This window comes from Capricornis sumatraensis, chromosome 3 (genome assembly GCF_032405125.1).
Source record: "Capricornis sumatraensis isolate serow.1 chromosome 3, serow.2, whole genome shotgun sequence".
In the NCBI taxonomy this organism is placed as follows: domain Eukaryota; kingdom Metazoa; phylum Chordata; class Mammalia; order Artiodactyla; family Bovidae; genus Capricornis; species Capricornis sumatraensis.
Window position 1 is genome coordinate 129,888,429 of NC_091071.1, and position 144,179 is coordinate 130,032,607.

The window sequence follows — 144,179 nt, forward strand, 5'->3', positions numbered from 1 at the left end:
TGCCTTCTAAGGGAGGAAGTTGACAGCCAGCAAGAAAACAGGAACCTCCACCTGTTAACAATCTGAATGAGTCTCAGATGGGACCACTGACCTCACTGATACCTTGATTTTAGAAATGTGATTCTGAGCAGAGAACCCAGCTGGTCTGTGCCCAGACTTCTGACCTACAGAATTGTGAGTAAATAAATAGGTGTTGTTTTAAGCTGTAAATTTTGTAATTTGCTACACAGCAATAAAAACTATAAAATATATCTCTTTATGGAAAGAAAGTGAAGATGAAGTGGAATTAAAAAAAAAAAAACTGATGGGAAAGGCCTTTGAGGCTTTCATGCTGTACACTCCAGTGGCTTCCACATGGGGTATTTCAAGATAATTCTCAAAGTATCCAAGGAAAATATTAAAGCTTCTAGATGTCTATTTCTCATCTTTAAAAATTATCCTTTGGGGGTATATTTAATAATATATACAATGTTAACACAAGCAGATAATTTATAAATGTTCATATATTTAGAGATGCTGGTTAAAATAATTTAGAAAACATCATTCTAATCATTATATAAGAAGACATGTATCTTTCAAAAATGTCCTATACCATCTGACTTCTGCCATCCATTCTATAATCAAGTTTCTTATTTAGTTGCTAAGTCATGTCCAACTCTCTGTGACCCTATTGACGCTAGCCTGCCAGGCTCCTCTGTCCATGGGATTTCCTAGTCAAGGATCCTGGAGTGGGTTGCCATTTCCTCCTCCAGGGGATCTTCCCAACCCAGGGAGCAAATCCATATCTCCTGCACTGGCAGGTAGATTCTTTACCACTAAGCCAGCAAGGAAGCCTATGTGGGAAGCTACAAAATACCAAACTGGGAAATACTAGAAATTTTCATATTTCCTATATTTACTGTGATGTACCATGTTTATAATGTTCCATGCTTAGGCATTTAAACTTCTGAAATGCTAGACATGCCATAAAGAAATCATTTTTAAGAGTTTTTCCTGAGATGGTATTGTGGAGTATGTGAACTGGTAAGCAATTCTGCACCATGTGTTTTTGTTCACCAAATTTATTGTTGAACATTCAGAACATCAAATTATGACAGATTAAAAAGAAAGCACCAAATAATGCTACACATTAATACCTGAGCAGAGACTGAAGGCAAATATTCATCTATTAAACCCTAAACCATAACGTTGAAACACAGAGCAAAACATTCACAACACTCTATGGAGTACAATAAATAGCACTTTTTGTGAATTACAACTAGTTAAATGTAATAATGTTAATTATACCACACAAAAAGTACACACAAAATTACACATAAATGTATTTAGTACACCATACATTGTACAAAGTACTGGAGAAGGTCATGCACGTTTCAAAGGAAAAATCTGCAAGATGGCAATCATTTTTCAGTATATATTATAGGATGAATTGTTTTGTACTGCTAAGTATTATTATGTGCTGCATTTTCTGAAGGAGAATAAAATTACTGACTTGCAAATTAATGATGACTGAGTCTTTCTCAGTATAACACATAGTGCTCTATAACACAAAGTCCTCTATAAACTTTTGACTATAATATAGAAACTGATGTAGGTTGACGTGACAGCCATGTATCTTACTGTATTACATACCCTTGCCCAAACTCTTTCCATCTCAATTTGACCATGCTTTACGGAAAGACATTTCCTCTCTACACACTTTCAGAGAAATCTATATTTTTGTCTTTGATGGGAGGTAGTAGAGGTTTAATGAGAAGAAAGAAAAATGCTGAGTTTATATTCAAAATTATAAATAAAAAATATACAAAAAATTCTGAGTACACAGAGATATGGGCATCTTTCAGCAGAGACCATGAACATCCTATGAATGGAATGATTTGTTTTGACTGAAATTATATCCATTATTATAAATTAGCATAATAATAATGTAAGTCTTTACACTGAAAGAAAATCCATAAAAAAACTGGGGCCAGTTTTCTCTTGATATCTTAAAAATAACTAGGAAGAAAAAAGAGGGAAAATAATGTTTAATTATATACATGAATCTGAGTTTATATTTAATGAAAAATCATTATTGGCTAAACTAACTTTGATATACAAGGCTCAATAATCTGAGGAAAAAAATAAGTACATGTCTTAGAGAAGAATTCATGTCTTTGATAGATTATACATTAAAAAGACAAAAAAATACATTTGCAGGTTACACTTTCATGTGTATTAAATCTCAGAAATGCCACCATCCTTTCCTAAAATAAATTTATTTTCAAAAACTGTAGCCAAACTTCGTTTTCTACATCTATGAAGTTTAAGTTAATTTTAATTTGAAATGGGAACTATAGAAATTAAGAAAGGCCTGTGGAGCAATAGTTCAGCTTATACTAAGGGAAATACTGATTAACTGTTATTTAAAAATTTTTACTTCACCAGCCTCAAAGAAAAGGATTTGGGGCCAATTTGAGAAGGCCACCAATAATAAAATATATAATTATAAAACTTCAGGGCATTCTTTCAGCATTTTAAGGCACGGTCTATTTTATCTCAAACAACTATAAGTTCAAGGTCACAGTGTTAATATGCATTCAATTTTGGTCTGGTTTTTCATGGGTATGTTGCTACATTTATAGTTAGCGATAAGCTTAAGAAATGGTAATACAATCACTTCAAAACAATATATCTAAATCATTTTTATATTTTTAAAAATGTAAATATACAACTTCTTAATTTATATACACTAAAAACTGGATTTTTCTCCTTCTACAGTAGAGGCAGAGAAGATTATTTGTACCAATATTCCAACAAATACATACCTGATTATAAAGAAAACATGGTTATGTTAAATACAGGCATCTCCTATTTAGGATAAAACTATTCAACACGAAGGACAAACTCATTCCAAAAATAATGTTCACTGAATTTTTAGATCTTATACATCATTTTTTTATTATCATCTACCCCCACCTGATAATTGGATAATCAAGACCAAACATTTTAATATTTGGCTTTATCTGTTGCTTCTTTACTTCCAAGGCTACTTATGCAAACTGCATCAACATGACTGGGCAGAGAAACAGTTAACTGACATTAAATTATGGGAAAAACCGTAATATGAGGGACTGAAATTCCCTGTGAAAATTTCTATAGGAGAGAGATTAAAGAATTTCAACAATATAAACACAACAGTTTTTAATCTATCATATTCCGACTTTGCTCTCATGAGTACACTACCACATCAATGTTAACACTTCAGCATTAACACCTTGATTGTCTTTACATTTTCCTTTAAGATGTATTTTACAATGCTTACTTCATTGTACTATGTTGCATTCCAGTGGATAAATTTCCCCTGTGTGACTGTATAAAGGGAATGAATGGAAAAACATAGAAAATAAAAGAAATTCCACAAAAAACTTTCTATTACATAAATGAGAGACACCTGTACTAAAAATGATCAGGGCAATAGAATTTAAAGTTTTACAGAATGAATATGAAACAAGATTACCTAAATGATTTCTTCAACTGATACTGAAAGATCATTATCAGGTAAACCAACTTTCATCCAATAAAACCAGAGAACACTACTTCAGAGAGCAGACAAAACAGAATACATTATGCTATAAGCTTTATATATTTTCAAAGAAAAATCAGGATACAGAATATAAATTTTGATGATTTGTGTATTTAATATAAGTCCTAGAAGAAAAATACTGAAAAGATTATTTTTGCTTTAATCCCAATATGGTAAAAAAAGTTCATTGGCACAGATATCTGGAGGTATTTTTAAAATTTCATTTAGCTTTGGTGGCAAAGTGTGTTTTGCTAACCATATGAATACAGTTCTATTTTCAATGCAGAGCTTTATGCTAAAAAAAAATTCAAATGTGTTTTTTTTCCCTAAGAAAAGGGATGTAAAAAGTCCAATATGAAACAAAACAACATGAAATACAAAACATGCCTATCATTTAGGTTTTTGAACAATAGTTCTATGCTTTGTCTATAAATCTTTTAGTAGTAACATTTCTACTATATAAATACTAAAAACCAAAATAACACCAAAAAAAAATAGCCTATGAACTTTACAAAAATGGCTACTTCTAGAGTTCTTAAACTATGATTAGGGTTCACATATGCAAACAAATCTGCACTAACTAATCAAACTACATCAACAGATACAGTTTTTCAGAAGTGTTCCAAGTTACAATGTACAGAATGAGCGCAGAATAAGTCTTACTCATATATATCAAGTCCCATACAAAGTCATTAGAAATTAACTGGTATTTCAAAACAGTCATTTTTGGCGGCATAACATGCAAAACACTTTTAGAAAGTACTGCACTTGATTTAAAAAATTACAGCTAGAGACAATGTAATCAAGATGTATCAATAGCTTAGAATATCATCTAACTTTTTAAAGTGATGTTACCAATTCAGGTATATTGCTACATTTCTACTATAAATGAAATAACAGTTTATTATATTTCCAAATTTTGTTCCATTCTTCAGATTAAGTTACTAATATATAAAATTCAGTCATCTGTAATCATAATATAATTTATAAAAAATGTGAATTCTTGAGCATTTAGAGTACACATACTCAGATTTGGATTACTGATTTGACTTTTCTTTCCTATTATTCTTATTAAAAGTAAAGAACATAAGTAGCTTTACAAGCTTTCTATTTCCTCAGGGTGTTAAAATATACTGTGAAAGAATGCATGAGTAATAATGTATAAGCAAAATTCATTACAGAACTTGAAATGTCCTTTGTTCCAAAAGACTGGGATAAAATTTCAGCTCCTAATCATCTTAGCATTTTGTAAAAGTATCTTCTACATTTACCTTACACGGCAAGAAGTTTTCTGTCTGGGTCTAATTTCAAAACACAAAGACTTTTATTGCTTCTTTTATTCCTGGGGGAGTGCTATACTCTTCAAATTGACACCCCCCCAAAAAAAAACTTCACAAGGTTTTCTTGTTTCCTGTAATTTCATAAATCTAAAACACAGAGAAAACACAAAGTGATGATGAAAAATAATCAACAAATACCTTAGTCACAGAAGTCCCTATACATTAAAAAAATTCTTCCCAACTAGTTTTAATAACAAGTTACTAAAAAATTGCAAATGTGGCACTGTAAGGCTTTACTCTAAACCTCACAATAAAGCAAGATATTACATTAATTTACACCTAATTCTTAAGATGAAAATACAGGCCAACTGAATGGTCTGGGATTCAGGAATCAACAGTTCTAGCTTTCCTCATCATCTCCATTTTCCTATTTCTCCAGAGCTTTCAAGAATAAACTGAAAACTGAGTTTCACCTTTAATTGTTTTATTTCCCTTGACCACCTTCTGTAAGAGATGCTAATCAACAGTGAGGTGAAAAGAATACACTATGCTGTAAGTGAAAAACCTGAAGAGTTAAGAATGGGAACTAGATAGATAATGAACAAATCAGATAATCTGTCTCATGAAAGTATGTGTGTGTGGTGGAAACGTGCAGCGTCTGCATGAGTGGCAGGGTAATCAACAAAAACCATTTACTAGGCCTATTATAGTCATTCATTTCTTTTCCTTACTGTATAATCATGCAGATATTATAGTGTAGTTCACACGAGAAGTATTCCATTATATACATAGGAACTTATCTGACTGAAATATTAAAAAAATTAAAGATTAATCAATACATGATCAATATATACTGAAGAGACACAAAGTCAGTGTTAATCAGGCACAAATGGGTTTTTTTATTTTTTAGGACTAGTGTTTTAAATACTTTCATTCTGGTAAGAATCAAGAAAAGAGCTAGCAGAAATTATATACTTTCTAACATGAAAAAGATAAAAAAAAAAGTGTTAATAATTTCTATCATATTATCTGCTCCAAATTGTAACAGTAGTAACTCCAGAGGATCAGAAACACTGAAAGTACTCAGTGTTTATCCTGTTCAGGCTATATTTGATCTAGGTATCAACAATAGGGTCTAGGAGTAATTTTTATAAGTTAAAAGCTCAAAAAAATCTAAATAAAGATGTTATAACAACAAAGCTCAGAAGTTTTCTAAATGAGACAATCCCTAACTGCCAACAGTTTCACTTTTAGTAACATTTCTGATAAACCTGTGCTGTTTGGCCAGCTAATAATATAGGTATGCTTGAAAGAATGTGTAATTTAAAGACAAAGGACTTTCCTTTTCTCAAGCAATAGAAACATTAGTTTTACTAATCTTCAGAAAGAGACTACCTTCTCATCTCTGATAGTTATTTGGGTTTAAATTACATTAGGACTTGATGAAGACCCTCTGAAAATGAGTGTGTATGTGTGTGTCTGTGTGTGTGTGAATTATGTATAAGAACCCAAACTACTGTTGTTTATACATGCTTAATTAGAATCCTTTAGTGGTCCTAAAATGAAATATTTTGTTGGAATAAGACTTTAGGACTACATGGTAACTACAATCATGTGAAAATATTTTCATGAAAATTAGTGTGTCTAATCTGCTGCTTTAAAAAGCTAACACACTACCCACAAATGAGAAATTTAAGCTTGTCACATTTTACCAATGAGCAGAAATGACTAAACAAGGAGTCTTTAGATCACATAAACACAATGATTATAGCTGTCAATTGTGATGAAAGTACAGGCCAAATTAGATGATTCTAATTAATGAATTTGTTTAGGTTCTGTATATGGAATTAAGTTCAAATTTACAAATATATATTTAACCTGTAACTTGAAATACAACTACACCTGAGTGAAAAAACAAAAGACATCCTATGCGTAAAAGTTGCTATGAGCATCTGTATAGCTAAACCTAGGCATACGTATCCTTGTTTAAATATATATGTGACATGTCATGGGAAAGTGCACTCTTTCCTTTCAGGTTTATATTTTAATCCCTTTTGCTACTTTTAGCAAACAAACAAGAGCCTGGTATGCCTGCCATGTCTATTATAAGGTTATCACTTCCCTTTAATGATCCCAGTAAGTGAAAATATGAATACTGAACATAAAGCTGAGAAAGAGAATAGAATAAAAAAACTTATAACTCTTAGAGATGACAGCAAGATCCTCTTCAACTGATAACAGTAACGACATGAGGAACAACTGAGAAAAGAAGTGAGGTAACCCTCCATAGGCAGTAAAATGGGGGTGACTCTCTAAAAGGCAGTAACAGCTGAGAGGTTGTAATGGAATTCAGTTGCAATGGCAGGTAAAATGAACCTGGTACTCTTGGACATTCCTTGGCACTAACAAGGACACAAGTTCACAAGTGCAACTGTGAAGTTACTGGAACATAAGAACTACACTTGAAAAGTTTTGGGTATTTACAGCATACACATTGGAAGGAAGGACTCTATCACCCAGGTATACCCCAGCCTGAGTTATATCTACTTTCTAAAAACAAGCTGAAATCTGGAATGAAATGTAATATTACTCTTATCTGTCAAATAGTAATTACCTTGGCAAATTAAGATTCTACTATTGAACCTAATGACTAAATACGCCAACTTATTCAGGTATATTGTTGATACTTATGCTATTAATGGAATAACAGTTTTCCACTGTTATTCCATTAATAGTTTAATTCTATACATTAAATAGTTTAATTCTATACTGCACTTGATCATGCTGATTTTTTTCCCTATAGGAGACAAAAACCTGTGAAAATGCAGTTTTTTTTTCTGACTACTGGAGTTTAGTTATTTTAATGATCCATCATGACCCGAGACACTGGGCAACCATGGGGTCAGTGAATTAAATAAAATGGTACAGACTGAATGACTGAACTGCTCCAATGCCTATAGGTAAATATCTATGAGAATTTGCTTCAAATTTAGCAATACATCTCTTCAATAGTCTCCTGATAATCACTAAGAACACAAAATAAGATTCTTATTTGAAAAGCAAGAAGAAATTTTCATTAAGTTTTAAATTTGAATTATGTTTCCATTCACCAATCTTGCTTGGTTATCAAGAAAACATGTCTCCTTTGAACTTAAAGCATATTTTCATAGATGTAAGAAACAAAAGATCTATTTTGTTCACTCTGGCTGCCAAAAACTAAAGATTGTGGCTATTTTATTTCTGATAAAGCAGTTTAAATTTCATTAATCTTTTAAGACTTATTTTTCAATATATATAGTATAGCAAATACAAACTAACCCACTTTTCAGAAGAAAGCTTGATGAAATGAGCAGAATGTTTGAGGTGATGAGATAAAAAACAATGCTACATTTACTGAGTGTTTAGGAGAAGATCCTGGCATGGCCAATCAAGCAGACTAGCTTTGCAGAGAAGTCCTCAAAGACAGTGGCCACCATATCCTTTTACTAATTTTTCAAAAATGACTAGTACACAGATGTCATACCACAAAACAAAACCATGCTTCAACTACTTTCCTCAAGCATTACAAAACTAATTTCCTGTCTTCAACTTTGTAAAAATAGACTTGTCTTCTCCAAAGGATCTTGCTGTTGACACTGATGGATCTGTGTTGTTCCCACTTAATACTGGCCCTAAAGGCATAAATCATCTTTATCATTCCTTAAATCCAATCTTACATAAAGTTGCATAATGCATGGAGTAAAAGAGGAATGAAGACAAAGCATGGAACCCTGTATAAGTGTGATGACCCAAAAGCAATCACACCAACAGCCAGAGGAAGTGGAAACTGTGAAGTAGTCTTCAATAATTTACTGTAAAGAGACAGAAATATACATTATAATGTTAACTTACTCAGTGAACAAAAACTGAATATGTCAATCTTTTATACAGTTTTGTAAAGTATTCTATGTGATGTTTAGATAAAGTAATTTTTCACATAAAGAATTTAACAGTCCATATTTAAAAAAAATATCAGTATGAATAAATTTTGGCTGGAAAAGAGAAACATATTCTATTAAGTAAATAACCAGTTTTGCTTATTCTTTTAAATTTTAAGCACAAAAAAATACTAGTTGGACTTATATTCAGCAATTTGACTTTTTAGAGATTTATCTTAATAAGGAAAAAAATCAATAATGTTTACTACGATATAGCTACAGAAATATTTATTTTCAACCTATTTAATATCAGCAAAAAGCTTCAACCAAAAAAAAAAAATCCTTAATTCCTAACAGGAGCATATAAGACAAGACACTAAATATTAAAAAATACTCTGAAAACAGAAACTGAGGGATTAAGAAATATACCGAAGAACACAAAGCCTTAGATTTAAACCCCAGATCTGCCTGATTTTAGAATATCTGCAACTATCTGCCAGAATCAACTGAAAACACTCTCAGAGCAAATAAGCAGTCAATGAAAGGTAAAATTTTATTATGGAAAATCTTAAACATATATATAAGTAGATTAACAGTACAATGAACCTCATGGACCCATCCCCCAGCTTCAGAAATTATCGAGTCATGGCCAATCCTACTTCATCTATATTACTACCTACTTTCAACTTCTGTATTTTATTGGAAGCAAACTTAAATATCAACTATTTTAAGGATTAACTTTTTAAAGAAAAAAATTATTATATGCTAACAAATAAAACCCAAAATTAAGAAAACATAATACATTTGCACCTAAGCTGTATATTTACATATAAACCTAATTACTATTAAGGGATCACCTTTAGTATTGTCCATGTAATTAGGAACGAAAGGTATGATCCAGACATAAAATACCAGGAATAGATGAGAGAAAAAGAAAGATTAAAAGACTATACCTTGATTTTATTGAAGTAGTGTAAGTATTTCCAAGAATTGCCATAGTTGGAATAAGGATAAATGCCAAAGGTTTACATGGATCAGGATTAAGTTTAAAGTAATACCTAGATCAGAAAGAAAAAAAAAACATAAATCAACAAAGCATAGCCCATCATTTTAAATTATCAAAATCAATCAATAAATTTCAAAACCTTACAATTACAATGTAGATATAATAAAGCTCTAAAGTGTTCATAAAATCATTAATAAATTTTGCTCTACATCATCTTTATACTCAAGGTTTTAGATGGAGAATTATATTCAGAAGCTACTAAAGGAAATGAAAATATCCAATATGGAAGCACTTCCTTTCTGTTAGTATATGCCTGAAAGGTCATATACAGATATTTCATAAAACAAATTATTTAAAATATATTTAAATTGTTTTATTTAAATAAGATAAAAAAATAAAACTTTACACAAAGTAACTGTCCCTTATTTTTTCTTTAAATTTATTGTCCCTTATTTTTTAAAATCCAAATTCTCATCTCTTGCATTGAGTGAGATACCTACAGCCTTTCAGAATCATAAATTTGGGCTCCTGAAGTGGTTTTCTCCCCAAATCTGTGATCAAAAATCTGGACCTTGATTAAAGTAAGGGACTTACTAAGTCACTTCAGTCATGTCTGACTCTGCATCTCTATGGACCATAACTTGCCAGGCTCCTCTGTCCAAGGGATTTTCTAGGCAAGAATACTGGATTGGGTTGCCATACCCTCCTCCAGGGGATCTTCCCAACCCAGAGATCGAACTTGCATCTTTTAAGTCTCCTGCATTAGCAGACAGGTATTTTACTAACACTACCTGGGAAGCCCAAAATAAGGGACAGAGGAAGGAGATTAACATATGGTAACCAGTGATTTAATTTATTGAACTTGTTTTGATTCATCTGACTTTTCAAAAAAACCACCTCCAATATGTAGATAATCTGAAAATTTTATATCATTTCTAAAATCTATATTAATCAGGAGTTCACTATTAACTGAATAAGGGAGCTTTTTTAAAAGACAATTTAATAAAAAGTAAATATTCTAGAAATAACCTTAGGCATTTTTAGGCTTTATTTAACCTAGCACACAAATGAGTTTTCAGTAGTGAAATACCTGATCACTTACTTTAGTTCAATGTGTAGGACACATCAGAAAAGTACACACTTCCTTCATTATTTCTATTATTTTAAATGTAGCATTTATCTTCCCCTCAATTTAATATAAAATTGATAAGTTGAAAAATTAAAGCACTAACATTATGAATACATTAACTCAGCAAAATAAAGCACATTTTCACATATTTCTAGACTCAAAAAAGGTTAAAGGAAAAGTAAATAAAATAGAATTCCCCCCTATTGGGCAGATTTTAGGGAAGTTTATATTCTCATGGAAAAAAAGAAAATGTGAATATGCTAAAAATAAATTTCAGATAAAAGCTTCTTGTTCTTGTGAAAGTTTTATGAATCATTAGGGATCTTGCAAGCTCTACTTACAGATATTTATCATTTAAACCACATAAATTATAACTATATAAATAAAACTTACCTAAGATTCTTTAGCCAATAAATTAAAGATGGCATGCTGAGTAATACAATCCATGTTAATAAGTTAATCAAAGTACTGTGCATTCGAAGACTATCTTCAGCATCACTGGCAGATAAACGGAGATGGTGTACTACAGAGTCTTTATGGTGATTGGATTTTTTTTCACTTCTTCTAGAGTGTTTGGGATTCTATAAAGCAGTAAAGCAAAAATATTGAGATATTACGTAAAATTATGTGTTACTTTATTTAGAATCATACTCAGTTATCGAACAGCTGAATATAGTTTTTCATTACCAAACTGATATAAAATACTGAAATTATCTTATTTGAAAGTATTTTAAGCAGTTGTCAGTTATAAAACTTATTCCATTGACTTGATATTTCCACTGCTAAGAATATATCCTCTAAGTAATTACTTAAAATAAAATTTAAGAGATAATTGTAATAACAAAGGCAACTTAACTACTAACATCGAATTAAATGATAATCTCTATGTCTTATTTTAATAATCATTAGGTACCATTTTCCTAAAGCTATTTAAATTCAAATATTGTAAACTTCTAAATATTATAAAATTCTAACTGTTTTTTAATAAACTTTTATGTTTTTCCATGTTCTATAAGGTTATGAAAATAAAACTTACCACAGTCTGGCTATTTTTAAAAGTTGTTAGGCTGGCTTGCAGATGAACAATCTATGAAGAAGAAAAGACATTAATTTTACTTTTATTTTGAAACAAAAGACAACCATTTTTATAGAAATTGAGAAGTATTATAATTTGAAATTTTTAAAATCTAAATAAATAAAAATCCATTTCAACATTTAAAAACATTCTTTTAGAAAAGATAAATAATAGCTACATGTGCTTGCTATCATGGATTAAAAATCAGAAACAAAATAAAACATCACAGAGTATGTTGGGGCTAGAATATAATGTTAATCTTTCCACACTGTGTGACACTATGCTTGAATGGTGCCTTGCTAATGCAACTTAAAATGTTATGTCAGTCAAAAATTTGACTGTGCTGAAGCACAGTATATACATCTTAACAAGTGTTATATAATCTAAATCTTTGAAAATCGAAACTCAATTATATAGGATGGTAAAATGTTTACAAGAACCTGGGAAAGTCTACAAATTTATTAGGTATGCTTAAGTATTTGAGAAAGTTTTTCTTACTGTGTCAGTTGTTTGAAATATTCACCTAAAAAACTAAAAACTAAAAATATTGTATTTATAAATCAAGTTAATTTATATTTATATTTATAAATAAAACTCTGAATACAGTTTTTTCTGACGGTCTTACTTTTCCTCTGAAAACTGAAAGTAATCTATAATGGCATATATTTAGTGTAAAGTGTTAGTCGCTCAGTTGTGTCTGTGTCTTTGTGACCCCATGGACTACATACAGCCCATCAGGCTCCTCTGTTCATGGGATCTTCCTAACCCAGGGATGGAACCTGGGTCGCCTGCATTGCGGGCAAATTCTTTATAGTCTGAGCCACCAGGGAAGCCCATTTGTATTAAATGCATATACAAATAAGTCTTTGCTAGGAAAAAAAAAAAGGAAAGAAATTATTATCCTTTCTGATATCAACTAACTCTATATAAGGTTAATGTGGAGCTCATGCAATTATATTATCCTGAATTTTCCTGCAAAGCTGTCAGTCTTTTTAGAAGTGTTTTTCATTTCTTCAGTAAAATTACCAGCTTAATTATTTTTATCATTGTCTTATGATTCTTCAGCAACATTTGTAACATTCTGCATGTTTCAGCATGACCAACAACTTGATCCAATTGACATAACCAATTATTATGTCTATTATCCATGTTCAAAGAAAAGTTATGAACAAACTGTTTTGGGAGAATGTTTTTCAAAAAGTTAACATTATTTGCCAAAGCATCAAGTAATGTGAAACAGATTACATCTCTTAACAAAGAAACTCAATTCAGATAAGTAACTTCAGTTCTATAGTTAACTTCATATATCTGAAATAGTTCAGTTCAGTTCAGTTCAGTCGCTCAGTCGTGTCCGACTCTTTGCGACCCCATGAATCGCAGCACACCAGGCCTCCCTGTCCATCACCATCTCCCGGAGTTCACTCACTCACGTCCATCGAGTCCGTGATGCCATCCAGCCATCTCATCCACTGTCGTCCCCTTCTCCTCCTGCCCCCAATCCCTCCCAGCATCACAGTCTTTTCCAATGAGTCAACTCTTCGCATGAGGTGGCCAAAGTACTGGAGTTTCAGCTTTAGCATCATTCCTTCCATAATCCCAGGGTTGATCTCCTTCAGAAGACTGGCTGGATCTCCTTGCAGTCCAAGGGATTCTCAAGAGTTTTCCCCAACACCATAGTTCAAAACCATCAATTCTTCAGCGCTCAGCCTTCTTTACAGTCCAACTCTCACATCCATACATGACCACTGGAAAAACCATAACCTTGACTAGACGGACCTTAGTCGGCAAAGTAATGTCTCTGCTTTTGAATATACTATCTAGGTTGGTCATAACTTTCCTTCCAAGGAGTAAGCATCTTTTAATTTCATGGCTGCAGTCACCATCTGCAGTGATTTTGGAGCCCCCCAAAATAAAGTCTGACACTGTTTCCACTGTTTCCCCATCTATTTCCCATGAAGTGATGGGACAAGATGCCATGATCTTCGTTTTCTGAATGTTGAGCTTTAAGCCAACTTTTTCGCTCTCCTCTTTCACTTTCATCAAGAGGCTTTTTAGTTCCTCTTCACTTTCTGCCATAAGGGTGGTGTCATCTGCATATCTGAGATGATTGATATTTCTCCCGGCAATCTTGATTCCAGCTTGTGTTTCTTCCAGTCCAGTGTTTCTCATGATGTACTCTGCATAGAAGTTAAACAAGCAGGGTGACAATATGCAGCCTTGACGTACTCCTTTTCCTGTTTGGAACCAGTCTGTTGCTCCATGTTCAGTTCTAACTGTTGCTTCCTGACCTGCATACAGATTTCTCACGAGGCAGGTCAGGTGGTCTGGTATTCCCATCTCTTTCAGAATTTTCCACAGTTTATTGTGATCCACACAGTCAAAGGCTTTGGCATAGTCAATAAAGCAGAAATAGATGTTTTTCTGGAACTCTCTTGCTTTTTCCATGATCCAGCGGATGTTGGCAATTTGGTCTCTGGTTCCTCTGCCTTTTCTAAAACCAGCTTGAACATCAGGAAGTTCACAGTTCACGTATTGCTGAAGTCTGGCTTGGAGAATTTTGAGCATTACTTTACTAGCGTGTGAGATGAGTGCAATTGTGTGGTAGTTTGAGCATTCTTTGGCATTTCCTTTCTTTGGAATTGGAATGAAAACTGACCTTTACCAGTCCTGTGGCCACTGCTGAGTTTTCCAAATTTGCTGGCATATTGAGTGCAGCACTTTCACAGCATCATCTTTCAGGATTTGAAATAGCTCAACTGGAATTCCATCACCTCCACTAGCTTTGTTAATAGTGATGCTTTCTAAGGCCCACTTGACTTCACATTCCAGGATGTCTGGCTCTAGATGAGTGATCACATCATCATGATTATCTGGGTCATGAAGATCTTTTTTGTACAGTTCTTCCGTGTATTCTTGCCACCTCTTCTTAATATCTTCTGCTTCTGTTAGGTCCAGACCATTTCTGTCCTTTATCGAGCCCATCTTTGCATGAAATGTTCCCTTGGTATCTCTAATTTTCTTGAAGAGATCTCTAGTCTTTCCCATTCTGTTCTTTTCCTCTGTTTCTTTGCACTGATCGCTGAAGAAGGCTTTCTTATCTCCTCTTGCTATTCTCTGGAACTCTGCATTCAGATGCTTATATCTTTCCTTTTCTCCTTGGCTTTTCACCTCTCTTCTTTTCACGGCTATTTGTAAGGCCTCCCCAGACAGCCATTTTGCTTTTTCAAATTTCTTTTCCATGGGGATGGTCTTGATCCCTGTCTCCTGTACAATGTCACAAACCTCATTCCATAGTTCATCAGGCACTCTATCTATCAGATCTAGGCCCTTAAATCTATTTCTCACTTCCACTGTATAATCATAAGGGATTTGATTTAGGTCATACATGAATGGTCTAGTGGTTTTCCCTACTTTCTTCAATTTAAGTCTGAATTTGATAATAAGGAAATAGTTAAGAAGTTAAAAAAAAATCTTTACACATAAGCCTGTTATATAACAGAATGTTACTGCAACAGTGATTGAAAAAAAGTTTTTCACAACTATGGGTAATTCAATGCCTGCCTGATACACAACTCAGGCCTTCTTGCTTTATTTATTTGACATACCTTAAACACATAGTAAAGATAAGTAAGAAGTATGGCAAAAGCTCCACAAGTTGTCCAGCTAATGAGGATCAAAACAATTGTCAAAATGGGCAAGTCTGGTGATATTATCTTGATATCTTTAGGAAGTTCGGAGGGCCTGGAATAACAAGAATAATATTTTAAAAGCATATTAACAGTCACAATTAAGGAGAAAACAGTATAGTGCTCTGTCAGCTTCTCCTTATTAATCTGCAAGCATTACTATAAGGTAAATAGTAAAGCTTTTAAAAATAAAGATGATGGTGTCACATATTTTAAAATTCTGTTATATACTGTGATAGTTTCTCTTGCATTTAGATATACTATGGATAGTATCAGAACTAAAAGAGAAAAAATATTGTTAAAGATAATTATTACTTATAGGCTCTGTACCACACAATTCCAATCTTGACATGAAAAGAAATCATTTTCTGTTTTTAAAGTCTCAAGGTCACTCATACATCTCATGATGTTAATGTCAGAAGCAGTTTAGAAGAAACGGAGGAAGAATGTATCATGAGGAGAGTTAATTAACAGAAACTACATCACTGGTTTACCTGAAAAACCTCCCAGCAACTTCAAACCATGTCTTTGGATCATAATAGAACCCTAGGCAATGCTTTTGGAACTCTTACACATCTCATCTAATCTGATCCTACATATTAAGACTGGAGTCTCTTGCTCTCAGGTGTGACTGAAAACCACCACGTAAAATCATTGCCAGAAAACAAACAATTCCCCCTTGAAAAGATTTAAACAGTGAAATTTAAAAATACTTGTGCACTCTGTTAAACTTTTTTGATTTCTTTACCATCTTAAACACTATGGTCAAAATCAAATGTAGCATTTAACTTGAAATAAATCATTATCTATGACAGAAATGTAAGTTTGAACACTAACCCCATGTTTTGCTACTTATACATTTTTCCTTAGATATTATATTTTAGTGAAAGCAAAGTAATCTTAAGGTTCTCTATCAGAATATGATTTTTTTCTTACTTAAGAGCAATAAGAAAGCTTTTAGTCACTCATTCTTTACCTTTTCAAAGCTAGCCACAATGAAGAAAGAAGTCTCACAGATGTAGAAGAGAGTAGGCCACCCCAGTAGGCAGTACATGTTCCAAACAGAAAAAGAATCAAAGATACAAGGGGGAAACACATACTCTGACTAGTTAAAACGATGGCATCTAATTCTGGTAACAGTAACATATCCCATAATTCTTTAAACCATTTATATCTGTGGATAAAAGAAAACAAACAAACAAAAAAAAGCAAATGATACAATAAAAGCAAAAATATCAACAACTCTCATTCAAGGATTTAACAATTGAAGCGTTTGACCATTCACTAGAGTCCTCAAAGTTCCATGGTATTAAATTTGCAATTATCCTGAAAAAACAAACTTCAATTCCTTGTAAGGAACTAGTGAGTCTACTGATCTTCAAAGATATGAGTCTTAAGTTTCAAAGCAGTTTAACTCTTTTCTTGTAATCCTTGTATTGAAGTCATAATTTTTTTTAAGTTAGAAAGACAATAGCTAATTATAATGACAAAAGAAAAGATATCTAAGCAATGCTTCTTAATCCCCCTCCCCAAAAATCAGAATAAATTAAGAATGCAATGTTAAGTAGGGTAAAGAGATCTAAAATATACGTTGGATGGGAAGTAACAAAAAGTGTTCTGAGGCACTGTTTCATCAGTATCTTACAGCACTTACAGTTCATAAATCTGGTATACCCAAAGATCATGGACTATATACATTCTTTTGGAAATGTTAAAGTCCTGGTATATTTACAAGCTAAGTTTACACTGTAATAATTACTTTTCAATAAATACCTTTGAAATGGTTAAACTACTGAAGTAAACGTTGATGTGCTTATTAGGCCTTTGCCTAAGAGAAAAATTCCATTTAATAAAACAAGTCAATTGTCTTATTTGTATGAAAATTTATGCTCCATATTTGAGCCAAGCATAATATTCTATACATAAAATTAAAATCATTACCACAGATAATAAAACTTACCCCAATAGAAACTTAACCATAATTACAAAAGGATCAACTTTGTATGGTTTGGCTTCTTTATCCAACAGAGTAGCATATTCTAAGCAATGACCTAGTGATTAAAAAAATATATATGTAGTAGAGAATTCACAGTAATTAAATATGAGACATATTACATCCTGCATTGTTTACAAGAATACCATATTACATGTGAGAAAGCAAGAGTCTTTATTATTCTAATTTGAAATGCAATCAAAACTACAATGAAGTCTGGTCAAAATGGCTATGACTAAAAACTCCACAAATAATTATTGTTAGAGAGGATGAAATGGAGAAGGAAATGGCAACTCACTCCAGGATCCCTGCCTGGGAAATCCCATGGGCAGAGGAGCCCTGCAGGCTACAGTCCACGGGGTCACAAAAAGAGTTGGACATGACTGAGGGAACTTGCACTTCAGAGAGGCTGTGGAGAAAACAATGTACCTTCTACACTGTTGGTGGAAATGGAAGTTGGTGCAGCAACTATGGGAAACAGTATGAGGTTCTTTAAAAACTAAAAACAGAACTACTCTATGATCCAGAACCGTAAGCAGAACGTATGCAGGTCAAGAAGCAACAGTTCTAACAGGACATGGAACAACGGACTGGTTCCAAACTGAGAAAGGAGTATGTCAAGGCTATACATTGTCAGCTTGCTTATTTAACTTCTATGCAGAGTACATCATGTAAAATGCTGGGTTGGATGAAGCACAAGCTGGAATCAAGACTGCTGGGAGAAATATCAATCACCTCAAATATGCAGATGACACCACCCTTATGGGAGAAAGTGAAGAGGAACTAAAAAGCCTCTTGATGAAAGTGAAAGAGGAGAGCGAAAAAGCTGGCTTAAAATTTAACATTCAAAAAAGGAAGATCACGGCATCTGGTCCCATCACTTCATGGCAAATAGATGGGAAACAATGGAAACAGAGACACACTTTGTTTTCTTGGGCTCCAAAATCACTGCAGGTGGTGACTGTAGCCATGAAATTAAAAGATGCTTGCTCCTTGGAAGAAAAGCTATGACCAACCTAGACAGCATATTAAAAAGCAGAGATATTATTTTGCCAACAAAGGTCTGTCTAATCAAAGCTATGGTTTTTCTAGTAGTCATATATGGATGTGAGAGCTGGACCATAAAGAAAGCTGAGCACTGAAGAATTGATGTTTTTGAACTGTGGTGTTGGAGAAGACTCGTGAGAGTCTGTTGGACAGTAAGGAGATCAAACAAGTCAATTCTAAAGGAAATCAGTCCTGAACATTCACTGCAAGGACTGCTTTTGAAGCTGAAGCTCCAATACTCTTGGCACCTGATGCAAAGAACTGACTCATTGGAAAAGACCCCGATGCTGGGAAAGACTGAAAGTGGGAGGAGAAGGGGATGACAGAGGATGAGACGGTTGGATGGCATCACTGCCTCAATGGACATGAGTTTGAGCAAGCTCTGTGAGCTGGTGATGACTAGAGAAGACTGGTGTGCTGCAGTCCATGTCATCACAAAGAGTCAGACATGACTGAGCAACTGAACTGACGATCCAGAAATCCTACTCCTGGGTATATAGCCAGACAAAACTCTAATTCAAAAAGATACATGCAACCCTATGTTCATAGCAGCACTATTCACAACAGCCAAGACGTAGAAATAACTTAAATGTCCGTTGACAGATGAATAGATATGATACATATATACAATGGAATATTACTCAGCCATTAAAAAGAACAAAAATGCCATTTGCAGCAACATGGATGCAGCTAGAGATTATCATACTAAGTGAAGTAAGACAGAAAAAGAAAAACAAATATCACATGATAGCACTCATTAGTGGAACCTAAAATATGACACAACTGAACCTATCTACGAAAGAGACTCGTGGACACAGAGAACAGACTTGTTGCCAGGGAGGAAGGGGTTGGGGGAAGGATGGAGTGGCAGTTTGGGTTTAGCAGATGTAAGTTTTTATATAGAGAATGGATAAATGACAAGGTCCTACTGTATAGCAGAGAGAACTATATTCACTATCCTAAACAAAATGGAAAAGAATATAAAAAACAATGCACATATGTATAATAACTGAATTACTTTGCTGTATAGCAGAAATTAGCATATTATAAATCAACTATACTTCAATTAAAAAATTTAAAAACATAAATATACCATACAAATATTAATTTAGTGGTTCTCAGACAAGAGTACATATTCAATCATCGTTTGTGAAACAAACTCAGGAAGCTGAGGCTATGGTTTCATCATTTGTATTTTTATAAAGCCCCACAGGTGAGCTGTTTTTTAAAAACAATTTTACTGAGATATAATTCTCCCAACTCAAAATTCACCCATTTGAAATATATGCAATTCAGTGGTTTTTAGTACATTCAAAGAGTATGCATTCACCACTCCAGTCAGTCTTAAAACATTTTCATTTCTCCCAAAGAAACAGTTCCTCTTAACTGAAACCTCCAATACATCCCCATTTTAGGCAACCAAACTAAAAGACGCTTACTCCTTGGAAGAAAAGATATGACCAACCTAGATAGCATATTGAAAAGCAGAGACATTACTTTGCCAACTAACATCCGTCTAGTCAAGGCTATGGTTTTTCCTGTGGTCATGTATGGATGTGAGAGTTGGACTGTGAAGAAGGCTAAGCACCGAAGAATTGATGCTTGTGAACTGTGGTGTTGGAGAAGACTGTTGCGAGTCCCTTGGACTGCAAGGAGATCCAACCAGTCCATTCTGAAGGGGATCAGCCCTGGGATTTCTTTGGAAGGAATGATGCTAAAGCTGAAACTCCAGTACTCTGGCCACCTCATGCAAAGAGTTGACTCATTGGAAAAGACTCTGATGCTGGGAGGGATTGGGGGCAGGAGGAGAAGGGGTCAACAGAGGATGAGATGGCTGGATGGCATCACTGACTCGATGGACGTGAGTCTGAGTGAACTCCGGGAGTTGGTGTTGGACAGGGAGGCCTGGCATGCTGCGATTCATGGGGTCGCAAAGAGTCAGACACGACTGAGCAACTGAACTGAACTGAACCTACTTTCTATCTCTATAGACTGGCTTACTCTGAGGATGTCATAAAAATGGAATCATACATTATGTGGTCATTTGTGACTGGCTCCTTCAACTTAGCATATTTCCAAGATCCATCAATATTGTAGCAAGCATCAGCACATTTATCCATTCATCAGCTGATGGACATTTTGGTTGTTTTCATTCTTTGACTATTATAAATAGTGCTCCTCTGAATATCCATGTACAAGTTTAGTATGGATGCATGTTTTCATTTCTCTTAGGTCTATACACAGGAGTAGAGTTGCTGAGTCATATGGCAACTCTCTTTAACCTTTTGAGGAACTGCCGGATCACTTTCCAAAATAGCTGTATCATTTTACATTTCCACCAACAGTGCAAAAAGATTCTAATTTCTCCAAATCCTCATTAAAATTTGTTATCATCTGTCTTTTTTATTATAGCCATTCTAGTGAGCATGATCTACAGGTGATTTCTGATAAGCATTTGTGGTTCAGAGCTACTTCTTTAACTGGTTTGAGACACAATCCCATACTCAAATCCTCTAATCAGTATCATATATCCTTGGGGTCTCTGTGGACTACCTAGATACGAATCCTAAATGGTTGAGAATAAATTTTCAAGTCACTTGAAACTAAGAAGAATGAGGTGTCTCTTGAAAAAAAATTATACTCAACTATAGAAGATGTAACATTGCCAGAATAATCTTTTAATTAAAAGGTTGGGTCTGACTAGATCACACTAAATGTTGCTTCCTTTGTCCTGGAAGATAAGTTAAATCAGGTTAAAATGAACACTAAAGGCAGATTTAAAATGGCAAAAAGTCACTGAAGGGAAATGAGTAGCTGTGAAAGGATTTGGCAATACGGAAACAGTGGAGGGAACTTGGGGACTGCTTTTGTATGTTTCGGCCCCACTCTGTTTTCTTCTCTTTTGCTTTCTTGGATTATTACTGCCCAAGCCCAGCGAATGCACAAGGCTCCTGGGAAACTGTTCTAATTGCTGTACTCTGTATGTGAAAGTTGCTCAGTCATGTCTGACTCATGTGACCGCTTTGTGACCTCTGTAGCCCGCCAGGCTCCTCCCTCCATGGGATTTTCCAGGTAAGAATACTGGAGTGGGTTGCCATTTCCTTCTCCAGAGGATCTTCCCAACCCAGCGATTGAACCTGGATCTCCCAGATTGCAGGTAGACTCTTTACCGTCTGAACCACCATGGAAGCCCTTTTTACTGTACTCTAGAGAGGATTTTGTCCAATATACTGTACAGTCTATGTTTTCTTCTCCAGATCCATTTTCTACCCTTTACTTTGCTCTGAATTCTGAGAGGCTGACTTTTATGAACTGGCTTCTAGTTGGGTTCAGTGAATGACAAGCACTAGCAGTTAGGTGGAGAGAAGGAAATAAAATTAGTGCATTTATTTCCCTGCCTTCTCCCTGCTGAGACACACACTGACAGCAGCTGCAGCATTTCGGTACCTAAGGCTCAGGTGCAGTACTGTTACTTTTTCCTACAGCTCTTGAGGTTTGCTCCCTCATTCGTCCTGGTACCTAGGAGTATCAGATGGCTTTGTTGCTAATTTGGTACTTTATCATTTGTTGTTGGTTTCCCTTTTCCTTACACATACCTTTGAAACAATCCCTTCAACTAAAATCTCAGTTATTCCATTCAATGTACCAGGACCTAACTGATATAGCTGATACAGTCCAAATATTATGCTGACTGCCAACTATGTGCCTGGCCCCAGTCAGGCACTGGGAATAGAATGGAGAACAAAAGCCCCATCAATGAGTTTCTATCTCTTAGGAGATCGTTAGAACAGAGAGAATAAACTTTAGACAAAAGGGTATAAAATGCAGAAAACAAGTTAAGTAATTTTCTTGGGCACCTCTTAAAACTTAAAGAGGATCTTAAACGCCTGTAAACTTGAGAGAGAAGGGTTGTGAAATCTTCAAGAAACTGATGTTGACATTACACACTGCTTTATTTAAAATAGATAACCAACAAGGACCTACTGTATAGCACAGGGAACTCTGCTCAATATCATGTGACAACTTAATGGGAAAAGAATTTGCAAAACAATAGCTACATGTATATGTATAACTGAACCACTCTGATGTATACCTGAAACTAACACAACATTGTTAATCAACTTTACCCCAATAAAAACAAGGAAATTGATGTGTCCTCATTAGCTACATGTAGGATAAAAAAATTAGTAATAAACCACTAGGGAAGGAAGAGAGGGAGAGAGGAATAGAAATATTCTTACCTGTTGAGAAAAGAGAGTATAACTGTCCTCCATAAGCGAGAAGGATACTAGATATGACATAAGCAGGAAGCGCTCCACCATGAAATCTAACTACCTAGAAAACAGACAAACAGGCAATTTCTGAATGTTAATGTTAATGATGTAAGTATACTTTTACATGAAATAAACTTGTTCTTCACTTTATACATTTTCTGACACAACCACAAAGATATCTCTAGTAATGGGCATAAAAGTTCTATGTAAAATAAATGCTAAGAATATGTGGTATATTAGAAATGTTTATCTAAATTTTTATCAAATGCATAAAAGAGAAAATATAAATTGTGTAGCAATTTTTTGCATACTTTCTTATAAGATATGTTTATTAAGCAAATCAGGAAAAGAGTACATCAAGGCTATATATTGTCACCTTGCTTATTTAACTTATATGCAGTCTATATCATGTGAAATGGTGGGCTGGATGAAGCATAAGCTGGAATCAAGATTGCTGGGAGAAATATCAATAACCTCAGATACACAGATGATACCACCCTTATGGCAGAAAGCAAAGAGGAACTAAAGAGCCTCTAGATGAAAGTGAAAAAGGAGCATAAAAAACCTGGCTTAAAACTCAACCTTAAAAAAACTAAGATCCTGGCATCTGGTCCCATCATTCATGGCAAATAGATGGGAAACAATGGAAACAGTGACAGATTTTATTTTCTTGGGCTCTAAAATCACTGTGGGCAGTGACTGCTGCCACGAAATTAAAAGATGCTTGCTCCTTGGAAGAAAAGCTATGACAAACCTAGACAGCATTATAAAAAGCAGAGACGTTACTTTGCCAACAAAGGTCTGTCTAGTCGAAGGTATGGTTTTTCCAGTAGTCATGTATGGATTGAGAGCTGGACAATAAAAAAGGCTCAGCACTGAAGAACTGATGCCTTCGAACTGTGGTGCTGGAAGACTCTTATCTTGACAGGAAGGAAATTAAACCAGTCAATTCTAAAGGAAATCAGTCCTGAATATTTACTGGAAGGACTGATGCTGAAGCTGAAGTTCCAATACTTTGGCCACGTAATGCAAAGAACTGACTCATTTGAAAAGACCCTGATGCTGGGAAAGATTTAAGGTGGGAAGAGAAGGCTACAACAGAGGATGAGATGGTTGGATGGGATCACAGATTCAATGGACATGAGTTTGAGCAAGCTCTGGGAGTTGGTAAAGGACAAGGAAGCCTGGCATGCTGCAGTCCATGGGGTTGCAAAGAGTTGGACACAACTGAATGACTGAACGGATAATTATAGAATTAAATGACTTAAAAATTTTGTTATGCCTATACTGTAAAACATTACAAACCAAAAAATAAAATGAAAGTAATGATACAATAAAATTTTTAGTGTATTTTAAAACTATAATTTCTTTGACAAATCACTATTACTTATGTCCAGATTGTACAATTTTGCAAATTAAAATGATGTTGAATATCCTATAGTAGTTCTATGACTTGATATGTTATTTTTGTAAAACTATTTGCCTATGAATCATAGAAAGTGTTAGTCGCTCAGTTTTGCCCAACTCTTTATGACCCCCGGACTGTAGCGCACCAGGCTCCTCTGTCCATGGGATTTGTCAGGCAAGAATACTGGAGTGGGTTGCCATTTCCTTCTCCATGGGATTCCACCCAGGGACCAAACCCAGGTTTCCTGGATTATAGGTGGCCTCTTTACCACCTGAGCCACCAGGGAAGCCACAAATCTTATAAAGAAACTCCCCAAATGAATTTTTCAATATGTTAATTTTTAATATAAATTACCTTTACAACCTGAGCATGCACAACATAGAAAGTTCTTGAAAATGTTCATTTATATGATGGAACTTAGAGATTTTATTGGGATATGAATACAGCATAGTATGAGAAACAAGAAATTTTAATATAACATTCATTTAAAAATTAGGAAGCAATTTTCATTTTTAGGAAGTATCAAACATGAAAACATCACCTTAAAGACAGGGGTGGCCAACTATCAACTGTGTGCCAAGAATGGCTTTCAGATTTTATTAACGTGAGAGAAAAGAAGAAAAAAGTAGCTGAAGTAGTGGCAGCAGCAGCAGCAACAACAGACTATATATAGTTTGCCTAAATATTTATTATCTGGTCCTTTACAGAAATGCTTACAACTTCTGTCTTAGAGTATCTATTCACAAGGCAATAAATAACTGACAAGAAGGCTCTCTTACCTGTCCAAGTATTTGTGAAAAGGAAGTCTTAACTGTCACCTAGTTTAAAAAACAATTATTTATAAAAGTTACTTTTCCTATACTCACATTTTATTAAATGAGCACTCTAAAACAATCACAATCACTACTTTGTTATAATGATGAACCTAAAGGTACTCAAGATCTGAAAAGAATTCTCCAAACCATTATCATTTAATTTCTATCAACTGCAGTTTACTGTTCAGAACTTTGCCCTTAATCAAATTATTTTTGATTGGATGAATGCTATGATACATGAGTAAACTTTTACTAATTAATATAGTTAATTAATCAGGATATCTTATGACCAGATCATACAAGCTAAAGGAATTCATTGAATGATTGAATCCAGAATTTATACATTTATTTGCTGAAAAATTAAGCACAAATTAATCAATTTTCTATGTAACTTGTACTTTTAAATCTCAAACCTACAATTGTATGGTACTAAAAAAAGCTAAGCAAAACCACTGCTGAATAAATTTAATAAAAATAGGTTTCACATGATATAATCCCAGGAACAAACAGAGCACATATAGTAAAATTTGAGCAAAAACAATATTGTAAAAAGAAATTCATCATTCATTAATTATCTCTACCATAAATATACCTCCTTAGATATTAGAAAGTCTGGGAAAAGGGATATATCTTTCACAGAGAAACTGTAAAATATCTAAATTTGGACTTTTTTGAAAATAAAATATTTGTTAAAATATGGACATCCTGACAGCATGCAGTATTTGCAGCCAAATTACTAATGCAGCTCTTCCTATCTCTATAGTATTAGAAACATGAAGGCACAAGTTGAAACCATTACATCCCTGCAGAATCCTTCAATGCTGGAAACATAAAGCAAGATATCAAAGCACCAATAACTTCCAAAAACCAAAATAACTCATAGTATAGGTCAACTGAAGCTTGGTTGTAGGACAGATTCTATTCACTTGACCTACTAATTCTGATTTACCCTAAGAAAGTTCTAAAAAGGAATCCAAGTATTTCCAGTTTATTCTATAAATAAATCTTAAAAATTAAGCAAACATATAACTTACCTCATATTGACAGTCTGATGATGTGTACATTTTTAGTAATGCTACATGGCTGTCATTATCGGGTTGAGCAATATGGAGTTTCACAGAAATTTCAGTGGACGATGGAACCCTGAAAATATAAACAATGCATTTTCAAATACAAAATGCTGTGAAATAAACATGGCTAAGTCAATACTCAGTACCACACAATGAAATACTGTAAGGAAGCTAGATGACACACACAGGAGTTGGGGGAGAGGGTGGAAAGGGGTTCCTGTTTGATGCAAGTAAGGTTAAATTCTACACTGCTTAAATAAGAATACGATATGTTAAATATTATATGTATTATCTTATGAGCACAATGCTACATAAAGGAAACCTATATTTTACTAAAAGGCACTATAATAATTTCACTAAAATTTTACTATGATTTAAATAAACAAAGTAAAATATGTATTATTCAAAAACACCAAAGTTTAAGGTAAATTCTTTGATTTACTTACTGTGCAATGGTTAGTGAATCTTCATAAGACCAGGGAATATGGAGTTTATAGATACTAGTAATTTCTTCTGTGAAAACATAAAGGAAATATATATTACTAACTTTATATTACTAAATGTTATCTAAGCTACTGTGATACATAACTACAGATGGGCTTTCCGGGTGGCGCTAGTGGTAAAGAACCTGGCTGCCAATGCAGGAGACATAAGAGATGTGACTTCCATCTCTGGGTTGGGAAGATTCCCCTGAAGAGGGCTGGCAACCCACTCCAGTATTCTTGCCTGGAGACTCCCATGGATAGAGGAGACTGGTGGGCTACAATCCATAGGGTTGCAAAAGAGTCAGCCATGACTGAAACTACTTAGCATGCACACAGGCATGCTGATATCTGCATTTATACAATTACTCGTTTCATTAAGAAATAATCAGTAAGAGTTATAGCACATGATAAGAAATTAGGGAGAATTCATTAATAATAATGTTTAATTAGGCCTACAAAAAGATATTAGAACATATGGGAAGTACTAAGAAATTAGAAAAAATTAAACAGCTAAATGTCAATTACTATTACAATAGGACAGCAAGATATTCAGTATTTTTTAAATGTAAATATTTAAAACCGATCAATATTTTTACTGTTAAAAAGGGTCTATGTTAAATTAATTGGAAATATAAACAGCTTTTCTATTATCATATATTAAATATTAATTTACATATATGGAAAAATAAGTATTACAGAAAATTCCAGTGAAGAAAACCTAAAGATTCTTCAAATGACAAAACTATTTTTTCAGAAAATATACTTACCTTTGACTCCTGAGCACTTGCTTACCACGTTGATTTTAAAAGCTTGGTATATCTAATAGAGTTTGACCACAAAGAAAAAAACAAAAAAACAGGTTTGTAAGTTTAACTAAGCAGTAAAGTGAAATCAAGTCCTTGTTATTATCAAGATAATTAATTACCTGTCCAAAGTTCAGAAGCTCTATATTATAGAACAGACCACTTGTATTTAATATCACTTTCCTTGAAGACAATCCTGTTGAATTAAAAGACTGTATTAACTTTAAATAATGTCTAAATAATGCCAACATATTTTTGATATTAAAAGAGTTTATAGGTTCTTGCTTTTGGTATGGAAGAATGGACTCCTAAAAATTCAATCCTCATTAAATAAATTCTGGACAAAAACAGAACATTTATAATGACTTTATTCATTTAAAAAATTTTATTATTGGAGTATAATTGCTTTATAGTATTATATTAATTTTGCTGTTGTTAAACAACCAAAGTTTATCAGCTACATGTATACATATGTCCCCTCCCTCTTGAACCTCCCTTCCACTCCTCTTCTCAAACCTACCCCTCTAGGTTGAGTACCAGATTGAGTTTCCTGTACAGCAACTTCCTACTAGCTATCTATGTTACATATGGTAACATATATGTTTCAGTGATACTCTCTCAACTTGTCCTACCCTCCTCACTGTGTCTACATGTCTGTTCTCTATGTCTGTGTCTCTATTTCTGCCCTGCAAATAGGTTCATCTGTACTATTTTTCTAGATTCTATATATGTGTGATATTATTTAATATTTGTTTTTCTCTTTCTGCCCTACTTCACTCTATACAACAGACTCTAGGTCCATCCACACCACTACAAATGTCCCAATTTCATCCCTTTTTATGGCTGAATTATTCCATTGTGTATTATGTGGGATTCCATTGTGTATATGTACCACATCTTTTTTTTAATTTATTTTTAAATTGAAGGATAATTGCTTTAGAGACTTTTGTTGTTTTCTGTCAAACATCAACAAGAATCAGTATACATATGTCCCCTCCCTTTTGGCCCTCCCTCCCATCTCTGCATCCCACCCCTCTAGGTAGATACAGAGCCCCTGTTTGAGTTCCCCGAGTCATACAGCAAATTCCCACTGGCTATCTATTTTACATATGGTAATATGTTTCCATGTTACTCTCTCCATACATCTCACCCTCTCTTCCCCCCTCTTCCTGTGTTCAAAGTCTGTTCTCTATGTCTGTTTCTCCATTGCTGCCCTGCAAATAAATTCATCACTAACATCTTCCTAGATTCCATATATATGCGTTAGTATACAATATTTACTTTTTTCTCTTTCTGACTTACTTCACTCTGTATAATAGACTCTAGGTTCATCCACCTCACTAGAACTGACTCAAATGTGTTCTTTTATGGCTGAGTAATATTCCATTGTATATATGTACCACAGCCTCTTCATCCATTCATTCGTCAATGGACATCTAGCTTGTTTCCATATTCTAGCTATTGTAATAGTGCTACAGTGAACACTGGGGTTGCTGCTGCTGCTGCTAAATCGCTTCAGTCGTGTCTGACTCTGTGCAACCCCATAGACGGCAGCCCACCAGGCTCCCCCGTCCCTGGGATTCTCCAGGCAAGAATACTGGAGTGGGTTGCCATTTCCTTCTCCAATGCATGAAAGTGAAAAGTGTAAGTAAAGCTACCCAGTCGTGCCTGACTCTTAGTGACCCCATGGACTGCAGCCTACCAGCCTCCTCCGCCATGGGATTTTCCAGGCAAAAGTACTGGAGTGGGTTGCCATTGCCTTCTCCAGAATACTGGGGTACAAATGTCTTTTTCAGTTTTGGTTTTCTCAGGATATATGCCTAGGAGGGGGACTATTGGGTCATATGGTGCTTTTATTCCTAGTTTTTTACAGAATCTCCATACTGTCTTCCACAGTGGTGGTATCAATTTACATTCCCACCAACAGGACAAGAGGGTTTCCTTTTCTCCACACCCTCTCCAGCATTTACCATTTGTAGACTTTTTATCCACTTATCTGCTGATGGGCATTTAGGCTGTTCCTATGTCCTGGCTGTTGTAAACAGTGCTGCAATGAACACAGCAATACATGTGCCTCTCTGAATTATGGTTTTCTCAAGGTATATCTCCTATGGTAACAGGTCATGCTTAAAATCTTACACACTACCCTTCAGCATTACATGAACTAAGAACTTTCAGATGTCCAAACTGGGTTTAGAAAAGGTAGAGGAATCAGAAATCAAATTGCCAACATTCACTGGATCATAGAGAAAGCAAGTGAATTCCAGAAAAACATCTACCTCCATTTCATCAACTATGCCAAAGCCTTTGACTGTGTGGGTCATAACAAATTGAGGAAAGCTCTTAAAGAGATGGGAATACCAGACCACCTTACCTGTCTCCTGAGAAACCTGTATATGGGTGAAGATGTAACAGTTAGAATCCTGTATGGAACAACTGATTGGTTCAAGATCGAGAAAGGAATATGACAGGGCTGTCTGTTGTCATCTTGTTTATTTAATCTATATGCTGAGCACAACATGAGAAATGCCAGGCTGGATAAGTTACAAGCTAGAATCAAAATATGTGAGAGAAACATCAACAACCTCAGATATAAAGATAATATGACTCAAATGGCAGAAAGCAAAGAGGAGCTAAAGAGCCTCTTGATGAGTGTGAAGGAGAGTGAAAAAAAGTCAGCTTAAAACTAAATATTAAAAAAACTAAGATCATGGTAACTGGCTCCATTGCTTCATGGCAAATAGAAGTAGAAAAGGTGGCAGCAGTGACAGACTGCCTCTTCTTGGGCTCTAAAATCACTACAGATGGTGACTGCAGCCATGAAATCAGAAGATGATTGCTTCTTGACAGGAAAGCTATTACAAACCTAGACAGTTGTGTGGAAAAGCAGAGACATCACTCTGCCGATAAAGGTCCATATAGTCAAGGCTACGGTCTTCCCAGTGGTTACATACAGTTGTAAGAGCTGGACCATGAATGATGCCTTCAAACTGTGGTGCTGGAGAAGACTCCTGAGAACCCCCTGGACAGCAAGGAGATCAAACCAGTCAATCTTAAAGGAAATAAACCCTGAATACTCACTGGAAGGACTGATGCTGAAGCTGAAGCTCCAGTATTTTGGTCACTTGATATGAACAGCCAACTCACTGGCAAAGTCCCTGATGCTGGGAAAGATTGAGGGCAGAAGAAGAGGGTGTCAGAAGATAAGCTGTCTGGGTGTTATCACCAACGCAAGTGGACATGAACTTGGGCAAACTCCGGGGGATGGTGAGGGACAGCAAGGCCTGGCATGCTGCAGTCCCTGGGGTTGCAAAGAGTCAGACACGACGGTGTGACTGAACAACAGGGTGTGTGCTCAGGAGTGAGATTGCTGGGTCATATGGTAGCTCTATTTTTAGTTCTTTTTAAAGACTTTCAATAACATTTAGTTGTTTTAAAAAATCACTACAGATTTCCAATTTCAAAAAGGTATGCTTTCTTGGTAGCTATTTTCTCTATTTTTTAAGAACATCTTAATCAATTTAAAAAATTACACCCACTTAGATGTGAATGCCTTTGTATAAGAATATGCAAATACAAGTGTTCAGATGCTTCTTTGAAAAGAGAAAACAATAGGACAAACCACCACTGTGCAACAGACAGAAAAGGCTTGAAATAATTACCAAGTATATGACTAAAATTCTAATCATCAAAAAATAAATACTATATGATGTTAAGATTCTGTCAGGCACATTTAGCACCAGCTAAAACACATAACCAGTTTTTTCATAATGTTGCATTCTCATAACTATTATACAGGATCAATAATTGAATTTAGGAAAACAGATGTAAGAAAATTTGATCAACATGTAAACAAATTTCTTAAATAGAAGGTGTACCATCAATTTGTGATTAATAAATCACTTTGAAGACACACTGCTTAGACAGTCAACTACAAACCATTTTAATGAGTACCTTCTGTAACCAGTATTTTAAAATACAGCACTGAATTTAAGGCAACTCAAAATGAACAATAGGAGAAAAACTATTAGATATGAAGTGTCCTTCACACTTTACTTGCTCTAATTTGAAATACCATTCATTGTACTAACCTTCTTTACAAGAAAGATGGACTATCTTTTGCATGTTTTACAAATTCTAACAAGAGGTAAGAAATAATTTAAAATTTTGCTTTTCACTATGGCAAAAAAAGAAATCAGAAGCTAAACATTGTACTTAACTTAAAAACTTTTTTAGTCTGACTCACACCCTAAAGATTTTAGAAAGAACATCTTTATTATTAAAATGTTGATAGGCCCAACACAGACAAAGACTGTTAGAAGAGACAAGGAAGGATACTACATAATGATCAAGAGATCTATCCAAGAAGAAGACATAACAATTGTAAATATTTATCCACTCAACATAGGAGCATCTCACTACCTAAGGCAAATGCTAACAGCCATAAAAGAAGAAATCGACAGAAACACAATAATAGTGGGGGGTCTTTAACAGCCACTTACACCAATGGACTTTTGAACTGTGGTGTTGGAGAAGACTCTTGAGAGTCCCTTGGACTGCAAGGAGATCCACCCAGTCCATCCTAAAGGAACTCAATCCTGAATATTCGTTGGAAGGACTGATGCTGAGGCTGAAATTCTAATACTTTGGCCACCTGATGTGAAGAACTGACTCCTTAGAAAAGACTCTGATGCTGGGAAAGATTGAAGGCAGGAGAAGGGGACGACAGAGGATGAGACGATTGGATAGCATCACCAACTCAATGGACATGAGTCTGAACAAGCTCCAGGAGATGGTGAAGGACAAGGGAAGCCTGGCGTGCTGCAATCCATGGGACTGCAAAGAGTTGGACACAAATGAGCAGCTGATGAACAACATCACCAATGGACAGACAGGAAATTACAAGGAAACACAAGCATTAAATGACACATTAGACCAGATAGACTTAGTTGATGTGTAAAAACGTTTCATTCAAAAGTAACAGAATACCCTTTCTTCTCAAGTGCACATGGGACATTCTCCAGGCTGGATCACGTCTTGGTCACAAATCAAGCCTCAGTAAATTTAAGAAAACTGAAATCATATCAAGTATCTTTTCTGACCACAATGCTATGTGATTAGAATACAGGAAAAAAACAACTATAAAAACGAAATACAAACACATGGAGGCTAAACAGTGTGCTACTAAATAACAACCAATGGATCATTTCAATATATACGAATTAATCAATGTGGTACACCATACTAACAAACTGAAGAATAAAAACCATATGATAATCTCAACAGATACAGAAAAAGCTTTTGACAAAATTCAAAATCCATTTATAGTAAAAACTCTCCAGAAAGTGGACACAGAGGGAACATACCTCAACCTAATAAAGGCCATGTATGACAAACCCACAGCAAAATATGAAGAACTGAAAGCATTTCCTCTAAGATCCCATTTACCATCACAACAAAAGAATATAATACTTAGGAATAAACCTATCTACAGAACTTAAAGACCTGTGCTCAGAAAACTACAAGATACCAATGAAAGAAATCAAAGACAACACAAACAGATGGAGAGATACAGCATGTTCTTGGATCAAAAGAATCAATACTGTGAAAATGACTATACTACTCAAAGCAATCTACAGATTCAATGCAATCCCTATCAATTACAAATGGTATTTTACTCAGAAATAGAACAAAAAATTTTACAATATGTGTAGAAACACAGACGACCACAAATAGCCAAAGCAATCTTGAGAAGCTGGAGGAATCAGGCTTCCTGACCTCAGACTATACTACACATTACAGTAATCAAAACAGTATGGTTCCAGCACAAAAACAGAAAAATAGATCAATGGAACATGACAGAAAGTACAGAGATAAACTCACACTCAGATAGTCATTTAATCTATGAAAAAGGAGGCAAGATTATTCAATGGAGAAAAGACAATCTCTTCAATAATTTATTCTGGAAAAATTGGCCAGATATTGATACACATAAAAGAATGAAATCAGAACACTCTCTAACATCATATGCAAAAAAATCTCAAACTGGATTAAAGACCTAAAAGTAAGGCTGGACACTATAAAACTCATAGAGAAAACCATAGGCAGAACACTCTTTGACATAAACTGCAGCAAGATTTTTAATCTACCTCCTAGAGTAATGAAAATGAAAACAAACAAAAATAAACAAATAGGATCTAATTAAACTTAAAAGCTTTTGCACAGCAAAGGAAGCCATAAACAAAATGAAAGGATAACCCCCAGAATGGGATAAAAATATCTGCCAACAAAGCAAAACAAAGGATTAATCTCCAAAATATACAAACAGCTCTGCTGCTCAATAAAAAAAAAAAAGATGGGCAGATGATCTAAATAAGAATCAAACCACTGAGTCACATCACATGGTTATTCTAAGAACTATACTAGAAATACACACAAAAAATGTTACAAGGTTCTGTATTATTATAACTAACTGGCAAAATAAATCAACACTCTCTCAAAAAGAAAAACAATTCTTAAGGTTTCCAAAATCCAGCTTCCCTGTTGGCTCAGTGGTAAAGAATCTCCCTGCCAATGCAGGAGACACATTTGATCCTGATCCAGGAAGATCCTACATGCCTCAGAGGAACTAAGCCCATGTACTACAACTATTGGGTCTATGCTCTCGAGCCCATGAGCCACAACTACTGAAGACCGCACACCTAGAGCACACACTCCACAACAAAGATGCCACCACAATGGGAAGCCCATGTGTTGCAACTAGAGAAAATCCCATGCAGCAATAAAGAGCCAGTGAAGCCAAAAATTGAAAAAAGAAAAAAAAGAAAAAAATTTCCAAAATCAAAGTACTTACCAAAGGAAAAAAGATGAGTTACAGGAAGCTGTATGGATCTTGTCTCTTTTTTAAAGAATTCACAATCTACAACAAACTGGAAAATAAAACATTGATTTATTAGGAAAAAATAGAATTAAGTTTATAGTAAAATATCTTCATTTGATATTTGAGTAGAAAATAAAAATCTATAAACTTCAGTTTTGAAGAAGGTATTCTACTGTTTATTACAGTCCAACTCTCAAGCTATATTTAGGGGGCATGAATTCCTCAAGGAGAGATGCTAAGCTAAAAAAATTTGGTGAAAAATCTTAATAAATTATTAGAGGGTCATATCTATAAAAGCAGATGTACAGCACAGTTTTCTTGTAGTTAGTCTTAGGTGTTTGTAGAAGAGGGACCATAAACGATAGATAAAAACATTAAGAGCAAAAGTTAATTCAAGATTAATTAGGAATTTAGATAATATATCCCCGAATACTTTCAGTCAAAATAAAATGCGATTTTGTTTCATCTTTTAAAAATATCCATATTTATTATGCTGCTACAGTCTAATTGGACTACAAAAGGCTTTTGGAGACATACTGCCATTCATTTATAGATGCTTAATGCTATTCATGTACATGAGGCTAAACAGTGATTATAGTAAAGAGGTTCACTGGGTACAAAGAAAAAGAAATGCTATCTCAAAAAAAAAGTAACCTAAAATGTGACATCTCCATCACTGCAATTTCCATAATGACATTTCTTGTCTAATAACATTTCCACAGTGGCATAAGGATCTTCATTCTCAGCTGTCTATAATAGAACAGTTTCATTAAAATTGTTTCCACAATCTAACTAAATGACTCTAATCTATACGAGCTGAGAAAGAAATTAATCTGACGCCTAACTGTAGCTAGCAAGTAGTTTGCAATGCACAGTTAAGTAAAAAGCCAATGGGGTCTATCTTAGGCTTTTCTAGTAACTATACCTTGGACTGTATTTTAAGTTGTGTTATTTTGTTTGGGTGGAATTTTGATTGTTTTCAAAAGTGAAAAACAGATGAGGGAAGATGCTATCAGAATGCACACACATAGGGAAACAAAAGAAAAAAAATTTACTAAGGGGCGCTGCTTTTATTTTTCCCTCTTTAATTAGGAGGCAAAGAATACCATCAGATATTTCCATTATAGAAAACAGCCGTTATAAGATTAGAGAAATCATTTATTGAGCACAATTATTCATTATATTTTTATAGATGTCTTTAGCTGAGACACTGCCTGAGATAGTAAGAAATTTTTAATCACTTTAACAGGTAAATAAAATAGTACAAATTTTATTATTACTTTAAAAAATTGGCCATTTCTTTACGGTATAAACCTTTATCCAAGAAAGAATTCATGAGTCTGTCTCTGAAATATACAGGTAAGTAAATTTCTAATGGGGTTAATTTTGTTTTCTGTAGTTAAAAAATGCAGGTAATTCCATATTTACATTCGGAAAACTATATTAAGACAATCAGTTGACTCAAAAAGTTTTTAAACTGCCTATTTAAATATATGTATCCTTCTGGTAATGGGTTGTAACAGACACATAGAAATCACGAAAGACCTAAGTTACTATCCTTGTGAGACTAAGTGTGCAACAACTAGAGTCAGCAGTGTTACTTTCCAAAGAGTGTTCACTAAGTATTTATTAGGCTGTTAAGACTGGCTATTTGAGAAAGGCTCATTAATTTCTTGGAATAACCAGAGAAGGCCTTGTTTGGGAAGATGTTAAATTCATTCAAAATCAACTTACCTGAAAGAAAAACCCTTAAAGAGAGCTTTTAGTACTGAAGATGTTGAATTACCTCTCACTTGAGCTAAGCAAAACAAAACAATGAATCCATTACAAGGTACTCGTGAGACTCAATCTTTGAGATGACTCCTAACTACATCCTCTTTTCTTTTTTCCTTTAAATATTTCTAGTGATTTTGGCCCCAAATCTCATTAACTTTTTTATTCAAGAAACATTTTGAATGTATGTGTGGTGGTCACTAAAGATTTCACTTCACTAAAGGTTTAGGATGCAGAGTAAAACCCATTTAGTCCTTACTCTCAATAAGTTCATACTATGGTATGGCAATAAAGACATAAATTATAATTCAGTGTAAAATATTCCTCAAAGAATTTATTAACAAAATATGGGACTAAGAGGTTACTGGAGTAATCTAGCAAAGAAAAACAGGGCATACTTAGGTTAGATGTTGAAGGATAAGTTTGTTGGGTAAAATGTGGCAAACGTCTTTTACCTCCACCTTCTTTCCCTGCCTACTTCTCTCAGAAGTTACTATCCTTTCATTTCTGCTCCCACTGCACGATTACAAGCATGCAAGACGCCTTAACAGGTGCCTGGTCTGCCTTGTTTCTAATCCATCCTATACCAAAAATAGATTCACTGTCCAAAACAAACAGCTCTGATCCCATTACTACCATGGTGAACAATCTTTTGGTTCCCTTCTGGCTTCTGAATCTCCCAATGAAGGACTTCCACAATATGGCCATGAGCTACTTTTCCAGACTTTTCTTCCACTACTTTTCTTCTATCCATGGTAGCTCTCCTTTTAAAACTATTTACTTATTCACTATTTTCCAAACATACCCTACACCTTCCATGTTCTGATTTTACTATTTATGTCTCAAAGGTGTTGTTCATTATAACTTTCTGCAATAATGTTACTAATGAGCATCTGGAATATGGCTAACACAACTAAGGATATGAATTTTTACTTTTATTTAAGTTTAATTAATTTAAATTTAAATAGTCACATGTGCTAATGGCTCCCAAAGTAGATAGCCCAGGTCTGGAATACTCAATCTATCTATAAACACAACTATCCTTTAAGGTAATTTTAAATATCACCTGAAACTAACGTCTTTTCTGATTTCATCAGTCAGCAATATCTCCCCTTTTAACGCTTTTCAAGGATTTCCAATACGCTGATTTGTATTATACATTTTTGGGTACCTCTTTCATTTTCACCCTTCCCCTGGCTATCAAATATATTTCTATCCCTCTACCAACAAACAGTGGCTCAGATGGTAAAGCATCTGCCTACAAATGTGGAAGACCAGGGTTCGATCCCTGGGTTGGGAGGATCCCCTGGAGAAGGGAATGGCAACCCACTCCAGTATTCTTGTCTGGAAAATTCCATGGACTGAGGAGCCTGGTAGGCTACAGTTCATGGGTTTGCAAAGAGTCGGACACGACTGAGCAACTTCACTTCACTTCACCAACAAACAGTAGGTAAGCTTTTTGAGAACATGGTTCATGTCCTCCTCTTTTGTGTGCCTCCTATGATTCCTGGCACAGAGTTTTTGCACATAAAAGGGTATTCAATAATTAACATATTTTGAAAGACTGATAAAGTAGGAATAATTCCCACTTGAAACAAAGAGACTTGGATTTATTCTGCTTAGTTCAAGTCAGAGTAGATGATCCCAATGATTTAAACAGTCGTAGGTGGATCACCACTCCAGCCACTATTTTAGATGTTTTAGATAAGCGCTATGCTGAAGAATGTATCAAAAAATTACTTAAATATTTAGCATAAGTATCCCAGAAACATTCTGATAACAGACTCTTGCTTGTTACCTTACTTCCATGAATAGATGGTACATAAACAACAAGATGAGACAAAGATGGATAGTCTTGAAGTCTTAACGTCAGAAACTAAAAAAAGATGAAAGAAAAAGCTGATTTTATTTAGGATATACAGAGCTTAAAGCATGTTAAAAGATAAATTACAAACCCATATCTTATTCAGTATGTTACAAAAAAACTGACTTCAAACTTTATGTTCAGTACTTCATAAAATGCCCATGTTTACATTCTCAGGTCAATGAACCTGCTGAATATCAAATTTCTAATAATTAAGTTAATATGGACTGCCAAAAATACTCCCTGAACTATATCGCTTCAAGTACAACAAATGAAATGTAACACTAAATTTAATTATTTTACAAAATTATTTTCATATGTGATTTCTTGTAATTTGTCTACTTGTTTTGTATAATACTACAGTATGATTTCTACATTGATTTTGGTGGTATATGACAAAGAGCACTCAACAGTTGAATGGATGCTCAATATGACAGAACAATTGCAACTTAATCTGAAATGATTCTGATCTAGCCCACGTAATAAACAGTTGCTGGCTAATGATGTATGAACATCATCCCCAGAACTTATTCAGTAAGTGACATGAATGAACTATGCAAGTCTAACACACACTTCACCAAATGAGCATCTTTTCTGTTCTCAAAGCTAAGGCCGTATCTTACAGTCTATAGTTTGAGGAATGACTAGATAGGAGACTGGTCTATTTAATGAAAAGCTAGGCCACCAAACATAGTTTTCAAGTTTTGGTTTTTTTTCCTAACAAATGTCAGGACAACAGATGTGGGAAATGGGAGTAAGTTATATGTTGCAACAATCTTATGCATTAAGAAATTTCTGCACTTAACATTCTCCACTCTTCTTCAGGAGCACCCTTGTGGGCAATCTGGAGTGAGAACCTGAAGCACACTATCACGAGTGGTCCTCTAACAACCTGACAAGATTCACCTGGGAGTGTTTATTAAACTCACGGGCTGCATCTCAGCTTACTAAGGAAAGTCTCTATAGCTGACTTACATATTCTAATATAAATTAAAAGGTGACAGGGGCTTCCCAGGTGGTGCAGTGGTAAAGAATTTGTCTGTCAGATGCAGGAGATGCAGTTAAATCCCTGGGTCAGGAAGATTCTCAGGAGTAGGAAATGGCAACCCACTCCAGTATTCTTGCCTGGAAAATTCCATGGACAGAAGAGCCAGGCAAGCTACAATCGCCAAGAGTCAGACACAACTTAGCAACTGAACACACACACAGGTGTGCTTGTGTGCTCAGTCATGTCCAACTCTTTGCAACCCCATGGACTATAGCCCGCCAGACTCCTCTGTCCATGGAATTTTCCAGGCAAGAACACTAGAGTGGGTTGCCATTTCCTACTCCAGGGGATCTTCTGACCTAGGGATCAAACCCAGTCTCTTGCATTGGCAGGCAGATTCTTTACCACAGTGCCACCTGGGAAGCCAGAGCATGTGCACACACACAGACTCACACACGAAAGGACCACACAAGCCAAAGCTCCAGGCAACTGAAACCAACCAGATAAATGGTAGACAATATGAAAGACAAATTAATTAGAAAGAACCATGGTTATCTGTGTAGCTATCCACTGTGAGAGCTTTCGTTACTCTCAAGCAAAATTTTTTTTCTCAAGAATTTTTTTTTCAGGTCAGTCAGTCAGTTCAGTTGCTCAGTCGTGTCTGACTCTTTGTGACCTCATGGACTGCAGCACGACAGGCCTCTCGGTACATCACCAACTCCCGGAGTTTACTCAGACTCATGTCCATGATGCCATCCAACCATCTCATCCTGTCGTCCCCTTCTCCTCCTGCCTTCAATCTTTCAATTTTTCAGATCAGAATACTTTAAAAAGATATCAGAGTGTCAAAGTACATTTATTTATAAAGTTCAGCTCCTATATAGTTATAAAATCAGTAGGAATTTGGCAAGATACTATTTATGAAATTGCTACATTGACAGGTACGGTTAATACAAAGTTTAAAAATTTTTCAGTGTTTTAAAAATAAAATTTACCTTAATGCTAAGGCAACACACATAAAAAATCAAATACCAGTGTTTGGATGTCAGAAACCCTTCAAGTTCTGCTGCTGTGTGTGGGGCAAAGCTGTGGTGCTACATTTAATTTAGGCAAAAGAGTGACAAGGTAACTTTTCTCATATAACTTAGATTTCTTTCCAAAGGTAATTGTTTTGTTTTTAGCAATACGTCCATTTTGGTTTGCGAAATTGTTGGTGTGCGCTGGTTTGTGTGTTTTTAGAAACTTCTTCACTGTACCATGACAGAAAAGCTCCATATGATTGGTGCTCTGAAGGCACTAAACTGCTTTGCTAGAGGATTCCATTTATTTGCTAACAATTCAGTCAGCAGAGGTGCTCAAAATGGTATGATTCTCATGTGACATTACCCTTATTGAGAAGATATAAATAAGAATAGAACTCACAAAATTATTTTACTTCCGTCTTTCAACTTCATGTCAAAGTAACTTGGTGTTTTTTATAAATGGCTAACACACACAAACGTATATATGTAATTTTGACTTTCATTATAATGGAAAAGTTTACTTGCATTTAATAATTACAATCATCTTCAACTGAGAATAACTAAGATAGCAGAAGATTATAATCCTTCCTTTCTAACTTCTCTCTCCCACTTTTGCCGCCCAGCACTTTCTTATAGCATCCTCTATAAAAAGTAAGCAGTGGGAAGAACTTGTTCTCCTACTGCTCAGCCAGCTGTTTCTTACATTTAGAAAAAAATAACACAGGGGACTAAAACTAGGTAAATACATTGTTTAATCTTTGAGACTAAAAAATAATATAAAAATATTACGATTTAAGAGTTAACTTTAAAAAAATAGTAACAAAATAACATTTTATCAGGTTTTTAATCATTTCTTTTTTTAAATATAAATTTATTTATTTTAATTGGAGGCTAATTACTTTACAATATTATATTGGTTTTGCCATACATCAACATGAACCCGCCACGGGTGTACACGTGTTCCCCATCCTGAACCCCCCTCCCAGTCCCCTTCCCATACCATCCCTCTGGGTCATCATTTATTTCTTTCTAACTCTTAAATTGGGCTTCCACAGTAGCTCAGTGGTAACGAATCCGTCTGCTATGCAGGAGCCAAAGGAGACATGGGTTCGATCTCTGAGTTGGGAAGATCCCTCAAGGGAATGGCAACCCACTCCAGTATCCTTGCCTGGAAAATCCCATGGACAGAGGAGCCTGGTGGGCTACAGTCCATAGGGTTGCAGGGAGTCGGACATGACTAAAGCAACTTAGCATGCACAAGAGGATATCCAAACTGAAAATTGAAGGAAATATTTAATATACCTTATGAATGATTTGTTAGGAAGTACGTCCTATTACTTTTGTTTTTGTTTTGCTCCTGTGTAGACAGTTAGGATAGAACTAGTGAGAGACCTTAAAAATGTTCTTGTGAGTGAAATCAGTTACTTGTCACATCAAAACAAAGCCACACGAATAAATATGCACAAAGTAAGATTGACCAAAGCGACAAAAAATAAATCACTGCAATCATTCCAAAGTCAAGTGTAAGTGACTTGCAATTATTCATTCTGTCATCATTCCTCTCCTTGTACAGTACAGACTTGACTATACATACAGATAAACAAACATTCATGAGGACAAATAACTGGAGTTGGGAGATGACCAAGACCAACCAGAGGACTTCACATTCAACTGTATGAATATAGTATTCATTATGACAATACTTTTTGACAATATATTTTAAAGTATAGATTTATTTGAAGACTAAACCTACCAATTCTGGCACATGATTATCAGTGTAATAAATACAATGTGGAAATTAGAACAGACATTTTCTAATATCAAATTTTAGAACTGTTCTATTTTTCAACAACAGATTTTGTTGAGTATGCAAATTAACCTTTTGTAAAGACTGCTGACCTGCCACAACTGCTTAAGGAAATCACTAGCAATTATTAAATAAATTCTATGGAACCTCAGATAAAAGGAGATAGTTACTGAAGGGCTTAGCCACAGATAATAGTGAAATTGAAATCTGTTTTATGTCTTTTTGTGATGCTTACTTCCCAAAACAAATTCTGAGTATACTCAACTTAGTATTTTAAGACAGACCATTCTAAACAAACTCTCAAATTAAATCTTAAAATTTATCTATCTCTTGTTATGATCCTATAACATATAGATTTAATTTTATTTAGGAATGGTGACTTGTTTTCATCTATGAAAGCTAAAAAAAAACAAAAACAAAACACATGCTATTCTCTATTAAGTGTATTTCTAGAGAAAATATTTCTAAAATGTACATTAGCAAATCTCAAATTTTATTACCTAGATGAATTTAATCAAATAACATACTGTATATGCCTATATGTTCAAATATTTTTTTCATCTGGATATTAACATTCTAAAGCCATAATTTACCTTAATTGTTGGCAGCAGTTCAGCTTTCCATGATAAATCAACCCCTTGCCGGCTTAGAAATACATATGAAAATATAATTAAAGGACAAATATATTAAGGTATTATAAATTATAAATAAACATCAGAACAATAAGAAAACATCTATGGACCTATCGGAGACACTTCTAATGAAGTCAAACCTGCTAAGTCTAACACGATACCCTTTATCCACATAGTCCTTTTGGGCACAGAAAGTAGTTTTTCCTAGCAACCAATTACCAATGTTTACAAAAATTACTAGTATGTTAATTTTATTTTTAATTTTAAAATCAACATTATAATTCAGTATGGTAGCAAAATGACAATAAGTATATTTGAAGCAATTCTGAAAGTATAATTTGAGTATATCTTATGTTAAGAAAATGAACATCAAAAGGCCTTTTGTTTAAAACACTTACCACATGGATGTGCTGTTTATGCAGCCAAAAATCCAACTATTTGTATCCTATTGATTAATAACACAAGCACAACACAATATTATAGAAAATAATTATATAAAATAATCATTTCACTGTTTATGATATAGGGTCAGTAGGCATAATGAAACATAAAATAATAACTTGCTATTCAGGAATGTATTCAAAATGGTCTCAAAAGTCAAACAGGTCAATGGTAGGCAAAGAAGTCCAAAGCTAACACAGACAGATAAGCAAGTAACCTGGAGCAGCAATACGAGAGATGAAATGATGGGTAATCTTTACACAGCATATTGCTAAGCAAGTCTAATTTCTGAACAAACATTTAGAGTTCAGCAATGTCCACATTTTAATTAGATAGAAATTACAAAGAAAGTAACCTACATTTTAACAAAAAAACAAGAATGAACTACAAGTGGACTTTCATACAAAGAGGGGGGAAAAAAGCCAGAGTCAAGCCAAGTAATTAAAAATAATAATCTAATAGAGCTTTTTAGTTTATCATCTGAGTTCTCATTTGATTACAAGACAGATAACTTTTATGCAACTGAGACTGTGCTTGGATTGAAACATAATTCCAAGAGTTTAAGACTAAAGCTTAGTTGTTACTTTATTAGTGCAGATTGGGAATACTGCAGAGATGGTTGTGGTATTTTAACAATATTACATATTCAGCTTCAGTTATTTAAAAGCACTATGACCAAAGATTGTCACTTCAACTTTTAATGAAGTAGTAAGAGCAGTGCTCCAAGATCTAACAATACTAAACTCCTACCAGGGCATAAGAGAATAAGAAACACTGCTGAGACAGCACAACTTTTTCCCTTAGTATCCCTTAGTATATAGACAGGGCAATAAAAGTATCAACCCTTTCATTCTACTAGTATTTATAAAACCTAATCCAGAGCCAAGGAATTATGCTAAGCCCTCAACAAAAATGATGAATCAAGCAGACTGAGTCTCTGCCCTCATGGAGTTTAAATAAAATTTTAAGATATTTTAAGATATTTTTCAAGAATATAGAAAAGCAAGTTGAAAGAAAACAAGAACAATGTGGTACTTCTCTACTCTCCACTGCTGACAAAATACTTGTCTGACTTCTTTATCAGTTATCTGTGCTTTCCAGTACAAAAACATGACATTACAAAACAACGCAAGGGAGGAGAACTGCATGGGCCTAGACAAAGAAAACCTAGCAACCTCTCGATCCAACTCATTTGTAGGATTGGTTTTCACAGCTACTAAAGGAGCCTATATCAAAGATAGCCTTTATTATGAAAACTGCCAATATTCCAAACTACTTACTTTGATATCTAGGGAATTCTGATTCAGTCACTAACAGATTGAATAAGACAGTGTTGTTAAAACCTAGAAGGTATCAAAAGAACAACTTCGGGTTATCTAGTAAACACTCTTACCTCAGCTAATTCTAAAGTTTGTATTAAAAATCAGAGAAAGTTACTCAGGATTTGCTAAATCCTGAAGTATACAGAAAAGAAAACGCTACTTGATCATAAAATTTATAGATCTAAAAAAAAAAATCTATGGTAAAAAAAAAATGACATCTTCAACAGCTGCTAAAATCATTAGATGAAGGACTGACTAGGAACTTTATAATGGATCATGCCAGTAGGACCTGAGTTCACTGACAAATCAGTGCACTGATTTTTTTTGTCACTCGATGTGGTAAGTATGCAGCTCTACTTATAAAACACTCCCATCAAAAAAAAAATTTATTCAAGATTCTAGATCTACCTACCTACCAGTTTACAGAAAACATAATGGATAGAAATACATGTTAAAAGATACCACAAGAATACAATCAACTAAACCCAAAACAAATACATGGCATGGGAGGAAAGAAGAGGGGACTGTTATAAAATAGACATAAGATCTATGAATCAAATGCCATGTATGTACTTTTTAGATTCTGATTCAAATAAGCCAACTTAAAACTTAGATGAACAAAGGAAAATTGAACATGGGCTAGATACCAAATGACATTAAGGAATATGTAATTACTGCTGGTGGATAAAATAATGATATAATAACGTGTAAAATTCTTATCTGTTAGAAAGATTGAAATATGTATGTATAAAATGGTAAAATACCTGAATTTTGCTTTAAAAATGCTTCAGTCAAAAAAAGTAAGGAAGGATTAAATCAAATTAGAATGGCAGAGCGTTGATAACTGTTAAAGCTGTGTAACAGTCATATTCTACTTTTATATGTTTGAAAACTTCTATGACAAAAATTGAAAAGATTTTTTAAAATTCTCCATATATCCATGGATCTTATTACAGAAACGGGATCCTCAATGAACCAAATAGATAAATTTGCACTTTGACAAAGATTTTTCTCAATATAATATTGCCATTTTTATTTGGAATAGTGTGGATGTTTAAGCCATCACCCTCAGGGCCAGATTCTCTTGGGATAAACTGTTCATCCAAATTTTAGGCTGAGAGATGCATAACTGTGGCAAATCCACTAAAATTAGTATTCACTATTATCTAGCCCACAATGCCTGCCTACCAACTCTTCTAAAGACTTTACTATATATCAAATGGCAGTATCAACCAACCAAGCGACATATTAGCTCCTAGTCCTAAAAAATACAAATAATCCAACAAAAGGAAATGAGGGAACTTAAATTCTGAGAGATGTAAATATAAAGTGAAGAATCCTAGGATATGAGGGAAAAAAATCAGAATAGAGAGCAAAGCACCCAAACTGGGAGACAAATTCTTGAAAGCAAGAAGTGTTGATAAATTATTAAACAGTCCTAATATAAGAAAAGATGCTAAAGCATCTAACATATTTGTAGCATAGTAGGTACTCATTAAAAAGAAATACACAAACAAAATAATCATACTGACACTGTAAATCTGGGTAACACTGTAACACAAAGTTACTAAACTACTTTAGAGAAAATTTGGTATAAAATGTACTCCAAATTTCAGTATGGAAATCAATGGAAAAACAGGATTTACTTTATAAAACAGAGAACAGTTTTGCTTAAATGTATCTATTCTATAAAGTACTAACATAATTTTAGAACTAAAGAAACTCTGAACTGAATTCCTTCATCCCAAACACAATGAAACTAAGGTAGAGTGGGTGGAAAAACCTAAGCTAGAGGCAAAGTACAAGCTAACAGTATACCAGTTACAGAAACATTTTGATCAGTACTTTTCGATCAATACTCTGTCCCAGTTAATTTTCAATTAAATGGGTTTAATAATAGTTCATAGCTAAAGATGAGACCCATTAAGCTGAATTTTTAAAATAAACAATAGTCAGCCTTTAAAATGTACATAAAAGTGTACCAATTATCTTACCAGCATGGTGCTCTGACAATAGACATGAGTGTAGATTTTTCTATGATTTGCAAGGGGAAATGTAAAATATATCTTATCAGATTCCTAAAAACAAGAGGGAAAACACAATAAAACTATTGTGAGAGTAATTTCATAATTCAAAAATTCAGACAAAGTAATAATTATTCTAATGAATTCTAACGAATTATTTTAATTCTATCATTCTTGGTGTTGAGAACCATTACTCTAGGAATGAAAAGAAGATATAGATGCAAAACAATACAAACTGTACACCTGAACTTGTCTTGGAAGCATCAGTATGAATGCATGCTTTTTCTGTTTGGGTTTGGTTTTTGGCCTTATGACCGGACATTTCTTAGCTCTGTTCACTGGAAAGGCCTTAGAAATGATAACTCACTACTCATAACACCTGTAAGTGCCCAAGTTACGGTTTTTAGATATTGTTCACCAAAAACTAGGGAGAGCTACTTCGAGAAAAAGCCAGATTCAAGGTCTGGGATAGGAAATGTTACACATGAGCTAAAACACTAGAGTGATGAAAACATCAAAGACAACTAGAGAGCAGCTATATCAAAAAGATCCAGGAGCCTACATTGAAATGGCTTCCACTGGTCAAAGACAGAATAGTTTTAATAGCAATTTTAGTATCAAAGATAGGACAATTTTAGTATTTTAGTTTAGACAGAAACACAAAAATGTCTGAGCTCATAATAACACTAGAGGAAACCTCCCCCCCCACAAAAAAAATATTATGATCAGTGATGGAGGGTGTTGGTGAGCCAACTCACTATTCTGAAAACCAGTAAATATAATATCCAAAGATAAAAAGAATTATCATTTTTTCCCTCATAAACTATTTGCTCCACTCTAGATAAATTTAGTAGATGAGAAATTTTCTATATAGTATTTCAGTTAATAAAGAAGGAATAATCAAACCATAGTCTTATTACTTTTGCAATAAATGAATTAATGACTCTATGCCTTCTTCATCAATAATAGCTTCTAACATCACAAAAAGAGAGTCTAGAAAAAAGAAAAGCAAAACAAAAACGTGAATCTCATAAAGCATCTAGACTCAACTACCAAGTCACAGGAAGGGGTAGGCAAAGGAATATATGGAATGACACTACAGGAATGCAATCAGCAAAATCAAGACTGAAACTCTGGGACAAATGACTTTTTCTTTCAACAAATAAACTGCAAGGAAAAAAAAGGGTAAAGGAGATATTAGAAATTTAAAGAGGAGTAAGAGATATATCAACAAATAATATGTAGATTTTGTTTGTACCTTGATTTAAGCAAACTGAAAAACAAGGAAACAATTTAAAAAATTGACAGTTAAGATAAAACTAGAAAATTGAACACTGACTAGATATTAGGGAATTATTACTAAACTGATTTAATATAGGAAAAGACAAGTGGTTATCTTCTTTAAAAAGTCTAACTTTGAAAGAGAAATACTAAAATGTTTTGGAAAAAAATTGTTAAATCCACTGGTGGTGTACTTACATTGTAAGCCACATATGTCCATTTGGACACTTTTACTGGAACCCACATAGATGTTCCTAAGGTAAAAGAAATTATTTGGCTTTTAAAAAAATATTAACTGATTTCTTTTACTGAATACTTCTCAATCATAACAGGATTTGAAAAAAGCATCTCCCTGAATACTGGCTATTTTAAAATATAAAATCCAAGGAGATGTTCTCCATATACTCATCACCAGCACTCAGATCAAATGAAGCATTTAAAAACTATTTGGTGTGTAACTCTAAGAAGTATCAACAGAAGTAAACAAATATTTTCCAACCTAAGTAGAGTATGACATACATATTAAAAACAAAATTTACCAGCAAAAGATATGCTATTAAACCGAAAGACTAAAGAATGATACTAAGAAACTAAGTCAAGAATAATGTAGCATTGATTTTATGTGGCTGTCAGGAGAACAGGCAATTAACTCTTTTAAACCTAGCTACTGTCATATTATCTTCAGTACAAAATTTTTATCAGCAATATGTTACACATCACTTTTTAATCTTTTCCCTTAGTCAAGAACCTCATAAGAAATCAGCACAGGGAAATTAATAAAATATAACAGTATTGTAACACCAGAAGCATTACAAAGAGTTTGTTTGCTAATGACAAATTTACCTAAAATATCCAAAACTATACTTAAAATTAAAATGTTATTACTACCAACCTGTTAAGTCAGAAATTATTGATGGATTTTCCTCAAAGTGTTTTGCTGGGTGTCTTATAAAATGGTGATTCAAAACCGACAATTTCTTCTTGGGATTTTGAGTTATCTAGAAAGAACATTGATACATTCTGTATCCTTTTATATCCAATGTGATGACCTAATGAAACTTTGTTTCAAGTGTGGATTCTTTACCAGCTGAGGCACCAGGGAAGTTCCAATAATAATAAGGTCAACAGTTAACTCTGGTCCAGGCACTCTTCTAAGTGCTTGCTGCTGCTGCTGCTAAGTCGCTTTAGTCGTGTCCGACTCTGTGCAACCCCAGTGGGTTGCCATTTCCTTCTCCAATCCATGCAAGTATAAAGTGAAAGTGAAGTTGCTCAGTCGTGTCCAACTCTTCGCGACCCCATGGACTGCAGCCCACCGGGCTCCTCTGTCCATGGGATTTTCCAGGCAAGAGTACTGGAGTGGAGTGCCATTGCCTTCTCTGGTTATAAGTGCTTAACCTGAGACTAATTACGCTTTGAGTTAGAGTTCCCTTGTATGTATGTATGTTTTTCTTCCTAAACTGAATGCTTCTTGGGAAGCAGGGAAACATCCTAACATTTTAGTGTCTAATGTTTAGCAAAATATCCTAACATTTTATTGTCAAATATTCAGTTTATCATATATATGAGTTTGTGGGGAAAAAAAAGCTCAGTTTCATAGTATTTTGATTCTTAACAGTATTAGTCAAAATTTTCTATTTGTCCCTTAAAATGTGTCTGTAAAACACTTACCCATCCAAAATTATAATTTATTACATGCCAGTATTATGGTTTTCTCATCTTAGAATTTAATGGAAAACAAGATATGATTTGTTAAAATTAGTTTGATATCATTTTTAAAGTATATACCTGTCTGAAACTCATCTGCTGTCAGCTGAAATGGGATTTTTCCTAAACATACTGGTCATAGCTAAACAGTCACAATTAAAACAATGTTGAAAAGCAAAAAATGTTTGCATTCCATGATTATAAAATTGCAATATTAACAATGTTAAACCTATAAAGCTGATTTACTTTAATACACTAACTTAAATATGGCATCTTGTGATTTAAAATGTGGTAAAACAGATCAATTTGTGTCTTTCTTTTATCAATCATTCTCTCTGATAATAGTTATGCAGCTTTCTGAAGGAGTAAAGAAAAGAATACACTACCTTATTCCTAAGAGAAAATGCTACAGGAGCAAGATTAAGACACAATAAAAAGGAAAGTATTACCTAGAGAACTACTGAGAAAGAAACCACACATAATAGTTTCTCAAAGAATTGTGGAGCCTTCAGGGGAAAGAACTCTCAAAACCTGCCATAATGACAAATACGAAAAATAAAAGTAACTTTTTTCTCCAAAGAAAGTGAAAGTGAAGTCGCTCAGTCATTTCCAACTCCTTGTGACCACATGGACTGTAGCCTACCAGGCTCTTCCATCCATGGGATTTTCCAGGCAAGAGTACTCGAGTGGGTTGCCATTTCCTCTTCCAGGCAATCTTCCCAACCCAGGGATCCAACCCAGGTCTCCCACATTGCAGGCAGACGCTTTACCATCGGAGCCACCAGGGAAGCCGGATCCTCTGTCTATGGGATTTCTCCCAGGCAAGAATACTGGAGTGGGTTGCCATTTCCTTCTCCCTCCACCTCCCGCCAAAAAGAAGGACATATATCAAATGTTAAACAGTAAAAGGGAAGAACTGAGGAAGATTTATGGTATCTTTCATTCTTTCAATTTTACTGCATTTTTAATTATTACTACTGATCAAAGATTACACATAAACAAGGATATTTCCATTTGAAACTAATCACAGTCAATATAAGGTGTAGGCTTCTACTATCATCCAAGTAAAAAAATGTATTAAATTTTTCACTGCTCTAACAAAAAGTTTTACTTCACTGAAGTAACTTTTAGTTTAAAAATACATACTTGTTTAGTATCAGCATCAATAAGATCAAAGAATGCTCGAACTGTAGTCAACTGCAATTGTTTACACCTGAAGAATAAAATGTTACAAATGAAACTTTCTTTAAAAATCTACTTTTGATACAAACATAAATATACTTTGATAAAAAACATAAAAAATTCATGGAGTATAGAAATTTCCTTTAATGCTGTGAATTCTAAAATTATTTAACAAATCATTATTATTAAGCATACATCTTAAAGCTGAAACCTATCTAAATAAAGAAAATTTAATCTTCCCAGATATTTCAGAGTAGAAAAGTATCTGGCTGTTCTGTCTTCCCTAAATATCCATGTCTACCCCAGACACAGGCATATTGTCTGTCCCATCTTCACATGTCTGAGTGGTTGTGTTCCCGACACCACTGATTGCACAGCCAGAGGAAGGTGAAAAGAGAATCTTTAAGCCAATAGACACAGAGATAAGATACTAGGGTTTATGTATTTCCTGACCCTTATTTAATCTATTTATTTATATTAAGCATAAATCTAATTCCCATGTGCTGCTCCAGAATAATCAATGCTGCAGTAATCGAGTCCCTGAGTTTGGTGATTGGACAAGGGTCTTTGATTCTGCCCAACCATGACACATCCCAAAATTTTGACATTTGACATTAACTTCATTTGAGACTAATGCTATTGGTTTTTCAAGGGATGGTTTTATAGGTTGTCAAGGACATCTTGGTCAAACCAAGACAAGAACAAAGGTTGAAGTTCTAACCCCCTAAATTAATCTTTCTCCCAAACCCTTATTTACTTATAGATAAAGCTCTAAGAAAGATAACAAACCAATCAATTCACTCATGAGAAAAGATGACCGCCACAAACTGCCAAAATAAGCTAAATTAACTTACCATACAATGGAGAGGTGGTCTGTTGAGACCCATGTCTTAGGCACTGCTGAACTCTAAAAGGAAAGAAACAAAATCATAGTTAAGAAAAGCACATTTGTTATTCTTCAACAGGCTTGAAATTCTTATAGGCTAATATTTAGAAACATGTAACATCAGTTTCACTATTTTATGATGCACAAACATTTAAAAATGTCTTATAAAAAGGTGACCCCCAAATATTAAATATTTTCTGCATAAAATAACTATCTTTGTCATTACTACTTAGTCAAGCTTAAATTATTCTTTAATAATTATTCTTCAGGTTACTTACTGAAGTTTAATGTCTAAGTCCTCATTACTCTAATAAGAGGTTGAGTTTATGAATTTTTAATAAGTCATAGAGTATGTATAAATTATAATAGATATTTCAGTCACTTTAGTTCTGACTAAACTAACACTTAATAAATTCTAAGATGTTAATTCTAATCAGCATATATCTGAGAGACACCTAGGCCTGGTGAGACTTTATTCAAAATAAATATGCCTAATCACAAAACTACCAAATCAGACTTTTATAAGTGGGGTACAGACTTTCATTAAAAAAAAAAAATCTCTAGATGATTAGCAATATATACTACTGGTTAGAGACAGAAGGGCAAAAGCCTGGTAAAAAATGTAACTATTCTCAGAAGGTTTCCTAACAATGATCAGCAACCTCCAAGAACTAGAGAATTTTTTTATACAAGGTAATGACCTCCTCGTGAATGAACACCATCTTACATACAATGGGGGAATATTAAGTAAACCTAATATTATTTTTCATATCATCTCTCTCTGTACTGTCAAAGACACAATGAGATGCTCTCCCTAGAAATGTCAAAATAAAATGAAAACAGGGAACTAACAATGCTATGTGTGAGAAAATTTAAAGGACTAACATGCCTCTCTAGCTAAAAAAAAAAAAAAGGTATTTATAACTTCTAAGGAGTCATTGAGTCATTGTAATCCTGATACTCTGCAAATAACAATGTATATTTGGGTTCCAGGCTCTACAGTTGAAAGAAAATCTACAGCTTACTAAATGAACTTATAAATGTTAGATATTTTATTTAGGAATTACTGCTGGCAACTTACTTTAAAAACTGAGACAACCAGAGTTCACTGTGGTTCTAAGGTTTCATTAGATTCTCGGTAAAGTAAGAGCTCAGTGTAGACATCATTTACTATTAACTAGGACACAAAGCTAATTTACTTTCAGTCTAATATCTGTGTTAGAGCTAAAAAAAGGAAAGTCAACACAAATAATAAAGGTAGCTGCTCATAATCTTTGTGGTAAAAACTGCTGAATGTCCAGCAAAATCTTCCATTTTTACACAGTTAGCTAGAATGCATATTTCAGTCTCTTTACATTAAGATGTGACTAAGTACTCTGCTGCTGCTGCTGCTGCTGCTACTAAGTCACTTCAGTCATGTCCTAACAGTATGTAAAAGAGAGTGATATGTGCCACTGCCAGGCCTGACTGCTCTCCCTCCACGCTCTTTCTCCTCCCTTCCTGTGGGCTGAAACAGTGATGATTAAAGCAAACTTTTGGGTAAGGCATTCAAGAAGGGGGAGCCTGAGTCCTTTACGGAGCCTCCTTCATAAACCACCCACCACTTAAATGCACACCTAGGGGAGTTAAATGAGTAAAATGCAAAATTCTACTGTTTAAGTGCCATTATCTGCATAAGTGAATATTATAGAAGTTTGGTCTACCATACTAAAATAACTAAGGCCTCTAACTTGAATGGTTTTTTAGTCCCAATGGGTTCAATGTCTTTTAACTGGTCTTGAGATAATCATTAAAAAATTACTTCTTAATAACTGTTTTTTTTTTTTTTTAGGAGAATGTACATATAGATATATAAAAGACTAAAGATTATTTGGGAGCTAAAAACTAAATAATGAAATATTTAAAAGCTAAATAAAACTCAGATTATACAATAACCAGCTTTAAGTTCCATAATAAGTAAAATATATTTTCATCAGAGACACAAATACACAAGTTGCCTTAAACACAAGACATTAACATATTGATTAGAAAAGCATGCATACACACACCATTAAAAAAAAACAAATTTTTTTAAAAGCTGCAGAAGAGGGTATCAATACAGCATAATGCTCCAGATCAAGTCTAGGAAATAAGTTATATCCAATTTTATCTGACTAAAATATCTATTTTTACTAAGAATTTCATATTTAGAGTTTTGAGAACTAGAATATATCTGCCCAAAATATTTCAGCAGCAAAAAATGAGATTCATACCAACAATGAGGTTAGAGAGGTTTACCAATTAGTAAATTAGTACTAATTAGTTCCAAAGCTATTATGGCTATATCATAGCTCCTCCAGTAGTAAGAAAATGGTGGATAAGGGCAGAACAGCCTAATAATTTTTGTTCTATCTAGTATTTCATTCAGTATTTACTTAATGAATAGCAATCTAAGGAAGAGCAATAGTAGCTAAGCCGAGCAAAGGCATATTTATGAAGAGAACTAGGAAACAAAGAACTATCATCTAAGAAGCAAAAGGAATGCTATGAATTTTCTTTGTAGAAATTAAACTGAGTTATATTTAGAGACAATGTGTATACTGAGTTTAAAAGTTAAGCTCTTAACTAAAGACTTCAAAGTTAAAAATATATGAATAATGTAAGTCCTAAAAAGGAACCTGAACTTATTTTACAGAAACTATGTATCCCAGTTAAAGATCAAATACCTGATGTGCTAGCAGGGAAGAAGTAGCAAGTTAATTAATCAAGTCTCTATCTATACTTTGATGCTCTATCAAGTATCAGTCGTTCAGTCCTGTCCAACTCTTTGCAACCCCGTGGACTGTAGCCCACCAGGCTCCTCTGTCTATGGGGTTCTCCAGGCAAGAATACTGGAGTAGGTTGCCATTTCCTTCTCCAGGGGAATCTTCCCGACCCAGGGATCGAACCCTTGCCTCCCACATGGCAGGCAGATTCTTTACTGTCTGTGCCACCAGGGAAGCTACTACCAAGTATCAAAGCTAATTTTTAAATTTTAAAACTAGTAAACCTTCATTTAAGTATAAAATTCAAGAGTATGTGAAATGTTTGATCTTCTACTACTGTTGTATATAGCATACCAGTGAGATACACAAAGGGCCCTTAGACATCAGCCCACACTTTCCTATACTTAAAACTCTAATCAATGGATAGACACTTACTTTGAACAAGAAACAATCTGATTTGCACAGAGTTTCTAATATTCTTTTCACTTTCCATGGATTTAAGTATCTATGCCTCTGCCTTCCCAAAATAATAACATACATTTTTTCATATCTCTCTCCTTTCACTCACACACATGCACACATGTACACACAGGACACTACACCAACTCAGCAATCATTTCCAACCAACCACATATCACTTCTTTCATGCCCCGTTGTGACCATTATGTTACTACTTCAGTAGAATCTTTAAAAAAGATTACCACAACAGATAAGGCACTGGTATGATGGCTTAATTTTGGTAGAAAAGTCAGTCCTGAACGAACTTGGTAATCCCGGAATCCTCCAGCTACAGAAAGTGTGGTTAAATTTATCTGTCTAGCATTTAAAATCCAATAGTTGTTTACAGTCATATAAAAATCTGGTGGGAAATAAAAAAGACACACATTAAAAGTTAGTAACCATTCCCTGAAATAATAACCTATCTATGATACTAACATTAAACTGAATTTCTGTTTAAGCCACCTGAATTGTCTATAAACAATGCCATCCACATTTCTCTACTTTGACTAAAATCAGTTATCTTTACAAATATTCTACTTTCCCCAGCAGTACAAATACTGAGGTAGCAAACATCAATAAAGAAAAAAGATAACCCAATTATAGCTTTGACAAGTCTATAGCAAACAGGTCTCTACATCCCACAAGGATGCTTTTTGTTCATAAGCCACATAATATAGAAACACCCCAAATTCTTCCAAAGATACAAGTTTCCTATGAGAAGGAGCTGCAGATCTTCCTAATCATGGCTGTATCCTTGTTTATAAGGGCTCAGCAGCTTTTTACTGCAGCCACTATAGTACTGGTGACCACACAGAGCGCTATTTAAGTTCTTAAAATACCATCTATCAGGGCAATGACAGTCAAATTATTCTTGGGACTCTCTACTGTAGAAAATCTGATGTTTAAAAGATTCTATTCATTTAGTTTAACAAGCAGTTTCAAAGGGAACTACTTGGGGATAATTTTTCCACTTTATCAATGGAAGATGAGAAAAATTTAGTGTCAAAAATCTGAGGCCAGGGCAGGGAGTTCTCATTTCCTGTTCTGATTATCAAAACTTAATGCATTTTTTATCTTGGCATTTGATCACTTTTAACATTTTGGAACAGCAAACTTATCTCATTAAATCTCAATCCTATTTACTTAAGACTGCAACCAAGCAGACCCATTCCTAACATGTCCAGGGCCTGGGATAAGAGTTACCAATCGGGGTATACATGCCATATGTCTAAATACCAAAGTCAAAATTTCAGCTAACAAACTTAAATCAAACATATTTTCTCTGCCTACATATATATCATGATATATACATATATCATTGAAATAACATGAAAGGCCAGGTTCAAATTAAGAATTCCAGGCAAGAGGAGAAGAGGGCAACAGAGCATGAGATGGCTGGATGGTATCACCGACTCAGTGGACAGGAGTTTGAGCAAGCTCTGGGAGATAGTGAAGGACAAGGGAGCCTGGTGTGCTGCAGTTCATAGGATTGCAAAGAGTTGGACAGGACTGAGCAACTGAGCAACGGCAACAAGGACACCTCAGAGTTGGACACTGGCTGATGGCAGCGTAGGGAGAACATATCTCTGTAGACATCTGCAGCATAGGGAGAGCAGATCACTGAGCTCTCCTCCTTTACTGCCCAAACACATTCCATCCTGCATCACAAGGACCTCCTGTGCACATTCAAGTTCTGTCTGTACTTCAAGCAGAGCCACCCCTGGCCACAGTTCAAGCTCAGGATTGCACATACCTGTCCTCAAGACAGATCCAAGAGAGAGGCTAAGGAAGTGAGCTTGAGGCATATGGACAAGAAAAGTCTGAAAGACTGGTTACCTGGATCATGGTCCAAAAGTAAAGGTACAACCTCCAAGTGGGTTTGCCCTGTACACTTCACACCCTGTGTGCATATGGCAACACCAGAGCAGGGCCTTGTAAAGTGCAGAGCCCAGTGCAAGGCTTCCTTTCTCCCTATTTAAGGATAGTATTTCCAACAAGTACAAACAGGGAATCTACTTCTGCACATAATATGGGTCTCCTAAAAACTTAAAAATCTATCTTCCTTTGAACTTTTGCTTTTTCATACTAATTATGGCTTGATGCAATAAAAAATAAATACAAAATAAATGGCAAAGTGAAAGTTGTTCAGTCATGTCCAACTCTTTGTGACCCCATGGAATGTATAGACCATGGAATTCTCCAGGCCAGAATAATGGAGTGGGTAGCCTTTCCCTTCTCCAGGGGATCTTCCCGACCCAGGGATCAAGTCCAGGTCTGACGCATTGTGGGTGGATTCTTTGTGAGCCACAAGGGAAGCCCAAGAAGCTTGCTAATTACTGGAAAGGCACCTTGATCCTAAGAAGCAACTTTCAGCCTAAGCCAGTGGTCCCCAACCTTTTGGGCACCAGGGACAGATTTTGTAGAAGACAATTATTCTATGGACCAGGATGGTGGGGGGGGGGGGCAGTGGTTTCAGAATGAGTCAAGGGCATTACATTTATTTTGCACTTTATTTCTAGTATTATTACATCAGATCCACCTCAGATAACCAGGTATCAGGATCCCAGAAGGTCTAAGCCATTTAGAGACAGACCATAAGCATCCTTTAAAAACACTAAAACCTGACTCTCTTGACAGTTCTTTCCTCAGAGAGATTTTTAAAAAGGATTTTGAGTAATTCTAATATAACTTGCAGGGCTTATCTACATATACCACATAAAATGCAGTAAGAGAAAGAAATCTTGATTATGATGACAAGTATTATGACTATGTCTTTAATTTTTTCTAAACCTATTATAAAGAATAATTTATAACTATTAGAATCAGGAAGGCATATTTAACTTCAATATAAAATTAAATTTTTTATTCAAAGAGTTTTACAGGCAAGGTTTTAAATACAATAAGAAAAAAAATCAACCTTCTCTTTAAGTACTACTGCACCAGATATCTCAGCAAATAAATTACTCCCTGGCAATGTTATGCTTAGACGGGTGTTTTGGAAAGCTACTTTGGTTTGGAGTCCTTAGGGTATGTGTCTCACTAATCTATAAAAAAAATTTTCAGCACAATTAAGATGATACAAATTTTTATAGAATAAAAAGTTGTGCAAATTTACTGATCAGGAAAAATAATTATTTCTTTCTACAGATTTTCTTCTACACATACAGTATTCCAATAAGCCATGAAGACAATACTTGACTTTAATAAAAAATTAAGAGAGTTGGCATTTAATTCTTATTCGCCAACATTATCACTATTTAATTAGATGATAGCAATCATAAACTCCTGTTCTTCACTCAAAATTATCTGCAAAATTACAGTATTACCCATAGTTTTATTTCCTCTGTTATCATAATATAACTCAATTCAGAGGCAGCATATGCAAAGGGTAAAAATCACAGACCCAGAAACAAGCTTGCCAGCGTCAAATACTGGCTCCACTATTTTCTTGCTATGTGATTTTGGGCAAGAATTTATCCTGGCCTCTTTTTTTCTATCTGTGAACATGGCTATAATAATGGTATCCACCTCAAAGGACTGCCCTAAAGATCAAATGACCTAACAGTCATGTAAATTTCTTGCCACAATATCCAAAATATAAGAGCTCTATAAATGTTAGCAATCCTAACTCATCCCATCATATAAAGTGTTAGCAGACCTATTTGTTTTTATTTTTATTTTTTTTCTCATTAAACTTTTTTTAATGGGTCTCAAATTCTGTGACAGATTTTTGGTCAAGTTGTTTTCATTAAAAAGTACTGATTTTAAAAACTAATAACTTTAACTGCCACACACAAAACATATGGTCCACAAAAACATTCTCCTTTCCTTCTGAAGGTTTTACGATGCATTGTTATCATTAACCAGTCTTTTACTATTAAACTTAAATGGCCAATTGAGACAAACAGTTCTGAGACCGTTCTTCCACCACTGATTAAGACTGGGGTGGCAGGTATTGGGGATAATATTCATTTAGCCTTCTGAGCTTTCTGGGCAGACTTGGTGACCTTGCCAGCTCCAGCTGCCTTCTTGTCCACTGCTTTGATGACACCCACAGCAACTGTCTGTCTCATGTCACGCACAGCAAAACGGCCCAGGGGAGGATAATCAGAAAAGCTCTCGACACACATAGGCTTGCCAGGAACCATATCAACGATGGCAGCGTCACCAGATTTCAAGAATTTAGGGCCATCTTCCAGCTTTTTCCCAGAACGACGATCAATCTTCTCCTTCAGCTCAGCAAACTTGCAAGCAGTGTGAGCTGTGTGACAATCCAGCACAGGTGCATATCCAGCACTGATTTGGCCTGGATGGTTCAAAATAATCACCTGAGCTGTGAAGCCAGCAGCTTCCATGGGTGGATCATTTTTGCTGTCACCAGCCACATTGCCACGACGGACATCTTTGATAGACACGTTCTTGACATTGAAGCCCACATTGTCCCCAGGAAGGGCTTCACTCAGTGCTTCATGGTGCATTTCTACAGACTTCACCTCAGTTGTTACATTGACTGGAGCAAAGGTGACCACCATGCCAGGTTTGAGAACACCAGTCTCCACACGACCCACAGGGACAGTACCAATACCACCAATTTTATAGACATCCTGGAGAGGCAAACGCAAGGGTTTGTCAGTTGGGCGAGCTGGTGGCAGGATGCAATCCAGAGCTTCAAGCAGGGTGGTTCCACTGGCATTGCCGTCCTTACGGGTGACTTTCCATCCCTTGAACCATGGCATATTAGCACTTGGCTCCAGCATGTTGTCACCATTCCAGCCAGAAATTGGCACAAATGCTACTGTGTCGGGGTTGTAGCCAATTTTCTTAATGTAGGTGCTGACTTCCTTAACAATTTCCTCGTATCTCTTCTGGCTATAGGGTGGCTCAGTAGAATCCATTTTGTTAACGCCAACAATTAGTTGTTTCACACCCAGGGTGTAAGCCAGAAGGGCATGCTCACGGGTCTGCCTGTTCTTGGAGATACCGGCTTCAAATTCGCCAACACCAGCAGCAACAATCAGGACAGCACAGTCAGCCTGGGATGTGCCTGTAATCATGTTTTTGATGAAGTCTCTGTGTCCTGGGGCATCAATGATGGTAACATAGTACTTGCTGGTCTCAAATTTCCACAGGGAGATATCAATGGTAATACCACGCTCACGTTCAGCTTTCAGTTTGTCCAAGACCCAGGCATATTTGAAGGAGCCCTTTCCCATCTCGGCAGCCTCCTTCTCGAACTTTTCAATTGTTCTCTTGTCGATCCCGCCACATTTGTAGATCAGATGGCCAGTCGTGGCAGACTTCCCTGAATCTACGTGCCCAATGACAACTATGTTGATGTGGGTCTTCTCCTTTCCCATTTTGGCTTAGGTTTAACGGTGGTTTTCACGACACCTGTGTCCTGGCAGCAAACCCATTGCGAAAAAAAAGCCTATTTGTTTTTAAAAAAGGCACTTCTACTCTTTTACCTAAATATAAGTTTATTTTGAATAGAGTAGCCATAAGAGTTAACAAAACAGAGAAATATAAATACACTGGGAGTCAACATTAAGAACAACTAAGCTGAAGCTCAAATGCCTAGAGGCTGTAGGATGCATGTCGTCCAGGTTAAGATGCAACAGGCAGAGAAGACTAACAGCAGTTTCAGCTATGAGTCTTAAGCTGAAAGTCACAAAAAGAGATGCTCAGAATTCGAAGTACTGATTTAAACCTAAGCTGCTTCACACACGGATAAACCTGTAACATACTCTAAAGGGAGTAGCTGCAAGGATTTGTTTAATCCTAAACAATGATTAGTTAGTGTTTATGTAACAGTACTCACCTGTAATGAAGCGATCTAATGGCAGCACAGGAGCAACATGAGGTGTGGCTTGTGTAACGAGAAGATTGATCAGATCTTGTTTAAAATTTTTCAGTGTAAGCAATGCTCTTGCAACAAGGCCGCCCATAGAATGACCGATTATTGCCACACTTTTTGGAGCGAATTCTTGACCCTATTAAAAAAAAAAAATCGTCAAGGCATGATTAAAGATTAGAATCACAGTAAACATAATAAATACTTCTCTGTACATATAAGCAATTTTATTGAAAAAAGAAGAATAAACTATTTCTACAATCTCCCTTAATAAGACAGAAATACATTTTCATACACTTGTAATTAATATATTCATACTGTTTTGTGTTCTGCAAGCATTTTTAAAAGTTAGGCTTTGGTTTTTTAAACCAAAATCACAACCCTTGGTCTAGCAAATCGTGCTTTCCCATTTGTTATACTGTATGTATGAGGTGTGATTACATTCAGTGTATATCAGAATATTAGATTTTATAGGGTATATAGTCAGATCACTTATTTGAAAGTGAAGGTATCAAAAAAAAGCCACAACTATTCCAGGTGCCATAGCAATGTACTATTGAATCATATTGATATATCTTATCTCATCAAATTATTTCTCTATTGTGGGCCTGGGCTTAAAAAGGAGTCAGCAATCCACAACATTTATTCACTGATAATTACATATTTTAATTTTTAAAGTATTTCTTTTTAAAAAATCTCTTCTATCTCCATATAGTATCAACTGTTTTTGAAGAGTTTTGCTCTCAAGGGGTATATAAGGAAAGATGTAGTTGTTAAAGTAGAAGTAAAAATAAAGTTTTTACTTTTTAAGAGAGAATAACAGTATATTTATATACTATTGAGAATGATCTAGTAGTTGTTTTTGCTTAGTTCTCAATTGTGTCTGACTTTTTGTGACCCTTTGGACTGCAGCCCACCAGGCTCCTCTGTCCACTACCAAACTTCTGTTCATCACTTTCTGCACTGATCCGTCATCCATGCCTTCTCTCCTGTTACTATAATCTGGGCCTCATGCAGAACCAGAGTTAAAAGAATTGACCTGAGACTGCTATCCTTATAACTGATTGTATTCAAGGTTGGCTCTGATTTGCTGTCTGGGACCATGGACTTTGGAAGGGTTTCCATCATTTCGAAAATTATAAAAATGGCTCATTATACCAAAACTGCTTTGTAAACATGGTTTATGTTGAATACCTTCAGCCTTATTTTTGTTGGGATTTTAGCACATGGGAGGCATAGGCACAAGGTGCCCAGGTGACTGGCCCTCAAGAAAAAACCTTGGCTACTGAGTCTCTAATGAATGTCTGTCATAGATGACACTTCATGCATGTCACAATCGTTGCTGTAGGAATTAAATGCACCCAGAGTGACTTTCCTGTAAGGGGATATTGGGAAGCTTTCACCAGGTTTCTCTGGACTTCACCCCATGCACCTTTTCTCTTTGCCAATTTTGCTTTGTATCCTTTCACTGTAATAAATCATAACCATGAGAACAACTATATGCTGAGTCTTGTAAGGCCTCCTGGAGAATCATCAGCCTGAGGATGGTTCTGGTGATCTTCTGAAACATACTTGATCTTAGCAAAAGCCAAACCCTACACATGTGCTCTGAAACCTATCCCCTTTGGCCTTCTCAAGGACATCACTCTGGCAATTCTTCTCACTTTCTTCTTGCATTATTGTTTCTGTCTACTAGATCATTCTCACTAGTATATAAATATGGTCTTCCCCACTGGCTAGAGGGTAAAGAATCTGAAATGCAGGAGACGCAGGAGATGTGGATTCAATCCCTGGTCAGGAAGACCCTGGTGGAGGAAATGGCAACCTACTCCAGTATTCTCCTCTGAAAAACCCCATGGACAAAGGAGCCTGGTGGGCTACAGTCCAAAGAGTCACAAAAAGTCAGACACAATTGAGAACTAAGCAAAAACAACTACTAGATCATTCTCATTAGTATACAAATATACTTCTATTCTCTCTTAAAAAGTAAAAACTTTATTTTTTTACTTCTATTTTAGCAACCATATCTTTCTTTATATACCCCTTGAGAGCAAAACTCTTCAAAAACAGTTGTCTGCACAGTACTTGCTGTCTCCAATTTCTCAAGCACTGTTAAACCCATTCTGATCAGGTTTTCCCCTGCAAAACTCCTTTAAAACTGCACTTATCTAGTCACCAAGGAATCTAAAGATCAATTCTCAATCCTCACCTTACTTGACCTATCAATGGCAATACATAGTTGATCACTTCTTCCTCTTTGAAAATGCTTTGCTTGGTCCTTGATGAGATAATCTTACAGTTCTCCTCTTAACTCACTGACTCCTCCTTTTTAGTCTCTTGCTGGTTCCTTCTTATCTCCCCTCACCTCTTAATACTGGTGTGACTCAGACCTCACTCCTTAGATATCTTCTTTCACATCTTGAACCCATTAGTGATCTATTTCAGTCTCATGGCTCTAACTACATTGCAGTTCTGTTCAGCTCAGTCATGTCCAACTCTTTGCAACTCCATGGACTGCAGCACGCCAGGCCTCCCTGTCCATCGACAACACCCAGAGTTTACTGAAACTCATGTCCATTGAGTTGGTGATGCCATCCAGCCAACTCATCCTCTGCCGTCCCCTTCTCCTCCTGCCCTCAATCTTTCTCAGCATCAGGGTCTTTTCCAATGAGTCAGTTCTTCGCATCAGGTGGCCAAAGTATTGGAGTTTCAGCTTCAACATCAGTCCTTCCAATGAATATTCAGGACTGATTTCCTTTAAATGGACTGGTGGGATCTCCTTGCAGTCCAAGGGACTCTCAAGAGTCTTCTCCAACACCACAGTTCAAAAGCATCAATTCTTTGGTGCTCAGCTTTCTTCACAGTCCAACGCTCACATCCATGCGTGACTACTGGAAAAACCATAGCCTTGACTAGACGGACCTTTGTTGGCAAAGTAATGTCTCTGCTTTTGAATATGCTATCTAGGTTGGTCATAACTTTTCTTCCAAGGACTAAGTATCTTTTAATTTTATGGCTGCAATCACCATCTGCAGTGATTTTGGAGCACCAAAAATAAAGTCTGACACTGTTTCCACTGTTTCCCCATCTATTTCTCACGAAGTGATGGGACCAGATGCCATGATCTTCGTTTTATGAATGTTGAGCTTTAAGCCAACTTTTTCACTCTCTTCTTTCACTTTCATCAAGAGGCTCTTTAGTTCTTCTTCACTTTCTGCCATAAGGGTGGTGTCATCTGCATATCTGAGGTTATTGATATTTCTCCTGGCAATCTTGATTCCAGCTTGTGCTTCTTCCAGCACAGCGTTTCTCAGGATGTACTCTGTATGTAAGTTAAATAAGCAGGGTGACAATATACAGCCTTGACATACTCTTTTTCCTATTTGGAACCAGTCTGTTGTTCCATGTCCAGTTCTAACAGTTGCTTCTTAACCTGCATACAGATTTCTCAAGAGGCAGGTCAGGTGGTCTGATTCCTATCTCTTGAAGAATTTTCCACAGTTTGTTGTGATCCACACAGTCAAAGGCTTTGGCATAATAAAGCAGAAATAGATGTTTTTCTGGAACTCTCTTGCTTTTTCCATGATCCAGCAGGTGTTGGCAATTTGATCTCTGGTTCCTCTGCCCTTTTAAAACCAGCCTGAACAACTGGAATTTCACGGTTCACGTATTGCTGAAGCCTGGCTTGAAGAATTTTGAGCATTACTTTACTAGTGTGTGAGATGAGTGCAATTGTGCGGTAGTTTGAGCATTCTTTGGCATTGTCTTTCTTTGGGATTGGAATGAAAAGTGACCTTTTCCAGTCCTGTGGCCACTGCTGAGTTTTCCAAATTTGCTGGCATATTGAGTGCAGCACTTTCACAGCATCATCTTTCAGGATTTGAAATAGCTCAACTGGAATTCCATCACCTCCTCTAGCTTTGTTCGTAGTGATGATTTCTAAGGCCCACTTGACTTCACATTCCAGGATGTCTGGCTCTAGGTGAGTGATCACACCATTGTGATTATCTGGGTCATGAAGCTCTTTTTTGTACAGTCCTTCTGTGTATTACTGCCACCTTTCCATAATATCTTCTGCTTCTGTTAGGTCCATACCATTTCTGTCCTTTATCGAGCCCATCTTTGCATGAAATGTTCCCTTGGTATCTCTAATTTTCTTGAAGAGATCTCTAGTCTTTTCCATTCTGTCATTTTCCTCTATTTCTTTGCATTGATCACTGAGGAAGACTTTCTTATCTCTCCTTCCTATTCTTTGGAACTCTGCATTCAGATGCTTATATCTTTCCTTTTCTCCTTTGCTTTTTGCTTCTCTTCTTTTCACAGCTATTTGTAAGGCCTTCTCAGAGAGCCATTTTGCTTTTTTGCATTTCTTTTCCATGGGGATGGTCTTGATCCCTGTCTCCTGTACAATGTCACGAACCTCTGTCCATAGTTCATCAAGCACTCTGTCTCAGATCTAGTCCCTGAAATCTATTTCTCACTTCCACTGTATAATCATAAGGGATTTGATTTAGGTCAACCTGAATGGTCTAGTGGTTTTCCCTACTTTCTTCAATTTAAGTCTGAATTTGGCAATAAGGAGTTCATGATCTGAGCCACAGTCAGCTCCCAGCTTGTTTTTGCTGACTGTATAGAGCTTCTCCATCTTTGGCTGCAAAGAACAGAATCAATCTGATTTCAGTGTTGACCATCTAGTGATGTCCACATGTAGAGTTTTCTCTTGTGTTATTGGAAGAGGGTGTTTGCTATGACCAGTTCGTTCTCTTGGCAAAACTCTATTAGCCTTTGCCCTGCTTCATTCTGTATTCCAAGGCCAAATTTGCCTGTTACTCCAGGTGTTTCCTGACTTCCTACCTTTGCATTCCAGTCCCCTATAATGAAAAGGACATCTTTTTTGGGTGTTTGTTCTAAAAGGTCTTGTAGGTCTTCAAAGAACCATTCAACTTCAGCTTCTTCAGTGTTACTGGTTGGGGCATAGACTTGGATTACCGTGATATTGAATGGTTTGCCTTGGAAACGAACAGAGATCATTCTGTCATTTTTGAGTTTGCATCCAAGTACTGCATTTCAGGCTCTTCTGTTGACCATGATGGTTACTCCATTTCTTTTAAGGGATTCCTGCCCACAGTAGTAGATATAATGGTCACCTGAGTTAAATTCACCCATTCCAGTCCATTTTAGTTCGCTGACTCCTAGAATGTCGATGTTCACTCTTGCCATCTCCTGTTTGACCACTTCCAATTTGCCTTGATTCATGGACCTAACATTCCAGGTTCCTATGCAATATTGCTCTTTACAGCATCGGACCTTACTTATATCACCAGTCACATCCACAACTGGGTATTGTTTTTGCTTTGGTTCCATTCTTTCTGGAGTTATTTCTCCACTGATCTCCAGTAGCATATTGGGCACCTACCAACCTGGGGAGTTCCTCTTTCAGTATCCTATCATTTTACCTTTTCATACTGTTCATGGGGTTCTCAAGGCAAGAATACTGAAGTGCTTTGCTATTCCCTTCTCCAGTGGACCACATTCTGTCAGACCTGTCCACCATGATCCGCCCATCTTGGGTGGCCCCACATGGCATGGCTTAGTGTCATTGAGTTAGACAAGGCTGTGGTCTGTTTGATTAGATTTACTAGTTTTCTGTGATTATGGTTTCAGTGCATCTGCCCTCTGATGCCCTCTTGCAACACCTACCGTCTTACTTGGGTTTCTCTTACCTTGGACGTGGGGTATCTCTTCACACCTGCTCCAGCGAAGTGCAGCCACTGCTCCTTACCTTGGATGAGGGGTATCTCCTCACTGGCTGCCCCTCCTGTCCTTACATGTGGAGTAGCTCCTCTCAGCCCTCCTGCTCCCGCGACTACAACTTCATGCTAGCTACACTTGGGATGTCTACAATGTACCTTAAATACAATCTGTCTAGAACTGAACTCTTAATATCCTTTAGATCTGTTCCTCCTACATTTCTCCCCACCCTGGTTAATGATAATTAAATTCTTTTAGTTTTTCTAGTTTGAAATGAAGTAAAGTGTTAGTCTCTAAGTCATGTCTGACTCTTTGTGACCCCATGGACTATAGCCCACCTGGCTCCTCTGTCCACAGGGTTCTCCAGGCAAGAATACTGGAATGGCTTGCCATGCCCTTCTCCAGGGGATATTCCCAACCCCTGGGTTGAATGTGGGTCTCCTGCATTGCACGCAGATTCTTTACCATCTGAGCCACCAAGGAAGCCCTTTTTCTAGTTTGGGTCATCCTTAACTCTTCTTTTTCTCTCACATTACACCCCATACCTGAACTGCCAGCAACGCCTGTTGCCTTTGAGATTTATACCAGTATGACCATTTCCTATCATCTCCACTGCTATCAACTTGATCCAAACCAAAATTATCTTGCCAAAATTACTTCAATAGCTTCCTAACTGGTGTCTCTGCTTCCACCTTTACATCCCTTCAGTTTATCCTCAAAAGCACACTGACACCAGAATGATACTGTTATAACCTAAAAGAGGGCTTCCCAGGTGACTCAATGGTAAGGAATTTGTCTACTAACGAAGGAGACACAGGTTAGATCCCTAGACCAGCAAGATTCCACATGTTGCAAAGCAACTAAGCCCATGGGTCACAACTATTGAGCCTGCACTACTGAAGCCGGAATGCCTAGAGCCCATGCTCTGCAACAAGGGAAGCCACTGCAATGAGAAGTCTGTGCACTGCAATGGAGAGTAGTCCCTGCTCTCAACTTCTACAGAAAAAGCCCAAGCAGCAACAAAGACCCAGCAGAGCCAAAAATTAAAAAAAATTAAAAAGAAAAAACCTAAAACAGATCATGTTATTCCTTTGTTCAAAAACCTCTTTAGTAGCTTTCTGTATCATTTAATAAAAAGCAAAATTCTTAAAACTGCCTGCAAGGCTCTATAAACTGCCTTCCTCCCAAACTTTCCTTCTACTAACTTACTGTTCCAGCCATACCAGACTCGTTTTTCCTGAAATACAGGACCCATGTGTTTGCCTCATATATTTGTTTCCTCTTCCTATAGTACTTTTCCTAGGTATCTAAACAGGTTAAGTAAGTAAGTGAAGTCACTCAGTCATGTCCAACTCTTTGCGATCCCATGGACTGGCTGTAGCCCACCAGGCTTCTCTGTCCATGGGATCTCCAGGCAAGAATACTGGAGTGGGTTGCCATTTCCTTCTCCAGGGGATCTTCCCAACCCAGGGATCGAACCTGGGTCTCCTGCATTGCAGGCAGATGCTTTAACCTCTGAGCCACCAGGGAAGCCACTCCCTCATGTCCTTAGTTTGTATCAAATTGTCTGTGTCTCAACAGAGGTCTTCACTGGGTGCCCTTATTTATAATTGTAGTCTACCTTCAACTACCTATCTCCCCTTTCTGTTTTTAATTCCTGGTATTTATCACAAGATAGTATGTGTTTTTCTTATTTATGATGTTTTCTGCCTGCCTCTCCCTATTTGAACATAGTTCCATGAGGGCTTAGATTTCTGTTTTATTCATTCCTATATTTGCATGCAGACTCACATGATGAACGAATGTGGTTTCTTCCATCTAAAATGTCCTCTCACTTTCCCATACCCAAGAATATCCATTCAACAAGACTGAGTTGTCTCTTAATCCCTATTGTACTTGCTTGTAACAGAAATAACACTTTCTAAAAGCCTCAATTTTTAAAAAAAGTCTATTAGTTCTATTAAAAATGTAACATGTATTTGTTAGAGAAAACAAGACAAAAAAAAAAAAAGAAGGAAAACAGAGCACCTAATACTTCACCAACTAAGGTCCGTCTAGTCAAGGCTATAGTTTTTCCTATAGTCATGTATGGATGTGAGAGTTGGACTGTGAAGAAAGCTGAGCGCCGAAGAATTGATGCTTTTGAACTGTGGTGTTGGAGAAGACTCTTAAGAGTCCCTTGGACTGCAAGGAGATCCAACTAGTCCATTCTGAAGGAGATCAGCCCTGGGATTTCTTTGGAAGGAATGATGCTAAAGCTGAAACTCTAGTACTTTGGCTACCTCATGCGAAGAGTTGACTCATTGGAAAAGACTTTGATGCTGGGAGGGATTGGGGGCAGGAGAAGAAGGGAACGACTGAGGATGAGATGGCTGGATGGCATCACGGACTCGATGGACGCGAGTCTGAGTGAATTCTGGGAGTTGGTGATGGACAGGGAGGCCTGGCGTGCTGCAATTCATGGGGTCACAAAGAGTCGGACACGACTGAGCAACTGAACTGAACTGAACTGAATACATAACATTAGAGACACAATTGCTTTTTGGGAAAGACATTTATGGGATTAAATCTCATTTTGAAATCACATCTAATTTATCTTATCTAATATGTAAAAGGTTCTGTTTGATCTTACGGCTTGTTTCATCCTACAATAAGTGTAGATTTAAGCTAAAAAATATTTGAAGTAATTTTAAAATGCTGACTTAGGCAACGAATCAAGGCACCTAAGTTTCATTTTCAAGATACACAGGATTACCAATGACTGGATGACTGTAGCTTTACAGTTAAGTCTTGAATCAGGCAATGCAGGACCTCCAACTTTGTTCTTTTCCAAGGGGTCTTTTTTTATTTGTTGCTTTGATTCTTTCCACCTAAGCATATCAATTAAAAAAAAAGAACGACTGGTATTTGATTTGTAGAGCATTAAATCTACTGGTCTATTTGGGGAAAATTTACATCTTAATCTTGAGATTCTAAACCATAAAGTTGGTCTGTTCATTTATTTTGGATTTCTTTAATTTCTACCAGCAGGGTTTGCAGTTTTCAGTGACTAGATCTTGCACATCTTTCACTAAATTTATCCATAAGATTTTTTATACTACTGTAAATGCATTTCAAAACTTCACCTTCCATTTGATCATTGATTTCTACACTGATATTGACCATTTACCTGTGATTCTGCTAAATTCACTTATGAATCCTAAAACTATACTTCTACTTTAATCTTCAAATTCTGATGACATGTTTTCATTTTAATTCAATTCAAAACATTTTCAAATTTCACCCGTGATTTTCTTTTTAACCTCTGGGTTATCTAGAAGTCATTTCCAAACATTTGATGATTTTCCAGATATCTTTTTGTTGAGATTTCTCATTTAATTCTGTTATGTTCAGAAAAAAAACCCTGTATGACTTCAATCCTGACACTGAGACTTGTTTTATGGCTTAACATATGGCATATCTTGGTAAATGTTCCATGTGCACTGAAAGAGATCACAGCTTGTTCAGTTGTTGGGTGTGGCCTATAAATATCAGTAAGCCCAGCTTGTTTCTACAGTTGTTGGGCACATTCTATAAATGTCAACAGGTCAAGCTGATTAACAGTGTTAAAATCTTGTATACTTTACTGGTTTCCTATTTATTTCATCAATTATTCAGAGAGGATTGCTGAAATTATCAACTTTAATTGTGAATTTACCTATTTTTCCTCTGGTTTGTTAATTCCGCTTCATCAACTTGGAAGCTCTGTTACTAGGTGCATACTCCCTTGAGATTCTTTGGCCTTCTTGATGAGCTGACTCTTATTACCAAGAAATGTCCCTCTTTTTCAATGTAATGTCCTTTGTCCTAGAATCTATTTAATTGATACTAAGATTGCCATGGTAACTTTCATACTATCTGTATTTGTATGTGTATTTTTTCCATTTCTTTACATTTCTTAATAAGGATTTTTACATCTAAAATGGCTTTTGCTTTCCAGTACTCAGATTAGCATATAGCTTGTTGGGTCTTGTTTTTTAATCCAGTCTGACAAGATCTTTCTTTTAATTGGAGTGTTTAATCCATCTACAATTAATATAATTATTGATAGCTGCACTGAACTCTATCATCTTGCCATTTGTTTTCTGTTTGTCCCATCTGTCTTTCGGTTCTTTCCTTTCAGACTGAATACATTTTATCGTACTTCACTGATACCTCATTTTTTACAAATCAAAGGTCTATGGCAACTTTGCACTGAGCAAGTCTATTGGTGCCATTTTCCAATAATATTTATTCACTCTCACATTTTTTGTAATTATCGCAATGTTTCAAACTTTTCCATTTCACTTGTTATGGTGAGCTGTGTGATCACTGACCTTTGATATTACTACTATGAAGGTTCAAATGATGGTCAGCATTTCTTAGCAATATTTTAAAATTAAGGTATGCACATTTTTAAAAACATGATGCTATCACACACTTAATAGACCATGGTATACTGCAAACATAACTTTATATGAACTAGACCCCCCAAAATTCATGAGACTTGCTTAATTGCAGTATCTGCTTTATTGCAGCAGTCTGGAACCCAACCTGCAGTATTTCTGAAGTAGATCTGTATTTCTCCTCCATTTGCTCTTTAGCTGCATCTCTTTCTTTGTTGTTGTTACTCTAGAAATTACAATGTACAACCTTATCAGTCTATCATGAATTAATATTATACTTCTCACTGTAGTGGAATAATTCTATTTATTCCTCTTCCTATCTTTTCACCATTAGTATATATTTTCCTTCTAAATAAATTATAAACCTCAATGAATTCATTACTGGAAATAAATTTTTTAACCTTTTAATTCTGAACGAATTAGACACTGGCTCTCTAATCCTAACCCTTCCTCCTTGGTATGGTATTGCCTTGTATTGCCCTGTGCATACGTACTGTAGCACTCAAAGACTGAAAGAATCAAATTTCTAGAGCTCCTATCTATGCCTAGTTCTTAGTTCTCTTCTTCTCCTACTCTGACCACAAATCTAGCCATTTCTGTAGTCCCAAATGCCAGCCTCTGCCTTCTTCAGCTTAGTGATGTCAATTTGCTCTGTTTCATCTCTAAAACTTCACCCCATGGTCTGGAAAATGCTTCCAGGCAGAAAGCTGGGCTCTCATGGAGCTCACATCACATGTTTTCCCTCTTTCAGTGATCACAGTCCTTTACTATTTGGTTGTCCAACATCTGAAAACATGTGCCTCAGATATTTTCACTAGTTTTATAATTGTTTATATATGGAGGTAGTCTACTCTAGTACCAGTTATTTAGACAATTATTAGCAGAATTAACAAACTAGAGGAAAAAATAGGTAAATTCACAATTAGAGCTGATAATTTCAACAAATCCATACTAATGGATTTAGGAAATGCACTGTACTCCTAATTTGTATATAAAGGAAAAAAAAAATCTGTTTTCCCAAAATTCACAAGAAAGAGTTCTTGTAAACTGAATTTGAACTTTAAAACCCATGACTGAATTCAAAGCAATAGAATTTCACACAAGAAAACCTTTGTGCCACCTTTGCTTCAACTTTTGTGTGTGTGTGCGTGTACACACAACTCTTCGGACCTCATGGACGTAGCCTGCCAGGCTCCTCTGTCCATGGAATTTTCCAGGCAAGAATACTGGTGTAGCAGCCATTTCCTACTCCAGCAGATCTTCCCGACCCAGGGATCAAACCTGTATCTCCTGCACTGGCAGGCAGTTTCTTTACCACTGAGCCATCTGGGAAGCTCATGTAAACAAATAATTTAAAATACGCTGAGTCTCTTCAACAAACAAAAAAAGATACCAGTAGGCTGATCACTATTGATTTGCATGATTATCTCATACCTTATAGAGCTTGAGAATTGTTTTAATGCATTCATGCACAAACTTGGTCTGCTTCTGAAGACTTCCACCATACAGTGCCACCAGTTCTTCATTGAAATTCACGCTAAAGAAGTCAAAGTGGTATTTGAAGTCAATGTCTTCGGCTTTTCTAAGTGCAATAGAACCAATAGAACGAACTGCAGAGGAAAAGGATTAAGTGTATATGAAACAAAAATTTTTAAAGTTTCTTCTATTCTAAAGCTTCAAAATCTCTTAACAAATAACTATCTCACACTCTGAATAAAACCTATTTCAGGGTGACATCCTTAATAATATCAATTTAGAAGAACAAACCCACCTAGCAATTGTGTGTCTTCTTCTATAAATTTTTAAAAATTAAATATAAAGTGAATGGTTCATTCATTCTCTACCTGTTTCCCCTTCAGCAGGGGCAACAACAGCTAAAAGGGAAGAAAGGAATCCTTGCACAATAAGAAGTATGAACTTTGTCAAACTTGAGGATTTTAAGACAGAAAATCCTACAAGAAATGTCTGCTCATTATAGCTCATCACAGTGGTTTTAAATACTCATGGAAGATTTGTCTTTTTTTCTTACACATGACATCATTGTAAGTAAATCTTGTCATGCTCTACCTTCTAAATATTTCCCCAATCAAGCTTTCTTCATCACTTCTACCACTACCTTCCTAATCCAAACATCATCATCTCTTGCCTGAACTACTTTAATAGTTTCCTAAACAGGCTCTCTGCTTCTACTGTTGAACACTGTGATAAAGCATATATATGTATATAAGTAATATACATATATTGTGATAAATATGTGACATATACTATACATATATAGTGATAAAGTATATATATATAAAAACAATTTTTTAAGTTGCTGGTCTCTTAATTTCAAATGAATTTCCATTTCCCACAATTATACTCTCTAGGTTTTGGGTTTAGAAAACAAAACATTTGTTTGCCACTCCATTTTTTAAACATATTTACAAACTATGTAACTCATTGTGCAAAGCATACAATTTAATGATATTTTGTATAGTCACAGAGGTATACAATCGTTTTCTGCAATCTAACTTCACACATTTTTTAATCACTCCCAAAAGAAAACCCTTTACTCATTAGCAGTTACTCATTATTCTCTTCCTCCTAATTCCTAGAAAGCACTAATATATATGTGTGTGTGTGTGTGTATATAAAACTGAATCACTTTGCTATATACCTGTAACTAACACTGTAAATCACTATTCTTCAATTTTTTAAAAGATCTAAGATAAAAAAAATCAGTAAAAGTTACTTTTACTAGATTAAAAAAAAAATGTTAAGCGGAAGAAGTCAGTCACAGAATAATATACACTGAGTGATTACAGTGAAAAGTTTAAAACAGCCCAAAATTGGGACTTCCTTGGCGGTCCCGTAGTTAAAACTTGGTGCATCCACTGCAGGGGACACAGGTTCAATCTCTGGTTGGGAAACTAAGATTCTGCCTGCTGAGTGGCAAGGCCAAAAGTAATAATAATAATAAAATTAAAAATATCAGTTCCTCTTTAAAAAAAAATTTTCTTAATAGCCCCAAATAAGTAGAATGAATTAGAGATGCACACTAAGATGCTAAAACTATAAAGAAAGTAAAGAAAATGACTACCTTAAACTTAGGATTGTGGCTTCATTTAGAAGGAAGGGAGGGAGTTTTAATCAGGAAAAGGCACATAGGGGCTTCCAGGGTGCTGACGACCTTCTACTTCTTGACTTGAGTATGGCCCCTGGGTACTCACTTTATAATCATTTTTAACCAAATAGTGACAGTCTACATATTTTTCTGTTCATGTGTTATACTTCAAATACAATGATTAAATTTTAAAAATCAGAGTTTATAATTCCCTACCCAAACTCTCCAATAGTTATCCATCACATTTAAATCAAAATTCTAAGTCTCTTCCACGGCTTTAATGATACAGCCTGTGGCTACTTTTCCATCCTCATCACTTTTCACCTTCTCTAGTCTCAGTAGCCTTGAATGCACCAAACATGTTCCTGCTTCCACGTCTTTCTTGCAACAGTACCATACCTTAGTCTCTTCCCATACTCAAGCCTCTGCTCAAAATGTCATCTCCTCATAGTGGCCACTTCATCTAGTCACCTCTTGACCCTGTTTATCCTTTATCCCTTACTCGTTTATTTTTCTAACTTTTAACATTACTGGCATACTAATATCTAGAATATCTAGAATACTGCCTAATATCTAAAACACTGCCTGGCTCATGGTAGGTACCCCATAAATATTTGCTAGCTAAATAGATAAACATGTAAGTAATTATACTTTGTTGCTGTTTAGTTGCTAAGTTGTGTCCAACTCTTTGCAACCTCATGAACTACAGCACACCAGGCTTCCCCGTCCTTCACTATCTCCCGGAGTTATACGAAATGTTGAAATAATTCTATTCTCATTATATGAAAGAACACATCAGTTTTTTTTAAATAACAATAAAAAATGGATTTTAGCTGAAATTACTTCTACATTGCTTGACTATTACACTAGGAATAACTGCTCTATTTCAATTTGGAATATGTACACAAATTTTCCCCAACCCCACCTTTCTGTGTTTGCCTCTGTTTTTCTAGATCTAATTTAAATAGCTTCAAAAGAAAGAAATCAATCTCCTCTCTTGCTCAGCATAACTTAAACCAACAATTTACTTCTCTAGTCAATGCTTTAGGTTCTCTTTTGTGTACCCTCAATTTCTAACATAAACCTCTTACCTCTGCTGATTCCCAAATCCCCATATCACCAATTTATCATCAACTTATCTTCTCCTACTTATCCTCTGCAAAGTGGCTTTCAACTTTTTTTTTAAACTTGTCACATACTTCTCTCAGATAAAATGTCATATATTTGCGACTCCCAGTATGCGTGGTGAAGTAGTTAATGCAGAGTATGTATCTAAATTAATTCTTTAACTGAATTTCACAGCTTTCAAAATTTATTTTTGAGACTTACCTTGCTTATAACTTCCAGCATTACCAGGAAGAAAGAGAACAGGAATACCCGTTAAAGGGAGAACTTTGTGTTCTTCAGCATAGGACCCTTCTCCATAAAGATATAATTCATAAGCAGGATAGCGTTTTGCCAGTTTCTTTGGAAGTTCAATTTTCTATAGGAAAAAGAAAGCAATTTCACTTTAATCTGTTTTAGTAATACAATTCAGTCTCACTATACCCAATTCTGAATTATACAAATTTGAAACAGAACAATATAAAAACGTTACTGATGATAAAAACTACATTTAATGAACAACAAAGTTCTACTTTTAGTTTACACATATGAAGCGTCCGTCTTGAATTAAGTGAGTTTTAAACCATGTAGTCTTCAAGAAAACATAAAATGAGACTACTTAAAATTCTAATAAATAGAAATTACTCAAAATAGCTACTGACGAGAAAAATACTGGTTTATGTCAGCATGCGCCATGTTAACATAATTGAAAATGCATTATATTTAGTATCACTTATCAATTATACTTAGAAATGATAAAAGCTTTCCATTATTAAATGAATTCTTTTTTGCTATTTTAAACTGTTTTGTAATGTCTCTCTCCTTTTACTCAGGACCTAATATGTACTCCAAGCTGCTGTATCATTCAAAGGAAAGTAACTTTGTTTTATAATGCAGCTTTCCTACCTCTCAACTTAATACGTACTTAACAAATTAATCTGAATTGTACAGGCATGACTTGGTCAAGACATGGACAGTCTTCTCACCATAAACATTCCAATGAATTAGCATCTGTTTCAGTTTTCATGGACCTGGTGCACGGTTTGTCGGCAAGCCTAAAACTACTCTGCAATTCATATTATTATTTACCAAATGAGCCAGTAATTGACATTTCTTTCAACAAAATATAAACAAAGTCTTAATGTCATTCCCAAAAGGTAGGCATCTATAAAATTAGTAGTAAAGCATAAAATCTTCTTCTGCTCCTTTTTTTTTCCTTTTTCTCTTTTACCCCTAAGGGATAGAGACCATTAAGGGCTTCCCTGGTGGCTCAGACAGTAAAGAATCTGCCTGCAATGCAGGAGACCGGGCTTAGATCCCTGGGCTGGGAATATCCCCTGGAGAAGAGAATGGCAACCCACTTCAGTATTCTTGTCTGGAGAACTCCATGGACAGAGGAGCCTGGCGGGCTACAGTCCATGAGGTCACAAAGAGTTGGACACGACTGAGTAGCTAACACTGAGACTAACTGAGAGACCATTAAAAATGAAACCAGTTATACTGAACAGTAGATTTTATTTAAAGAGACATCAAGAGATTTAATGATCTAGCAGTTATAGATCCTCTGGAGAAGGAAATGGTAACCCACTCCAGTACTCTTGCCTGGAAAATCCCATGTACAGAGGAGCTTGGTAGGCTACAGTCCATGGGGTCGCAAAGAGTCAGACACGACTGAGCGACTAAACTAAACTAGTAATGTACACATGCTTGGTGAAAATTTCAACTACTGAGTGAATTTTTAAAATTGTAAACGGGTAATGACTACTGAAAAAAATCACTGTTCTAAAAAGAATAATTCTGATCATTTATGCAAATTTCTGAATATTTGAGGATGGTACCATAAACAATCTGTGCCAGTAACACCATGAAAACAACTTCAGAGACTGTGAGCCTGTTGTTTAAGTTACTAGCAACTTTTTCTCCTCAAATATTCAAAATACAGAGATATCAACTATTTGCTTTAATATGTGTGTATGTACCTCAACTCGAATTAGTCCCAATATTAATTACACACAGTAAATAATCAAAAATAAAAAGGATGCAATATTTTGTTCTTTAGGTGTAAATTATGCAAGAAAAAAAAAAGGAGAACAAGGGAACAGTTATCTTAACTCCTTATAATTTAGCACACTATTTGAGATAGTAGCACACACACAGTAGGTTCTTTTTAGGACGGTGACTAAACAAAAGTTTTGAACGAGTTGAAAACTAACTAAAAAGGATAAAACAATCAAATATATCCAAAAAAGTATTTAATTCCCTGGAGACAGAAAAATAAGCGAAAGAATATTATTTGATAAATTTCACAATCTACTATTATAAAAGCAATTTTATAGTGAGACAATGTACATTTAAAAATATGACTGCATATAATATGGAGTAGAAAAAAGCATAAAGATGGAAAAAAAGACAGAACAAAAACATAAAGTGGGAATCATAGGCAACGGCAAAACTGTGTTTCAACAAAATTCAAGTTGGGAGTAAGTGGCAGGAAAAGACAGGAAGGGTATTGCCTAGATTGAGGACAGAAAAGATATAGGTATACAAAAAGGATGATGATTAAAAAACAGAAGGTGGTCAAGGAGTTTAAAAAAAGAAAACATTTATAGCAACAGGACTCCAATATATTTTAAATTGATTATTTTAAATGAGAACCCTCCCCCACCAAAGGCTAACAATCCATTGTCCATACTGCTGTCAAGAAATAACCTTGTTAAAACATACAGCTTATGAGTTTCTTCACTACACACACAGATGATAAACACTTGAGAGGTCCTTTAAAACCTGGTTCTAATTATTCTTACTTACTTCCTTATAATTTATATATGCCATATTTTAAATGTTTTAATATGTTCCAAAACTCAGGGTATATACTGAAAAAGCTCTACTATCCTTGGGTTCATTAGTTATCCAATTACCTACTCAGAAGGCAACCAATGTTAGCAGTTTGTGCTTCCAGAAGTAGTTTACATGTACAATATACACAAATATAAGCAAATGTGTCTTAGGTTATTTTCTTCTTCTCATAAAAATGATAACATACTATAAATACTACTTATGGAATGTATCCTGGTGCCTTCCTACCTTCACAAATATTCTTTATTCCTGCAATTTTCTTGTTTCTACACTGTGTGAACTACATACATATCCTACATCGCCCAGTACACAACCTCTTCTCTATAACTGTTGACTGCCCAAGATGAACATGACTGTTCTTTTCTGTGAAAAGCCTTGTACACACTCTTACAGTGAAATTATAATGTTCAATACATTATATTGTGCCTATTCATTTCATTCCTGTCTCCCTCATTATACTTTAAAGACAAATTTAAAGGCACAAGTCTGATTTATCTCTAATTCCTCCTCACCCAAATCTCGTATCTAAAATTTACTTAGAGAAGTCATTAAACGATATACTAAATAAACATCACACTTAATAACAAGTGATTTGCATTTCCCAATATCAGCATTTCCTTTCAGAGAGCAGGTCACATGTCTATAGCCAAATAAATTATTGTATGAAAAAACACACACAGATGTTTTCATCTCAAATTCTACAATCTGGCTAAAATGTAAGACAAAAAGCTTTCAAGGATAATGTATATTTTGCCTGGTAGGTTTGTGAGATGTTCAACTAACTCTGAATAAGTGAATCTAGGAAAACCAAAGGTAGAGGATTAAGAGATATTAAAAAAAATTTAAATTCAAAACAATTTTTAGAGTTTCAAATTCCTGTCCCACATTTTATCTTTAAAATGGAAAATAAAACTGAGCATGTTTCAACCAACCTTTTAAATGCCTCTAAAATTCTGCTAAAGAATATGTAAACAAGAAGTAAAAAAAGAAGAAAAGCATCAAGAAAGAGGGGAAAAAAAAAAACCCCAATAACTAGGGTATTCCATACGCTGGATACCAACGTGTGATCAATTAGTGCTTACTATAAAATATAACTAAAAGCAATATAAAAATATGTTTAGAACACTTTAAACAAATAATTGGTTTTTAATAGAAAGCCCCCAGTTATCCAGAAATCTCTCATTATACTCAAAATGACTCATTTCTTAGGCAGCTTCTGCAACCTAATGTGCACAGTAAAATGAAGAGTCAAACACAAATACTGTAATGAGTAAACACTTTTTATACCATAAAGATAAATTTACTGAAAATGTGTATCAAAACTCCTGCCACTCTAATATTACAGTACTAACATATTATGAACAGAAGTACAAAACCTCAAAAATAAATAAAACCTCAAAACAGCAAAAATAAATAAGACTATTCAATAACAACAAAAAACCCCAAACAGCTCTTTTGCATTAGCTACACTAATTTTCTGTCTTTCCAGTCAATATTATGCTGCTTTGTTCCCAACAATAAGTGATTTCTACTACTTGAAATTTTAAGATAGCTTCAATAATTGTGGATAATCCAAAAATAAATGGGAATTAGTACTGTACTGTTTCCATTTTAACCAAATTCTTCAATGTAGTACAAAACTAAAACGACCTACTTCAATCTACTGGGAGTTTTCTAATTAAACCAAAGAAAAATAAAAGATTATAAAGGCTCTGTTTTCAGTTTTTTAAAGAATCTAAACTAAAAGCCCACATATTTAACTATATGCAGCTTCTGATAAACATAAACCAGCATATTCATTTAGAAATTAAAAGACCATTGTAATATGCTAAAATCTGTTCCCTCAACAGCATCTGATATCAAAAGCTTCCATTTCCATATAAGCACCGATCCAAGGTAAAGATCTCAAAACAAATCAAATCTCAATTCCAAGCAAGGTAAAGATATCAAAACAAATGAAATCTAAATTTGAATTTTGCCCACGGGAAAATGGGTAAGAAATGAGAAAAGAATGTCTTCAGCAATTCAAACTTTAAGTAGTTTTAAGATCTAAATAATAGCAGGATAATCAAATAATATTCCTCCATAATGACCTATACATGGAAACAACCAGGATCTGCATCCCTCACCTCAAAGAATAAATTTTCTATGGTTTTAAATGCATTTTATCAGTATGTTGTAGTACACACACTTTTTACGGTAGGGAGTTATCATTACAATATATATTCCACAATTAGGGGAGATGCATTGAGAAAGGAAAGAATCATTCCGGTGAAATTTCTTTGGATGCCTGTGTAATTTGTCACTCTTTTTACAGCTGGTCATGAATGAAATTCTAGAGTCTACTATGCTGAACCGATAAAGCAACTGTGATTGAAAATATCGAAAACAGAAAGAAAGATGGGGGCGGAGAGATAGAAGGGCCGGGTCTTTTTAAAATTGCAAACACAGTGAGAAAACAAAAACACCACCAGGAAACAGATTTTACATTCAACTGATAAGAGACGACACACCCCTATACAGGATGCAAGCACAGGCACCGACCCAGGACCTGCAAGACTAGGGGGCTTCGCAAAACCTTCCCCGGAGAGAACTGAGTTAGTTCCTGGTTTGTTTACTCATCAGGTTAGCCTTTCACATAGAGGTAAATCCCTGAAGTCTCTAAAGCAGACCTGGGAACTATCTAGGCAATATATACTCTGTAGAAGCTTGGACTACTGGGCGGGAGGGGAAGCATTTCGGCGTGTGGGAAGCAGAGGGCTCGGAGCACCTGTTAAGGCAGGAAGGCTGGGAGGAGGCATTTGGGCAAAGGGACTGGAGCTGAATCTCCGGGGATGAGGGGCGTCGGGCCCGGCCCTTCTCTGCTTGGGATTCGGGACCGCGAACCGGGCTGAGGAACTGGGAGCAACCTCGAGGGGGGCGGGGAGGATGCTCCGGGAACCATCTATCAAGGACCCCACCGAGAAGAGAGGACACAAAGGGCAGGAGAAGGGGACCGCGGGGGGCTGCGAAGTATTCTGGGGCCAAGAAAGCAGAGACGCAGTAGGGGTAAGGGGAAGGAAGGGGCGCGGGGGGCCGAGGCCGGGGAAACGCACCGAAGGGTAAGGCTGGAGGGGCCCGAGCCTCGGAGCGGCCAGCGAAGGGAGGGCAGAACCTCACCTGATACTCCGGGTACTCAAACATGTAGCTCATACTGCACTTATTTTCCTCAAAGCCGAAGAAGACGTCCCATAGCCCCAGGGTGGCCATGAAAACCATGAAGGCATAAAACGCCAGGTTCCAAAGATTGACAGAGTGGAGTAACATGATGCCTCCCCCACTACAGCCGTGGGGCCCTCAGCCCTGTCTAAGGGAACAGAAGAACGTCCCGCTGCCCGCCCGGGAGCGAAATCCGAGCAGCGCGCGCCTGCGCGGACGCCCGGCCTGCCCGCGCGCCCACCGCGCGTTGCGCCTGCGCGCAGCCTCTCCGAAAGCTTCCAGCCCAGCGCCTCCCTGGGAGAGCGGAGGCGGCGTTGGCCGCGGGAGCGCGAATCTGAGGACCGAGAAAAGAAAGCGCGGAGTGGGCTGGGCTGGAGGGTGAGAGGAGGGAGGAGAGGGCGCGAGGAAAAGGAAAAGGAGGAAAGCGGAGGGGAGGGCAATGAGAGGCCGGCTAGAGAGAAAGAAGAGCGGTAAAGTGGGGACGAGACAGGCCTGGGAGAGCGCGGGAGTCCTGGAGCCGAGGAGAGGGAAGGACTGAGAGTGGGCGTCTGGTGGGCTAACCTGGAGAGAGAGAGGCGATTAACGATGGTGAGCCGACCAAGCATGGGGAGGGGAGACATCAGAGCCCGGGGACCATCAGCTGTCACGTCGCGAACATCTCTCTCCCTGTGCAGCTTAAAAACCCTAACCGTTCAATTTTGAAACGCCTCAGGCCTCCGCAATTTCGGTTCTCCCAGCGGTGGTGGAGTACATCCACAGCTCTCTGGACCGGTTAGCTTAAACTGGAATCAAAGGGCGCTTTCTCCCCATCCTTGACCGCCGATGTCGGCCCAGTAGGCAACAGTGCTAAAAAAGCACGGGCTCATAAAAAGCCACCAGCAGGTCGGCGAGATTCTAGTCTTGGTATAAGATAAAAGACTGAATCAAAAAGCATCGTTGGTCTTTAAATAATGTTAACAAATTTTTCCATTAACACTGATGCAACCGATAGGTATCTGTGTGATCAATTTGTCGCTAACTTGCCTTACTCCTCAGAACCTCGACCTCTTCGGAAATTGGTTCCACATTAACATATGGAAACAAATTCCCTCAAGCTTCCACTCAGATTCCCTCAAGTGACTTAATTCATTTAAATGAATTTCAGTTTGGTTTTGCACAAACAGGGGGTAAAAAAGTAGCTCAGAACCATTCATAATCACGTATAGCAGCTTCAAAACGCTGAAATTGTTAGTAGTTAGAAAGACAGAGTAGCACCCTCTAAAGCTGACCCAAGAGCAGATAGGTGTGTGTGTATGTGTGTGGGGGAGGGGGGGCGGGGGGAGGCTAACTACAAAATTATTCGTATCATTATTTTTGGTACTGACTGGATTTCATTCCACTTGGGCTGATTTTCTGTGCAGATGAAGTGTGGCTATGATACATAAAATAATTTTAAAACTAAAAGGAAGTTTATAGTTTATCTCATATGATACCGTGATATTCATATGTTCAGAGCACCTGGTGTCTGGGGTGGAATTAGGATATAAGGAGTCATTTGGGAAAGAATTTAAATTATACATTAAAAACGGAGTGCTCAATAGCCTGGGATCTAGAGAACATCACAGGCAGGATATCTGCTCCTTGTTTTCCCTAGCATATCATGATCAGCACAAATAAACCAGGGGTGAAGCTGCACTCACATCTGTTTATACCAGTGCCTCAAACTTAATGTACATATGAGTTACTTGTAGATTCTAGAGCAGATTCTGGGCTTCCTTTATGGCTCAGTGGTAAAGAATCTGCCTACCAATGTAGGAGACGCAGATTCTAGCCCTGGTCCAGGAAGATCTGACGTGCTGTGGAGCAACTAAGCCACAATTATCATTGAACCTGTGCTCTACAGCCTGGGAACCACAACTACTGAGCCCACACACCCTGATGTCTGTGTGCCCTAGAGCCCATGCTCCGCAACAAGACAAGCCACCACAATGAGAAGCCTGCACACACCATAACCAGAGAAAAGCCCCCGCAGCAACCAAGAACCAACACAGCCAAAAATAAATAAATGAATAATTTAAAAGCAGATTCTGATTCAGTTCTGGAGTGAAACAGATTCTGCATTTCTAACAATCTCCTGGGAGATGCCAGTGATGCTGGTCAGTAGACTACACTTTGAGTAGCCAGGATTTATCCTTCCGGAGAGCTTGGCTCTGCAGAGAAAACACTGAACCTGAAGATGACAGAGCTTACTGTTCTGATGGCTTACATGAGTGGTGGCAACCTGCTATCTTGATTATCTTCTAAGAAAAGAGAGGCAAAGAGACTCAAGTAATCGTTCTAGCACTATACCTTTTAACTTTCTTTTTTCCTATTACAAAATTATCCCCATCCTGGCTTCAGTTCATTTCATGTCTAACCTAACCCAGACTATCACTTAACCACCCTCTGCCAGTGCTGTCAACTTCCTGAACCCTTGTCTTTCAATCTTATTCTGTTTATAATCCAACCCTAAATTGATATAATCTCTGAGCTCTGACACCAGTGTATCTGAGCACTGCTGGAGAAAATGACACAATCAGTGGAATTACTGTTCAGAAGTATTTTTATATGTTTCTGGTCAACTCCCTCTCCTAGTCCTCAAACCACCTCTTTTTAGGCTGCCTATACCATCTTTCTGTTTCAGCAGATTATCAGTACATAATTTTATCTTTGTATTTACAGAGATGATTTTTATTTTCACATATACATTCTTTCAACTCTTTGTTTCCAAGTTCATTATCTCCATCCAGTTCTAATTCAGTAATACGCCTGAAGTAATTGGAACAATGCCTGGCAAATAGTAAGCATTATTATCATTATTACAGTGTCATTAGAGGACATCAAAAGCAAATCCCTCTAGTTGTGTTTTAGTTCCCATTGCCTCCTTTCTCTTTTGGAAATTAGTTCTATCAAGTTAGTCTCTGTCAGTCTCTTCAACTCTTCTCTCTCCCTTGAAGCATATAAATATGCTCAGATCATACTAATGTTATTCTTCCAGTTTTATTGAGATATAATTGACAATTTTAAGCTGTAGAACATAATTATTTAACTTACATCATGAAATGATTTCCTAAGAAGTTTAGTGAACACTGATAATCTCATATAGAGACAAAATTAAAGAAATAGGAGAAAATTTTCCTTGTTAGGAAAACTCTTAGGATTTACTCTCTTAAGAGCTTTTATAGATAACATACAGCAGTGTTAATTATATCTATCATGTTGTACATTATATCCCTAGTACTTATTTATAACTGGAAGTTCTTTACCTTTGACCACCTTTGTCCAATTCCCCCTCCCTCTACCCTAGGCTCTGGTGACCACAAATCTGGTCTCTTTTTCTGTGACTTTATTTGTTTCTGAAGTATAATTGACCTACAATACTGTTAGTTCCTGATGTACAACATAGTGATTCAATATTTCTATGCATTTCAAATTGATCACTACAATAAGTCTAATTACCAATCCATCACCATATAAAGACATTATGGTATTACTGACTATATTCCCCACACTGTACATTTAATACCTGTGACTCATTCATTTTGTGACTGGAAGTTTGTACCTCATAATCTCACTCACCTATTTCTCTCATCCTTGTACCCCACCTGCCTTCTGGCAACCACTTGTTTGTTCTCTGTATTTGTGGTTCTGTGTTTTGTTGTGTTTGTTCATTTGTTCTGTTTTTTTAGATTCCATATAAGTGAAATCATACAGTAGTTTTCTTTCTCTGATTTATTACACATAAGCTAATACCTTCTGGGTCCATCTATCTTGTTGCAAATGGCAAGATTTCATTTTTTATGGTTGAATACTGTTCCATCATATATACACATACACGTGTGTGTGCATGTGTGTGTGTGTGTGTGTATCACAACTTCTTTATCCACTCATCTATTGATGGGAAGTTGGGTTATGTCCATATTTTGGCTATTAAGAATAATGCTGCAGTGATCACAGAGGTACATATATCTTTCTGAATTAGCATGTTTATTTTCTTCAGATAAGTACCCAGAAGTAGAATTGCCAGGTCACGCATGCATGCTAAATCATTTCAGTCATGTCCAACTCTTTGCCACCTTATGAACCATAGCCCACCAGGCTCCTCTGTCCATGGGGATTCTCCAGGCAAGCATACTGGAGTGGGTTGCCATTTCCTTCTCCAGGGGATCTTCCCAACCCAGGGATCAAACCTGCGAGTTATGTCTCCTGCATTGGCAGGCAGGTTCTTTACCACTAGTGCCACCTGGGCCAGGTCATAGGGTAGTTCAATTTAAAATTTTTTGAGGAACCCACTGTTTTCCATAGTGGTTACACCAATTTAAATTTCTACTAACACCTCCACCTCACTAACATTTGTTGTTTTTTTTTTTTTCATAATAGCCTTTCTAAGAGGTGAGAGGTGACTTCTCATTGTGGTTTTGACTTGCCTTAGCTCTTATTAAAATAAAAAGACAAATCTTCCCTGCAACTATTGCCTATAACTCTTATCTTTTCATCTCAGTTAGGATTTTTTAAAGGTATGACTTTTTAAATTTGTGTGTGCTTGCTAAGTTGCTTCAGTCTGTCTGACTCTTTGTGACCCTATGGACTGTAGCCCACCAGGCTTCTCTGTCCATGGGATTCTACAGGCAAGAATACTGGAATGGGTTGCACTTAATGCAAATTTCATAAAGGAAATGACCATATTATAATCATTTGACAATCAACTGAAATATTTACTAAATTCATTAATATGTCATTTTTTTTAGGAACCAGAGATCAAATTGCCAACATCCATTGGATCATAGAAAAAGCAAGAGAGTTCCAGAAAAACATCTACTTATGCTTTATTAACTATGCCAAAGCCTTTGACTGTGTGGATCACAACAAACTGTGGAAAATTCTTAAAGAGATGGGGCTACCACACCACCTTACCTGCCTCTTGAGAAATCTGTATACAGATCAAGAAATAACAGTTAGACCTGGACATGGGAAAATGAACTGGTTCCAAATAGGCACAGGAGTACATCAAGGCTGTGTATTGTTACGCTGTTTATTTAACTTCCCTAGAGAAGGAAATGGCAATCCACTCCAGGATCCTTGCCTGGAAAATTCCATGGATGGAGGAGCCTGGCAGGCTATATAGTTCATGGACTTGCAAAGAGTTAGACACGACTGAATGACTTCACTTTCCTTTCACTTTCATGCAAAATGCTGGGCTGGATGAAGCACAAGCTGGAATCACAATTGCTGCAAGAAATATCAATAACCTCAGATACACAAATGACACCACCATTATGGCAGAAAGCGAAGAAGAACTAAAGAGCCTCTTGATGAAAGTGAAAGAGAAGAGTGAAAAAGTTGGCTTAAAGCATAACATTCAGAAAATGAAGATCACGCCATCTGGTCTCATCACTTCATGGCAAATAGATGGGGAAATGATAGAAACAATGACAGACTTTATTTTCTTGGGCTCCAAAATCACTACAGATGGTGATTGCAGACATGAAATTAAAAGATGCTTGCTCCTTGAAAGAAAACCTATGACCAACCTAGATAGCATATTAAAAAGCAGAGACATTACTTTGCCGACAAAGGTACGTCTAGTCATGGTTTTTCCTGCAGTCGTGTATGGATGTGATAGTTGGACCATAAAGAAAGCTGAGTGCCGAAGAATTGATGCTTTTGAACTGTGGTGTTTGGAGAAGACTCTTGAGAGTCCCTTGGACTGCAAGGAGATCCAACCAGTCAATCCTAAAGGAAATCCGTCCTGAATATTCACTGGAAGGACTGATGCTGAAGCTGAAGTTCCAATACTTTGGCCACGTAATGCAAAGAACTGACTCATTTGAAAAGACCCTGATGCTGGGAAAGACTGAAGGCAGGAAGAGAAGGGGACAACAGAGGATGAGATGGTTTGATGGCATCACTGACTTGATGGACATGAGCTTGAGCAAGCTCTGGGAGTTGGTGATGGACAGGGAAGCCTTGCAAGCTGCAGTTCATGGAGTCGCAAAGAGTCGGACAAGACTGAGCAAATGAACTAAACTTTCTTAGGAAACCTTTTAGGCTTGCTTAAGCTCCCCTTAGTTTTTGTCTATTTTATTTACTGGAGGCAAAAACTATCCTGTCAATGCATGGTAACCACCCTCATATTACCTGATTTGGAATATAGGAAAAAGAATGGTGCTGTTTGGTGTGGGAATCTATTTGGTTTCTAATATAACTCAATAAATTATATTGATACCAAAGTACTACACTCATGTGACAGGTTTCTAAATAAGCTTTATTTCCCTTGTTTCTTTATACATACACACACACATAAATATATATATATATGTACTAGATTGGCTTTTAGAAACTAAAATTTATTCTACTCAATTTGTTTAAAGCTTTTTCTCAAACTTGTTAGTATTTACCTCCTAGTACCTTATATGCACAGCTTCCCTAGTGGCTCAGCAATAAAGAATCCACCTGCAAAGCAGGAGACATGGGTTTGATCCCTGGGCAGGGAAGTCCCCCTGGAGGAGGAAATGGCAACCCACTGCAATATTCTTGCCTGGAAAATCCCACAGACAGAGGAGCCTGGTGAGCTGCAGTCCATGTGGTCGCAAAGAGTCAGACATAATTGTGCAGCTGAGCACCTTTTATGTAACAGGAATTCAATAACATTTGTTTCTAATTTACTTGAAAATAAATCAGATTCTACAAATTACAGTCATAAAGCCTCACCTTTTTCTCTGATGTTTCAAAGCTTGAAAAGAAAACATAATGCCAGCAATTCTGTGGCTGCTAGCTCTGTTTCCAAGGAAACAGAGAATAAATCATCAAAAACAAAATAAGGATTTTCAACCTGATTACCCTTGTCTCACCAGTTCAGTCTCCATTGCTGCAAAATGAAAGGCAACATAACCTCAGCCCTGCAATCCAGATTTTTAATTCTGTTTGTGCTGTCTCTCACTATTAAAACCAGGAGAAAAATTTAATCTCTTGGGTTATATGTTGGTTTTCTCCTAGAGAGTTAAACTCATTCACAAGGATGAAGAATATCTTTTGAATATAAAATACCATGTACATTTGCTGAATAAGTTAATATGTTTTAACATCAAAACTGTCAAATGTTTAAATTATTGAATCTCAGATTTAATATTTCTTGGGAATAATATAAGTAATGAGACTTTCTAAGAAAAGGATAAAGAGTTCTAGGATGAAATGTTTTATTTAAAGAAATAAGAAAGAGGAGAGGATGAAAAAATGATAGGAATCAAGGGGGAAATAATTGCATTTTCATTTCACAGAGCAAAATACCATTATAACATTGTTCTTTTTTCTGCAGATTTGTATCTATTGTGATAAAAATCATGATCTGGAACAATATAGATAGCTATAGATAACAAAACTTTGATTTATCATTGTCATATTACCTAGTGGTGCTATGTGTTTTATAAAGGCAGTGTTCCTTTCAAATCAACACATTTTACATCTTAAATTTACAAAATGTTATGTGTTAGTTAAATCACAATAAAGCTGGGGGAATAAAAAGCAGTATTCCTCTACTTTAAAAATGTAGTTAAAACCAGATTCTCTTTGGGGTAAAGTGCACAATAGAAATTTGCTTTAATGGAAGTACAGTTCAGGAGGGTCTAGGTGACATATTAATATTTTTTAGATAATGAATACTGAAATTCAGATAATAGCACTAATAGGAAAGAATGATTCATATCACCATTATTTGGGGACTTCCTTACATCAGTTTTCCACTGATATATCTACTTCCCCCAAAGGATTCCAGCTTTTTAAAGGCCTGGCCTACACGAGGGTGTTGGTCATTTTTAATACTTAAAGTCAGTATAGAGTAATTGGAGGTATTCTTCCATGTTTTTGAATATATATATTCAATTTTGAATATATATTTATTTAATAATACCGTATACTTAACATGAAGGTTTTAGCTACATCTGGCCTTTTACTATGAAAGGCAAAATTTGTGGTATTCAAACACATTTTAATTATAAACACTAATAGTCAAAGTAGACTACTTTTTGTGAAACAACTCTCAATATTTATAAAAATTTTTGAAAAAGACTTGGAGAATAAAATATTAATCTAGAAATTTAGCTAACATAAAAACCTTAATGTTAAGAGAGAATATATAGTACCAACATGTGAAACACACACACACGTATCTTGAGAACAGTAAGGCATATAGGAAAAAATGGTGAGTTCTGGCTAAAGGACATGTTCATATATTTAAGCAAAGTATGGAATGTGATAAGACCTATAGAAATATTAGCAAGAGCTCTGGAAATGTACCCTCATTTGTATACTGAGGAAGTTGCACTAAATCAGAAGTCACCAAACTTTCTATAAAGAGCCAGATAATATTTTCAGCCTTGTGGGCCATAAAGTCTCTGTTACAATTACTCAACTCCTGTTGTAACATGAATGGACATGCAGATAATAGGTAAATAAATACGATTGTGTTCTAATAAAACTTTATTTACAAAAATAGGCAGGGGATCAAATTTGGCCTCTTGGCCACAGTTTGCTGATCCCTGGGCTAGAAGATTCTCCCAATATTCCAGATTCAATATTCTATACATGTGAATATTAACGTTAGCCAATGCCACTTTTCTGATTTTCCAAACTCATTAGACATTGGTCAAGAGTGCAACTAATGATAAAAGAGCAGAAAACTTAGCTTTTAAGTGTTTTTCAAACTTTAGCTAAATGTACGTCAATTTAACCAGAGTTGTATTTAATATCACTGTGCATATGCATGAAATATTGTGACACTGCTTGATATAGTATTATGACTAATTTTATTAATAGATCTATTTAAATTAACTACCTAATATATTTTATGAAGCATATTCATATATATATATGGATATAACAAATCTCTCTAAGAAACTTTAAGGCAAAATAATCACCACTAATTTTTTTTTTTGTATTTGCACCATTAATTTTTATGAATCTTAAGTTTCCTTTTAGGGGGCTAGGGGCCAAAGCAATAGTCACTCATACGTTAGGTCAGACAGCTAAGCCTACACAAAGTTCTACAGTTGCCTTTCTTACCATATGAGTGTTTCATCTACAAAATTCTTAATGTATGCCTCCCCTGATCCTGGTGATAGACCACAGAGAAAAAATCACATGTAAATATTTGTAAATATTTTTTTATGCTAAAAGCAGGGTAAGCAGAAGGTTTCTACGGAACTTGAGGGACAAACTCCTGTTTAAGATAATCTCAGTAAAAATGAGATAATGGTGGAAGCAAACTGACATTTCTAGGAAGAATTGCCATGGGTGGATTTCCCTGTTGGTCCAGTGGTTAAAAATCCACCTGCCAATGCAGGGGACTCTGGGAAGAGTCCACATGCCATGGAGCAACTAAGCCCATGCACTGCATGCGTGTGCCTAGAGCCCATGCATAAAGCCCATGCTCCATAAGAAGAAAGGCCCCAGCGATGAGCAGTCCTGCACACCACAATGAAGAGTAGCCCCGGCTCGCTGCAACTAGAGAAAGCCTGCACGTAGCAACAAAGACCCAGCACGGGCAAAAATAAATAAATAAAAATGTTAAAACAAAATGGTTATGGGTATCTCGTTTTCCTTGATTAGTTAGCCTTTTGACGCTAAATTACTTATGACCTGATAAGAAGCAGAGGGAGTTTCCAAGGAGTCCAAACTTCAAAATGAACTTTTATCAGCTAAGAGTTTAATGTAAGGAGGCCTGGTTCAGTTTTTATCTTTGACCCACAATTTTTAATGATTTGGGAAATTAATTATCTTGAGCCTCAGTTTCCTCATCTGAAAAACAGGAAGAATAATTCTACTCTGAGGATTGCTGGGAAGATTACAAATATCTGTGTAAAGTGTGATATGATAAAATAACTGTGATATGTATTAGAAACAAAAAATGTAACTAGTATTACTATGAGCTTCATAGCAGGCTTGGCTACTTAGAAAAGCTAGTAGTAGACCCAGTAAACTCAAAAAGACTTGCCTGGTACCAGAATGAAAAATAAAAAAGAAAGACTAGCGGTTCACAAGTAACAGAACACAAGGACCACCATCTTTTTAATCTGTCAAAGAGGCTAACAAGATATATGGCACCAAATTGACATTCAGAAATACCGACTAAATTAAAAAAGGTGGGAAGTACTTTAAAGGGGAGATGAATACACTTTACTAACAGGCAGCAGAAAGATGCATGATCTTTTAGTATTTTTAGGAGCTGGATAGTTTCCCCAAGGGAAGCACATTTCAGTGAAAGCACAGAGCTTCTGTGGACAGTTGATTTCAGATCCCTGTCACACCTATGGTCGAGGGCAGCATCCAGCATGTGTCTGTTTCTCTGTTTAGTGGCTCTTCTTAAAGCTGTGTGACACTTTTCCCCTCTGTATTGCGAGGCTTACTGCAAACACATGGCTGCTATTATGCTTCTTAAGCCCTTTCTGCTGGGCAGTTGCCAGGTGCTAAAGCCCTGCTTCAAAGACCCCAAGAAATAAAACATATGCGAAGATCCCAGGCTCACTTGCTCAATGTTGTGGAGGCCAGTGCCAAGATAAGCACAATAAAGGTCCCTGACTCTGCTGTTCTGAAAACCCTCAATTCAGTGAGTCACATTATAAAGCTCTAGGAACTCCCCTCCAAGAGCTTCTGCATGACTAATACCCATTTGGTTCTTTGGGCAGAGACAGAGCCAGCAGACAGAGTCTGTCTGGGAGGGGTTAGCCTGATTTTCAACTTGTTATATCTTTTCCTGTGTCTTGTGGGTGGGTCACATGCCGTGAGTTTTAAGCAGACAGGTATGTACTGGCGCCCGTGTCTTCTCAGTCTAGCCTAACAATTCCTACTCCAGTGCTCCTGACTTACCCTGATGGCTATGTTTGGAAGATAATGCGTCCTCCTTTCTCCTAACTGGTGCCAAGATGGGTCCCTCCAAGCAGTCTGTTAAAAGAATCCAAAAAAGTAGGGGGCGGGCTGGCGGGCGGCCGGGTGGCGGCGGTGGCATGGCGGAGCCAAGCGGGGCCGAGACGAGGCCCCCCATTCGGGTCACCGTCAAGACCCCCAAGGACAAGGAGGAAATTGTGATCTGCGACCGAGCCTCGGTCAAAGAGTTGTTACAAGAAAACTGGGAATAAAGAGAGGAAAGAGACTTGAAGTCTGAAGAGAGAAGGCTGAGGGGAGACAGGGTTGGGCCAAGGAGTTTCCATGAGAGAACTGCCCAGTTTAAAGAGGAAATCTCCCGGAGATTTAAGGCACAGCAGGATCAGCTGGTCCTGATCTTCGCAGGCAAGATCCTCAAGGATGGGGACACACTGAACCAGCATGGGATCAAGGATGGGCTCACTGTTCATCTGGTCATCAAGACCCCTCAGAAGGTTCAAGATCCAGCTACTGCCAGTGCTCCCTCCCCTTCCACCCCAGACCCAGCCTCAGCCCCCTCCACCACCCCTGCTTCGCCCGCCACGTCTGCCCAGCCCTCCACTTCTGGAAGTGCCACTTCAGACACAGGCAGTGGGAGCCGAAGGGGCAGTGGAGGGGGTACCTCCCCAGGGACAGGGGAGGGACCTCCCAGTGCCACTACATCCATACTCTCTGGCTTTGGGGGCATCCTGGGCTTGGGCAGCCTGGGCTTGGGCTCTGCCAACTTCATGGAGCTGCAGCAGCAGATGCAGAGGCAGCTGATGTCCAATCCTGAGATGCTGTCGCAGATCATGGAGAACCCCCTGGTCCAGGACATGATGTCTAACCCCGACCTGATGCGCCACATGATCATGGCCAACCCCCAGATGCAGCAGCTGATGGAGCGGAACCCCGAGATCAGCCACATGCTCAACAACCCTGAGCTGATGAGGCAGACAATGGAGCTTGCTCGCAACCCAGCCATGATGCAGGAGATGATGCGGAACCAGGACCGGGCTCTAAGCAACCTGGAGAGCATCCCTGGAGGGTATAATGCCCTCCGCCGCATGTACACGGACATCCAGGAGCCCATGTTTAGTGCTGCCAGGGAGCAGTTTGGCAACAACCCCTTCTCTTCCCTGGCCGGGAACTCCGAGAGCTCATCCTCCCAGCCTCTGCGGACTGAGAATCGAGAGCCCTCCCTAACCCCTGGAGCCCCTCGCCCCCCGCCTCCCAGGCCCCCGGGTCCGGTGGGGAGGGCACCGGAGGATCAGGGGCCAGCCAGGTGCACCCGACAGTCTCCAATCCCTTTGGGATCAATGCGGCTAGCCTGGGGTCAGGGATGTTCAACAGCCCAGAAATGCAGGCCCTGCTCCAGCAGATCTCTGAGAACCCCCAGCTGATGCAGAACGTGATCTCAGCCCCCTACATGCGCACCATGATGCAAACGCTTGCCCAGAACCCCGACTTTGCTGCTCAGATGATGGTGAACGTGCCGCTCTTTGCGGGGAACCCCCAGCTGCAGGAGCAGCTCCGCCTGCAGCTCCCAGTCTTCCTGCAGCAGATGCAGAACCCAGAGTCACTCTCCATTCTCACCAATCCCCGAGCCATACAGGCGCTGCTGCAGATCCAGCAGGGACTGCAGACCTTGCAGACTGAGGCCCCAGGGCTGGTACCCAGCCTTGGCTCTTTGGGGATGGCCCGGCCCCCAGCATCCTCGGCAGGCAGCAACACCGGGTCTGCGCCCGAGGCGCCCACCCCCTCGCCAGCCCTCCCAGTCACGTCATCTCCAGCAGGGGCCTCCAGCGCTCAGCAGCAGCTCATGCAACAGATGATCCAGCTTCTGGCTGGAAGCGGAAGTTCACAGGTGCAGACGCCAGAAGTGAGATTTCAGCAGCAGCTGGAGCAGCTCAACTCCATGGGCTTCATCAATCGTGAGGCCAACCTGCAGGCTCTGATCGCCACGGGAGGGGACATCAACGCAGCTATCGAGAGGCTCCTGGGCTCTCAGCTCTCCTAATCCCTCAGCCCGGGCCTCTTGCGTCTCCCTTCCCTTGATGCCAGCGTTTGGCTCCTCTGTCGGGCTGGCCCTCTGCAGCTTGTCATCCCTTCTGTTCTTCCCCCTTGTTCTCTCCAAACAGCAGGGTGACTTTAGAGGGGTGGGCCCCAGCCCCGTGGCTCTGAGAATTCCACTTCCACTTCACCTCTTGTAGAACCTTCTCTCCTGGTCCTGCCTGCTGGAGCAGAGCTATTTAAACAGTTTTCAGTTTTTGTTGATTGGCCCCACCTCCTTATCCCACAACCATCTTTTGCAGCCTTCACACTTCTCAGTGGCAGTGCAGAGTTGAAGGGGGAACCCACTGTCTGCTTTATTAGAACAGGGTCTTCTCTCTCTACCACTAGGATTTTTCTTCTCTTATGATTACTTTTGGTAACTCTTCCTCCTATCTTTCCCCGTGTCCCCTCCCACCTCCAGCCTACCCAGTGCTGGAATTCCATCCTCTGAAGGAGGGCCAGGTGAAGCAGGCTGTGATTTTCCTCCTCACCCCATGTTCTGAACACTTTCAGGGGGTCTGTTGGGATTCCCAGTGGAAGGAAGATGCTTGTTCCCCCTGTCTGAAGGGAGACATGAGACGCAGCCCCCTGGAGCAGGAGTTAACAAGCCGTGAAGTGAAGTTGCTCAGTCGTGTCCGACTCTTTGCGACCCCGTGGACTGTTGCCTGCCAGGCTCCTCTGTCCATGGGATTCTCCAGGCAAGAATACTGGAGTGGGTTACCATTTCCTTCTCCAGGGGATCTTCCCGACCCAGGGATTGAACTCAGGTCTCCCGCATTGGAGGCAGACGCTTTAACCTAAGCCCTGCACCAGCCCAATAAGGGGATGAGGGAATGAGACTTTCTGGAGGAAGGGAATGGGGGAAATAGCCTGAGCAGAGAACTTGGAAGTTGGAATTGACAGGGAATGGAAACACTAATAGTTCTTTTAGTCCACAGAGTCTAGGCTTTGGCCTGGCAAAAGAGATTCAGAGATGGTAATGAAATTTGAGTTGAAGAAAAGGATTCAGTGAAGCTAAACAGTATGGCTCACAAGGGATTGTATTGGTTCCATTTCCTCAAACACACATGCTTCTGTACATTCACACACATTTCCATGAACCCAGGACCTGCCCGCATCTCCAGGTACCAGTGATTTAAGCCCCGCTCAGAAGACATGAAGAGGATTGGGGTCTGTCTCAGCAGTGAGGGTGTGTGTGGGTGGGTGGGTGCATGGATGCATGCACCCACACATGTGCATGTGAGTTGAGTGGGAGGGTGGATACCTTATTGATTTCTGGTTAGAGTTTCATCCTACCAGGCAGAAATAGGCAGAAGGGCCTGTCTAGGTCAGGAATATATACACCCTGGAGAGCTGGGTCCCCTAGGCCTCTGGATCCCTGGGTGGTGTGGGTACCCCTTCTGAAGCTGTCAGGGCTGTGACTGGCACCCTCGATTACCCCTCCCCTTATTGCTTTCGGGGAATAGTTGGGGAGGAGTCTTTCCCTCTAGAACCCCTGGCCGCTCCTGCCCTTGAGTTTTCCCTATTTCCCTCCAGGCCAGAAAGTTCTATTTGTGGAAGGAAAGGAGAGGGCAGCAATGATGCCTTTGATCTGGAATTGGACTTTACTCTAGTGGAGCACAGGGGAGGCTCAGATCACCTCCTCTCTCTGCTACTTAGCCCAGCTGCTTGGAGGACCCGTTACGGAGGCAAGAGGAACTGAATTTTCTCCCAAGTGGGAAAGGGTCCCAAGCAATCCAGAGAGGATGTCTGTGTGGCTTTCCCTCCCTACCTCCCCCAACTCCTACTCTGGTCTTTGTAAATAAATGATATGGTCTTTAAAAAAAAAAAAAAAAGTAAGGGTAAGACTGAGGTCAGAAACTGAGGAGGTAACAAGTTGCCAAAGTGTAAAGAAGCCGTTGTTGTTGCTATTGAGTCACTAACTCACGTCCGACTCTGTGACCCGATGGACTGCAGCACGCCAGACCTTACTGTCCCTATCTCCCAGAGTTTGCTCAAACTCACGTCCATTGAGTCAGTGATGCCATACAACCGTCTCACCCTCTGTCATCCCCTTCCCCTTCTGCCCTCAATCTTTAAAGCAGAGTGAAAATCAGAACAAAGTCAATGTTTCAAGACAACAACCAGAGGCTCCAAGTCTGAATAGAAGAAAAGGCGAGAACCAGAGTCTAAGGAGCAAAATGAAGATGATTGCTGGGGGTTGCCGGCAGAGAGACAAGAGCAAGGGAACTCAAAATCTATCATAGTTAAATTGACTATAGAGCATTCTTCTATGGTCAGATGCCAACATGCCTTGGAGGCCCCAGATACGCTTCTATGGACCTCCCTGTTTCCGCTCATCCATATCTACCTCTCCATGCTAAATATAAGCATCGTGGCTTAATGGTACTAATATTGTGTGAAACTGGGTAATGGTCCTCATCAGACATTTGTACACCCATGTTCATAGAAGCATTATGTGTTCATGACAAAATGTAGAGGTGACCCAAGAGTCCATATATAAATGAATAGATAAACAAAATATGGTGTGTGTACACAATATATGTATTTATACAATGGAATATTATTCAGCTTTAAAGAGTAAGGGAATTCTGACACCTGCTATAACATAAATGAATCTTGAAGACATTATGCAAAATGAAATAACCCAGTCACAAAAAAGATAAACCATATGATTCCACCTATATGAGGTTCCAAGAGTAGTCAAATTCATAGAAATAGAAAGTAGAACGTGGTTATCAGGGACTGGGACAGGCAAGAGTGGGGAGTTATTGTTTAACGAGTACAGAATTTCAGTTTTGCAAGATGAAAGAAGTCTGGAGATGAAAGGTGGTGATGGTTGTATAACAATGTAAATGCATGTGAGACTACTGAATTGTACACTGCAAAATGGTTAAGATAGCAAACCTTATGTTTTATATATTTTACCACAATTTTTTCAAGGGGTGATTGCCTTGGAGGATTATCACTTTTCATAGCAGTGGTGACTGGTGTGAATCATACACGAATTCTGTCCTCAATGCGTTTTCAGTTTAGTGAGAAATCCAATGATTCTTGTTCTTAGGAAAGAGAAAAAATCAAAAGATATTTTTAGGAATCTTTAGACTAACTCACAAATAGAAGTATCTTCCTTTTCGTACCACCAAGAAGTGAATATTTTGCTGCCAAGATGTTAAGTTTCCTGAGGAGTAATTAATAGCCCATCCTACTATGAGAGAAAGTAGGGGAGGAAAAGGAGGCAGATTAGGATAAAGTGTTATGTGGAATGCAATGTGCTCAATAAAAATCAGAAAAAAAAAAAAGAGAAAAGGGTGGGGAATGAAGATAACAGAAGTGAAAAGTAGAAAGAAACATAAATCTGAAGAAAAAGAAAAAAATGTAGCAGTGCTGTGCTTAGTCGCTCAGTCATGTCCGACTGTTTGCAACCACACGGACTGTAGCCCACCAGGTTCCTTTGTCCATGGGATTCTCCAGGCCAGACTACTGGAGTGGGTTGCCATGCCCTCCTCCAGGGGATCTTCCCATCCCAGGGATCAAACCCAGGTTTCTGACATTGCAGATGGATTCTTTACCAACTGAGCCACCAGAGAAGCCCTCTACTAAACTAGCAGTGAGCATGATAACAAGGGCCTTGGAACTTTAAGGCACAATAATCTGTCAGCAGAAGAGCTCAACAGTAAAGACACTGTGGAACAAATGGGAGAACAAGAGAAGACTCTGCACCTGGACATCACCAGATGGTCAACACTGAAATCAGATTGATTATATTATTTGCAGCCAAAGATGGAGAAGCTCTATACAGTCAGCAAAAACAAGACCTAGAGCTGACTGTGGCTCAGATCATGAACTCCTTATTGCCAAATTCAGACTTAAGTTGAAGAAAGTAGGGAGAGAGAAACTGAGTATGGACCTCAGCTCCGCTCAACCTGTGAGTTGTTGTAACCCTCTGTAGGAGAAGGGAAGCCTAAACATCTATAGGCTTTCTCTAGAAGAGTGCTCCTACAACTTTTGTAAGCATCAGAATCCTCTTGAAGGCTTATTAAAACAGAGATCGCCATGCCGACACCCAGAGATTCTTCTTTAGTAGATCTTGGTTGGGAACTGAAAATTTGCATTTCTAACAAGTTTCCAGGTGATGCAGGATGCTATTCATTTGGGGACCACACTATAAGAACCACAACTCTAGAATTAAAGAGGTATAGAATATTGCATTAGTTTTTGGTTTTTTAATTGCTTAAGAAGGAAGGCCCAAAGCAATAACTGTAGTAAGGGACTGTACTAAAAACATTTAAATCCAGGTAAACCTAGTCCATTCAATATCACAGTAATCCAAGTCTATGCCCTGACCAGTAATGCTGAAGAAACTGAAGTTGAACAGTTCTTTGAAGAACTCCAAGACCTTCTAGAACTAACACCCAAAAAAGATGTCCTATTCATTATAGGGGACTGGAATGCAAACTTAGGAAGTCAAGAAACACCTGGAGTAACAGGCAAATTTGGCCTTGGAGTACAGAATGAAGCATGCCAAAGGCTAATAGAGTTTTGCCAAAGAACGCACTGGTCATAGCAAATACCCTCTTCCAACAACACAAGAGAAGACTCTACACATGGACATAATCAGATGGTCAACACCGAAATCAGATTGTTTACATTCTTTGCAGCCAAGATGGAGAAGCTCTGTACAGTCAGTAAAAACAAGACTGGGAGCTGACTGTGGCTCAGATCATGAACTCCTTATTGCCAAATTCAGACTCAAACTGAAGAAAGTAGGGAAAACCCCTAGGCCATTCAGGTATGACCTAAATCAAATCCCTTATGATTATACAGTGGAAGTGACAAATAGATTCAAGGGACTAGATCTGAGACAGAGTGCCTGATGAACTATGGACAGAGGTTCCTGACATTGCATAGGAGACAGGGATCAAGACCATCCCCATGAAAAAGAAGTGCAAAAAAAGCAAAATGGCTCTCTGAGGAGGCCTTACAAATAGCTGTGAAAATAGGAGAAATGAAAAGCAAAGGAGAAAAGAAAGATATACCCACTTGAATGCAGAGTTCCAAAGAATAGGAAGGAGAGATAAGAAAGCCTTCCTCAGTGATCAGTGCAAAGAAATAGAGAAAACAAAAGAATGGGAAACACTAGAGATCTCTTCAAGAAAATTAGAGATACCAAGGGAACATTTCATGCAAAGATGGGCTCAATAAAGGACAGGAGTAGTATGGACCTAACAGAAACAGAAGATATTAAAAAGAGGTGGCAAGAATACATGGAAGAACTGTACAAAAAAGATCTTCACGACCCAGATAATCACAATGGTGTGATCACTCACCTGGAGCCAGACATCCTGGAATGTGAAGTCAAGTGGGCCTTAGAAATCATCACTATGAACAAAGCTAGTGGAGGTGATGGAATTGCAGTTGAGCTATTTCAAATCCTGAAAGATGATGCTGTGAAAGTGTTGCATTCAATATGCCAGCAAATTTGGAAAACTCAGCAGTGGCCACAGGACTGGAAAAGGTCACTTTTCATTCCAATCCCACCAAAGAATGTTCAAACTACCATACAATTGCACTCATCTCACACGCTAGTAAAGTAATGCTCAAAATTCTCCAAGCCAGGCTTCAACAATATGTGAACTGTGAACTTCCAGATGTTCAAGTGTGTTTTAGAAAAGGCAGAGGAACCAGAGATCAAATTGTCAACATCTGTTGGATCATGGAAAAAGCAAGAGAGTTCCAGAAAAACATCTATTTCTGCTTTATTAGACTATGCCAAAGCGTTTGACTGTGTGGATCACAATAAAATGTAGAAAATTCAAGAGATGGGAATACCAGACCACCTGACTTGCCTCTTGAGAAATCTGTATGCAGTTCAGGAAGCAACAGTTAGAACTGGACATGGAACAGAAGACTGGTTCCAAATAGGAAAAGGAGTATGTCAAGGTTGTATATTGTCACCCTGCTTATTTAACTTGAATGCAGAGTATACATGAGAAATGCTGAGCTGATTGAAGCACAACCTGGAATCAAGATTGCCAGGAGAAATATCAATAAACTCAGATATGCAGATGACACCACCCTTATGGCAGAAAGTGAAGAACTAAACAGCCTCTTGATGAAAGTGAAAGAGGAGAGTGAAAAAGTTGGCTTAAAGCTCAACATTCAGAAAACGAAGATCATGGCACCTGGTTCCATCACTTCATGGGAAATTGATGGGGAAACAGTGGAAACAGTGGCAGACTTTATTTTGGGGGGCTCCAAAATCACTGCAGATGGTGACTGCAGCTATGAAATTAAAAGATACTCATTGGAAGAAAAGTTATGGCCAACCTAGATAGCATATTGAAAAGCAGAGACATTACTTTGCCAACAAAGTCCGTCTAGTCAAGGCTATGGTTTTTCCAGTAGTCATGTATGGATGTGAGAGTTGGACTATAAAGAAAGCTGAGTGCCGAAGAATATATGCTTTTGAACTGCGGTGTTGGAGAAGACTCTTGAGAGTCCCTTGGACTGCAAGGAGATCCAACCAGTCCATCCTAAAGGAGATCAGTCCTGAGTGTTCATTGGAAGGACTGATGTTGAAGCTGAAACTCCAATACTGTGGCCCCCTGATGCAAAGAACAGACTCATTTGAAAAGACTCTGTTGTTGGGAAAGATTGAATGCAGGAGAAGGGGCAACAGAGAATGAGATGGTTGCGTGGCATCACTGACTCAATGGACATGAGTTTGAGTAGACTCCGGGAGTTTGAGTGAACTCCGGGAGTTGGTGATAGACAGGGAGGCCTGGCGTGCTGCAATTCATGGGGTCACAAAGAGTTGGACACGACTGAGCAACTGAACTGAACTAAAACCTTGTCCACCATTTGGTGTCTTAATACAGTGGTTAAGAGTGTGAATGCTTGAGTCAGACAGACTTGGACTGTGTCACCTTCTAGCAATGTGGCTTTGGGCAAGTTCGTTAACATTAAAACCCCCTATTTTTCTCATCTTTAAAATTAGAATAATATTGCACCAACTTAATCAGGTTGTGCAAAGATAAAACTGTTGATGCCTGTACAAGGAGTTAGCACAGTACCACGGCACATGGTAAATGTAGCAGGCATCTGTTTGGGGCAATCCTGCATCCATCTCTGCTACTTTTGTGCTAGTCTCAATCACCTCTCCCCACTGTGTATAGCTTTTTAAAATCTGAATCTTAGGAACAAAGCCAAAATAATAACCTGCCACACTGATCTTCTCAGTTTACCATGAAAACCATTTCACCCTCTGGCAGGTAATTTATAGGTAAACGTATAAGGATATATATTGTCTTTGCAGAAATGTTTAATCTTTGAGTATTCCCTTTGGTTACTAGAGAAGGAGAACAATAACTCCAGAAGTTTCCTGAGTCAATTAATTATTTTCAATTACAATATTTTTTATTATCTTGTATTCATAGTACTGTGCCAGAAGTGTTCAAGGGAAGCAAAGTGTGTCTATTAATTAATTTGTGATGAAAAGCTGAAACTAGCTGATACTATGAAATGCAACTTAAAAAATTATCTGCAAACTCAGTAAAGATTATTAATTTGGGAAGAGAAGAGTTTTAATTGCAATAAAATAAATGACTAATTTTAGTTCTCTTCTGTTCGAGGATGTGCTTATAATCGTTGAGAAATGACCAGGTTAATCATTTCTCTTGGATATACGATCCTCTCTCAGTATACACAGGAATTGGTTCCAGGATGCTCTGCAGATATCAATATCTGTGATGCTCAAGTTGCTTACAATCAGCAGGACTGGTTGAATCCAAGGATGTGGAACCCACAGATAAGGAGGGCTGATGTAGCACGAGGGAGCATTCTGGGCTGTGGCTTCAAGGCAAGTTTATATGCTATAACCTCTTAGAGGAATGTATACCTTTGCCCCCTACGTCGTAAGAAAACAAGAACTGGACTTCCCTCATGGTTCAGTGTTTAAAAATTCACCTGCCAATGAAGCATACATGGGTTCAATTCCTGGTCCAGGAGGATCCCACATGTTGCAGGGCAACTAAGCCCGTGCACCACAATTACTGAAGCCTGCACCTAGATCCTGCTCCACAACAAGAGAAGCCACCACAACCAGAAGTCCGCACACCCCAACTAGGGAGTGGCCCCCCTCGCTGCAACTAGAGAAAGCCCGCATGCAGCAACAAAGACCCAGCACAGCAATAAATAAATGAATAAATATTTTAAAAAGAATTAGCAACCAAATAGACTTTAAAAAAAGAAAACAAACACTGATATGGTTCTATTATGTAAGAGCACTCCCCAGGGACACACAAGCAGGATATATGCTTTAAGGGCTGAAGATTGTTGGGATTTTTTTTTTTTTCTTTTAAAAAAAATGGCTCCTCTTTTCATTATGAGTTTTGGAGGACTTCATGTAGCAGATAGCTTTAGTTGCTACCTGTAATCTTCTGCTTCTTCCCTTGGAAGCCATCACTTCTCTTCCATATAACCCAGTCCTTCAGGGAGGCCAGTCCCAGATCCAGCTCTGTGAGGGGAGGGGAACGAGTCTTATCTTAGACTGGCATGTGATAAGGGTTTATGAAACAATTCTGGCTATGATGAGATGAGGGGAAGTCTGCTGGGGACACTTCCTCACTCTTAAAAAAGGGCACATGAAAATAAGGTGAGATCTTCTGCTGGGCTTGTTTATGTCTGCATCGGAACTGAGATAAGGGGCTGCTGCTGCTAAGTCGCTTCAGTCGTGTCCAACTCTGTGTGACCCCATAGACGGCAGCCCACCAGGCTCCCCTGTCTCTGGGATTCTGCAGGTAAGAACACTGGAGCGGGTTGCCATTTCCTTCTCCAATGCATGAAAGTGAAAGTGAAGTTGCTCAGTCATGTCTGACTCTTCACGACTCCATGGACTGCAGCCTACCAGGCTCCTCCGTCCATGGAATTTTCCAGGCAAGAGATAAGGGGCAGCCATCTTGTAATTAGGAAGGGAGCTAGCCTTGAGATGAAAATCTCAAGAGCTTGGTGATTTCACTGAAAAGGCTGAATTCAGTAGCCCTAGAGGCATCTTTTCTAAGGGCTCTTTGTTAAGTAAGATAGTAAAATGTCCCTATTGTTTGACCCATTTTTATCTTAACAGTCATCTCAGTTCAGTTCAGTTCAGTCGCTCAGTTGAGTCCAACTCTTTGTAACCCCATGAATTGCAACACACCAGGCCTCCCTGTCCATCACCAAATCCTGGAGTTCACTCAAACTCACGTCCATCGAGTCGGTGATGCCATCCAGACATCTCATCCTCGGTCGTTCCCTTCTCCTCCTGCCCCCAATCCCTCCCAGCATCAGAGTCTTTTCCAATGAGTCAACTCTTCCCATGAGTTGACCAAAGTACTGGAGTTTCAGCTTCAGCATCATTCCTTCCAAAGAAATCCCAGGGCTGATCTCCTTCACAATGGACTAGTTGTATATCCTTGCAGTCCAAGGGACTCTCAAGAGTCTTCTCCAATACCACAGTTCAAAAGCATCAATTCTTCAGCACTCAGCTTTCTTCACAGTCCAACTCTCACATCCATACATGACCACTGGGAACATCATAGCCTTGACTAGACAGACCTTAGTCGGCAAAGTGATGTCTCTGCTTTTCAATATGCTATCTAGGTTGCTCATAACTTTCCTTCCAAGGAGCAAGCGTCTTTTAATTTCATGGCTGCAATCACCATCTGCAGTGATTTTGGAGCCCCCAAAAATAAAGTCTGACACTGTTTCCATTGTTTCCCCATCTATTTGCCATGAAGTGATGGGACCAGATGCCATGATCTTTGTTTTCTGAATGTTGAGCTTTAAGCCAACTTTTTCACTCTCCTCTTTCACTTTCATCAAGAGGCTTTTGAGTTCCTCTTCACTTTCTGCCATAAGGGTGGTGTCATCTGCATATCTGAGGTTATTGATATTTCTCCCAGCAATCTTTATTTCAGCTTGTGCTTCTTCCAGCCCAGCATTTCTCATGATATACTCTGCATATAAGTTAAGTAAGCAGGGTGACAATATACAGCCTTGACGTACTCCTTTTCCTATTTGGAACCAGAATGAAGTATTGAGGGGAAAACTGAATACGGAAATATGAGTGTACCTAGAGACATGAAATAGGAGGAGGAGACAAATGTAGAGAGAAATAAAGAACCAAAGCACAGGAAATTCAGTCTGAAATTAGATTTTCCTCATTTTAATATTCTTTTCCAAATCACTGTCTAATGTCAATATATCTTCAATGCCTCTTCCTTGCATATTGTTTTCTAGTTGTTTTTCTTCAGAGTATCACTGAGAAAAGGCATAGTAGGTGGTGTTCACAGGGGCGGGTACACACAACCTTGCTTTTCTTATATGAGTTTTGATGCGGTATGCATGGAATAAGATAGATGGAGATTGACATATCATTTTCAACTACTGATAAAGCAGATATTGGAGAATGTGGTTTATGTCTGTGAGTTATACTGAACCCCAGAATTAGATACACCCCATCCAGGTATGGACCCCCACTCCACAGGGGCTAATCCTGTAACAATCTGGCTTGGACACACAGATGCTTCCTGTGGCCACTGGCCTCCAAGAGGAGGGGAGGAGGAACAGTGGTGTTCTGATTGCCCAGTTCTGGCTCCCCAATTCATGGGCAGATCACTTCTTTTCTGAGGGCAGAGTGTAGGGATGGAGAGAATTGCACTAACTGATTATCCCTTCACTGGAATAAAACACCAAGATGGGGAATAAATGTTCCTGCTAAAGATAACCATTTTATAGTTAAAGCAAAGTCAGTTACCCCCACAATGGTATAATTATTTTTACAGGGAAGGGTAGCCAGCATGTAGAGTAATTTTTATAGTAACAGTAGATTACTTGAGGTTTACTGGCACCATAACCAAGCAGGTTCAAGTTCAGCAGAACAGAGAAAGACATCTGTTAGAAAACAGTATCTATTCACTCTAGAGAAACATTCTAAATATGTAATTTGGCAGTTATTTCTACTATTTTTAAGCTAAAATAAATCTTATTGGGAGAATAATTATCACATGCATGTGGTCCACAATGCATGTATATAATGCGTGTATGGTGAAAGTGTTCACCCTACCCTGGCAATTACTTTTGAAGATGATGTTTCTAATTATATATCATCAAATGTGTGTTTCATTTCACTTGCCCTTTCCTCCTGATGTTATGAAAATAAAGCCCTCAATTTATAAACGAACTTTGGGAGCAAAATTTGCTTACAAGTCCTTTTGAATTCAGACTGCATGATAAATTTCTAGTTTCTTAACGAGGCTCACTAGCTTTTGATTACCACTCAAATGCACCACACAAAATCGTATAAAATCTAACATATTCAATCACATAGTTTCTATGCTAAATTGTGCTCCTAATTCTAATCTGGACTATTGGAAATATATCTAATTCCCTGCCATTTAGCCCTAGTCCCAAATCCCAGGAGAGAGCATTCTTCTTCACCCTCAACCTCTAGGCTGAAACTGTTGTGGAAGTGGAAACAAAAAATGTCTATGGTGGTAGTTGGGGTAGTGATGAAACTGGGAAGGATAAGAGCATTCACCATGGAAATTCACCTGCTGACTGGGGACTGGGCAACTGGACCACAATGGCACTGATGGCAACTTAGTCACGGGAGGGCACAGCTTTGGGGTCTCACATTGTCTGGAGTATAGGTTCAGAGGTGGCAACAACTATTGGGCACAAAAGTATCTTAAACTTATAGAGACAGCTGAAAAAAATGGCAACCTGTTTAATCACATACAAGTGGTACCATGTAACTTGAAAATGATGTACATTTCAGTCATTTTTTTCCTATCTTATTTCAAAGAAGTATGAATATTCTTTTATAGTGTGATTCAAAACCAACTCAGCATCATGATACATAACAAACATTTTGGCTAGGAAAACCAGAGTAGAGATATTTACAGTCTCCTACTCCAGAAATCGAGATAGCAACTGTCAAGTAATTAAGCCAAAACATTATCTTTTCTCTCTCATTCTACTGACCAGACACTTTAGGGCAATGCTTAGAGGGGAGTCAGACCATCTTATGGGATGAAGCAGAGTAAGGTTCACAGAGTGATATAAAGACGGAAATAGTAAATTTATCTGAAGCTCGGGGTGAGAGCTGGAGAGAAGTGGCCACTTAAGATAGGTGCAATTATCCTTCAATTAAAAAATAAATAAAATTTTTAAAAAGATAGGCTTTAGTGAAGGTGATACTTGAAAGGAGACTATCTCCTGTGTTTGCCCATCACGTACATAGTAAAGGAATGAAAGGTAAATAACCTGTGGTACCAGGGAACTGCAGTGATGTGGAGGTTGGCTGGTATAAGGGATGTGACAAGAAGCAAGTCTGAAGGCTTTCTTGATTCTTTTCTTACAGCTTTCAGACTATCCAGGATGTAGATACTACTACTGCCTTGTATTTAAGCCCATCCTCACAATCTGACTTCCCTCATGCTCAGTTGGTAAAGAATCTGCCTGCAATGTGGGAGACCTGGGTTCAATCCCTGGTTGGGAAGACACCCTGGAGGAGGGAAAGTCTACCCACTCCAGTATTCTGGCCTGGAGAATATATAGTCCATGGGGTTGCAAAGAGTCGGACACAACTGAGCGACTTTCACTATCACTCACACAATCTTCTGGAAACTTTTTCAAAAAATGAGTTATTATTACTCCTATTGCTATTTAAAAAAATCCTTTATAAACTTGTTCATAATTCAAACAGAAGGTTCTATATATGTGATGAAAAGCCAAAGTTGCTCTCTCTACCTCTATACCTACCCACTTAGTCCTTTTCACCTTGGAATTTTTTCAATCACAGACTGTATTACAAGAATATCTCAGCAATATAGGTGTCAACTATTTCTTTAAAATGTATTTGAGATTTGTAAAATCAGAAACATCTGCCACATCCTCAGGAACCTGGTATTTTTTCCCCTAGTGTGTGCATATTTATAAATACACACACATATAACACACCCAAGTCACTTATCAGTAATGGAATCTGGCATTTTTAAAAAACCTTATTTTATGTAACTTTTTCAAACCTATATACAAGCAGAGAAAATAATACAGTGAAATTTTATATTCTCTATATTCTAATCATCCTGCTACAACGATTAGTAATATTTTCCTTTCTTAATTTACACTCCACTTTGGAGAAGGAAATGGCAATCCACTCCAGTACTATTGCCTGGAAAATCCCATGGACAGAGGAGCCTGGTAGGCTACAGTCCATGGGGTCACAAAGAGTCGGATACGACTGAGCGACTTCACTTTCACTTTCCCTTTCCCTTTCCCTTTTCTGCTGGTCTTTTAAACAAATCTAGTATCATTTCTTAAATTTCGTTTTCACTTGCATCTATTTCTGGGTTTCCTTCCAATTTCTGGGTTTCCTTTCCAATTCTGTCTAATCATGTACCAAGATAACACTGTTTCAATTTTGCAGATTCATAATATATACATTTTTAATATTTGGTAGTACTTTATCCCCCTTTGATTCTTTTCTTACAGCTTTCTGATTCTATGTGGTGTTTGCACTTTCAGTTATATTTTGTAATCAACTCATCTAGGAGAAGTGGGTCAGCTGTGGCCTGCTGCAGGGTTGGGGGCACTGAGTGCAGCATGGGACCTTTTGAAGAAGGTCATCATTATCTTCATTACCTCCACCATAGTTTGGCCTCAGGTCAAATAACAGAGAGGGAACATAGCCCCGCCCATCAACAGAAAATTGGATTAAGGATTTACTGAGCAAGGTCCAGCCCATCAGAACAAGATCCAGATTCTCCCTCATTCCATCTCCCCCATCAGGAAGCTTCCATAAGCCTCTAATCCTTCTCCTTCAGAGGGCAGACAGAATGAAAACCACAATCAGAAAACTAACCAATCTGATCACATGGACCACAGCCTTGTTTAACTCAATGAAACTATAGAGTCATGCCCTGTAGGGCCACCCAAGGCGGACGGGTCTTGGTGGAGAGTTCTGACAAAACATGGTCCACTGGAGAAGAGAATGGCAAACTACTTCAGTATTCTTGCCTTGAGAATGCCATGAACAGTATGAAAAGGCAAAAAGATAGGACACTGAAAGATGAACTTCCCAGGTCTATAGGTGCCCATATGCTACTGGAGATCAGTGGAGAAATAACTCCAGAAAGAATGAAGAGATGGCGCCAAAGCAAAAACAACACCCAGTTGTGAATGTGACTGGTGATGGAGGTAAACTCTGATGTCATAAAGAGCAATACTGCATAGGAACTTTGCAATACTGCAAAGTCCATGAATCAAGGCAAATGGGAAGTGGTCAAAGAGGAGATGGCAAGAGTGAACACTGATATTTTAGGAATCAGTGAACTAAAATTGACTGGAGTGGGTGATTTTAACTCAGATGACCATTATATCTACTACAGTGGGCAAGAATCCCTTGCCCACCGAGAAATGGAGTAGCCATCAAAGTCAGCAAGAGAGTCCAAATGTAGTACTTGTATGCAATCTCAAAAATGACAGAATGATCTCTGTTCATTCCCAAAGCAAACCATTCAATATCATGGTAATCCAAGTCGATGCCCCAACCAGTAATGCTGAAGAAGCTGAAGTTGAATGGTTCTATGAAGACCTATAAGACCTTCTAGCTATAAAACACAAAAGAGATGTCCTTTTCATTATAGGGGACTGGAATGCAAAAGTAGGAAGTCAAGAAATACCTGGAGTAACAGGGAAATTTATCCTTGGATTATAGAATGAAGCAGGCAAGGCTAAAAGAGTTTTGCCAAAAGAACGCACTGGTCATAGCAAACACCCTCTTCCAACAACACAAGAGAAGACTCTATACATGGACATCACCAGATGGTCAACACCAAAATCAGATTGTTTACATTCTTTGCAGCAAAGATGGAGAAGCTCTATACAGTCAACAAAAACAAGACTGGGAGCTGACTGTGGCTCAGATCATGAACTCATTACTGCCAAATTCAGACTTAAATTGAAGAAAGTAGGGAAAACCACTAGACCATTCAGTTATGACCTAAATCAAATCCCTTATGATTATACAGTGGAAGAGACAAAAAGATTCAAGGACTGGATCTGATAGAGTGCCTAAAGAACTATGGACAGAGGTTCATGACATTGTACAGGAGGGAGTGATCAAGACCATCCCCAAGAGAAAAGAAATGCAAAAAAGGCAAAATGGTTGTCTGAGGAGGCCTTACAAATAGCTGAGAAAGGAAGAGAAGCTAAAGGCAAAGGAGAAAAGGAAAGATATACACATCTGACTGCAGAGTTGCAAAGAATAGCAAGGAGAGATAAGAAAGCCTTCCCCAGATATCAGTGCAAAGAAACAGAGGAAAACAATAGAATGGGAAACACTAGAGATCTCATCAAGAAAATTAGAGATATCAAGGGAACATTTCATGCAAAGATGGGCACAACAAAGGACAGAAATGGTAGGGACCTAACAGAAGCAGAAGATATTAAGAAGAGGTGGCAAGAATACACAGAAGAATTATACAAAAAAGATCTTCACGACCCAGATAAACACGATGGTGTGATCACTCACCTAGAGCCAGACATCCTGGAATATGAAGTCAAGAGGGCCTTAGGAAGCATCACTACAAACAAAGCTAGTGGAGGTGATCTAATTCCAGTTGAGCTATTTCAAATCATAAAAAACGATGCTGTGAAAGTGTTGCACTCAATATGCCAGCAAATTTGGAAAACTCAGTAGTGGCCACAGGACTGGAAAAGGTCACTTTTCATTCCAATCCCAAAGAAAGGCAATGCCAAAGAATGTTCAAACTACCACACAATTGCACTCATCTCACACGCTAGTAAAGTAATGCTCAAAATTCTCCAAGCCAGGCTTCAACAATATGTGAACCGTGAACTTCCAGATGTTCAAGCTGGATTTAGAAAAGGCAGAGGAACCAGAGATCAAATTGCCAACATCAGATGGATCATCGAAAAAGCAAGAGAGTTCTAGAAAATCATCTATTTCTGCTTTACTGACTATGCCAAAGCCTTTGACTGTGTGGATCACAACAAACTGTGGAAAATTCTTCAAGACTTGGGAATACCAGACCACCTGACCTGCCTCTTGAGAAATCTGTATGCAGGTCAGGAAGCAACAGTTAGAACTGGACATGGAACAACAGATTGGTTCCAAATAGGAAAAGGAGTACATCAAGGCTGTATATTGTTACCCTGTTTATTTCACTTATATGCAGAGTACATCATGAGAAAGCTGGACTGAATGAAGCCCAAGCTGGAATCAAGATTGCTGGGAGAAATATCAATAACCTCAGATATGCAGATGACACCACCCTTATCGCAGAAAGTGAAGAGGAACTAAAGAACCTCTTGATGAAAGTGAAAGAGAAGAGTGAAAAAGTTGGCTTAAAGCTCAACATTCAGAAAACTAAGATCATGGCATCCAGTCTCATCACTTCATGGCAAATAGATGGGGAAATGATAGAAACAGTAACTGACTTTATTTTTTGGTGCTCCAAAATCACTGCAGATGGTGACTGCAGCCATGAAACTAAAAGATGCTTACTCCTTGGAAGAAAAGTTATGACCAACCCAGACAGCATATAAAAAGCAGAGACATTACTTTGCCAACAAAGGTCCATCTAGTCAAAGCTATGGTTTTTCCAGTGGTCATGTATGGATGTGAGAGTTAGATTATAAAGAAAGCTGAGCACTGAAGTATTGATGCTTTTGAACTGTGGTGTTGGAGAAGACTCTTGAAAGTCCTCTGGAATGTAAGGAAATCCAACCAGTCCATCCTAAAGGAAATCAGTCCTGAATATTCATTGGAAGGACCGATGTTGAAGCTGAAACTCCAATACCTTGGCCACCTGATGTGAAGAACTGACTCATTTGGAAAGGCCCTGATCCTGGGAAAGATTGAAGGTGGAAGGGGACAACAGAAGATGAGATGGTTGGATGGCATCACTGACTCAATGAACATGAGTCTGGGTCAGCTCCAGGAGTTGGTGATGGACAGGGAAGCCTGGAATACTGCAGTCCATGGGGTCACAAAGAGCTGGACATGACTGAGTAACTGAACTGAGCTGAACTGAACATGTAGATTCAGAAAAAAACTGATGATAATGACTTAGGGAGAATTCACATCTTTACAACATAAGTCTTCCTGTCCAAGAATGTATCTTTTTATTTTTTTAATCTATATTTTTGTTATCAAGAGTATCTGATAGTTTTTCTTATATAGAGTTTACCCATTTAAAAAACTAATTTTGTTTCAGTATTATACTTCTGTTCTTCTAAATACAGTCTACTCCAATCTTACATATACAGGGCAGAAAATAAACACAGATGTAAAAACAGTCTTTTGGACTCTGTGGGAGAAGGTGAGGGTGGGATGATTTGACAGAATAGCACTGAAACATATATAGTACCATATGTTAGTAGATGACCAATGGAAGTTCAATCCCTGAAGCAGGACACCCTAAGCCAGTACTTTGGGACAACCCAGACAGGGAGGGTGGGGAGAGAGGTGGGAGGGGATTTCAGGATGGGGGGACACATGTATACCTGTGGCTGATTCATGTTGCTGTATGGCAAAAACCATCACAATATTTTAAAGTAATTATCCTCTAATTAAAATAAATAATTACAAAAATAAATACAGTCTATTCTTCCATTATTTCTTTTATCTGCTTATTGTTTATTTGAAGCTATTGACTTTATATTAATTTTATATACTATGTCTTCAATAAATTGTCTTACTATAATTTCTATTAAATTTTCCATATAGTTTTTGTTTTCTAGTTAATCATGTTATCTGCAAAGAGAGTTTTTCATCTTTCTTTCAATTATTATGTAATTAAATGCTTTCTCTTGTCTGATTGTATTGGCTATTACTTCTGCTTCTAATGTTAAATAGTAAATGGACATAGTGGTCATCTTTGTCTTTTCCTACTTTTAGTAATGTTTTTCCATTAAAGAAGGAGCTGGCTTATGGGCTAAGCTATCCTTCAATTCCTTTTTAATTGAGTATTTTCAACTTGAATGGATGTTGAATTTTATCAAATGCTTTTCTGAAGGCAATGATCTGACTTTTCTCATTAGTTTTATTATGTTAATGAATCATATTAATTGATGTCCTACCCTGCTTATTTAACTTATATGCAGAGTACATCATGAGAAACGCTGGAATGGAAGAAATACAAACTGGAATCAAGATTGCTGGGAGAAATATCAATAACCTCAGATATGCAGATGACACCACCCTTATGGCAGAAAGTGAAGAGGAACTAAAAAGCCTCTTGATGAAAGTGAAAGTGGACACCCGTGGCGGATTCGTGTCAGTGTATGGCAAAACCAATACAGTATTGTAAAGTAAAATAAAGTAAAAATAAAAATTTTTTTTTAAAAAAAGTGAAAGTAGAGAGTGAAAAAGTTGGCCTAAAGCTCAACATTCAGAAAACGAAGATCATGGCATCTGGTCCCATCACTTCATGGCAAATAGATGGGGAAACAGTGGAAACAGTGTCAGACTTTATTTTGGGGGGCTCCAAAATCACTGCAGATGGTGATTGCAGCCATGAAATCAAAAGACGCTTACTCCTTGGAAGAAAAGTTATGACCAACCTAGATAGCATGTTAAAAAGCAGAGACATTTTTTTGCCAACTAAGGTCCATCTAGTCAAGGCTATGGTTTTTCCAGTGGTCATGTATGGATGTGAGAGTTGGACTGTGAAGAAGGCTGAGTGCCAAAGAACTGATGCTTTGAACTTTGGTGTTGGAGAAGACTCGAGAGTCCCTTGGACTGCAAGGAGATACAACTAGTCCATTGTGAAGGAGATCAGCCCTGGGATTTCTTTGGCGGGAATGATGCTAAAGCTGAAACTCCAGTACTTTGGCCACCTCATGCGAAGAGTTGACTCATTGGAAAAGACTCTGATGCTGGGAGGGATTGAGGGCAGGAGGAGAAGGGGACAACAGAGGATGAGATGGCTGGATGGTATCACTGACTCGATGGACATGAGTCTGAGTGAACTCCGGGAGTTGGTGATGGACAGGGAGGCCTGGTGTGCTGCAATTCATGGGGTCGCAAAGAGTCGGACTTGACTGAGTGACTGAACTGAACTGAACTGAACCATGGAAAAACTTTTATTCTTGGAATACACTTTATAAATATATATTATTTTAAAATACACTGTTGGTTCTCTTTGTTAATATTTAAGATTTTTTTTTGGATCACATAGTAGGATTGGTTTTCTTTCTTTTTCTGTGCTCTAGACTGGATAAAATAGCATTGAGATGATATCATTTTCTGTCATTTATTTAATATGAAAGTCGCTCAGCCATGTCCGACTCTTGGTGACCCCATGGACTATACAGTCCAGGGAATTCTCTAGGCCAGAATATTGGGGTGGTAGCCCTTCCCTTCTCCATTGAACCCAGGTCTCCCTCACTGCAGGTGGATTCTTTACCAGGTGAGCTACAAGGGAAGCTCCTCATCTTCTATGGGTTGACAGAATTCCCCTGGGAATTTATCCTTTTTTGTTTCTAATGAAAATTCCTTACCTCTATCCTAGTTCTACAGAGTGTGGGGTCCAGAAAAACAAAAACAAAAAACTGAAAGCACTGCCCTCCTACCCTTACTCCCAGAGATACTCACCCATAGAATTTGCACTCTGGAACCACCAAAGTACATGAGGATGCTATATTTTTTAAAGAAACAGGTATAATATTAATACAAAACAATAAAAAATCACATACAAAGAAATTTATAGACCAATCTCATTTATTCTATGAACATACTAAAAACCACCAAATTTTATGTACTACAAATGATCGATTTTATCTCAATAAAGCTGTTTTTAAAAGAAAGATCACTGTAGCATGATTCCTTGATATCTCACTTAGAGGACTGAATGAATGAATGGTGTAAGTTACTAATACTGGGAGTGAAGACAGACAAATAGGTTTGGAAGAAAAGTTGCTGAATTCAGCTTCAGTCAGGCCATAAAAACTATCTGAAGCTACAGAAGGGGATAAAATTACATAAGATGGAGACAAGCACACGAAGTTGCAGAATCAAGGGCATATTCACTCTCCAGTGTATTTCTTAAAACTGTATATGGAAATAAATTGAGCATCCAAGTTATTAAAAACAAGCAGAAATTTCCTTGAAATTTTATTGTCTAAAAGATATATGATTATCATCACCAATATTCAATGGAATGTTCATTTGAACTCAGTATCATGGTCATTATCAGATGCTAAAACAATAACAAAGTTTAACTTTCATAAACCTTTATCTGAAAATTAATGTTAAAAAAAGAGTCACCTCTGACAATAATGAGAGGAAATGACATCTCCTCTATGACTGATTTTCCTCTGAAGACTTATAAAAGTATCAGTTATTTGTAGGAGAATGGCTGTGATAATATAGGCTATACATTAGTCAAGGTGAATGAGTGTAAAATTAAGTCAGGTTAGAATCCCAGCCTCACAATGAATCAGACAAACAATAGAGGATAACTTTTCTCATGGAGCTATAGCATTTGTCATTTTTTTTGGTTAAGGCTTCAAATTGACTTCTCACAAGGAGGCTACAAGCAGATTCTCTAGCAAATTGGCATCCTGGGGAGAGTCAGGTACTTTGAAAATTTCTAATTAGGAGAAGTGTTAGCCCAACTACCAGATTGATTGCCTAACCTTAAAAGCTAAACAGAATACACCTTCCCTTCCTTTCTTCTCCTTATCTAAGGACTTGGTCTAGATACAAATTTTAAAATACAAACACAAAGTTCTGTGATAAATCAGATCTGAGAACTATTAGAAGGGAGCCTGTTTAACAAGTTTAACAGACTCTGGTGACTATTCAGTCTTTATATGTGAGCACTCATAGTCCTAAGTAGTCCCACAATTGGCTTCAGTTTCGACTAATTGAGAGACAGGACAAGCTATATTGTTCCATTCAGCTAGCTATATTTTTTCCATGCAACTTTTGTCCCTTAGGCATATTCTTGAAAGCAGAATAAATTCAGTCTGAAGTTATAGATACTATTGCCTATAGAAAAATCTAATCAAAGACCACTACCACACAGACACTGCTCAATTTTATAAATGATGTTATTCTTGGGGAAAAAAAGCCTGAATATCATCTATTTAATACAAATTGTTCTAGCAATTGTGGTTTAGAAAATATTCCTAGCCTGATTTTCACATGTCTTTACTAGCCTATAGATACAAATGTGGTCACACTATAGCTATGCATAAATTATAATGGATCCAAATTCCACCCTTTTTAAACAGGAGCTGTTCCCTCCACCCACCCCCGCCAAATGATTCTCATTATTTCTGAGAGTCCCCAAACAAGTGCCTTCTCCATATACAAAAACTCATCTTTCAGTTTTCATCACTGTATTCATTCATTCAATTAATACATATTGGGCTCCTACTGTATGTGAGGGGAGAGTAGCAGAATTGTACAAGCATCTCTGTCCTGGTGCTCCTGGGGCATCCATAGTGTTGTTCATGGTCTGCTCCAGTTCTCCTTTGTCAACCATCATTGCTGGCAAGCAAGTGGAAGAAAAGTTTATCACTGCGTCTGCTGAGGAAGTTCACTTTGCAACACTTGGCCAAAAATGTGCCAAGAATGCTGTCTCCCACTATTTCCAATGCCTCCAATCTTATGCGCCAGAATGATGCTGGATTCCATGAGGAGGTGGACAAAACGGCCCTTCTCAATTTGGTGCCACTCTTGAACATCTGGGTCCCAAAGCAGGGTGCTTTTTCATGAAGAAAACTGTCTGTAGCTCTAGAGGCTCAAAACCAGTCCAAGGCACTCACTGTTATAGTTTCATCTATATAATCCTATCATCCCTCTTTCCTGCCTCAACCTCAGTCACCAAACTAAAGTACCCAGACATGTTAACAAGAGCAAACACTTATTGGGTGTTGGCGATTGTGTTTGTATTAGGAGTCTCTGGACCCAGCTGCAATGGCCTATTGCATATGCAGCATACTTTAAAATCTTGGCCAGCAATCTAGCATATAAACTGCAACCACTTGAGGATTTTGCCCAGAGCCATGACAGAAAAAGCACACTGCAGCTTAGTGAAATTTATCCATTCTTTTCTTCCCTTTACTTTCGGCCATGCCATGCAACATGCAGGATGAGGGATCTTAGTTCCCCAACCATGGATCGAACCCATGTCCCCTGCATTGGGAGCAGGAAGTCTTAACTGCTAGATTGCTAGGGAAGTCCCAACTTTGTCCATTCTTCAGCCTGCCCAAATTGAAGCTGATAGCACCAGAGTTTGGTGTCAATTGCTTTAATTATTTGGAGGTAAATATGAATGGTAGGGTCCTTTAAGTCATCAGAGCTCAGTATGTTGGGTTGAAAGTGGCAACTAACTTTTATGGGAACTGAAAAGAACTTGACATGATTACCTTTGGAAAATCCAAAGCAAAATGGCAAATGTGATCAGGAAAAGGATTCAATCCTAAATTACTGAGAAATCATATTGTCAGGGAGAATATGTGGCAATTTCTAAGGGCAAAAACCAGAACAAACAAAACCCAGATACCAGACCAGTAAGAAACTGTAACTGAGAGGTTTGCTCTGGGAAGATTGAGTATAAACTAAAATGAATCCAACCATCACCAGATCTTGCCTATCACATGAATATCCACTGTCACCATGCATATGTTAAACATTATCTAATTCAAAAGTTTCTAAACTGTTGTCAAAATAATCCAACACAGGGCTATGATGTCTATAACACATGACATCAGAAACTATTAATGGAGTGCAGATCAGGTAGCTCAAATTTTGAAACAGCTAGAATTCTGCTCAATGTTGTTCCTTCCATCATTCAAATTATCTCAAAAGGATATATTTTTGTAAATAAAACCTTTCTAAGACCCAAGAGTAGGTAAATTCTCAACCTAGGACTTGAAAAATGTAGCAATTAACTATTGCTTTTCCTTTTAAAATATTTATTTAAAAGCTAATACATGTTTGCTATAAATAATTTTTTAGATACAGGAGTAAATACACAGTATTATAAAGACATCTTCCACCCCTACTCTAATCCCCAATCCCCAGAAATAGCCACTGTTAAACTTGCAGAATACCCTTCCTGTCTTTCTCCTATGCATACACATCTTCTTTTCAGAATATGGAGTCATACTATGCAAAGTGTTCTAAAATTTGGCTTTCATCACTAAATAATTTAAACTGGATATCTTTGCATGTCAGGAAATAAAGGGCTATATCCTTTTTTAAAAGTCCTGTATCATATTCTGCTGTATTGATGCAACATTATTTATTTATCCAATTCTCTACTGATGGACATTTGGATTATTTCCAATATTTGATTATTACAAATAGTGCTTCAATTAACATTCTTATACACTCATATCTATGCACTTATGCAAGTAATCTGGGAAATAAAACCCTGGAAATGGAATTGCTTGGTCAGATGGTATATGTATTTAGAATTTTGACGAATAATCCTAAAATTACCTCTAAAATGTTTGCACCAATTTATACTCCCAGCAATAATGTCTAAGAGTACCTGTTTCTCAACCTGCTCCCCACCTGTGTGCTTAGGCCCTGACTAGTGAAATTAGGGAATGTGTCTCTTGGTCATGAGAGACTTACCTCATGCTTTTATTTTCTCTTTACTTTTCATAACTGAGTTTTAGTCCTAAGAAAGGAAGAAAAGGAATATGCTTCTTTAGTTTTCAGGCTATTCCTCAGAGATACAGGCATTCTCCAAGTTATGAACACCTATCTTATAAGCATTTACACCTTACAGATAAACTGCTCATCTAGATTAAAATATAACCTCCCTGAGGTAGAAACATGCTCCCTTCTTGATTCTAGAGATGGAAAAACTACTTTTCCTATGTCTCCTTATGACTCTCATTCATGCACTAATGCTTGGACAAGTTTATGCATTAGTTCCTCCTTGTATTCATTCATTCACCCAACATTTACTCTAAGTCTGAATTCTGAGTACCATGCTAATCATTGTGGCTATATGGATGAAATAGAGTCTCTGCCTTCTAAGAAGCTCACAGCGTAGTCTATAGGAAAAGACAGAAAAGAAAACCAACAGTTACAACAGAGTGGGATATTGTGTTAGTGGTGCTAACAAGCAGAGTGTTGCTTGTGTGTTAGTACAGGGTACCTCAGGTGATGGAGTGGGGTGACTGCACATCCCCGGGTGAGAGCTGCAGAGAAGACCAGGGATATGGTTCTGGGAGGACACGCACAACTATCACCTCTCACTCAGGCAGGAAGTGAGGAAAAGGCCAGGGACTTGGTACTCTGAAGGACAATCTTTGGTAGGAAATTGATAGCACCAGGAAGTTACATTTCGTAAATATACTTTTATCTTTCTTTTAGTTTTTTAGTGAAAAGTCTTGAGCCAAAAAAATCCCCTCAGCCTTGCCTTTGGTGAATCAAGGAGGAATATAAAAGATAAAGGGATTATTATCCTATCTATTAAAACTGGCAAGAGGCTCAGTGCTTCTGTCCCTGTGGGTAGTCAGCATTCACCTTGTCGACCTTACACGAATGCTATGGGAGAGTATAGGAAGGCGAGAAGGTGAGAGAGTCAGCTCCGGGATTAACAGTAATCCCATTTCATGGTATTTATCCTAAGAATGAAATTTATGCTAGATCAGAGCAGTGGGCAAATATGTCAATTGGTAACTTACCACAATCCAGCTCGGAAGCAACCTACATGTCTGCCCATGGGAGATATATTAAATAATACCTGATGGTAAGTCCATGAAATGGAATAATATATAGTCATTATTGTACCTGTCTATATTGTATCTTCTTATATTAAAATTTTATTTTCAAAAACTATATGATATGGAGGGAAATTTTTATAATAAAATATTAAGTCTAAAAAGGAATACACAAAATATGGAAATATTCTGGCAGCCCAGTGGTTGGGATCCCGTGCTTTCACTGCCATGGGCCATACACACACACACCCACACACACACACACACACACACACAGAGTATGAACACATCTTCATAGTAACAATGAATTTTATGTATTTGTGTATATTTTTTTCTCTGCACATGCATACACACACACACACACACCCATACAGTTGCATTTTCATACATATACACACAGATATCTCTTTTGTCAGTTAGGATAAGTTAATTTATGCTTCAGCAACAACTTGAAAATCTCCATCACTTACATCAGTTAATAAAACAAAGTTTATTTCTTCCTCATGCTGCCTGTCCATTCCAAGTCACCAAGATTGCTCTATTCTTCACAGACACTCTGTAACCCAAGAAGATGATAGAGGCTCCATCCTGAGACGAGCTTCCATGAATGCAATGGCATGAATAAACACTTAAACCTTCTGCCCAGAAGTGACACACATGATTTCTGCTCATATTTCATTGGCTGAAGGAATATGGCTTCATCTGACATCAATAAGACAGAAAAAGTCACCAAGTGTTTGTGAACAATATTATAGCCTACCACATCTATGCATCGAAATATTAAGGGAGGGCAAAGAGTTGGGAAGAAAATTCACCAAACGAAGTGGTTCTCACAGGGTGGTGAGACTATAAAGAACTTGATTTTTTCAATGTGATTTTCAATATTCTCTGATTTCATAAACAAACATATATTGCATCTATTTTTATTTATGTAAGCAATACATGAATGTATTCTGTAAATAACTGAAATAGCCTAGAAGTATATCAACTATATATCATCTGCCTCTAACCCCTGGCCCTCCCAGCCCACTGTTAGAAGTAATCACTGTTTACAGTTTGGTGCTTATCCTTCCAGATTGTCCTCACATATACATTCACAAACATAAATTGTTTTTATGAATTAAAAAAAATTTAGACAGCATATAAGTTAAATGTGCTTACTGTTTAGATATATTATTTTCCTATAGAAAATACATAATTCATCCATATCAGTTCACTGTCCTTAACCTCTCCCTCCCAACTTGTGAACTTATCTGCAGACCACTCATGCTGTCTACTTCTGTCTGTACTTCCTTTCCTTCTAGTTTTTTCAGCTTTCTGCCTCTGTCCGTCACTGCTCTCCTGTCTTCCACAGCTGACTTTTCACGTTGGAGCTTCTGTGCACTCCATATTTTTACTTACCTGGCTTCCTCACCCTGAGTGGGGGCAATGATCTCAATTCCCTTATTTTCTTGTTGGCTTACAGTTTCCAGCCAGCACTGCCTGCTCAGAGCCCGGGTTTCAATGTCACCAGCCCAGCAGCTCACCTACCTGAGAGAAGTATATAGGGAGGTTTTTGAACTTAACTGATAAGACTGCCAACTATTTGAAAAATGCTCAAGGAAACTTGGAATACTGACTCTCATTGTGGGGTGTTGGAATTTAGTGGTTTGAAAAAGCATATTCAGTATTATGATTTTAACTTGGAAAGTAATAAATAAACCCATTGTTTTTACATTAGAAACTTTAAAAGTAAGGCTTACGAACAAGAGTAACACAGTGGTATGAACAACAGGGAAAGCTGGATGTGAGATTGACAGGAACTCTCTGTAACTCGTGCAAGTTTTCTGTAGGTTAAAACTATTCTAAAATTTAAAGTTGCTTTTTTTTTTAATCCTAAAGCTTACAAAATATTATTGACTGGTGGCGGATAATCTTGTCATAGAGAATGTCAATCAAGAATATAGTCTCTGAAATTCTCGGTAGGAACCCAAATTAATAACGTGAATGCCAACATTAAATTAAACATTCAGAAATAATCAGAAAAGTAATCTGAAATGGAATATACACTGATGGGAGAAATTTCATGTGTGAACTAGATCCAGATGATAGGTTTCTACAATGCAATATATTACTCAGGTCCACTTCCTTTCCAAAGAGGTAAAAAAAAAACATTTGCTGATAAAAAAACCTCACTCAGTTGAGTGATTAAAATGAAAATATGAGAACAGACAGAATAGCATTTTTCAAAGTAAGTTTCATAGAATCGGAATAAGTGCCATGTAAAAAAGTTCTGTGTTTAAATAAGCTGGAGAAACGTTTAAACAAAACAAAACAGTGTCCCCTCCTTTCAAAACTTTGCAGAACCTTTAGATGCTACTGAACATGGAGAATAAGTGAGAGGAGAAGGGGAGGAGGATGTTGGCAAGCTTCCCAGACTGCAGATCCCTTTCTGCAATGATGAAAATATTCTATCATCTACTACCCACATTTGGCTGTTGAGCACTTCAAATGTGACTAGCATGACTGAGGGACAAAATTTCAAATTTTATTTCATGTGACTTTAAACAATCACCTGTGGCTACTGGATACCATATTCGATACTACAAAATTTGAGCATACCAATGGCCAGACTGCCAAAGAACACACTTTGGGAAGTGTTTATATAAAGCAGTTGTTTTCATACTTTTGGTCTCAGGATCTTAAAAACCAGTTTGCACTCCAGAGAGTCTTGTTTATGGGGGTTATGTGCTGTGCTTAGCCATTCAGTCGCGTCTGACTCTTTGTGACCCCACGGACTGTAGCCCACCAGGCTCCTCTGACCATGGGGATTCTCCATGGAGTGGGTTGCCATGCCCTCCTCCAGGGGATCTTCCCCACCCAGGGATTAAATCCCAGAACTCAGGTCTCCCGCATTGCAGGTGGATTCTTTACCACCTGAGCCATTAGGGAAGCCCAAGAATACTAGAGTAGGTGGCCAATCCTTTCTTCAAGGGATCTTCCTGACCCAGGAATTGAACCCAGGGTGGGAGGAGGGCAGTGGTCCCTCCTGCACTGCAGGCTGATTCTTTACCATCTGAGTCCCCAGGGAAGCCCTATGGGGGTTAAGATGCTTTTTCATGGAAAACCATTTTTACTTGAAAAGTCAACTGATGAGATGAACCACGGTTATTCAGACTCGGCTATTTAGCAATAATTTTCTTGAAAATGAATGCAGTGACCCCATTACTTCAAGGAATACAACTTGACCGTATGTTTAAACAAATTAATTGTGTACTTTAAAAACTTTGCAATATTAATTTTCTGATGTAGTTAAAGGTTTTTTAAAGTATGCAGTTAATTCATTTAAACATACGGTCAAGTTGTATTCCTGGAAGTAAAGGGCTCACTTCATTCATTTTCAAGAAAATTATTGCTAAATAGCCGAGTCTGAATAACCGTGGTTCATCTCATCAGTTGACCTTTCGAGTAAAAATGGTTTCCATGAAAAAGCAGCTAATTCAGTTAGGAGCTGTAACAGTCACACAGTGCTGAAACCATCGTACTTCAGTATGCAGTTCAAGTGCTTTATGCCTACTTTCATTTCTTCAAGTACTGAGGGCTAGCAAAATTGATCATTCTTATTATATCATTCTTCTTTTACTGCAAGTATGTGACAGTGGAGAATACAGTAACAATCAACACAGTTCCAGTGGTGCCAAGGCACCAACAGCTCTACTATGAAACTTGTCAGCCCCATCAGTGAGAAAGGGAGTCAGAAATATTATGAAAAGTTTCATTTTTTAAAAAATCTTATGAACCCTTGAAAGGGTCCCTGGGATGCCAAATATTTGCAGACCAAACTTTGAGAAAAGCTGATAGAGAAAAAGAGTAAGAATAGGAAAGGGGAGTTGGACTAGACGGGGATAAAATGCAGGAAATTGGGCCTTTAACTGAGATGGATCAGAAAACTAGTAAGAGTGTCCAAACTGTTAATTATATATACTTAAGTTAGAGAGAAATGGAGAGGTTTAAATAGAATCCTTATTTTGAAGGGGGATAGGTGGAGAAAATAAAAAAGGGGGTAATAACCATTATAAGAGAAGCAAAAAGCAAAGGAGAAAAGGAAAGATATACCCATTTGAATGCAGAGTTACAAAGAAGAGCAAGGAGAGATAAGAAAGCCTTCCCCAGTGATCAATGCAAAGAAATAGAGGAAAACAATAGAATGAGAAAGACTAGAGATCTCTTCAAGAAAATTAGAGATACCAAGGGAACATTTCATGCAAAGATGAGCTCAATAAAGGACAGAAATGGTATGGACCTGACAGAAGCAGAAGATATTAAGAAGAGGTGGCAAGAATACACAGAAGACCTGTACAAAAAAGATCTTCACATCCCAGATAATCACAATGGTGTGATCAATCACCTAGAGCCAGACATCCTGGAATGTGAAGTCAAGAGGGCCTTAGGAAGCATCACTACAAACAAAGCTAGTGGAGGTGATCTAATTCCAGTTGAGCTGTTTCAAATCCTGAAAGATGATGCTGTGAAAGTGCTGCACTCAATATGCCAGCAAATTGGGAAAACTCAGCAGTGGCCACAGGACTGGAAAAGGTCAGTTTTCATTCCAATCCCAAAGAAAGGCAATGCCAAAGAATGCTCAAACTACCGCACAATTGCACTCATCTCACACACTAGTAAAGTAATGATCAAAATTCTCCAAGCCAGGCTTCAGCAATACGTGAACCATGAACTTCCAGATGTTCAAGCTGGTTTTGGAAAAGGCAGAGGAACCAGAGATCAAATTGCCAACATCCGCTGGATCATGGAAAAAGCAAGAGAGTTCCAGAAAAACATCTATTTCTGCTTTATTGACTATGCCAAAGCCTTTGACTGTGTGGATCACAATAAACTGTGGAAAATTCTGAAAGAGATGGGAATACCAGACCACCTGACCTGCCTCTTGAGAAACTTGTATGCAGGTCAGGAAGCAACAGTTAGAACTGGATATGGAACAACACACTGGTCCCAAATAGGAAAAGGAGTACGTCAAGGCTGTATATTGTCACCCTGCTTATTTAACTTATATGCAGAATACATCATGAGAAACGCTGGGCTGGAGGAAGCACAAGATGAAATCAAGATTGCTGGGAGAAATATCAATCACTTCAGATATGCAGATGACACCATCCTTATGGCAGAAAGTGAAGAAGAACTAAAGAACCTCTTGATGAAAGTGAAAGAGGAGAGTGAAAAAGTTGGCTTAAACCTCAACATTCAGAAAACTAAGATCATGGCATCTGGTCCCATCACTTCATGGCAAATAGATGGGGAAATGATGGAAACAGTGACTGACTTTATTTTTTGGTGCTCCAAAATCACTACAGATGGTGATTGCAGCCATGAAATTAAAAGATGCTTACTCCTTGGAAGGAAAGTTATGGCTAACCCAGACAGCATATTAAAAAGCAGAGACATTACTTTGCCAACAAAGGTCCATTCTAGCCAAGGCTATGGTTTTTCCAGTGGTCATGTATGGATGTGCAAGTTGGATTATAAAGAAAGCTGAGCACCAAAGAATTGATGCTTTTGAATTGTGGTGTTGGAAAAGACTCTTGGGAGTCCCTCGGACTGCAAGGAGATCTAACCAGTCCATTCTTAATATCAGTCCTGGGTGTTCATCGGAAGGACTGATGTTGAAGCTGAAACTCCAATACTTTGGCCACCTGATGTGAAGAGCTGTCTCATTTGAAAAGACCCTGATGCTGGGAAAGATTGAGGGTAAGAGGAGCAGGGGATAACAGAGGATGAGATGGTTGGATGGCATCACCAACTCAATGGACATGTGTTTGGGTAGGCTACGGGAGCTGGTGATGGACAGGGAGGCCTGGTGTGCTGCAGTTCCTGGGGTCACAAACAGTCAGACATGACTGAGTGACTGACCTGAATTGAACTGAATTATTATACGCCCACAAATGTGACTGCTATTAGTTATTCATTTAAGATCATTTAAGAATATTTTCATAGTATAAATTAGCTAACATGGGGCTCCCATGTTAATTCTTTATGGATGATATAAACTGGATAATGAAACAAGGGAAAAAGAGAGTCTCATTTTCCTTAGTGTTGGTCTGCAAAGTGTGGCACTTGAATTTTGTATAGCCCAGAACTCATTTCAAATTATGACCACATTCTCTCCCATGCTCACTCCTGAGTTTCCACTGTCTGATTTCTTTCCTGTCTTATCGTCCAGGACAGGATTTTTCCTTCTCGTATCAGTGGACTTCATTTCCATCAGGCACGTTTTTGTTTTGTCTCCACACCATACTTTTCTTCCCTCTCCTTCAGTGTGTGTTTTTGGGCTCCCATTTTGATCTGTTTCTCCTCCCTTTCCATCTTCCCTGCTCCCTCTCCCTTTCTGTCCAACAAGCAGTACACCACAGGAAATGGGGGACAAAGGTAATTTAATCAAAGACTGATTTTTTTTTTTTGCATGCCTTTGACTCCACACTCATGGCAAAGTTCTTTTATTACTCAGTGATTTACAGCATTGAGCCTTTTCATAAAAAAGGCTTATGCTTGGAGAATTATTGATGACAGGAACATAATTTAACAATAAAAGAAATGACTTGTGTTCTTATAAAGTACACCCTAAAAGAATTCTAAAGTGCTCTAGAAATCTTACCCAGTTCTAATTTTTTAGGCAAGCACCCTTGCCTTCTATTTTAAAAGTGGAAGGGGAACTATTAGTACCTTGCTGCTGCTGCTGCTGCTGCTAATTCGCTTCAGTCGTGTCTGACTCTGTGCGACCCCATAGATGGCAGCCCACCAGGCTCCGCTGCCCCTGGGATTCTCCAGGCAAGAACGCTGGACTAGGTTGTCATTTCCTTCTCCAATGCATGAAAGTGAAAAGTGAAAATGAATTTGCTCAGTCATTTCCGACTCTTTGCGACCCCATGGACTGCAGCCTACCAGGCTCCTCCGTCCATGGGATCTTTCAGGCAAGAGTACTGGAGTGGGTTGCCATTGCCTGCTCCCAGATAAAGGGTGAATGTTCCCAGGCAGGAAGGGTAAGGAAACTCACTGCCCTCCCCAACCACAGTTCCTGCAGCTCCTGCAGAGTGTAACCCTTTGCATTCTGTGGCTGGGATAAAGCACACTCCGACTCGTAACTGTTCCTTCAGGGCTCCTGTTATACAGTTGACCGTGTTCTTGGGTTCTGAATGGTTAACAGCTTGGGTTGCTGTTTATTTATTTTTTTTTAAATTTTTTATTTTTATTTATTTATTTTTTTAATTTAAAAATCTTTAATTCTTACATGTGTTCCCAAACATGAACCCCCCTCCCACCTCCCTCCTCATAACATCTCTGTGGGTCATCCCCATGCACCAGCCCCAAGCATGCTGTATCCTGCGTCAGACATAGACTGGCGATTCAATTCTTACATGATAGTATACACGATAGAATGCCATTCTCCCAAATCATCCCACCCTCTCCCTCTCCCTCTGAGTCCAAAAGTCCGTTATACACCGCTGTGTCTTTTTTCCTGTCTTGCATACAGGGTCGTCATTGCTATCCTTCTAAATTCCATATACATGTGTTAGTATACTGTATTGGTGTTTTTCTTTCTGGGGTTGCTGTTTAAAACAATGAAAGAAAGAAAAGAAAAAGAAAATAGGTAATTATATTAATTTTCTCAAAATGGGAGATGAGAAATACTCAAATGTGGAAAACACATACAGAAACATGACATCAGTGCCTGAATTTAAATTGATGCAAACTAGATCTTTAAAAACTAACTACATAAATAATTGCATGCAATAAATAATATAGAACTCAATTTTTACAATGGTAATAAAAGCTGAGCCTGCAATACAATTATACTTATTGAAAAAGAAATTCAATATATTGAAAAGGCTAAAATTAAGAACCTGAAAAACAATTCTCACAGTTTTATGTAGCTTCCTATACTAAGGTAATAGTAATTTAAAAGACTTATCCCAGAAGGGAAAGTAACTAAGGAAGAATACAAAAGATTGAATGTGGAAATGGAGTTGGTTGACTGAGAATATTTGATTTCTTCAAGGATCCTACTGAAATTGGTTCTAGGAACTGGTCCCACAAGGACCACAAGCTGGAAAGGTGGAAATCCAAGCAGTTTGTGTCTTACTTGAGAGATAACGTTTATTGCATCATATTTTTTCTTTTTTTTTTAACCCCTGAAAGTGTGTGACAGTGGATAATACAGTATCAACCAGTAATTTTCCAGTATGCTGACGTGTGGCACCTCTAAAACCACTCAAAAACTTGCTTTGGATACTCTGACATCTTGTCCTTCCACCCTGGGCTTTCACCCAGGCCTCTATGCCTATATTCCAGCCAATATACAGTCCTTTCCTCTGCTGGCCTGGTCTCAAGGACCACTAATGTTTGAGTATTCAGCAAAGTAAAAGTGACACCACCTAGAAATGTTCATTATTGTTAACTTGGAAACCTGTGGCATTTTCTTAGAAGAGCCAGATACAATTCCTATATTCACTTATTAAGCCATTGGTATTGAAATAATGTACTGTCCTAGGTACTGAAACAGATATGAAGTAGAGTTAAGAGACAACAGATAAAGGTAACTTAACTAAATGCTAGGGCTCTATGTGGCCTAGACTGTGTGGGAAGCATAGTCTAATTTTCAAGTAATTTCAAAAATACATTTCAAACTTTATGTTTTTCAAGTAATGTTAAAGAAGTCTCAATTTAATTCACCATACTTACAGACTTTAACTACCCAGAGGCTCACATGTTTTCAGCCCTGATGGCGACACTACCTTTCTCAGAACTCTTTATTGATTTATGCTCCCTTTTCATTCCAGTTTTTAAGCCACTCTTTATTCTTTTACCCAGAAAAGATCCAAACTGTCCTTTCACATGTGGCAGGGAAGAGATGGGAAGTGAGGAACACAAACACAAAATATTTCATCTTTATCATATATGTAATGACATCATTACAATGGCAGGTAATATGATCAACATCACTATTGGTATATTTAGGGTGTCTTGGAAACACAGAGGAAGCAATAATTATTTCTGCCTCTTGTTTATAGATAAAAGCTTAGGAAACACTTGATAAGAGGTAACATTTGATCTGGGCTTCAAAAGTTGAGTTCAAAAGGCATAAAAAGGAAGGAGCATTCTAGGTAAAAGGACTAACACAAACAGAGGCAGGAATATGTGAAAGGAGAAGACCTCAGGCCTTCTAAACTGTCTATAGTTTAGGGTGAACGAGCAGTGCAAGTGATGGGAAATAAAGATCAAGAGATGAGGCAGATGTTTCTTCAGCCTGAAGAAACTCTTCAGAGCTGTATATTGTCACCCTGCTTATTTAACTTCTATGTAGAGTACATCATGAGAAACGCTGGGCTGGAAGAAGCACAAGCTGGAATCAAGATTGCTGGGAGAAATATCAATAACCTCAGATATGCAGGTGACACCACCCTTATGGCAGAAAGTGAAGAGGAACTAAAAAGCCTCTTGATGAAAGTGAAAGAGGAGAGTGAAAAAGTTGGCTTAAAACTCAACATTCAGAAAACGAAGATCATGGCATCTGGTCCCATCACTTCATGGGAAATAGATGGGGAAACAGTGGAAACAGTGTCAGACTTTATTTTTGGGGGCTCCAAAATCAGTGCAGATGGTGACTGCAGCCATGAAATTAAAAGATGCTTACTCCTTGGGAGAAAAGTTATCACCAACCTAGATAGCATATTGAAAAGCAGTGACATTACTTTGCCAACAAAGGTCCATCTAGTCAAGACTATGGTTTTTCTAGTAGTCATGTATGGATGTGAGAGTTGGACTGTGAAGAAAGCTGAGCACCAAAGAATTGATGCTTTTGAACTGTGGTGTTGGATAAGACTCTTGAGAGTCCCTTGGACTGCAAGGAGATCCAACCAGTCCATTCTGAAGGAGATCAGCCCTGGGATTTCTTTGGAAGGACTGATGCTAAAGCTGAAACTCCAGTACTTTGGCCACCTCATGCGAAGAGTTGACTCACTGGAAAAGACTCTGATGCTGGGAGGGATTGGGGGCAGAAGGAGAAGGGGATGACAGAGGATGAGATGGCTGGATGGCATCACTGACTTGATGGACATGAGTTTGAGTGAACTCTGGGAGATGGTGATGGACAGGGAGGCCTGGCGTGCTGCAATTCATGGGGTCGCAAAGAGTCAGACACGACTGAGCAACTGAACTGAACTGAAAGAGACTGAACTTAAAAAAAAAACACACACACAGATTTTGACAGCAATTTTGAAGAAAGACTGAAGGGCAAGACTTAAGGCAAAGAGATTAATTAGGACACCACTGCAGTGTTCTATAATGAGGGTCTGAAATAGGAGTAGTGGATAAAGAAATTAGGCAACTTGTTCAAAAGACATTTAAAAGACTCAAAAGGAAGAGGATTTCCTAACCAATTGGTTAAGGATAACAAAGGAGAGGAATCTAGGGTGTCTGTTTTGTTCTTATCTTGGGGATGGAATGGATTTTGATGGTACAGAACATGATAACTTACAGGCTGTTCAAGGAAGAGAGGACATACATTTGAGTATCTGTGAAACAAACTGGTAGAGATGTAGTACATGGTGCTTGAAAGAGTTCTAAGCTATGGAGCACACTGGCCATCTGACATCTCTCTAACACCATCCTGGAGTGATGAGTGCCCACCTTGATCCTGAAAGTCTCCAGGGAAGGGACTTGACAATCAGTCTTGTATGAACCGCATCTACATTTACTACACATGTTTTCAGATAGCTTTTCATGATGCCAAATTCATTCTGCTGTAGTTAAAGCCTATTGATTTTCTTGCTCAGAGGAGGAAGGGCATATGCCCTTAATCTCTTTCATCTAAAAGGAATTCTTCATCTGATGGAAGGACTATTAGTGTAGTCAGCCTACAGTCAAGTTTATTCCCAAGCATATGCATACGCGCAGTTTACTGCTTCCGATGCTGGAGGCAATTGGCAGTTACTCTGTTGACTCACAGATCTAAGAATTTAAAAATTCAGAGCTGAGAGGGTATGAAAAATTACTGAATCGAACCTCCATATTTTACAGTTAAGGAAACTTTTAAGCTGTTTAAATTCAGTTCCTTTTACTCTTCCTCAAAGGATGTATTCTTCAATTCTTAATGTATCTGTGGTTTTTATCAGAGCATCTTCAAGGGTCTTTCCTTCCTCTTTAACTAGGGAGCTTAGAGCTGGTTCTAATGAACAGAATTAACCCAGCACTAATTAGAATGAGGAATTTACCTCCCAGTCTCTATTTATGCATCCCAGTCTCCTTTTGTTTTAAAAACTTTATTGTAAAAACAATAAGCAACACAAATTCAAAGCGAAAGTTGCTTACAAGTCTGTCATTTAATTAAATCAATGTTTTAATTTGTCTATGTTACCTTCTACCTCTCACTTATAAACATATTCAACTTTAACCTATTTTTTGGTAATATTTTTATATTACAATAAATATAAATTAATATTTTATATTTTTATATTACAATTTTCCAATTAGCTACAATTTCACTACTTCCTTATACCTTCCTGCTTTAACACTGTTGGGTTAAGTCCTGCCACATCTTTGCCCATGATCATACAATATATAGGCACCTATAAACATATATGTGAATTTTAACAGATATTCTCTGCTTTGCACTACCCAAGTCTCTATAGATTATGAGGCTGACAGCAAGGAAAATAAGACTGGAATTAATATACACTGGAAAATATGGTTTTATCTTTGTGAAATACTCTTAGCATCATGAAAGGCTTTTCTTTTTCAATATCTGAAATGTAGGAAATTAATTAGTTTCCTCAAACTAACTTCTAGTGTCAACTGTGACATCACAAATCAAGCTTCCAGATGGCACCAACTGAGCCCTTTATCAGCTTTTTGGTAGCATTAATGCCAAAAGGAAATAGGCCTAGCAGCCTAGTCAAAATTTACATGCTAATATATAAACCCTTGTGAATAAAGTTAAGCAGGAAATCCATCAATTATCCGTTAACAGTCCTCTAACAAAGTTTTTACAGATTTTAAGTAATAATGAAATACCAAGGAATAAATCTTAGGCCTGAAGAACATATTAATAAAACATGTCAAGCAACATAAAATTATAGCATGGACTTGGAAATGGAGAAATCATTTCTGAAAAGAGAAATTCAGAGGGAAATTATAAGCCCAAATTAACATTTTTGTTGTTGTTAAAAATTGAGATTTCAGGATAAGTTAGTATTTTAAAGCAAATTTAGTTTTCACTTACAGAGCAGTACAGAATTCCAGTGAATTTAGTCTTTTGTCCTCTGTGGAAGGCCCACTGGGAAGTATTCAGTTTTTCTTTGTGATCACTAAGACGTTTGTTCCACACACTTCTTTTGTTCACTCTGCAGCTCTTAGCCATCTGTCCTATTTTCTGAAGAGCCTCATAAACACATTTAGGTTAAACCATATGGTCATAAAATCTGTCACTGTATTCCAGTCAAGGTCTGGTTGTTTTTTTTTAACAGAAATGCATTTCACCATTCTTACTTTAACCAAACATCAGTCTGATAATAAATCAGTTCTGAGTGTGTATTAAAGTAAAATATCTGAATAATAGATATTTTGAAGTGGCCAAATTTTCTCATCAATTCTGCTCAAATTCTATGTTAAGTGGCTCTCAAACCATTTATTATGGTGGCCTCTTCAGTTTTACTTCATCTCCAGTGGTTTTTCCTTCTATCATTCTCAACCATCCATTCCTTTGATTATGTTCCTTACTTAGTCAATATCAAAAAAGTACCATTTCTAAAATCTTTACTTCAAGCACCTCATGTTTAGCTTACCAACTCTGGTGCTACAATTCAACAATTCCTCTGTTTTACCAAGACCTTCAATCCAGTGGTGGGCTACTTTTTCACCATCCATCAGCTCCCTCATGTCTTCATTTCCCTCCTTACCCAGTTTAGAATCCACGATCTATATAATCATGTCTACTGAATACATCTTAGTTCTGTAACTCCCCTTGCACTCATCTGGCAGAGCTCTGTCCCTGTTTAAGTTCCACTATCTACTTACTCTATGCCTGTGCCAACATTGATGAAAAAAACCTACCAGGATTACTGATAACCATTTAAATTCATGGTCATAAATCTCAAGTGTACTAAACCCTACTCAATCAGTTTTCCTCTGCTGCTCTAAAATGGTTTTTCTAAAATAACTTTCCCATCCCTTCTTGCACCTTCTTCCTACTCACTCCCAGACATTCCCCTTAGCACTGACATATTACAGCATCCCCTATCTTAAAAGACAAACACTCTCTCTAGTCTCCACATCCTCCTCCAGCTACTGCATCATTTTTCTTCTTTTACCTTCTCCTCTTTCTTTCTCTCCTTAAACCAGCCTCTTTGGATTGTTGTCCTCACCACTCCAGTGCATCTATTCTTGCAAAAGTCACTAATAAACTCTATGTTGCCAAATCCAGTGGTCTCACTGTGTCATATCTTATTTGACCTCCCAGAAGCAATTGAGACAGTAGGTACAACTGACCCTCCTTCCATACATTCTTTATTTCTAGGTTTCAGGGATATCTATCTAGATCTCTAGCTTTTCCTCCTGCCTCACTGGCCACTCTCTCCTGGTCTTCTCTGCTAGAACGTCTCTTCTCAGTGTCTAAATGTTGGGAGTGCCCAAAATTCATGGTTCATCTCTCTCTACATTTACTCCCAAGGCAATCCTCTGCTCCTCATAATTTCATATGACTTCAGCCACAGCCTCTCCCCCAAACTCTATATTGTTTACTTGATATAAAACCATCAGAAAGGTCAATCAACTCTACCTTCACAAGTACCCAAATTGTGCCACATTCTATTTCTCTTGTTGCTGTATCAATCCAATCCACCATGTTTTTGCTCATCCAGAGTATTGCACTAGCCACCTAACCAGTCAGTTGGGTTCCTCTCTTGCCTTCCTTTAGCAGTCGGGAGTGATCATTTAAAAATGAAATAGGACCACAGCCATTCTTCTGCTTACATTTTTTCAGTAGATTTTTTATCACATTAAGAATAAAATAGAAACTCCTTCTCCTAGCTCAAACCATTTTATAGGGTCTGGCCTCAGACCACTCATGACCTCATCTCATACCACCATTCTTTACCCCATGTCTTTGGTCATACTGGCCCATTTCTGTTTCTGGAACATGCCACACTCATTCCTGCCCTTGGTTCTTGGCACTGTGGCCTCTCCGTTTTCTTTTCTGATCGCTATATGGCTGGCAATATCTTGTCATGCAGATTTGAACCTAGATGTTTGTAATTATAGAACCCAACTATAAGAAATATGAGTTGTTTCAGGTTTTCAAATTGCTGGGTACTTTATCAACTGAACATAGACACAGGTGAGATTTTTATGCTGTAAGTACTGCTTCAACATTTTTACTTTTGAAAACTAGAAAACTCTTCTAGATATTAAATATGCTTCATTAAATTGTCCTTTAAAGGTAGAAAATGGTATTTAGAAACTGTCCACCAAGCAGGGCTCAGAGAACCACATGAGTCAACAGTGCTGTTGCCAGATTCTGCTATGAATTGTGGGCCAAAATGTTTCTGTCCTTATAAGCAGGGTTTTCCCACTTGTGAAGAGGATGCAATCATTCCTTGCTTAAGACAAAAAACATACATGTGCAGGCATGCATTTGAGTGTTTAATAACAAAGGAATTAAATATCTTTCTCTGTGTAGCGCTTTTCTCCACTCACCTACATTCAATCTCACCTAGAAAAGGACACAACCAGGGAACCTGTACTTAACATTGCCTTCTGAAGTCCTTTTTCTTAAGCTTGTGAGCACTCTTTAGGAGGGGATGTATATTATAGCATACTTATGCAATTCCCTGTGAAGACAGATTTTAAAATATGGCTAGCTTCACAAGTAAAGTGATGGAGATATGGTTCAGAAATGGGAGGAGAGTGAGTAGATGAGCAGTGAGGTGGGGGCACAGTGGCACGGGGGGTGGGGAGTTGAATGTTGGGATGAATGGGACATATGGCATCCCTGGCCCAGCAAATTCTGACACAAGTAAAGTAAATGCTAGTAGCAAGCCCTCCCACCCCCTAGTCAGTGTGCCAACTACTAAGACCTACACATTTTCATTCACCCCCTGGAGTGCTTGAAAATGAATGAATGGCACAGCCATTATCTTGTCTGCTTTATATTTTATAGCAAATGTACCTTCAGTATGAAATTTGCTAGAGACAATTCATACAGTACTTTTATCTACAATATTTTTACGTTGTGTTAATAGCCTTTTAGCTTAATGCCTTTGTGCCTTGCAAGCTAAGTCTGGAACACATTAAGTGTGCAAAGTGAAGGATGGATGTACAGGGATTTAAACCTACAGAATGGCATTAGAAAGAGGAATCCTTTGACGAGCAGTTTAGAGACAAAGTGCCACATCACTCAGTTAGAGACCATTATTCCCTTTCTGCTTGCTTATAAGAGCACAAGTGAAATTAGGAGATCCTTATGTATCTCTTGAAAGGGTGAATTTATGAAGTCAAGTAAACAAGCTCCTTAGTAATGACTGGGAAAAAGTGATCCTGGTGTGAATTTACACTCTTGAAGGACACTGTAACAGAGCCAGGGTGGTGAATAGCTTCCAAAACAGCTCCCAGTGATTCCTGCCTTCTGCACCTCACACCTTTTGGTGGGATATGACTGTGCATGTGGGATGGACCTAGTGATTTGTTTTAATGAATAGCCTATGGAAAAAAAATGACAGAATGTCACTTGAAGATTCAGTTATAAACCTGTGAGTTCTGTCTTGCTCTTTTTCTCTCTGGCTTATCTCAGTTTGCTGCCATGTTGCGAGTTGCCCTATGGAGAGGCCCATCTGACAAGGCACTGAATCCCTCAGTCCAATGACCCATGAGGAATCCTGCCAATAACCACATGTGCAAGCTGAGAAATAGAGCTTTCCCTAGCCAACACTGTGATTATAACCTGTGAGGGACCCTGCGACAGAAGACCCAACTAAACTATGCCTGGACTCCTAACTCACAGAAACTGTGACATGATAAGCATTTGTTGCTTTAAGTCACTGAGTTTTTTTGTTTTGGTTTTGGTTTTTAAATTTTTATTTATCTGCTTCAGGTCTTACATGCAGCAGGTGGGATCTTCATTATAGTGCATGAACGCTCTAGCGCTGGCATGCAGGTTCCAGAGCATGCGGGCTCAGTAGTTACAGCGCACAGGCTTAGTTGCCCTGAGGCAAGTGGGATCTCAGTTCCCTGACCAGGCATCAAACCCATGTCTCCTGCATCGCTAGGCAGATTCTTAACCACTGGACCACCAGGGAAGTCCCTAAGTCACTATTTTAAGTCACTATCTATGCAGCATTGTTCTTTTTGTTCAGTCTTTCAGTTGTGTCCGACTCTTTGTGACTCCACAGGCTGCAGCATGCCAGGCTTCCCTGTCCTTCACTATCTCCCAGAGTTTGCTCAAACTCATGTTCATTGAATTGGTGATGTTACCCAATCATCTCATCTCCTGTTGTCCCCTTCTCCTACTGCCTTCAGTCTTTCCCAGCATCAGGTTCTTTTACAATGAGTAGGCTCTTCACATCAAGCAGCCAGAATAGTGGAGCTTCAGTTTCAGCATCAATATTCACCTTCCAATGAATATTTAGGGTTGATTTCCTTTATGATTAAATGAAGCAAGGGTTGATCTCCTTGCTGTCCAAGGGACCCTCAAGAGTCTTCTCCAACACCACAGTTCAAAAGCATCAATTCTTCAGCATTCAGCCTTCTTAATGGTCCAACTCTCACAACTGTACCTGACTACTGAAAAAATCATAGACTTCTGTCAACAAAGTGATGTCTCTGCTTTATAATACATTGTCTAGGTTTGTCAGAGATTTTCTTCCAAGGAGCACATGTCTTTTAATTTCATGGCTAAGAAAATAAAATCTGTCACTGTTTTCATTGTTTCCCCATCTATTTGCCATGAAGTGATGGGACTGGATGCCATGAGCTTAGTTTTTTGGATGTAGAGTTTTAAGCCAGCTTTTTCACTCTCCTCTTTCACTTTCATCAGAGGCTGTTTAATTCCTCTTCCCTTTCTGCTATAAGGGTGGTGTTATCTGCATATCTGAGGTTATTGATATTTCTCCCAGCAATCTTGATTCCAGCTTGAGCTTCATCCAGCCTGGCATTTGCATGAGGCACTCTGCATATAAATAAGCAGGGTGACAATAAACACCCTTGATGTACTCCTTTCCCAATTTTGAAGCAGTCTGTTGTTCCATGTCTTGCTCTACAATCTTCAAGACTGAAAAACACTAAGGTTTGTATACTTGAATAAGGAGTAAGGCAAGGTAGAGAGCAATACCTCCCTGAACATCTCTAGCAGGAAAAAAAAAAAAAAAAAACACCACAAAACATGGTATGGCAGATCAGCATAGAAGAGAGAACACCTACAGACAGAAGTGTGCATTCAGATCACTAATACACAAAAATTTGAGCATTTAAATAACTTCTCTGGGATTCTGTGTCTTCATGAAAAAGGTGGTAATCAGATTCGGCTAGACTGTGAGAACTGTTAACATTCTAGAACACAGTGATCTGAGGAACTCAGGAAGCTCTCCCCTGTGCCTCCCTCCCCATGTGCCGCTTTTTCATCAGCTGAACACTCCATAATTAGGAATCTGTTTCTCCGTGCTTCTAGGGACTGTTCCTGAGTTATTATCTAAGGAGAGACTATTTGAATGGTGAGACAAATGGAGAGGTAATTCTATGTATATCTTTAAGGACAGTGCTGAAAAGTTGGGTCTTGTGTTACTACGAAGCAATTGAAGAGTAGTAACTTAAGACCCTGGTAGTGGCGGCAGCAACAAAGATAAACATGGTTTATTTCATAATTTTGTGGGTGCCGCCACTACCTAAAGGAGACCAGTCCTGGGTGTTCATTGGAAGGACTGATCCTGAGGCTGAAACTCCAATACTTTGGCCACCTCATGAGAAGAGCTGACTCTCTGGAAAAGACCCTGATGCTCAGAGGGATTGGGGGCAGGAGGAGAAGGGGACGACAGAGGATGAGATGGCTGGATGGCATCACCAACTTGATGCACATAAGTTTGGGTGAACTCCAGGAGTTGGTGATGGACAGGGAGGCCTGGTGTGCTGCGATTCATGGGGTCACAAAGAGTCGGACATGACTGAGCGACTGAACTGAACTGAACTGAACAGGTTTCTCCTTTTCCAATATACGTGATCTATAGACTTTATTATATAGATTACATTATTATATAAATAATTATATATTATTATTAATCACATTTCTCCCTCTTACTTCGGCTGTAAGAAAACTTAGACCAAACTCAAATTTCATTATAACCACTGCATTAAATTTAGAATTCCTGTAGTTTGAGTTCTTTTTTGTTGCCCTAATTTTCCTGTTTCCAGTTTATCACATCTTTTGTTGCAAGCCAGCATAATTTCTTTATAAAAAATGTTGGAGGCATAAATAGGTAAAATAAACATAAAATATCTGTCTGAAATATTTTGCTTTAATTGTGATTATATAAACAAAAATAGAAAATATACCTCTATCTTGATTATTTTAAAAATTTAAGGTTAATTTGGCTTTAGTAGGGGACAAAATTTAAGTTAGCATAATATTTGGCAAAATTATCATAACTGGAAAATTTAAAGACAACACAAATTGCAACAATATTTGTACCGCTTTTATTTGGAAAAATAACCATCTGAATGCATTTCCATAGTATATTACAGTTAAGTACTTCATGACATGATTAGCATTCAGTAGTTGAAAAAGTATTAAACTGTGCTTGAGAAGATTCCAATTGGTTCAAAGTCATTCACTGAACTAAAAGTCATTTCCTCATTTTTATAGTCATGGCATTTACCAGAGTCATTCAACTCCAATTTTCATAAGAAAACATTAAAGACAAAATCCCACTGAAATCATCAAACAATATTTTATGCTGTTACAAATATGTTATGCAAAATATAACACTGGCACCAGATTTGTATCATCACGCTTTGCAAAGATATATTGCACATGCTAAAGCATAAAATATATAGACAAAACTACCAAACAAAAGATATTTGCATTGAATTTTCAGGTCACTGCATAAGAAACTCATAGAATTACATTTTATACACACACTCAGATTGTCACTATCTTAAAATGCTCTTCCCCTATAACACTGACCTATGGTTTATGGTTTTGTAAAAAGAAAGCATTTTAGCACTGCAAAATCAAACATAATTCCTATAGAAAACTTCAGCATCTTCATTTTCACTTCAAAGCAGGTAAAAGGGGAAAGAGGAAAAAAGACACTTTATACATTCAAAGAAAGGCTGAAATGAAAACTCACTGGTATTATATTGCTCTGATAATACTCAAATGAAAAAAAATACAAAACATTTCACAGAATATTTTTTTCAGAATATACAAATATAAAAAGGCACTCTAACTTCATATCACAAGACAAAAAAAAAGGGATGGGTTCTTCAACCAACACAACAGATAAGCAAACCAAGTTGCTCAACAGTACAAAGAATTACTAGTGCAGCAAATCCATTTGATGTTCTTATCCTAATTTAATAATAAAATAATAAACCAAGCAGCTGTTCACTGCCTAAAGTACCAAAACATACTATGGTGCCCTTTTATTAGTGATAAATAGAAATCCCCTGAGCTATTTACTGTAGAATCATACCAGATTTTAGGCAATTTGGAGATAGTAATGTATTTACCAAGGATAGGCAGACATGGCAAATAGGTAAGTGCAATGAAACATGATCCCTGTGGCTGTGGTTAAAATACAGTCTAAAAATAACATATTTAGGTAAAAGCACAAAACAACCAAGACTCAGTTAAAAGCACAATGTTTTCTGTTTTTGTTTTTCTTAGAAAGCTATGTGGCAAATCTAGTTTTCTAAGAGATGTGAGTGAAAAACACAGAACTCAGCTTTTAAAGTCATTTCTTAAGGGAAAAATTTTGGTCTTGGGAAGAGGGAGAAAGAGAAAGAGAATGGGGGAGAGAGATTCAATAAACAATTCACGGCATGATTTTATACCATTCTTTTGTCCTCCTCCTTTCTGGCAGTGAGAGTGGGGAAGTCAGAACGCAGCTCCACAGAGACAATGTCACGGGGCTGTCACTGCCTTGCTGTGATATTTCTTGTTCTCTGTGCTACTCTATAGGAGAGATGGTAACGCTGCCTCACCATCAAATCAGGCATCGCATTTCCTGCTTTAAAGGCCAACTGAGCAAGATTTCCATTTACTTCTGGAAAAAGACTCCGTAATATACCACGTTTCTGCAGTGTTAGAGCTCCCTTACTTTCAGAGTTTTGGTAAAGGTTAAGGTCATTATTGCTCATTACCAATTTATCCACTTTTTCAAAACTCATCTTCTCCAAGCAGACAAAAAGGACATAGAAAGGAAAGGAACACAACACCAAGAATTAAAAAAAACAAAAACAAAAACAATGGCAGTGGTGAAACAAAAGGTTTCAATGAAATTAATACCAGTTCTTATAAGTCCTTTGAACAAGTTCTCATTTGTGAAGAACCCAACATGAATTTTTAATAAAATCCAGAATATTACAGAGTGAAGACTTTTACAGTTAGATGAAATACATAGTATGGTATCTGTATTTGATCCAGGTATGTTAGGACACTGTTTAAAAAATATCTCACATACATTAAGATAGAAATTTCCAGAGTGAAAATGGAACCCATTATAAAATATTGGAGAGCAGTACTCTAATGCAACATGTTTCTGTCCTGTCTCTTCCTCAAGTAGAAAATAGCATGAGCTGGTGATTTTTATTTCTCTTCTTGGTACATGTGCCCACACACTGACAGAGTTCCCCATTAGGTTCCTGGGACCATGAGATTTTCAGCATATTTAGGATAATTTCCGTATCTTTCTTCGGGCCCTCTTTGTGCATATGACCCACTATACACTTCAGTTTTCATCTTGAAGAAAAGCATAAGGACTGCAGTGTATTCTAAGCTCTGAGCTGGCTACACACAGGCTGAGTCATGGATGTTGTACCTTTTTTCAACCGACGTGGAAGAACCTGAGGGTCGGCTGGAAACCTTAACAGTGGAATTTCTGGGCTTGCCCTCAGGAATGCAGGCCAGCCCAGGGAAAGTCCTGTATATTTTCCGGCTTCCTCGTTATTCCAAGTAAGACAAGTAGGAATTAAAACAGAATAAACAATGGATATTTCCTCGGCATTTGTTTCATTTCAAATAAATACAAACACATATACATCAAAGTATATGAACATTTTCTCTAGTTTGGCAAAAAATTAAGCTGTGGTAAACACATTATTAGTTACAAATGTTAAGCCATCAGCTAGAAATCTGTGTCATAAGAAATATAAAATACAATAAAGACTTACACAAAAAGATTACATTTTAACTCCATAGAAAAGCTATTTTAGTTCTTACTTCCACTTTGAAGGAAAACAATTTAAATCTTCAATTTTAGACTGAAGTATTTTGGTCCTTGTGTATAGCTGGCTGATGGACTACAGACACAGATAAATACATACATATACATGTGCATGTGTGCGTGCATAATTTAAAGTCTCATTCTTCTTTTTGTACAGCTATTCCAGGTGCAGAGCGGGGTCCATTTGACCTAGAAGCTTTGGCAGAGGAGAGGGAGCAGACACAGTGTTCACTACGATGATTTCATCATGAAGCAATTTTAATCGGCTTTAATTTCCATTTCACCCATTTCTACATCGTGCTTTCACTTTGTTCTTTTTTGGAGTCACACTTCCACTCACTGAGCATGACTTTGACCGAAAAGCTCATTTAACATTTCACTACTGATGAACAATACTGATGGCTCTTATGTTTTTTAATAAAGTTAGTATTTTGATTTACAGACAAATTAATAAAGGGTACTTTCATATTTGCATATATCTCAAAGTTTCGGTGCAATATAATTTTCACCTGAAATGTTATTGAAGTGATTCGGGTTCAATCATTTGGTGAAAATTAGTCACAGGCTTGTTACAGGGAGCACTGGGTGCCATATTTTTGTTAAATGAAAAAAGCAAATTCAATTTTCAGTGGATTTTCCCCTTCATTTGGCAACTTAAACAAAAATCCTCAAAAAGAAGTTCTGGATATTTCAGTACTTACTATAGAGAGGATACCACTAACACCACCTGGGAAGACTATGAATAATTGGACTCCCTTAAAAAAGATTATTACAGGCATTATTTCTGAAGATGAACACCTCTACCTTTGGCTTCTAGTAAGGAAGTAAACATCAAATTGAGCAGAGGTTTGAGGCATCTCCTATCCAGCCCTTCCCTCCCTTCCTTGGGGACATGAATGTCACATTGATACACTTTTGAGAACTCCCCACTGAGTGAGTACATGAAAAAAAAAAAATCTTCCTCTTTGTTGCATTAACCCCAAAGAAAAAGAATTAAATGTTTTTTTAAAATTCTATATTTAAAATGAGAGGTAGACTTTCACACAAGTATCTCAGCTCTAAGGAAAACATGGAACAAAGTAAAACCAAGGCCCAACTGTATGAGAGCTTTGCCCTACAGCCAAGCTGCCTTCCCTGGGCTTGATTAATTCCTTTTTTACTGGCTTCCGAAAGCTCGGCCCATAATAATACTTGAATACAACATAAATCTGGAATTCAAGCTTTGTTCCCTTCCTCCAACACAGGTGGATCAAGGAAAAGCTTCTACAGTCCAAAGTCAGAAAGTTTCCGAATCAGAATCATTTTCATTGTACCCATCCTCAGAGCCTACATTGTTACTGCACAGGCTAACCATGCTACCCAGGTTGGAGAGGGTCGTCCTGCTCAAACTGTCTTTTTTAAAACAAACAAAGTTGACAGCCGTCATTGTACTGGAAGGAGAAAAAGTCATCATGGTAGCCAGAATGAGGGCCAGGCAGTCAGCCACGTCTTTGTTAGGAGCACAAGCCAGGGCCGGGGTATGACCTGGGCATAAATGCAGACAAGGCAGTGGTTAGTCCGGGCAATCCAGAAATGGCGTGAGCATCCCACAGTACATCTCAAACGACCTCACACGTGGAGATGTATGTCGAGTTAGAAATCATGCCAGGCAAAAGGAGTTACTGCCCACAAGTCATGCTTGGGGTGAGGCTGGAGGGGATCGGGAAGGGGTAGACATTTGATGGAGGGCTTTTTTTTTTCCCCAGCTTACATGACAACAACAAGCACTATATTATCCAGAGTTAGGCAGGATTCCAGTCTTCATCTAGTGAACAGAAACATGAGGTGGGGCGGTGTGTGTGACACAATTCCACAAAACAAAAAACAAAAACAGCCACAGGACAATCAGAAAGGTGTTTCCACTTGAGAGCACACACACACCATGCGCCTTGGGCTGGGGTCAGGGCACTCTCATTCTGAGAACAATGACTTTCCACGTCAGATTAGAGAGGATGTTGAGAATCAGGTGTCTGTAAGAGTCAGTACCACTGTTTTGTCACTTTATATATACTTTACATGAAGAATGCACCAGGAAGCTGGTTCTAGAGAAATGGAATCATTTGAGTAGATGAGATATAGCACTGGTTGGTTGTGGTGAAATGTACCATCATTTAAAAGAAACTTACACAGAATTTTAAATAATGTCAACACCACTAACCAAAGTCCCAAATCCTAAATGTAACAGATATGGGGAGATTGCTGTGTGCCATAGAGTCATGTCATTCTCGACTATGTGAACTTGATGGATCAAGCCTGGAAGAGAAAATTATTTCAACATATGAAGCAGGAGCCATGGGGAGGTAGATGAAATCTTCGATTTAGTCTACCCTTATTCAACCTTTATTCTATTGGCTGGAGAGGTTTAGCCTGCCCCCTCTCCTGGCTAAACTTTCTACTAACCACTGGCTCATTTTATTCAGAGGCACTGGCTCAAAAATCTTAATTTTTTGCTGTATCATTTGTTAGCACTTGACCTGATTTCTATTCCCCTCCCCGCTTAACAGATGAGTCCTCTGTCTGGTATGAAGACAAACAAGAATGGACAGATACCTTAACATTCCATTCCTTAAAGGTCTGTGATAAGTAATTAAGATTGCAGTGCCATACAAAATCATCCCAAATGTTCCTAGGCCTTTAGGGTGTAGCTAAGTGGTGGCTCAGAGGATAAAGTGTCTGCCTACAATGCAGGAGAGCCAGGTTCGATCCCTGGGTTGGGAAGATCCCCTGGAGAAGGAAATGGCAACCCACTCCAGTATTCTTGCCTGGAGAATCCCATGGACAGAGGGGCCTGAGCGGGCTACAGTCCACGGGGTCGCAAAGAGTCGGACATGACTGAGTGACTTCACTTCACTTCACTAAGCTCTGATACAGGCTGTGGTCCTCCAACCCTGGTGCACTTATTCTTGAGTTTGCTATGGGCTGAACAAGCCCCAGATATATCAGACTTAGACTGCAGAAAGGCAAAACTAATTCACTCTGGTCTCTTGGGTCATTTTGGAGGAAATTTTGGGCCTCTGCACTCCAACCCTAAAGTATTAATGTATATACATATATTGGTAATAAGAAGGTGAGGGAAGGTGGGGCAGGAAAACCGAGGAGATGGAGTAATAGAGAACTTTTTGCATCTCCTACATGAGTCAGGCTGGAGACAGAGCGGGGTACATGCTAGGATAAACGGGGCTGCAAAACCAAAACTAATAGGAGTTAGCTAATGATGTCATATGGCTGCTTACTTCTGAGAAATAGGCATGAGCTGCTAATTCCAATACCTGTAATAAGCAGTTGAATTATGTTAATACATTTTATAATACTTGAATTAAATGCCACAATTAATGCCACATTCAAAAAATTACTGAGTTGATAAATATCCAGAAGTTCCTCTTTTGCTCCCCAAAGTTAAAAGGCATGGTAGTTTAATATAATTCTTGTACTCATGAGCTTTCTAAATTTCTTAGGAAACAGAGTAGAAAGCTTCTGTTAAGAGTTAGTTCATTTAGAAAAGAAATGTGGTCTAGATCAGAAGATTTCAAGCCTAGATGTTAATTTAAAAATTTTACTCATGTTCCCCAAATATCCATACTGAAAATACGAGTTCTGATCTGTTCTGTAAAATAATACCTAGAGGTTTGATCTCAGAATGAACTGACATACAAAGATGTTTTAATCTGAGCCCTTGAGCATGCACCCATGACACATGTGATCCCTAACTCTTCAGCATGTGCAGCTAAAATTTCATTTGAATACCAAGCTGAGTGTATCTAACATATTTCAACCACCATGCTGAGGAGTTTGAGACCAGCTGCTAACATGACATGCACATGGAAGGCACTGGTGGACTGCAGGGAGACCATGTGTTTTACAACAACAGACAGGACAAATTATCCTTGTTTGACTGCTCACACACAGGGAACTTCCAAGAGAAAGAGAGTTCTCACTGCTTTTTTAAACTAGCTCCTGGGTTTCCCATTTCCCTCTGGCTTCATAGCAGGTGCATTGGCACCTGAAATAATGGCTTACTTTTCTCACTTACCATTTTCAT

The 144,179-nt window shown here is 37.6% G+C and overlaps 2 protein-coding genes, 1 non-coding gene and 1 pseudogene across 3 annotated transcripts; 1 reads left to right on the top strand and 3 right to left on the bottom strand.

Annotated features, from left to right (window-relative positions):
- Positions 1–8,557: 8,557 nt before the first annotated feature.
- Positions 8,558–81,002, bottom strand: PGAP1 (post-GPI attachment to proteins inositol deacylase 1). The gene is made up of 27 exons (XM_068968890.1): positions 80,856–81,002; positions 75,066–75,219; positions 72,065–72,240; positions 60,423–60,594; positions 54,805–54,962; positions 51,328–51,380; positions 50,438–50,504; positions 48,480–48,585; positions 47,786–47,841; positions 46,277–46,360; positions 42,918–42,964; positions 42,481–42,532; positions 38,005–38,082; positions 34,407–34,482; positions 27,676–27,749; positions 27,518–27,569; positions 26,712–26,778; positions 26,230–26,338; positions 25,160–25,198; positions 22,940–23,033; positions 17,619–17,709; positions 16,635–16,832; positions 15,578–15,713; positions 11,934–11,984; positions 11,291–11,478; positions 9,716–9,820; positions 8,558–8,696 (listed from the first exon to the last, which is right to left on the bottom strand). The coding sequence occupies exons 1-27, from the start codon at positions 81,000–81,002 to the stop codon at positions 8,558–8,560; spliced, it is 2,769 nt and encodes a 922-aa protein (XP_068824991.1).
- LOC138075492 (elongation factor 1-alpha 1 pseudogene) lies at positions 58,398–59,961 on the bottom strand (annotated as a pseudogene).
- TRNAC-GCA (transfer RNA cysteine (anticodon GCA)) lies at positions 67,665–67,736 on the bottom strand. Its single transcript has one exon. It is a non-coding gene; the product is annotated as a tRNA-Cys (tRNA).
- A 10,907-nt stretch (positions 81,003–91,909) lies between the features above and the next one.
- On the top strand, positions 91,910–95,026 carry LOC138075990 (ubiquilin-4-like). Its single transcript, XM_068968135.1, is given in 3 exon segments — positions 91,910–92,016; positions 92,119–93,002; positions 93,005–95,026. Coding segments are annotated over 3 exon segments (1,812 nt in total). The 3' UTR covers positions 93,826–95,026.
- The last annotated feature ends 49,153 nt before the right edge of the window (positions 95,027–144,179 follow it).

Coding starts and splice junctions, on each gene's coding strand:
- PGAP1 (XM_068968890.1), bottom strand. CDS start 81,002: ATGTTACTCCACTCTGTCAATCTTTGGAACCTGGCGTTTTATGCCTTC. Junction 46,361..47,785: donor GGACATATGTGGCTTACAAT/GTAAGTACACCA, acceptor TCTTGTTTTTAG/GAATCTGATAAGATATATTT. Junction 15,714..16,634: donor TTGTGGCTAGCTTTGAAAAG/GTAAAGAATGAG, acceptor TTGTTATTCCAG/GCCCTCCGAACTTCCTAAAG.